Below are 121,896 nucleotides of genomic sequence, written 5' to 3' on the forward strand. Positions count from 1 at the left end.
ATGGAATCACGATTCTATATAATAATTATATATATATATATATATATGGTAACTCACAATGGTAACAATAACTTTATCTTATCACTCTTGGCGATTGACTACTAATATAAATATTTTTCTTTTAAATATGTATAACAAAGTACGGTACATTATACATTTATCTTTGGTTTATTTTTTCTGGTTTTATTTAATAGTGAAAGGACGAAGAAGAAGGAGAAAAGAAAAAAGAGAAAATGCTATTTAATTATATGCATACAGTGTAAATCGTATAACTTACGCATCTCAAATAACTTTTAAACTATGCGTCTATTTAAAAAAATGATTAAATACTATTCTTAAAGCTTATGGTTGTTATCTGCCTGAATATACTTTAAGACACGTTCTGTCGGAAATTCATGAATTTTCCATTGTATTCACTGAAATATTAGACCATTCTGAATGGAAAGAAATAAAATTATAAAATTTAGTTTTATTAATGATTTATAAGAGATGATTTTCGTTGCCGCACCATAAACTCTGTACATTTGAAAGTAGAATGATAAAACTTTAGGAGTTCATAAACAAGCGTGCACCACTTCTTTAAATGCATACCCGTAGCAATGTCAATAACCCAAAGAGCTGTAATTTTATCTAATTTTGAAATAATGTACGTCAAAGTTGGATTTATTACCTGCTACGGTCATGTTGGGCCACGCGTTGTCACTCGAGAGTGCAATCGGTATCCTCGAAAGATCACTAGTAAAGTTTAACATTCTTTAAGTCTAGACACCGTTCCACACTCCTATATCGAGGCATTATAAGTCGATGTTGCCTCGAGCAGAATAGAATTTCAAACGTTTAGTATAAAGTTTTACACAACTATAAACAGTGACTCCGAGAAAGTAATTAAACAAAGATAGAAACTCGGTTCAACATTTTAACATTCATTAAACAATTCAAACAAAGTGAAATCAGTGTGCCATACCAAATACGGAAACACGTATGCGACATTTGTTTCAGCGTTTAGGTTGTTGCAATAGAATAATCGTTGAAAGCTGACAAATATTTTCCGCGCTTTTTCTATTTGTACGTTAATGTGGTCGAAGAAGTTTAATTCGTAATCCATGTATATCCCTAGCTACCTCATTATCTTTTCATTTTATAGTTTTGTTTTGTGTGCGTGCGTGTGTGTATGTCCAAGTTAGGATCCAAAATTTGACATACATTAAGTGAAAAAAGTATTTGTAGATCCACTTTTTGTGTAATCATAAAAACTGTTTCCATTAATAGTTTACTATGTACAGGTATCATTAAGAAAAAGTAAGAAAAAAATATAATGTAAAGCTTGTCATTGTCTATGCGAAACTTTATTCCATATATATATACATTATATATACATATATATATAATCGATGATTTTAGACCTCTCTGAAAAACAAAGGGTACCCAGCAGTACCCTGGGTACCCTAAAGGGCACCCTCATCCTTAATACATATGCATTCATGTGCATCTCCTTGGCTTTAATAATAGCTTCTAGGTTATTACCAGTTATTATCAGTTTCTGGGTTATTTTTTTTAATATTTTTCGCCTACTCTTTGCTATAGAACTTGTTAATTATCTTTCCTTCTCTTACTTCTCTCCGCAATAAATGCCATTGCTTTTTCTACTCGATCAATATTGGCATAAATATTTCTAACAGTTTTACTGTCTTTCTATCCTGAAGTTGTCAGGATATCATTGCATAAAGTTCGAGCACTTGCAAATCAATTATTTGTTGCCTCCGTAGGAGTAAGAATCTCTAACCGTTTCTATGCCTTCGACCGATCTGATCGTGACCTATTTTCGACAGTTTTTCTTTCCCCATACTTTTTAACAATATATTATACATATATGTAGCCATTGTAAAATTTAAACTGAAACTTTTACTAATTTTTCTATAGCTATCTCCACGTTCTCGAAGAAAAATTACTTCATTACGTAGAGATACTGGTATGTCATTACTCTTATTGGCATTCTTTTTTTTTATACGAAATTTCAAAAACGTTTTATCTTCGCTGCAAATTCACTGTAGTAATTGGCAATGTAGTCTTAATCATAATAAAGAGTAAACATGTCAATATAAAAAAAGTGTATAAATATTTCTAAAATTTGTATAATTATTATAGCATTCTTCTATAATGTAATATTAAAGCACACTGTTAAGGAAAACATTTTTTGTTTTTGTATAATTTGTTTTTTACGAAAAAAAACTAGCTGTATAAAAAGCTTTTTGGCTGACTGTATGGTCAGAATAAAATTGTTTACCATTTGTTTGTATTGATTTTTAGTTTTTACATGTAGAAGTAGATTTGTATTTCCGTTTAGTATATCGTACAATTGTGTTTTCGTTTTAGAAGGTTTACTATTTTTTGCGTATACTAACAGATTGCCGACGAAGGCTATTGCAAATATATCGTGGTTGTTATTGAATCCATACATGTTGTGTATTGTAGAATTATACTAAACAAAACGGGGGAATTAGCTGTACCTTGTCCGAATCCATTTTTAGCGGAGATGCATTGATCCGCAAAATCCTGAGTTTTCCTAAATCATTTTAGGTAAATGTTATGGGAATCACTTTCCTATTAGTTTGTATAATATAATATCATATAATATTATACAAACAGGCCCTGTCTATCTACGAAGAACGCGCCGATACAATTGGCATTTCCTGCTAAGTACATAGGTAATAATAACTTTGGTAGTAGCGTGTAGGCATTTATGAAATGTTTAAATCTGAATACAAATTGTGTCTTTCTGCGATAGTATAATTCTTGTCACCGTATTTAGTAGTTACTTATTGTAATTTTTCCCTTTATCATAAGTAGGATTTCAATTATGCTTTTCAAGTCTGTTTTGCTGAAATTGTCCCCTTGAAAGTCACAGTTTCGTCTATTTATAATGTTTGCATTGTCGACATTAGTAAATAAATGTTTAAGAGAGTTCAGGCGAGCCTCTATCTGTTATTATTGATAATGTTATTTCCCCAGACCAGTGTCCAACATCTTTGATCTTTGAATCGCGGCTAGAAAAACTGTAGACGATGTGTGAAAAATTTCTCTGTGTCGCGTTTGCAAAATCCGGGGAGACACGCTCCGCGAGTGTGATCACGTAATCCCCATAGGACAGGGGTCGGCAACCTTTGAGTCGGAAGAGTCAAAAATTACAATTTACAAAATTTCAAAGTTTTTAAAGAGCCACAAAATTTCGTCTTGCCAACAATAAATAGTACTCGCATAAATAAAGTTTTTTGATAAAAAGAAACTAATGTACTTATTCATAAGAAAAAATATCTATTTATTCATATATAAGTAGTGTTTTTCACAACAAATTAGATAATATATATGTGGCGGCCTTCCGACTCTCGCCACAAGAGGGACAGCACCGTTTACATTTTCCTGAAAGTACCCGATGACCTATCCTTTCCAATATATATCAGTTGTGACCTGTCCCTAATATCCTAATATCCTAATGTCAACGTCTAAAGCAGAGCCTGCTAGGTAGCCTTACTGATGATGAGTCCACTAGCAGGCCCAGGACGAAACGTTCTTCCCCTCTCTTTTCCTTCCTTCTTTCCTCTTCGCTTCTACAGCAACCGAAGCGTCGTCGCTTCAACTGGGGGGTTGCGAAAGTGGGAAGGCCGCCACATATATATGGCATTATTAGATAATTACTTATTATTTAAGTAAAAAATTAAAACAATTAAACATTTACTTACAACACTAACTTTTACTTCAATAACAAACAATTGAGCAAACAAATTCGATGGGAGTGTTGGCTTTGCATGGTTTTAGAAAGTTTGGATAAATTTGACTCATAATTGTTGTTTTAAGTTTCAAACACGACTCTAAATTTTCATTTGTTAGTTGGCTTCTTACTTTACTTTTAATTGCAAGAGAACGCTTGCTCGCACGAATATGTCGATCCGAAGATAGTCAGCCAAATGCCAACTTCTTCACCTCATTGTAGCAATCTGGAAAATTATTCCATGCATCGAATATAAGTGCCTCAACTCACGGCATTTCTTTCAAAGCTGTCCACTTTTGTTGCGATACGTACATACATTTCTGGACCTCCAACTCTTTCAACTTTATTTTCAACTCTGTAAATTTTCCACCAGGGGTTCGTTATTAGACTGATCGGATGGTTCGTAGGATGTTCACTTTTTTCTTTTATTTCTGGAGCGTCTGCACTCGGCTAGTTCTCGAGATCAACTGTACTTTCTCGGTTCTCTCGTGTGCAGCTGCGTTTGTACAAATTCTTTGCGTTGCATGATTGGCTAAGTCGGTGCTTCGACCTTAGCCAATCACGTATTTGTTTATCTCTAGGTGCCGCCTCTTCTTGCGCGCTTAGCGCGTTTACTTGGAAGGGCGGCAGCAGGTATAGTGGGGGTGTTTTGTTATTTTAACATTTGGCAATGTAGCGGGGTTACCGCTGGGTCTGGTTCCTCTCACGTCAAGGCTGTAACCTCTTGACCGTAGGCCTAGACCCTTTTTGGAAACCCTCGATTTATGGAGTCCCCGTGTGTTACTGAGGTTGTCGACTAAGATTTACAACTAACATGCGGAGAAAGTTCGTTAAGGACGTCTTCTCAAAAGTAACTTATTTGTGCGCATACCATAAATCGTGCTAGCTGCTTGTAGCGAAAAAGGTCTTCTATTATACCTCGATGCTAGCCGCTACAGTTGGTTTGGATTGCTCAAATCTGTCAGTAAATTCATCTTTAATTTTTTTTATAACTGTGCTGAAGTAATTCGTGTCAACAGTTGCATTAGTTTTATCGCAATATTGCTTTAGAAATTGAAGATGAAGTAATTTGCCGCTCTGAATATCTTCTGCAAAAAGAATTAATTTTTCTTTGAAACAAACCAATTCATCTACCAAAACATAAGTTGGGTTTCCCTTTCCTTGCAGTTTTAAATTCAGCTCATTTAATTTCGCTGTGATATCCACCATAAAGTAAAATTTTTGCAACCATTTGTCGTTCTCTAATTCAGGGTGATTAATGTCTTTTTCATTTAGGAATGTATTTATTTCATTCAAGCACGAAGCAAAACGTTTCAACACCTTACCTTTGGAAAACCATCGCACTTTGTTGTGAAGAAGGAGGTCGGAATACTGAGTCTCCATTTCGTTTAAGAATTCTTTAAACTGACAATGATATTGTAGAATGCTTTTGACAAGATGCTATTAACAATCTTGATTACCAAATTCATGACCTCAACTGTTTCGGCCGGAAATGTTTGGGCACAAAGCGTTTCTTGATGTATTATGCAGTGAAACGTAAGAATTTCGTGGTTTATTTTGCTCTGAAGAATCGTTGTTGCCCTTTTATTTTTTCCTGTCATATTTCTGGCTCCATTAGTTGCTATTGAAACGATTTTATTTAAATCGATCTTATTGCCTTCAAGGCATATTTGCACAACATTCGCTATATCTTCTCCTCCAATTTGTCCCGAGAGTGGTAGCAATCCTAGAAGTTCTTCTTTTTGACCTTGGGAAGACATATACCTGACAAAAAGGGTAACTTGTGCTGTGTCTTTTATGTCGCAAGACTCATCTATAGCAAGTAATAAGGCAGAAGAAAGTTGAATATCTTTCACCTGCAAATATGTTACATTTGAAGACATTTTAGTTCTATCTTGTACTGTTTTAGCGGATAGTGACAAATCTTTGATTTTTTTCAAGATTTCTGATTTGTTTTGAAATCACGAAACAGTTCTTCAGATGCACGTATGAAGCAATCTTTGACATACTCACCATCTATGAATGGTTTGCCTTTTTTTGCAATTACTATTGATACCACGAAGCTTGCCGGATTAACATTACTTGTAGATTGCGTCCAGTTACTTAACATGGAACTTGATTGCTATTTTTGTTTTTGGAGCTCGTCGACAGCTTTTTTTCGTTCTTCGCTGGCTGGATATTTATTAGCAAACTGAGTATGTTTTTTAGTGAAGTGTCTCTCTTTTGATTTCTTATTGTGTGCGAGTTTTTCGTGGCAAATGAGACAAGTCGGAAGGCCATCTGAGTTGCATATGAAAGCGAACAACTCCGTCCAATCCCGATTGAATTCTCGATGCTCTTCTTCAGTTCTTCTCTTTTTTTTGTAGATGCCATGCTTGCGGTGAAGCTGCAATAAAGAATTTTTAAAATTATTATTTAGGTATCCAAAACTGCAGATGACAAGTTTTGAAATTATTTACTATGTCAACGTATACCTAAGTAAATACATACGAGAAGCTGGGCATAATGAAACATAATTTGTCAAAAAACATTTTACAACCATATTTCCCAATTAAAAATACTTACTTAAATAAAATAAATAATTCTCTAACAATTTAATTATTAAAATAAATAATTTAGACACGAAACACTGTTTGTCTCACTGTCTCACGTACTGATTGACTATAAGTACATAGTTTCGTCGCAACTGTGGTCGCCTCCCGTGTGTGGTGATCGCCGACTGGCACGAACGGACTTGTCAGAACGTGTTTATCACGGCGCAGTCTACACATTTTAGTTTTTTTTTTTAATTTTAGCAAATATTAGATACTTAGTTTAGGAGTAAAGGTGTTATGCCCAGCTATGCCGAAATCAATGAAAATTGCCAAACATATAAACAATCTAAAGCTTGATCCTCCTTAACTATTTTGATCCCCAGAGTTCGAAAATAGGTTTATTAAATAACAATTTATAGGTACTTACACTTATAATTATTATTTTAACGCTAATTTTTAAATAATAAAAGCTATAAAATAGATAAATAATAAAATAGGTAATTTATTAAATATATATTTTAATAAAAACACTTTCGCAGTAATATCCAACAGTAGTACTTTGTTTCTTTTTTAACAATTCGTATTGACTTCAAAAAAGTAGTTAGGTATCTTATTTGGAAAAAAATATGTATAATATGTATTTTAAAAATATAATACTTATTATGTTACCTACCTTTACTTCGGTTTTTATATATATATATACATAACTTTGAGAAGATAATTCGCTTCTAATTTTTTTACTTGAAACAACAAACTATACGTCACATCCAAAGCGCTGGTGAAGACGCCAAATTGTCTTGCGTCTAAAGCGAATTAAAACCTACATAGAAACATCCGACGACGGCGTCATTCGAGAGCTTCCGACGGACTGACAACAGTGACGACGCGTGTCACGGAGGAGTGCGGTGAAAAACGAGTACAAGTGGCTGGGACATAGAATCGGTGCCTCATTCTCGTTAATCGATTCAGAACGATTTTTAAATGTTTTTTTTTATAAGATAAATAATATTTGCGTATGGAACTAAAGAGCCGCATCCAAAGAGCCGCATGTGGCTCGCGAGCCGCAGGTTGCCGACCCCTACCCTAGCATGCATAGAAAGTCTGTGCGCCTTGCTGATGAGAACCCAATTTCCATTTACGACCCTAACGACTGAAGGAAGATGTGGCGACTCAAATCAAAACTTGGTGCGACACTTTGATAAGCTGCACGATAGGATACCGTTGGGCTGATTTGAGTTGATTATGTGGCTAATCGGAATGAGATTACGAGATTTCCTACCTGTCAGCGATACGAGACACGGACGAAGACGAGAATCTCTGTTTTCATGGATAACACTAAAATACCTGGGAAAAACTTCAAATGTCGTCAAATCGTTATTTATTAAGGAATCTACTTCATTTGTAAATAGTTTCTATAGCATTATAAGACCATGGGTTTATCATTAGAATTTTAACTTTTATTTTTATTGTCTTTTGTCATGCTGAAGGACTTACCGGTTCAAATTTCTACTTTTTTGTCTGTTAAGGTTATTGTCTACTATACAGACCTTTTCGTTCCTAGTTTGGTTTTTCTTCTGTCGGAATGTCTCAATCCCTACAAGGCTGGAAGGTGTAATTATTTAGTCTTACAGTTTTGTTAAACAGAATATCAGCCTTGTTTTTCTGGACCCGGAGAGTGTTTTTTCAACGGTATCAATTGAAGCAAATGAAATGTGTCCTTCTCGCCGAACCAGAGAAAGAAGTTGTTGACAAATGCAGGACGAGCAATTATCAAAATGTATGTGTTAAAGCGAGATCTTCCTTGCCCGGAAAAACGCGAGGTTGGAAATTTGAAGGTTATGCCACGACCAAGTTAAATGTTTGCATTCGAAGAAGACGCTGGAACAAATTTAGCGAAGCTACTTTTTTTTTACCAATATACTACGGCGTTTTTTGTCATTAGATTAATATATGAAGGTATACTTAAGTTGTGCATATTATAAATACAACGGATAGTAAAGGAAGTATTAGAAAGGGTGTGATAGAAAGACAGAATGGCCGAAGGAGCAATATATGAATACGGTTACGGGACGAATATTAAGAACAGAGACCAGCCAATATATCTCTCACGAACAGAAGGCACAAGAAGCATGCCTAAGTGTCCGGCATGAATATGGTGTAAGCGTTAACACCGAGCCAGATGGGCATAAAGAGTGTTTCAGATAGGATAGTTGCCAATAAGGAGTGCAAAGTGCATCTCGTATCAATGGTGGTACGATGGTATCCATTATCGATCACAAGGATACAACGGTATCGTGATACGATGTTATTAGTCCAAATTCATTGTGCGAAATCCGAGGGCCACATTTTGAATGAAGAATATGGCCGAATGTAAGCGATATCAAAATTACGAGCAACCGAAACAGGTCATGTGCATTTCCCTGTTGCATCGTCTCTCTATGACAAACGGTACAATAAAGTATTACAGTGTGAGAACCTTCACGGTGAAAGGCAATTGAGTAAAACTCTAGATACGCGTGTGTCAATTATTTTGTCCTTTCAACCACAGTTTTCTTCTTACAATACACTGTAAATATACTATACATACATAATGTAAATTATATGTATACATATCATTTTTGATACCATGTTGTACATGTCATCTGTCAAAAAATGTTGTGGATAGAAATATTAATTATTGCAGTGTTATAACAATGAAACTGGTGACTTTTTTTTAGAAATATAAGTAACCAAATTTTATATTAAACACAAAACATATATTGCCACAAAACATAATTGCCAAAAAATGATCAAACTTTCCTTATAATAAGCTTAAACTGATCACTAAATATACTAATAAATGCTACTTTTGATATGTTCAATTTCAACTATTTTAAAAGGGATATTACATTCAAGAAATTTGTTAATAATTGGTTAATCTTCTACTAAAATAAAAATAACCCTTTTTTTTTGGAAAATAAAACTTTCAATTAAAACAAATTATATTTATTATTCTATAAATATTTCTTTTAATAACCTTTCAATATCCATTTTATATCGATGAAATTTAATTTAATTTTGAGGATACAGCTGGGTGAGAAAAATTGTTCGGTATGAAATGTCGAAGAGTCAATCTACAATTAGTATTGATATCAGTATAGAGAAGAAAGATAAAGTTTATATATTATGGGTATTATTGTTCGTATCTATGATATAAGCCACTTTTCATCTTATCATATAATTATTATTGATATGCGTGCCATTGGCATGTTAATGTGCTTTTGGTATATTTGTTTTCAATTTTCACTTGAGTGCCTTTTCCTATTGATATACTACTAATTCCAGGCAGACTTTATAGTCTTATACTGTCTTTTTTTTTACACTAAACCAACCACAATTGCATTTTAGACTTTAATCAAATTTGTCCTCTAATTTTTACATAAAAATTATTTTTTAATTTAGTTATGTTTTATTGTCCATGCTAAATTCTGTATTATTTATAATATTCTGGAAAAGAATATAATGTTTATTTGAAAAGTAGTCATTTATCCGTCACTGGTATATACTGGTATATACTAGGTATATACAAAAAGTCAATTAACGTTAAAGCAAACATTTTTTCCAAAACAGTTATTCAAGTTACTAAAATATAGAGTGAATTTAAATCAAATTCAAAGTAAAGTTCAGCATATTCATCATTTTTCGCAGAGTTGCATCTACGTCTAAATAACATTGGAATCCATGCCAACATTGGAATTGTTTAAAAAATAATTCTCTAATTTTTGTATAAACTTGTATTTATAGCACACAACCAGCTCATGCTTGATTCAGCTTAAAAAGAATTAAATATATGGAACAATAGTACTATGGAAAAACTCAAAAAGTAATATGTGAATCGAAAAAGAAAGAAAAAATAAAATAATAGTTTTAAATGCTTTGTTTATTGATTGGTATTGGAACATTATCTTTTATATTGAGATTAATAATTTTTTAACAAAGTGGACGTTATTTGAATATACACAAAAATCGGTAGTTTAGAATATGAAATAAGAAAAATTCAATGATTTATAGTTAGCAGATTGCTGGAATCAAGAAGATAAAGTGTATAACCCATGAAACACTGAAAGTAGAACATTTAAGAAATTTGCTTTTATTCTATTAGCTTTTGTAGAATTCTCATTGTATATGTTTGTGATGCATAATGTTAAAGGTATATTATAAAAGCAAATCAGATTAGAAAATTAATTATGTAAATTATGTACAAATGTATTAAAGAAAGGCCAAATTTTAACCAATAGCTCATTAAGAATATTATACGTATATTAGTAATTTCAACTAGAAAAATATATGAATAATAATGAAAAAACTTGAATTAGATATTAGAAATAATAGGCTTTATTCCATTTTGCAATCAATCCGTAACTGGATCGCGTGATACGGACGTCATTCTGATTCCAGGGAGATACTGTGCCACGCACATTGCTTCTGTGCTGCAATTCTGCCGTACCTTCATGTGACCGACACGCGTACTTCTAAAGAAGCATGAATGCGCCGGTACGCAATGTCGGCACATCTGCAGGCATTTGTAACGATAGATTTTTGACTAGAGAAATGTTGTCAAAGTCCGTGGGACAGTGAAGGCATTGTATACATAATATTGTGCTGATACTATGTTTATTGGGTTTAGTTACAAATTTTCAACTGCCTCTCACATGTCCGTGAAAGTTATATTTTCTAAGTTTATTATCATTATTGTTATTGACAATGATAATAATATGTTCATGTACATAAAAATAATAATAATAAAAGTAATAATAATAATAATAATAATTAGAATAATTATAGTTGAAAATTCAAATACATTTTCTAGTATAAAACTAAACTAAATATTGCATTTTACCTTACTATGTACGGTAAAATGTTTTTTAATGCAATTTTTACAATTCGATGTTATTATGATAGATTTAATAAATCGAATAAAATCTGTAATAGAGTATGATAAACAATTAATCAGTGAATTGAAAAAACCGACAGTATGACTTGAGGACCTAAATCCATACAAGGAGGAGATTCATCATTACCGGTTGGTCGAGCGCTCTAGCGGTGGCATTGGATACTATAGTACGACAGTGCTACGTGAGAAGTCATGATGGAGTAGTTTTATACCCTGTTTGGTCGGTGTTTCTTATTCGCATTCGAATACGATTAAATAATCACGTTTTCAGTGTACTTGTTGCTTACGTGGATAGAACCTTTGTGATCGCAACCAACAATATGTCCTTTGTTCTTAAGACGGTCTTTTACTTTTTTATATTAACGTAACAGAGGGAAAGACTGTGTTGTAGGGCCAGGTTATCTTCTTTGTTCGAGAAAATCTTCATCAGTGAGCAATGGCGCGGGAACCTTGCCTTCTAGAATCGGTGTGTACATGGCGTAGGTGATAATCGGTGTTTCTACGTGTGGCATGGTGTTTATAACCGAACTGGAAAATTTACATAGTTTCTTGGATTGGCCAGCTCGTCGGTTTCTGAATACGAGCTGTGTCTTGAACCGCCATGAGGCGCATTAGCGGTAAGTGAAATACATTTTTAACCAGCTTAATGATATTTTTCAAAACTGTTCCGATGACCACGTACAATTTTTAGGAAGATTATTTTTCATGTTTCTCAAGTGAATATTAGAAAGAATTCTTTAATATAAGTATATATGTATGTGTGTGCGTGCGTGTGTGGTGTGTGTGTGCGCGCGCGCACGCGCGAGTGTGTGTATACTGAAACGTGATTCTCAACTTCTTTACAAGGTTGCGCATGCGTGCTGAACATACCGTTCTAATAAGATTTAAAATGTGCAAGTTTTTAAAAAATTCTTACTCACTATTTTTAATATCAAACCCAATGAAGCTTCTATACGTGAATATTGATGAATATTTTTGAATGTATTCTATTAAACAAATTTTTTTTGACTCGAAGGTCAAAACTATATACTCATTGTCTTATCTTACGTTGAAAAACGTAACGTAATTATTTATTATGTTTATATTTAACATTAGTTGCCCTTTTCTATGGGCGTGCTTCACTATTGTTTCACTTTACCAAGTATTATGAAATACAGTATGAAACATGATAAACCAAATTCATAATCGTTGATTGGTTTTTGAAAGAAACTCAGTACTTTTGTATATTTTTCTTTTCTTCTCAGCTGAAAATGAAAAGGAAATACATACACACGAAAGCACAGCGATGGTAACGTAGCTACAAACCACCCGTTTAAAGCCGGCTTAAGCGTCCGAATTTCTAACCGTTGCAGGAATCATCGCTATTCTCTTCACTTGCATAGAATCTTCGAAAAGATCTCGATATCTAGCGCACTTGGTTTTCATAACCTATCGGCTGAAGATTTGTCTTATCTTCTGCGGTTATTAGTGGTTAGCACCTTACTAAATATTTAACGGTAGTTATTTAGAAAACAGGCAGCGTCTTCAATTTTGATGATTTTTTAATATGTCAAAGAAATCAAAGTAATTTTGAACAACGTTTTTCCTGTACTATCGCGTGACATTGGTTTGTAGTAGATATTTGCAAAACAAGATCACTTCTGTGAATTATACTTAGGAATGTGTTTGTGAAAGACTATGCGACAGTACACATCGGCCATATCGTGGTTTATCTCTTGTTTACAACGACGTTTGGGAATCAAAATTCGCCCGTATACAACTGCACATGCATACGAGTCTGTAGAAATGTATGTGCTGTTCGATATACATATGTAACGCTTAACGGCGGCTAGAACTTTGATGAAAACTCAAATTTAATCTAATATTTAGAACTCGAATTAATTCGTTTCGTATTAGTTTAGGGTTGGATTATTTTCGAAAATCTGGTCGTTACACGAATAGGATCTGGTCTCAAAGAATTGACTATACGTCTAAATTTTGTTTCGTTCTAAATAAATAATATTTTTTAGATACATTCCGAAGTATATACGCAAGTAATTTACTTTTTACATACTTTCTTTTTTCGAATACATCAGTAATAGTAACAACTGTAGGTATCAAGGTGAATCATTTTATATGCAAAAAAAGGAAAAAGAGAAAAAAAATTTCGAGATACTTATACCGGTGAACTGATTTTTTGCAAGTGTAATTTTTAAGAAATTCAGTAAACACACGGATAAGATTACCTTCTTTTGTGATGTTAACGAAACAAGAATTTGAAAGGAATATAGAAATCAAATATACAGTGTTAAATTCATTTTCCACTGAAAATCACTCCTTTAGTTTCTACTCATTTTAGTATTCGAATAATGTATTGGACAATTCTTATAGAATTAAGTACCGGTAGTTTTAATAACCATTTTAATATTTAAAACGATTCATAAGCAGTATAAAAAAAATTCTAGAACCAAACTGTAAATATTTGCCTAAAACTCTTGATATACCCTGCTTCCACTCGATTTGACAATCTGTCAGAAGTATTTTTGGTAAGGCTTAAAAATCTTTCTTGCCTCCAGTTTTCGGTATATTTTTTGTCAGTTTACTTGTCCTGCCGTATTGAATATGAATATCGCACCTACTTTTCATAGAAATGATTAGAAATATCCGAGATATTCATAAAAATCTCTTGTTATTTTAAATTAAGTTCAGTGTACACCTGAATATTCAATGCTGAAGAAGTATTATTATATGACATAACAATATAACGTAATCAGCTGGTATATGGCGGTCAAACCGCGGAAAATAACTCAACCTTAATCCAATATTTACAGGTCAAATTAATTATACGTATTAATTCGAATCGTATTAGAGATTTCTTATAATCTCGCATATGCAAGTGCGCACGATGCTTTCGTCCAAGTCTGAGCTTGCTTAACGTTTGTTTATGCAGATTGTAAACCGAAGATAAGCTGAGAAGCGACTATCAACCAATACACATATAGAAATACGAAAATGGAAAGTATCGTACCATTTTTATGAACAATTGTATAAATATGACATTCGTATTCCGTGTGTTAAAACGAGTCGAGTGACATTAAATATGCGTGAATAAGCTTAAAAGGTGGGTATATATAATTATCTCAATTAACAAACTTTTTATGACAAAAAATATCCTAAAATTCAGTAAAATATTAAAGCGACATTGATTAATTACGTAAAATATTAAAGCGACATTGATTAATTACGTAAAATATTTTTGACCAGTTTTTTCGAACGTAGTCTGTGCCACAAGACGACCAGTTACTATGTCTTATATACAATAGTACGACATTCATATTCGCGGTTAAGTCATTCAAAGTCTAGTGGATATCGAAATTAGCGAACAGTAACGAAATTATTTTGAACTGGGATAATATAATTTTATTAGTTTATTCTACACGTATACATTATTACACGCAATAAAATTAATGATATACAATATAAAAAAAGTATGTTCGATAAATAAAAAATACAAATACCTTTTTTCTCAAAGAATATTTGTTATTGCCTTTAATATTTACACTTGATGCGCTCTAAAATATTTAGACATTGCCCACAATTCGTAATGACGTCAGTGTTGTAACTTATAAGGGAAAAATGACTATGTATTTGAAGGGAACTTTTTCAGTTTGCAATTAATTATGAGTAACCGCATCGTGGTGAAACCGCAAACGTTGAATCTGCGAACATGGGGCTTCTACTGTATGCTATAGTACGTTATGCACAACAACCAATGTTGATGCATACCCTCTCATGGATGCACACTTGTGGATAGATCTCTTTTTATAAATATCTTCAAAGCTGAAGTCGAGTTGCGGTTATGTGTACAGAACTAGTTGTCCAGAATATTGATTTCTGTAACATTATAAGTGAATTAAATCTGAGTCCCTTCCTACATAATTATCTCTCTAACACTTCGCGGTCTTTAGGCACTCGAATAAAGTTCTCACTGTTTTAGTATTTGAGACAACGTGTCAATCGAAGGTTTATTTCTCAGGGATTACAATGGTGTTTGTCTTAATCGTTGCAAACTCGTACTTTTTGAGATATTAACAGAAACATATAGTTAGCTATTGCATAATATTATACTCATACGTAGGTAAGTATAGATACGGAACTGCAGACACAAGCACAGTCGACACGTATTTGCACTTTTATCGCCGCTCGACGGTACTGTTTTGTGGTAGCTACGAAAGTTCGGTCTCAAAAGAACACCGCCGAAGCTTCATATAAAGTTTTCAATATTGTTTCAAAGAAAGACGCAAGAGTATGTCTCCCTGCCGCCATCTAGTATGAATTTAATTATTAACAAAATAAATAATATCACTGACCGATATCAATTGAGTCTAATTATTTAATTTATCTACTTGAACTTAATTTATATTAGTGCAGCAAATAATATTATTTTTTTGCTGTTAAATGCGTAAATTTGTGTTTTTGTACGTACATTATTTCATGAATCAATTCGATTATTTGACAAAACGAATCAATGGTGCATTCTAAATTAAAAATTTTACCTTTAGGTGTATATATATATATATATATATATATATATATATATATATATATATATCCTATCTGATGTTAAAGATTGAACAACAGACCAGTTTGTTTCTGTAAATAAAGATCTTGCTTTATTAAACACTTTTTACAATTATTTACCATCTTAAAAACTAAAAAAACAATAAAGACTCATTTACAAATTAATTATTTACATCTCACCTGTAAATAAAGAAACGACAATTAGAGTCTCTTGTTCCCTTTCCTTTTTTTTCGCTCGCTTTTTCTTGTTAACTTATAAAAACCCGTTCAAAGGGTGCGCAAAGCACAACACGCGCTCAATTCAGACTGAAGAAAACATGCTTTCTTTACATATATATAAAACGTTCAGTACTACACATAGAGAATGCTATTCATCTGTATATCGCTAATTAACTATCTTTGTTGGCAATTGTTGTTCATGTATTATTTTTGGATATCTCATAAAATCGATTATTCTCGAGTGAGTATTTATTTTAAAGCGCAAAGTGTGAGAGTGTATAAATCATTTTGTTATATAATTTTTGGTGAGGTTTACGAATGAGAAATTAATTATCTTGTTGTTTGTGTAAATATGAACAAAATACGCGAGGGAAATGTTATTATGCTTTAGGGAGGGATTAGCTTATGTTGATCAAAAAGTCCTCACCAGTGAAATGGAGTACCAAACTGTAGTCGAACATTTGTCGAGTGCGCAATTATCCGTACTGTGACCGACACATGTTCCAGTCAGGCATGGTTCTTGAAGAGCACGTCTGTGTCCAAATCGGCAGGAAATTCTCGGTCTTCGGGAATGCCGCCTCTCCTACCAAGATTATTGGCAGAGCTAACAAACATTTTCTCATTTAAAGGAACTCTTCAGCACGTTTTCCTGTTACTCTGACATTTGTTTCTAGGCCCTTTTTCAGCTCCAGCTTGTAAGTGCGGTACACCGGTGGTGTCGGTGGACCTTCCTCGAACTCGAGACAGTGGATAAGAGTAGCAGGAGTAGTAAGTGTAGCGGGTGTAGCCCTCAGTCCACCTAGCTGCGATTATTGCACTGGCCGCAGCTTGGGGAGGGGGGGGGGGGGGGGGCGCCTTCATCTACGAACTAGCTAAACCCTCTGAACCCAACCTTTAGACTTTACTAGTTTTCACCTGACAGTCTTGGAGATGACGTGCGTCAACTCTATCGGATTTACCAAGTCCTCAAGGCTGTTCACCCCCTCACATCTCAATGAACTCCATTGGGCGAATCACTTTCTCGTCTCGAAAATGCCAAAGTTGCCAATCAAAGGTTACTCTCACACTGCTACTTCCTTTCCACCCCTCAAGCTTCGACTCCTTAGCAGCAAGGAATTGTTTTACTAAATATGGATTGTATGATTCTGGTAACCTGGTAATTTTTTAATCGCTTTTTCACAAATATATGGCTCCTGAAAGTGTATGTTTTTAAATTGTGAATGTAGTAATATTGCGATTATTGCACGTGTGTTGCATGTAGTTTCATTACTACGTTTTTTTTTATTTCTAATGTAGTCGAATGTTGGAATTCTGATATTGAACCTTGAAATTTCTATTTTTAAGCAATTTATCAGCGAAATTATTTTTGATAACTGTTAATTCTGTATTAAATATAATTTTTGTTTGAAGACTTAGTAGTTGCGAGTTCAAATGGTTTTAATCAGTTCATTAATTTAACACATTGCAATCTTGATAGAATTAGACATAAAAATCGACAGAATCATTAATTAAGTTTCTTGAACAGATTTGAAAAATTTGAATAAATTTTTATAATATGTGGTTTTTTTTATCCATTTAACTTTCGAGTACCTCTAACTTTCGAAATGATAATTTTAACAGAATGTCAATCTTTTAATGCAATTTCAATTATTAAATTAATTGTTTGTATAAGGAAGACGTTAACAAGTTACAAATATTTAAATCATTTCTGATATTGAATTGTTCATATTTCCTGTTTGAAATTGTTTCAAAATTTGTTTTTTATACTTGTGCGATGCTTTTGATAAAGTTTCAGTATATCTTTTACTAAATAAAATAATAGCACGAGCTTTAATACTTTCATATGTATATAGCTTTCAAGTACTTTTACAATACTTTATTCTTTTGAATTACCGTCTTTTGGTCACACTTTTATATTTTTTTTTTCTAAATATGTTCATAAAAATGTTCCCCAAATGAGAGGAACAAAAGAACTTTGCATGTAATAAATAGAAAATAAATAACTCGTAGTAACGAATAATTGTAGGGAAGCATTAAAGTGTGTTGTTATATGTCAGAATTCAACTACTCGTACGTAAATTACCAAAGATAACCAACTCTTATTGTATTGATCGTATCTCTGAAATGTTCGTTTCATTCGTTATGAATACTTCTTTCCGATATCTTGTCGCGTCCTTAATTTCTCTTTGCTTAATTGCTCGGATGGAATATTTGGGACGACTTTCGCTGGTAGTTTTTATTGTTCTAGAGTCCCAAGGGAAGGAAGAGTTTTAAATAAATCCAACTGTATAATATATTTGATCTGTTTAGTGAATATTAGCTGGTCTTGGTATGATTCGATACTGGTTGTATTTACAAAAATGTACACTTATATACATAGCAGTGAGCCAATCCGCGAGCTGCTTTGGTTCCGAGGTGGTGGTGGTGGCGGTCGCTACCTAGGCGGTAGGGATAGGGCCACGAGATACAACCGTCAGGCTAACCGATTACTTACCTAACTTAACCTAGACTGCTCGACTTAACGGGACCTTTAATTAGGTATTTTGCGTTTATGATACGTCACTAGCTATTCAAGTAAGGCATTAAGGGTAGACTAAGTTTTCCCAGTAACTTGAATTAAGACGTTAATTAGAAAAAGTAATAAATAGAAATTGGGACTCTTCAAAAATAAGTTGTTTTGAATGGGACGGAACAATCAACTTGATACACTGTAACTAAAACTATCAATACTGAATGAAAGTATTCCGTATCAAATAGAAAGTATGGAATATTACACGTATTTACTCGGAGCAGAATATGTCTAGCTGTTGTGTTGTGTCGTTTAATGGAATCCACTGATACGATGGTCCCTCGATGATCAGTGTCTTCGATTCAGAGATGAGTGACCACGTGTGGGAAAGAGGAAAACTTTATGCAAATTATTCCGAAAGAACAAGCGCTTATAACGTGCTCAATGAGGATACGAATAAAAGGTTATTCTTTTAGGTGAGTTAGTTCGTTAGTATATTTAAAGACTATTTTCATCGTCAATGATTCGTATCCAGGGTGTATTACCAGACCACCGGACGATTTGTAAGTTGAACAGTTTGTTCTTTATCGTAGTAAGTAAAACTTAACGCTAGGATTTTTACAGATAAACTACCTCTATATATTATATAATACTAAATTTAAGTGTATCCTCGAACCAATTATGTCGTTCGCAGTAGTGGGACGAAGGTGGTTGATGCTCGTTTCAGTTCTGATTGATTGAAACGTGGTAGAGATAACAACAACACTGATGAACATTTCGGATTCGCGAATCTTTGGTTTGTGATTATTGCAAGGGTCATGGTTCTCGCCAATTACTAACCGCGCTCGATTATTTTATGCCTTTAATTCTGGTAGAACGAGGTTAAAGGTGGATTGAAAATTTAATCTGAATAATTGCAATAGTTTCGGTTCGACTAACGTCTTGCACTTTTCGTAGGCGTCTCCTTGCTCTCCCTAGGTGGTTTTCGAGTCTAGGGACTGTTTTTTAGGAGAAGAGTTAATGTTGTGGCGTTACCCTGCGTCTCGTAACGAAAAGGGGGTTCGTTTACATTCTTTCGAAGAAAGTTAATCTCTCGTTCTCCAAAATATTATCGTTTATATGTATAGCCACTGATTCATCTCTTTCTATATTGTATATATATAACACCGATTTTGATGAAAAACTTTGGGAGAAAAAGGGTGATGAAATGTTCAAAAATTTAGAATATCATTCTAACGACATTTATCATGATAAAATAGTAGATGAAAAAATAATAGATAGGCGTTGAAAATTGGTATTTATTGGTAAAAAGCATACTTTCACCTACAACATCCCACCATCAAGGAAGTATACGTTAGTTCGTCGCTCTATAGCCCCCTTACCATTTCAGTGTCATTCGCAATGTTACCAATACGACACAGAATGGTTAGAATTGAAAGTAAAAATCCTAGTAGTCGAGTCCTACGATTATATGGAGAAAATAGTACTGCAAATAAATATAAAATCGTGGTTTTGATAATTCATATTTGCAAATACTTAGTTTGGAATTTCAATGTCTAAAAAGGAACAGTTTTATCTCTAATAGCAATATTGTTGAATCTTTAAATTCAATCGAGCTGCCCATTGGCTAACTACGCTCTTTTTATTCGTATTGTCTACTAAAAAAAGTCAATTACAGCTTAACTTAAGTTAATTAAACATTTTCACTAATACTCTAATCTTTTGTGTGAAAGAAAGTGAGAAATACATGTACTAGAATTTAGAATTAGTCCGATGACAACAAAATGCATGATATACAGAGAACATTACGTTTATACGGCTACGAAAATAAGATAATTAAAGGTAGAAAAAGGTAGGATACAATACTCACTCTAATGAATACTGGTGTATATTTTTATGATATTACTAATGTTGAGCAGATTCTATCGAATGAAGTATAAAATTTACGATAGAATTACAACAATGTGTGTATACATACTTATACATACATACCTACATACCTACATACCTACATACAGAACGGGAAACTTCACTGGTTCTATATTTAGTCGGTGATTTTACGTCGTAAACTCTCATATTGCAATGACAAGTATCAATACAATGCGTTGGATTCAACGTCAGCTAAGTTTTGAATGTCTTCGCTATACACCTTGCTTTTTATGTAACCCCGTTAATAAAAATCTAATAGGGTAAGGATTTGGAGTTGTTGGAAGCCAGGTAACTATTCCTTCACAGGCAATGAAGGTAATTTTTCAGTTCGCAGTTAAAGTATGGCTGAACAAGCATTCTTCATTAAATAGTGGAGTCGGCAAATTCTTCTGTAGAAAATGTAAATACGATTGTCCCATACATTGATGCAGAATCTTAGCTGATGGCGCGATTCACGTGATGCACGAGAAGTTACAGATAACAGAATATTATTCATGGCATATAGTCACGATACTTTTCATAATGCCTGTAGATGAGTGTTACATGATACGGATGCATTGGTCATATCGTTGATGTTACCATTTCGAGAAGCTCTGATTAAAAACTACATTCAGCCCTTTCTTCGGTCTGGAATGCGCCGGTTGGTAAAATCTTCCGAATAAGAACTAACCTGTAGCACAAAAATTACCGTTACTGGCTCCCGAGGTGTTTATCAGGTCAACGTACATTCTGCCCGTATATGACTTATCGCTTTGATATGATCAATAAATCGCAATTGATCGCTCGCTTAATCAACATACTAGCAGTAGGAAGTGAAGAAGAATAATGCTGAATCTTACTGGAAATTGCTTTTTAAACGAGACGGATATTCAAACTCAGTTTGCTCGAAAATGAGGCCCTAGATAACAAAATATTACCTATTCTAATTTTGTTTTTCTCATTTTTTCATACTGCTTTTTAACTTTCCATCACCTTATATCCTTTTCTTTTGCTGGACCCTATCGTATACACACATACATACAGATATTAGTATATATGTTAATAGATCGTTTTCATTATCCTTTTACACGAACACATTCATGTTTATTTTTTTTTAAATTCTCTTATTCGCTACAGTTCGCTATAGGAGAAAATAAACTTATTTCGAATAAGTAAATGGTGATATTTAAAAGAAAAAAAAAGAAATCCGCGCATAATCGAAATTACGTAGTTCGATGGAACACTCTATTATAATAAGTCATTGAATGCGTTTCGAAGCCAAAAATATAGTATAGTACTATTTAGAAAAGTTAATGTGATTTTTATAAATCTGAAAGATATAGCAATTGGAAATTGTGCTTTCTAAATAGTTAACCTTACCTGGAATAACCCTGGAAAAGTATGGGAAGATCAATTTTGGATTTTTAACTTCGAATCTATTAGAATTCTGTATTATGTCTTATTGCTACTGGACCACTTTCAGTGCTGTTGCTGGAAGGTTTTTACAAATTTCAACAATTCTACATTTCATTTTCTACGGTGTCATTGGTTCGTTCAATTTACTAGTGCCTAAATGATGTTCTTTAAAAAGCCCTACACAAAAATTCAAAATAATCAAATCTGGAGAACGTGGTGGAAATTGAATAATTCTACCTTTGCCAAATCGAATGTTGCCACGAAAGAAGGAGCTTCGTTTAATTAAAAACATAGGTAACATTCAGCTGTAAAACTATAACAGTATAACAGAAGTAGGCTCCGATAACTTTTCTATCCACTTAGCAGACCTCCAGAATAGATATTAAAATATCATTTATTTTGATGTAATATTTGCTTATACCAGTAATGAGAATTCTGACGACTCGTAGATATTATCTGTGAGCAGTGCGCAGGAAAAACGTTAGTATCCAATTTCATCCTTTATCGTCAAGGCCATTGACGAACCGCGTAACCTAGTTTGATAGTCGTTTTTACTTAATTACTGATGTAACAGGATGTGTTAAGGATGACATTTTTTACCGTGTAATAAGATACGTGCGGCTGTTGAACGTGTTACGTTACAAATATTTTTCGTCTACCTCAGGGTTGCATTCGAACTTCTATAAAACCGCCAATCTCACGAAGATTCGGACTTGCCTTTTCAACGGAAGATTTAATTTTCTTTCGGTCTTTGTAAAAGAGTCGAGGTGTAGTTGTAAAACTAACAAAAATTTCAGTAATGAAAATAACTAATCACTAATTGCATGATAAAGACAAAAATTAATAAATACTTGATGACTATTGAATAAGATATCAGTGATATTACTTGCCTCGGATTCTTCAGACATTGGTCCTTATTGTTGGTCTCCATAATGCATCTTGATTCTTTCTTCGACAGGGGGCTCTGTCGAGTCTTGATCGTTTACCTCAACAATACGATGAAGTTTCCAACCTTTTTCACTGTTGCCAGGTATTCTCATTAGTTGTTGACAGCTCGAACAGTTCCTCAACGATCTTGACCTTGATGTTCGGTGTCATTGGAACGATCGAAAGTGCACGTGGAGAAAAGTAAAACAAAAGAGAGAAATTTACCGTGTGGAACCTTAATTTAAATTATCGTCTAAAATATTATACAAAGTGGGGCAGTAACTATTAGCACCTCAGATATCTTCGAAAATATAAGCTTCACAGAAATTTTTGCTGATATAAAATTGCACAGTACAAAGGGACCCATCCGTTGGCGAAAATAGCTTTTTTGTAAGTGGATCGGTATGTTTTTTCTTCCGTAATACGATAGAGAATCTTAAAACGAGTTCAACGACCTGTAACATGAAGTCTGCAAAACAAGAAGTTCTGCAAAACAATCAGAAAGTTATTCAGTTTTGTACAATCCTCCGATGTCGGATGTTTTAAATTCTGGAAATGACGGACTAGGAAATTTCAAGTGACATAAATTTCTTAATCTCCTTTTCACATTGTCACGAAATATCTATTGCCATCACTACTCTTTTTCTTTATATATCATAATCTGAATCAAACAACGTGGAACAAACATTTCAATACATTTCAATAGTAAATAGTATTTTAAAATACCTAAATATACGTTTGAGAGAACAATACAAGCCGGCAACTGTAATAACAATAATTGGGACTGAAAATTCTTCTGAATTTCTTGGGATGAAAAGCAGATAATGCAAATTGCGAAATGCAATTAGCCGCAATATGGTATCGTTTACCATAGCAAACTATAGATAATATTACATTTGTACCACTGTATATGAAATATCGTAGATCATATGATTCTTTAATGATTCATTGCAATGTTAATATCAAGTTAATTTCTCAATTTAAGGAAGTTTCGTTTATATATATGATAGTTGTACATAGTTGCAAGTAATAGGGTGAAATTTGTTTAAAATTGCAAAAACCACTCTTCTGTTTCAACGGGAAAGATCAACTCTTCCTGATTGAACTAGAATAAAAACTAACTTGGTAATTCGTAACAATATTACGTACAAGGATACTGATTATTGTGGAAAATTGTAGGTGTTGAAGCGCGATGTAAAGAAATCTATTTCAGAGGGTACGCAGAGAAATATGACTGGACGCTGTTCATTCACACATCTTTTGGAAATAAAACTTATAGGAATCCTGTTCGCAAAAAAGTGCTTCCAAATTTATCTTTCAAATTATCGTTACATAATTTCGTTTGTTTTCTTTATTCACGAAAGCAACGAAAGTTTTAGCAAGTTTACAAAAAATGATAGCTTACGAAAATAAGACTTTATAGATCGTGGATATCCGATTATTACAATCGGAGCAAATTAATAATTGCTTGAGGTTCACGAATAGTTATAGAATGATTACGGTGGTTATTCTATCGAATTAGTCCGATTAAATTTACAATTTAATTAAATATGAAATATTAATTACGGATACGAATATAAACAACAGTTACGTGCCCTGAAGATGTATACTATGAATATAAGTTAAGCTTAACGAAGTCACGTTTGGTAAAGCGAGACAAGGTTACGTGGTTGGTGAATCGGAAGTCCTATAATCGATTACCATACTAGGATGACAGCGTACGTACGTTGACAACTTGATTTACATAATAAAAGATTATTATTTATTACTTGTACGTAGGTTCTTTACGATAACATAGCAATTGTTACGAGTGTAACACGAAGTGTTTATCTCTGAATATGTTTATGGTACAGATTAAAATATTATACAATTTTGGATACTCGTCTCTATTATATCAGTTTTGTTTTAGAATGCGTACAATGCAACTTTTAGGTATGCATTTCCATTTTTATACTTAACATAGAATAACAATGTAGGCGTATAGTTTTGATACGCAACGGTTCTGGTTCCGTATCGAGCACTGTTCTGATGTGCTTAATAATAACATTATCAATTAGGTATCGATGAAAATGCCGTTTTGGCTTTACCAAATATAAGATATTTTTCCTTCTTTTTCAGACAATTTGAGAATTTACATAAATAATCGAAATAATAGTGTTAAAATTTTATTGCGCGTTTTGAATGAGAAAGTATGTCTCGAATACAGATGAAAGTATTCTGCAACTCGTTAACGAACTGCTTCAAGAGCCTAATTACAAGATTAACGGATTATTTCTATTCGTATATGAAATGGATCATTATTGAACTGGATCACGTTCACAAAGCGTTACGAAGCGTTAGCCGGAAGGAACACTCTCGCAGTCAGAGTAGATTAGCTCGATACGTTTTGCATCTCTTCTAGCAACTACACATCGCGACAGGTCATGCTGAGTAATGTAACAGTAAATACGTCGCACACTACTACCTTTTATTTCAGCTCCCGAACGACTTTGTACTTACTTCTACCCTCTATGTTCTTTACTCTCATCCTTTTTCCCCAAATACTGCAGAAAGAATACGGTCTGTGTACAATCGTTATTATCAGGGTTAGAAATAGAACACATTCCATTGCTTAGGTAAAATATTACATTAGGTGAAATACACGTTATTCGATAACAGTAACACTCGAAAATATCTCTATTTTATGAAAGGCGATAACGCGTTTACCTTCAAGAATGAACTGAATGGATTGGATAGAGTTAATTTGAACAATTAACAACAGGTTTCAATGTGCCAGGACATTGTGTTCGGTAAATAGAAAGTGATTGTTAATTTGCAACCGTCGGTCACTTTTAGCAATGAAGATTCTTCTGTCTCATCGATATTGTTATGAAAATTGTCTAATCACAATAAGAGAATTGTCCGCATCATCATCTCCAATATGAATCTCAAATGGCTTTTCTTTTCTTTCTTTCTTTCCCTCTTTTTTTTTTAGAACAACAATTGGAATTAATTAATTAACAAGGAAAAATTAATAAAAGCATATTATTGTAATAAATCATGTAATAAATTGCATATTATTTTGCGACACAGTTCAATTAGTTCGCATGCATAACTTTAAATCATCTATTTTAAAGCATTCTTAAAAGCATTATGCATGCACTATGTTAAGTAGAATGTTCGAACAAATCTTAAAATTGTGATTTCAAATTCGATTCAAGTTCGATTTTAAAATATAATTTCATTAGTAAAGTCGTACTAGGAATAAAATACTACAGTTTCCGAAACAATGTTGAGTAAAGAATAACAGTACGTTTGAATAACAAGTGTGAAAGTATTAAAAACAGATCTAGTATATGTACGTGTCCAACGTTATATTCTGAACATTGTACTTTTATGTTGTATGTCAGGAGTCGGCAACCTTTTTTAATAATCGGGAACATTTCTGAAATATAAAAGTTCCGTCGAACTCCCGATTGGCCACTTTACATAAATTGTATTAATCATTGAAATATCTACTAGTGTTTAGAATTTTGATATTTGAATGCGGCCAAATTTTAAAATTCGTTGCCCATCTCTGATACAATAATAATTATTGGACATGTATATTTGAATATTTTGTACGAGGCAGTTTGAAAGTAATTCCTTTAATTTTAGCAAAAAAAAACAAAGCATTCCTTATGAGAGACACTCATACAGATCTCCATAATCTTCACAACGTTTCTCATTTTCAAGATAAGCATAATTCTATTATGTAATATTATATAACATAGATAATATTACCTCTGAATGTGAAACAGTGACTCTTTGACAGTGACTTCTTTCGATAACAAAGGAAAGTATACCAATTTTTGACATAATACTAGTTCCATTAATAGGTTACATCAGTGGCGATGTATAAACCGTATAGATTGAAATTTTTTTATAAACTACTGTGGATTCGAGCTGAATAAAAATTAAAGTGTGTTTCCTTTATAACGTATAAAAAGATTTTAATTAAAATTTATTTAGAAATGCTGCTAGCCTATAGCAGTTTAATGATTAATTATTACACATACGAATACCTAGTAAAGGTCTTCGTGGTTAATTTCGAATCTTCTCTGTCGTTTCGGTTTATTGCTTGCTACGGTCGAAAGCTAGGAGACGCGGAATTCCTGCCTGCGTATTTGGTATCTGCGGGTGACCAACTCTATCAGAATTTATCAGCATTGAACTTGAATGAACTTCAACAGCCGCTTCCCTCATCAAATTTTGTCAAACAGTTCATCGACGAATCGGCTTGTTCCAATTACAAAACACGTCTATCGAAACTCGTCAACAATATTAAAACCAGATCTAAACAAAATTCATATAGAAAACTTATCGAAAATATTGTAACTTACCGAGCTGTTACCGAAATACGAGTTAGAATAAAAACTAATCGTTGAGGAGTATTTTACATACAAAACCGCGGTTAAAAGATACGTCGGAAATTAACATCTGATAAGTTGTCCAGCCATCGGGACGTAGTTAGTACGCAGAGAGGTCTTACAAGGTTTACCTAAGTAGAATTAGTTTTCGAAGCGCGATCTTCCGATATCTACCGATACAATATTACCAGCCATTCATCGTCTCTATGTATTTAAAATAAAACATATTTTATTGGTTCTAAAGAATCATTTGATTTTAACAAATTATAGAAATCCAACGATTCGAATAAATTTGTATATTTTTTGATTAAAATTTTATCTAGTTCGGTTTATAAAAATAATGATAAATAATGGTGTATAAATAATAATAATCCTACGGAGTGTTAATGTTGTTGTGCTAAATGAAGTTGAATTTTTTATTCTGACGATGTAACTATACTTGAATAAGAAATAGTACAAATATTTCACTACATTTAGCGGCAGCTTTTTCTTACTTTGCAAGTGGTACGTAAGCATATAACGAGCTAAAGAAAGTTTCGGTATTTATTACTTTTGTACACTAACAAACGGTACATTCTGAAATGTCTTCTACAGATTACTTTTCACAGGTCAATCTTCTACAGATTACTGATATTTTATAAGATATAACATATATCATAGAATAGACATTAAATCATATGTTACCTTATTCATATATTTTTCTTACACATAAAAAGATATCTGCATTGTACGCTTACATATTGTTGCGTTCTTAGCTTCGAAGACGACTTTTTAGAAGAAGGGCCCTTAAGAGATCGAACTTCACATTTTCTTGTATAATATTATAGAAATAATGCATTATTCATGTTTAGTCGATACTGGTTTTAGGACATTAACTTGTTTTCAGGATAACTTGACTGAAAACTCAGTTTTAGGGTAGCTTAGATAAAAGCCGAAGCAGCCACGATTGCTATATATTCCGATAGTTGCTTCTCGAAAAATTGGTTGGGACAACCCTTGAAATTACGCGGCCGAATTAGGTATACATATCGGGTTTATGGTACGTTGCAATACATTAGCTATCGAGTTAAGGCATTAGCAGGGTGCGAATCTTTACAAATTCTAAGAGAACATTTTACGCCCTAATCCTTGTATTTAGATAAACTTAATTTACATAAACTTGATTTTATACAATATATTGCATATAACATATACGAATAATTATTAGAAAAGAAAATATTACAGAGTTTAATTAAACAATACAAATTCATTTATTATTGATTCCTGTAATAATTTTACGTATATTTTATTATTTGAATTCAACATTTTACTTACTAGAGAATGTAGAATAGATTTTATATTATATTTATATATTTATTTATTTTTGCTTATAATTGAAAAAAATGATCGATACATAGGAATCGATAAATAAATTTCTACCATTATATCGTGTGTCGTATGTTGTTTGTAGTAGTGATGATAGTGTCTTATTTCCTAATGACGATTTACCAATGTTACACGCGTAGAATAAATATTTACGTTGATAATATGTAAATGTATGATTTAATAATAATGGGCAAAGTATACATGACATACTCTGGTAAAAGGAGGTTAACTTCTGGAAGATATGTATACGATATCACCATTTTAAGTTCATCATTTTAATTTTGCATGTATTATGAGATTGATAATTATTATATAGAATTCGGGTTGTTCTTTCTGCTTGCAGGAAAATACTTTTGAATGGACTCGTTAGAAAAGTTACGTAGCAGCTTTGTGCTTTACTCATTTAGATATAAAAAAGTATCAACTATGAAGTTTCTAAACGTATTATACGAAATAAAAGCAATTCTTTAATTTAAGCAAAATGAATAACAATAATAAAATTTATAATTAGTTTAAAGCGTTTGAAAATCGAGCATCTTATAAAAATTTGTTGACGTTTCTCAAACACTGCGCACTTTTAAAACTATACTTATTTTCAATAACATTTATTAATACATAAATAGTTAGTAATTTCAATGTTACTCGCAAGTGAAGAATGAATTATTTAGTTAAAAAAATGTTTAAATATGCTAATATAATTGTGTCCTTTTAATATATTCAGGAGCTATTACCGCAGTTTTGAAGCTGTATTTGAAGCATAACCTACGAAGGTCTTTATAATTACATATCTCATAGTAGCCCCCTACAGAAGGATTCTTACCGATGCATGATAATTATGGATTTGGTTAAATAAGGAAATGTAATTTGAAGCGTTGCTTCCTATATAGGAGGTTAACACTTAGCCAACCGATCGGATAGATCTACCCATTTCCAAGCTAGTCGGTTAGCCGACCGATTGGGTAGATCTACCATTTTGACCTGAGGAAAGCCTGACCTCAGAAAAATGCGCGGTGGACAGCGCAGTTTGGCTTTCCCCAGTGGCCGTTCGGTCTGCTAAGTGTTAAGAAGGTATTGTGTGCCTAGAATAGAAAATAAATATTGAAACAATTGAAGAAGAAAAGTAATTTCCTACTACAAAACCTACTGCTTTGTTAAAACCTTATCCATTTAGAAATAACAGATCAGGACGTAGCTGATATGAGCGGAATTCTTTCATGAAGCGGCAATTAGAAATTAGTGAACGTTCAAAGGTCAGAGAATGAATACATCGTTCGTCTCAAAGCTTCGAAGACTCCGTGGTATAAGAAAAATCAATGACAGTGGCCATCAATCATGACAAATTTATTGAAATTTGGCTTTAATGTCAATGCATTTGATTTTACAAAAATATTTACCTGAAAATCAGCCAGAAGTATCGCTAAATGATTGTGGAGTAGAAGAGACCATTGATTCAATTTGACATTGTTAATTCAAGTGCACGTGCTTTCCGCTTAAATGGATATTCTACATGGATGGGATTAAACCAAGAACAAAAAGCCTTTTTAATATATAATATGAACTGTGACCCTGTTTCGACAAATAATTTATGTTCTGAAAAAGTAATTTTATTTTTTAATCAACATGCTAATAGTATATTCATAGTATTTTATCTACCTAAGTAATATCTATATATTTAAACGAATGTTTAATTTGAAACTTTAGTAAAAATTAAATGTTATTTGTTTATCATATTTATTTTCATATTTAAAAAACCGGTATTTACTAGATGATTTTCCTTTTTTAGATTGAACAATTCAACAATAATAGCGATGAACTCGTACACGCATCGTTTTTGAAATAAATTTACACTGTCAAGATAATTTAAAAAGTACTATGGTTGACCGTACTTCTACTGAAATTGAAATTAAACAATGAAGGAAATTGATGATGTCGCAATAGATGAACAATCTAATGAATGCGTGATATTAGTGAACCAAATTGATTCTATTCAAGATAGTGAGAAAACTTTAAGCTCTAAAAATATTAGTGGAACAAAAGAAAAAACTGTTAATATTAAAAACCAAATTTTTATAAATGAGAAATCTCGTCGAGTAGAATTCAAGTGAATTTTTAAAGCAATATTTACATTAGCCGTTAGCCAAACACCAAGGAAAAGGTAAATCTAGACCATTTGCAGTAGCTGGAGCTAAATTTGAATAGCTAAGGAGAATGAAACGAAAATTTAAAGAGAAATTATATAGGAACGAAATAAAAGTGGAAAAACCAGAGAAATCGAGACGAAGGGAAGAATTTGAAAAGACTTTAAGAAAAAGAGAGAAAGAATATTTTATTTAAACAGTTGATTTTCGTATTGAAAATCGACTAGGGTAAAAATCGGTAGTAATAGGCGGCACATATACATAGAACTCTATATAGAATAGGTAGAAATTTCCACTGAACTTTCTTTTTTTTCCTTACATTTTTTTGCTATCGTTAAATATTACAGTGATTGTTTAGGCGGGGTAATTGTATGCCGTATTTCCAGGCACCGGAATTTGTAGCGCTTTTGGAAAATTCTATTAAAAAGTTATGTATATTGACACAATGTAACTCGATTAGGATTTATTTATTCAGTAGTGTAAGCGTAATATCTATGAAATTTTAGTTCGTTAGTTTTCCAAATTTCAAGTTTCTTTTTTTCTTATAGAAGACTATATTTTTATCATAATAAATTAAAGGAATAGTATAGTAATATTCAAGTAGAATAGTACCGTTAGGAGTACTGTTATTATTAAATAATTTTTTAATACAGAAATTTGTCCAAAGGGCCTTGTAATGTCAAAGATCCGATGTGTTTTTCTTGTTAACACGTTCACGCCGGGGCGAAAATCTACGTTTTTTTGAGCCCACATTTTTTGCATGAAGCACTTATTTTTTTTAACGACTAATTTTCTGAAAACGCGTGACCCACGAGTGGGTCACGCCGCCCCACGGTACAGTCAAGTGTGACCCACCGGTGGGTCACCCCGGCGTGAACGTGTTAATAGGAAAAAATAGCATGGAATATAAACGAAAAAATGCAACGTTTAAAAACTGAAAATTTGGTGTTTTGTCTTCTGTGTGCGTGCGTGCGTATGTGCGTGTGTGTGCGAGATTGCATAGTGGTAGAGGAGCTTCGACTAATATAACAGATATCTGCAAGGGTAAATGAATCGTAAAGTCAGTCGTAGAGAGTTACGAAGAGAGTTGTATATTAATGCGTCTCGTTATCTCTCTCTCGGTGGTGGCCTTCAGACTCCGACTGTGGCCGGGACTGTGTCCTTGGAGAGGGGGTAGCGCCAATACGTCAAGGGCAATAGCGTCACTTTTAAGTTTTTACACTTACAGTGTAATAATTTCTTCCTAAAGATGCACCAGAGAAAACCTTCCATTTCCTTGTTTTCTTCTTATCAACTTGATAGTTTTTTCGATTTTACTTTTTCTCTTCATTTGTTAATATTAATTTTAATGGCACTCGAAACGTTAAAATGTGTTTTCTTTTCATTGGAAAATATAGCTATCGTTTGGAGAAATGTATACAATTTTTAATAATTTCAAAAGAAATGAACTGTGAAAGTCATAAAATTTCGAGTTTCAAATATAAAATATCCTCAAGGTTAATACGAACGACCTAACATGACATTGTATTATAGAAACCCTCGTGGTGAGAGTAAGAGAAACAGCTGTAACAACCAGTGATTTACATTTCAAGTCAGCTAACGGATATTCACGAAATAATAATCCGGGTCTGTCTGTTGGTACCTTAAATCGAAGCGTAATATAACTTGGAAATATGTACGAGCTAGCTGAAATTCTTCTTTATAACTCAGCACAAAACCTTTTGATTAAAGTTTTATTACCAGCCAGCCCATTAGGGAATTGTAACATTTTTGTATTCCAGCGTATTCATATTTATTTTTCAAGGCTATAATGATAGATCGCATCAACTAATGCAAGGCATTTATGGTATTATCGCATGGTATAGTGAAATCAATCAAATGTACATGCTTACGAAGATATTACGAAGAAGTTTGTAATTTCATCAGAATATATGTAGTTATCATAGGTTTGGGACTGCGTGAAGTTAAGTGAGATCGGCGAGCTTGCCAGTTTACGAATGTACTATCAATAGAATCCGGGTTTCTTTGCAGAAACAAAGTCTGAGATAAAGATCCCATAAAGGAAAAACCAAGCTGATTCCTTTGTAACGGAGTTAGTCATAGAGGCGAGGAATAACCAAGATAACGACATTTGAAAGAAGCGCTAATAACGGACTAGAATAATAATTAACAGTGGAATTTAAAAGAAATTAATGCTCATCATGCTATTTTACAATCTGTGCTTTAATAAATAAATAATTAAGCATTGACAGAATTTCGGGGTATGGATGATATCTCCTTTAGACCGGTATAGTCCGATTCCTCCTAAGCTGACAATTGTTTGAAACAATGCTACGTAAAGCTATGAAATCTTTCTCGTTCCAGAAGAGTAGGGTCGTCTTGGAAAACATAATAGAACGTTGTGAAACAAACATACGCGCAAACGACAGGCGTGCATCGAGTACTTTGTCATCTGACCCACTAAATGTAACGCATTAATAGTTTTCATCATTCTATTTCTCGGTATATAATATTTCATTGACACGGAGATGGTATACCTACATACATGTAGATAATATAGAGCAGTGTTGAGATAGCTTAAAAATTTAGGTTAAGAGTGTTTTATTAATCTTAATTGATGGCGTTGAATGTGTCATGCGGTAGTAAGTAGCTAAGCTCGCTGAAAATACATTTAAATTTTCGTACGAATTTGATGATGATCCGGACAATAAGTGGTTTACGATATATATATATATTCACTTTTTTAAATGGATCGGTATGTTTTTTCCTCCGTAATACGATAATCGTTTTAAGATACTTTCTCTCTCTCTCTCTTTCTCTTAATTATTGTGGCTTATACTTTAAAAGATTTCGACCGAACAAAAATCGTTAGTCCTAAATTGCCGCAGTCCTAGTACCGCATAAACTTTTCAAATGTGCATCTAAATTGTTTGCTATCGTAAAAAGCGATTAACTTGTAGGTTCTTAAAAATTTTGCAATGGTCACATTTCCAGTGCAACCCCAATACAAGGTACAAAAAAAAGGGAAAATGTTCGCGCCCTTTTCTTGAATTGACAAGATTGTAAAAACATCTGTCGAGGAGCAACATTGTTATCCCGATCTGTTAACTTTAACTATTAAAATGTAGAATTAATTTTAACGTTTAGCTAGAATTCGATGAGCAATTCAGTGAAAGTATCAATAATAAGTAATCTATTTAATTCGTTTAAAACTGTCGTTTTTTTTTATTTTTACCTTATCGAGTTTGATAATTTTACTTTCCCATTCGATTGGAACAAAATGATCTTTTATCCGTAAAATACATAATTCGAACGAAATAAATTGATTACATTTTTAGTTTATTTTCTAGAAATTGTTGTCATGGTAGCGTTACTCATGAACTGATATTTGAATAGCCCTTTTCTCGTACGCAGTTTACTTCGATTTATGAACCAGTCGGTCCGTTTTTAATAGAATATATAATAAGTATCATTAGACAATACATAAAGATAATATACATTTTTAGAAGTTTCAGCAGCTTTTTCTCAACTACGAGAAAAAATATGTCGGTTGAGGAACAGAGACACTTGCTTACCGATACATTTGCTACCGACGAGTATAGGACGTTGCAGATTGTTGTGTTAAATGCTACATGTAATTTCTCAAGGTCAGCAGCTGAATACCTCAGGTTTCGCTCTATGTGAGACGTACGTAAATGTGAAGGGAAAAAAAACGTATAAGCGAGTGGAACTGCGATGTTGATATTCAACTATGGATTAAACGACGTATTATTATTATACATTGCCTGTATTCGAGAAAAGAATTTCAAATGACGTAAGACTACTATATACAAATGATATCGAACTTTTAGGATCTCTGTTAAGTAAGGTTTACAAAATTGCGTCTTACAATAAGTAATAGTTACGTGTGCCTATGGAATATCTTCCAAAGTTAAAAATTCGTCAAGTACTTTTCAGTGAATTCAGTACCTCGGCGAATGACATTAAACATTTTCTAAAATGCATATCCTTATCATTTTTTCATTAGTGTCTTTCTGGTCTTCCTTTTTTATTTTCAATTAATGTCGAAATCTTTTTATTTCCGAGCTTAACGATACGATAATTTCGGTGCCCCTTTCTTTTTCTTTCCCTCTTATATACATGTTGCAAGTTTAAACGCTGAAGTTGCAAGGAAAAAATGGCGTCCAGTAATAACTCCATATTTTACAGTTTCAGAGGTTTCGCTACGTAGTACTGGTAATTCAGTTACTTCAATAGCTCTCTCAACTGATAGATTTTCATTGTCTGTATCTTCTTACGTGATTTGTTCTCTGCTTGTAGAATTTCTTATTGAAGTTTCTTGAGTTTATTTTTAATTTCTGAAACACTACAAAGTAAGTGTACAATTGAGTCCAATATCGAAGAATGTAATTAATTATGTATCAAAAGAATTTGAGGAATAGTGGAATTTGTTACATGTTGTATAGACAGTATTGTAAAAGGTATATCAGAATTAAATGTTATCCAAAGTCAAGAAGCATTTATTTCAACTATCATACAAGCAGTGACTAATGATAATTAGTAATTGCGTATGGTGGGTGTTGGGTCATGTGGCGATAAGAGAGTGTTGGGGATGTCTTCTGGAATAGCTTTGCTCATCATTTTCGATAGAAGATTACTATGCTTATTTCTGAAATCATAGTCACATTTGTACTTGTAAATGATGGAACGTTCTTTTAATTGATCAAAGGAGGATGACTCGAATGAAAAATGAAAAATAACAGACATCAGTGGAATAATGCACGATTTTTATAATTTAATTTTTTAAATAATGCAACTGACGTAAATGCGATATTTTCGGATTAAAACGGTTGCCAATTGAAACATAACCATGGGATATGCTTCGCTTGTTTACTTGGTCGTAACGATGCGGATAGCGGATGCATGGAGATACACGACGTATCAAGAGTTCGCGAGTTACATTCAAGTACCGCGATAGAAGAATGGAAAGAGATGACCGTGTATATACGTTAATTCAATCATGACATAACATACATATACATATCATGATTCGTGCCCTATTGAAACTTGTAGTAGTTTTTATCCAAAGGGGACAAAATGGCTTCACTTCTATCTGGCACATTTGTTGATCACGGATTATTTTAGAATAGGGAATTGTGAACCGAGACACAATTGTTTGTTTTCTATCCTGTTCTCTGAGAAATCGGTCTAATTTTATTTTTGAAAATGGTATGTTTGCTAACATTTTTTCCATGTTCGGTGACCTAAATAAATACATTGTCAGCACCTATTCTATTCTATATAGATACGTAATTAAACTTAACCACTTCTCTGGTTCTCCACGGGGATATTTATAACCGTCAGTATTTCTTCACCGTGAGTGAAGCCTTACCACAATAGCATGGAGTAGCGAAATTCTCTTGATTTTATGTTGCCGACAAGATCAGCTGAAATTCTGTCTGAATACTTGGCGGATATTTCGTAGTAATTGTTGTCACTATGCTTGGTTAAAGAGTAAAAAGCTTGTTCAAGAAAATGTAATACAAATTACATGAGAATGATGAAGAGAATGGATCGAGCTTTTTCGTATTTTTTCCTACATGCTACTTACATCTACTTAGCGACTAGAGATTGTTTCTTATTCTAGAGTTAGACTATCTTAAAACTAGTCTTAAACTATTTTATTCTAATTTAGTTATACTAGCTTAGCCTAGATGCCACTTGAAGTTAATTCTGTATGCTGGTCGACACAAGTGTGTGGCGGTTGGTTGAAATGGGAGAGCTTGTTCAAGTAACGACTACCACGTGTATTTCGCGTAAACTACTTTTTATTCGTTTTCTTGACGTCCGTGCACCCCTAAAGCTCCGAAAGGAATAGGACGCTTCTTTTCATATTTCTTCTTACGTTATTCTTATGCTATGTCTTACCAATTATCTGATCTTAGAGTTACTAGCTAAGGACTAGATCTTTTTTCTTATTCTAATATTATACTATCTTAACCCTTTTAGTGCCGGGCGAAAAAGCGGTGCCTATGCGAGAATAACAGGCCGAATTTCATGATTCTACAAGGGTTTGGAAAATGGTTCATAAAAACCAAACGGAAAACGATATTTGCATAATTCAAAAAACAGTGTATTAAGGGCGAAATAGAGAACAAAACAGTGACAGTAGTTTTTTATATTTATTGAAGATTATTTATATAATAAAGGTATAAGAGATTATAAAGAATGTAGAAATTGAGTACTCTCTTACAAAACGTATTTGCATATACGAAAAATCATCTTTTCATCATAACTTAACTTTATATAGACCATTTATTACAAAGTATATGCTTTGCATTTCCAATATATTTTGTAGCAAAATCTATAATATTGCATAAAAAAAATAAAGAACAACTATATAGTACATGGTAAGCGCCGAACGGATTGTCTTCCGAAGCAAGTAATTGTTATAGGTAATATAACATTGCTGAAACAAAATTATATTATCATAAATATATTTGTGATATAATTTTGCATAATACTTCATTATAATAACATAAATATTTATATTTAGGTATTGTAAATGTGTAGCATTTTGTTGCTATAACTCACCCAAATAATTTATTTAGCATTTGTGGCTATTAATGTACACACCATGCACCCTTTTGCAAACTGTGCGTGATTTTCGCTTTGGCCCACCATCTTTCCTACTGCACACTACGCGAACACTTTCCAGTTTTCCTGGAAGTTTTTCTACGCCTATGCAGGGCACATTGCTAGATGTTTCAGCCAATGGTCTGTTGGGTGCTATCCCCTTTACTGTCATCCATTCTCTGGTTATTGACCGAATAATATCAGTTATAAATTCGAGTCGTGTTTTTGTTCTGCCTTCTGTATTTTCCTCATGTAAGATATAGGCATTCAACACCATCCGGGAGAAAACGTTGAGAATTACCTTTTTCCAATACTTGACAGCTTTCCTTTTGTTCAAATAGGAAGACAACATCATGTCTGATGTGTCTACGCCTCCCATATGCTTATTGTATTCTTTCTCTAATTGTAGTTGTCTTATTTTGCGCCTTTTCATATGTGGACAAGAGTAAAACATTCTTCCTTTGTGATATTTTTTCCCTGTATGTCCAATAATAACATTTCCTTGTTTCGGGCGTACTTGGATGTGCCCTCTTGCAACTTCTGCTTGATAAACTGTGGAATATATTTTCTATTATTTCGAATTGTGCCAGTAAGATATGTCTGTTTTTCGAATAATGATCTTGCCAATGATATGCTTGTAAAGAAATTGTCGACTACTACGTGATACCCTTTCATTAGATAATTGCCCACATTCAATAATTTATGTACTATGACATAACTAAGACCGTTTTCTCTTATTTCCTCTTTATCTGATTGATGCGTGGCTCCTCTATAGCAAAAAAACGATAGGCAATAATGGTTAACTGCATCAGTCAGCATCCAAAATTTGATGTCCCATTTATGATGCTTTTTATTTAGCAGATATTGAGTCAACGACGTTCTACATTTCGTGCCGACTAATGATTCGTCAATACTCAAATGTTGATTAGGTGAATAATAATATTTGAATTTATTATTTGCGTGGGTAACAACTGGTTCAAATTTTTCTGTAGGGTCATATTCTGGGCTATCGCGTGGTGGTAATTTATTGTTGTCTACGACATGGAAAAACATGCAAATTAATTGAAACCTATTTCGGCTAAACATTTGGCCAAACCATGGAATGTGTCTATGGTTTGTTGACCAATAACTAAAAAGTGTCGGTCTACGTGTGATACCCATTTCTAAAAGAATAATAACAAAAGCCCTCGTTTCTGACACTGTGGTAGTCGTCCACTTTGCTGCCCTAGATTCTGATGGTATATTGATTCTGTTCAAAAGCTGTCTAGCATATCGGTTTGTTTCGCTCTTCAGTAGGCTCAAAAATTCTTCCGTAAAAAATAAATCAAAATATTCTTTGGGTGTGGCATTTCTCTGTACCATATGTTTAGGTCCAATAATTTCCATTAATTGTGGGCGAGGATTATATTCGCTGTCATTGGCCACAGTAACTTTACGGAAACTGTTTAGTGATTCTTCAGTATCGTTTCCCTAAACGTCTGATTCGCTATCACTAGATTTATTATCACTAGCTTCATTATCACTATATATTCTACGCGGATGCCGATTAATTGCTGCCACAATTTCATCATCGTCACTATGTTCTTCATCCATCCGGTCAAGTATTCCGACTATTTTAGCTTCATTCATAATGGTGTATATTTTATAAAAGGTTGGCAGTAAAATTTTAGAAATATTGTGTTGCTAATTATTCGTTTGTCAAAAACAAAAATATTTGAGACAATTAGAGAACAGCAATAACTAAAATGACGCTTTTCAAACTGTTGCTGCAATGAAATGTACTGCTTACGACGACGATCAAGAAAAAACTGACTGTTCCTACGTCTCGCTGCCTCAATGCGATCTTATTTTGTGACAGTTTACAGAGTGTCTAAAAGTTCTAAGAGCTCTAAGAATTTCAAGAGCTGTCGACATGTCACAATTAGGGGTCTCCAGATGCTGGCCCGTGTCGAATTTCTACTGTATCGCTCCAACGCATAGGCAGTCTCGGCACCAGACGGCATAGAATATAACAAAAGTTAAATCGGGAAACTATTTTTTTCGTCCTCTTGTAACGAAATTAGACAATTTATAACACATTATAAAGGTATTTTAAGATAGAGTTCTCTCACAATGCGAATAGTAAAGCGCTACAAGGTGCGGGTCGATATATCGGTTCCGGCACTTCTCGCCAGTGCAGCAGGAGCCGATATATCGGCTTCCGGCACTCAAAGGGTTTAAACTACCTTAAGCTATTTTACTCTATTTTATCTATGCTAACTTAGTCTAGTTGTCACCCTGTCTGACTTCCTACTTCGGTCGCTACAAGTTGAGTAGTAGTGGTGACATCTAGCAAGGATAGGAGAAGTGAGAGTGGATAAAGTAGAGCGCGAGACAGATTAAAGACTTGAATGGGAAACGTGAGAAAGGAGTGGAAGAAAAAGAAGGAGGAATAATTAGTGTAGATAAGAGAAGGATGGAGATAAAGAATGAAAGGAAAAAAGGAAGAAAGAAGGGAGGGGTTCGGCGGAGGTACCGAATGAAGTATGAAATTGCGTATGTGGTTCGATTGTGAGAAAGGGGAAAGGGAAATAGGTAGAAAATATTATAAGAAATACTTATCTATAATATACGTTATTGGACAAAAGATTAATAACGAATTTGGGAGAATTTTGGGGGAAATAGTATTGTCAATGGAGAAAATATCTTGAAGGGGTCGAGTAGGAAAACAATTAATTTAATTAATTTTGCCGCGGCGTGTGAAAGTAACGCGTGCTCAGACGAGAAAGTTGGCAAATAGAAAACAGAACTAATCTATTGATATTTATAATTACACGAGTTCCTATGTTCCTATGTGCTGTTGCGAAAAATCAATTCATTGTTATGTCTTTGTTATGTTGTTATGTCTTTCTGAAGGTGTAAATATGCTTCTTACAATAAGAACAACCGTAATCTTTTTCGAATTGTTACTAATTTTACAACACACACTGAAATCATATGTTTTCTTGTCATATACCGTTCGCAATCTTAACCTCCTTTATATCAGAACAGCATGTCACATAGGGTCTCGTGATAAACGTATTATCTAATAATTCTTCACGTACTATCTATCTCTCTCAAAATTATACTTTCGATTTTTCGGGAGTTTGGAACCCGTGTTAAGTCCCAGTGGACTTTATTGTTCGAAATATAGCCACATTTGGCAAACAGATGTCCGTAGCAGGAATAATCTCCAAAAAGCCACTACTTTCGAAGTCGAGGTAATTACTGTTCACTCCACATACCTACTAAAGGTCGTCCTCGTTTCTTTAAATCTTTGTGCCGTTTTCCTATAAATCAAGTCGAGGCGCTTTTTGGGTTTATTGCTTGCTACGGTCAAGATTAGGACATGCGGAACTCACGTGTGCGTCACCCGAGAGTAAGACTGGGTACCTGCGGGTGACCGACGGTTTGGGGCGGTTACTTTATCAGAATTTGCAGTAACCAATAATAGTCGATAGCCGCTTCCCTCACCAAACTTCGAAAAATGTGTAAGGACGAATCCGCATGTCCTAGCTAAAAAACACACCCACCGGCGAGCCTTTAAATACGCCGGAATAGTTAGAAAACTAGAAGAATAACAACTACACGAGAACACAAACCTTGTCGACTACACTCCTCATCAGGAAAAAAATATAAAGTATAAAAAAACATAAGTGGTTAAGGATCATTATTCAACGAAGTCTAATCCCTTAACTCACACCCGCGTTAAACCAAACGTCGGGACGTAACAACCCGAAAGCTGTATTACTGTACAATCGGTTATACGATTATATTATATAGAGGGGGCAAAAATGGGATAGGTGAGGTTTATCTGGAGAAATAGTGGATAGAGGACAGTTGGAGAAGGGTGGCCAAGTTTAGAGCAGAGAATCAGGTCTGGTAGGCGAGGTATTGAAAAAGAATCGAGGACAGGTTGTGCAAGCTATACTAAACCTTAATGGGATTACAAATAAACGTGTTCATATCTATAGAAATATGGAATAATATCATTAGAAACTATTAGAAAACCTACAATTTTATTTAAAAAATGTATTATATATATACTTTCTATCACTTTTAATGGACTTATATTATAGGTCGTTGTACTCGTTTTAAGATGCTCTATCGTAATACGGAAGCAAAAACATACCGATCCATTTAAAAAAATGAAGGTGACCTTCAAACGTCCAACATACCTCCACTTACAAAAAAGCTGTTTTCGCCAACGGATGGCTCCCTTCGTACTGTGCAATTTTATGTTTTTGAAATATTTCTGTGAAACTTATAGTTTCGAGGCTATCTCAGATACTAATAGTTACTACCCTACGTTATATATTAATTTTATTATACCATTTCGCATAGAATGTACAACAATAGAAGAACGAAATTTGAGTTAGCCTAAAAAAACATTTATTTCAATATGTCATCAATCTCTGCTGAGATAAATGTTTCAGTTAGATTCTTTAGTTGTTTTTTTTTTCTATGAATTTTTTTATTATTTTATCTTTTTACTTTTATCGATGCTACTATTTTAATGTATTAATACTACGATTTCACAAGAATCTGGGCATGATGAAAATGAGGAGGACGTTGTTATTTAATATAAAATCTGAAGCGGCATGCTTCGGTTTGCTGTAGAATAGAAGAGGAAAGAAGGAAGGAAAAGAGAGGGGAAGAACGTTTCGTCCTGGGCCTGCTAGTGGACTCATCAGTAAAGCTACCTAGTAGGCCTTGGCTTAGACGCTGGGATATTAGGGACAGGTCAGAACTTCTATATATTCGAAAGGATGGGTTATCGGTTGCTTTCAGAAAATTGTAAACGGTGCTGTCGCTCTAATGGCGAGTGTCGAAAGGCCGCCACAAATCTGAGTCGACGCGCATGTGTTGATATAGTGTGTTAACTTAAATTTATGATTGATTTATCATAGATGGTCAATCCGGAGACTGAGAGCAAGTATCGCTATGGAGTAACATTATAAGTGAGCCATTGTTAGAAAAATAGCAGTAATTACATTAATAGTACTATAGTAGGTGCAACAATAAAGTTGACCTTGAAATTGAGGTTAATATTGAAACAATTATGTATAAATTGTTTGTGCTCGAATTATTACAAAATTCAAGTCTTATTATCTTATTGTCGACCGTACACTTTATTAAGCAGCCGTTCAGTTTATTTACTTGCGGTGAAATCTCTCGTCTGTTAGAGATTTAATATAGAAGAGTTTTAATCAATTTTCTATACAATACTAGGTTCTTTATACGGGGGAATTCACTAATTCGTGTGACAAATTTTTACAGGTAATACTACACCACGAATACAACACAAAAGTTTATATAAATCTAGTTCCGATTTGCAAAAATGGCAGAGAAAATTGGAATTTTTGTTTTTTTCAGACAAACAGCAGTTTCATTCATATTATTGATTCTATCTTCCAAACCGTTCGTCCTACAAGAAAATGACAAACAATATTTAAAAAAGCAATAAATTTTCTGTTATAATAATCTCCATTTTACCCTGAAACTCGAAAACAGGTGCAGTAATAAGAAGTTTAAACTTATCTCACAAGACAAAATTTGTAAACTACCAAAACTTTGAACTCCTATTTAGGTTGCTACATTTTTAGACTTGAAGGGCAACAAATTTCACAAAAACTTCTTTATTCACTAAGCTTTCTGGTGATATAATCAGCTTTATATTCTGATTGCAGGAAGGGAACGGAGTGGGTACATTTCTAATTAACTATCAGCTACATTTCTCCCATAGTCACATTTATTCTATTTAATTTTGCTAGTTTTTATTACTACTGTTAGCCCTTTATTATCCGAACTAAGTTCATTTTCAAATTGGTTTCCACCGATGTGGAAAGTCTAGCTGGATAGCCTAGCTTTTTTTCGTAAATTTAACGTAAAACGTTCGCGAAGCTTTTTGGCTGCAGATAGAATCCGATGCCGTAGAACGGTTTCATTGCGCACCTTAGTTCGATAAATTTCAACCTTCGTGAATCTCCAAACAAAATAATCGATTGGGGTTAAGTCGGCAGATCTTGGTGGACATGGAACAACATCCCCTCGTCCAATTTAAGTGGGAAATGTGTTGCTTAAATGATGATGCACGGCTCGAATAAAGTGAGGAGGAGCACCATCGTGTTGAAAAATTATGTGATCTCGTAGACTTCACTCAACTGAAAGGAACATCTTCTAGCAATCCTGGGAGTGTGTTTTGTAAAAAATGCCAGTAATTTTTGGAAAATTCAAGAAAGGACCATAAAGGAAGACATAAAAAATGATTGGGCGTGACAAACTCTAAAGAAGTGAAAAATGAATAGGCCCCTCACCGTCGATGAGCCGCAGGTATTAAGTGTAACCTGGAACAATGAACACGAGAATTCCGTCTAATTGATCGATGTTGTAAACGAATAATTAACTTAAACTTTGACTCAAAAGTAACGATTTCTTGGATATTATTGTTGCTCTCTGTGAGCATACAGTCATCATATGCTTAATTAAATGAAAATTAAGACTATGCATCGCAAATGATGGAAACCAATTTGAAAATGAACTTAATTCAGATAATATGGGGCTAAAAGTAATAACAAAAGCTAAAAAAATTAAATATAATAAATGTGACTATGGGAAAAATGTAGCTGGTAGTTAAATAAAAATGTACCCACTTCGTTTCCTTCCTGCAATCAGAATAAAAGACTGATTGTGTCGTCAGAAAGCTTAGTGAATAATGAAGTTTTTGTGAAATTTGCTGCCCTCCGCCTCTAGAAATAATAACCTGAATAGGAGATCAAAGTTACAGTAATTTACAAATTTTGCCTCCTGAGATAAGTTATTGCTCTTTTCAATATTGTTTCTCATTTTCTTGTAGGACCAACGGTCATACGGGTAGCGAATTACCCTGAACTAGCAGGTAGACTGTTGGAAATTTTAATAATTCATTGACATTCTCACAAATTATCTTTACCCGCGCCATTTTATTTTTGGGGTAACAAAATTTCACGGGCTTGGAAATATCGTTTCATTTCTCATGTTGATTTTCGTAATTACGTAGTTAGATCAACATTGTTCCGAACTACCGATATCGATCATGCTGCTACGAAATGAGTCGCTCGTTCGATTTCGTAGAGAATTAAGTATTCAACAAAAATGTCATACGGATGTACACGGTTCTTCGCTACGATAACCAGGATATTAATTTCGGATAGCGAAAATGTTTCGATGTTCTATAAGAATCTGAGAGGATTCTGTAAGAAACAAAAGATGAAATCAATTTCGAAAGAAAGAAACGATCTCGTTTAAACGAATTCGTTGAATATCATAGACCGCCGCCTACCGGAAACCTACCAGGACTTCTTTGGCATCGATGAATCTTTTAAACTTAAACTTGCTACGGCCGTTGGTAATTATTGCTTTCGTAGTGCTTTCTTTCTATAGTCGCATATCAAATAATAAAGCTTGTAAAATTGCTTGGGCAACGAAAAACAATTTCTTCATTTACGTACATAAAAGGTGTATGTACACTGCTGGCTGAATTTATATATTCTCATACTTTCTTTTGAGCAGAATTATGATTTTTCCTTTTTTTTAGATTATATAAAAATAATAGTAATACAAGTATATATAAAATAATTTATTTGTAAACTATTTAAAAATTGTTTATTATTTTGATCGGCTGTGTTCAGCTAACAAGTATTCCCGATGTGTTATTCCCGAATGGGACTTGTATCCAAGGAGCATGTTAAATAATTTAATACAGTGACCTCTACTCGTTTTACGATGGATTAATGTATTATCTTGTTGCGAGCTACCAATGTATACCAATGTATGAATAATGTATGAATTTGACTCGAAATCGATTTCTTTCCGAGGTTGCAAATCTCGGATTTACTGTTCCGACCGACGGAACAATTAAAACGTGGGATCTTCGAAGGTCTTCCAAGACTTCGTTTATTACACGTTCGTGACGAAAAGGCTATTTTTGAGATTAAGACGTTTTAAGTAATTTCGTAAATTTTGCGACCTTCGACACAATGGCCTTTAGTGCATCAGTGCACACCCACCCACCAGTGGTCTTTAGTCCAACTGTGTCCACTCCCTGTACAGTGGAGGAAGCAGCGGACGAACTCCCAAAAAACTAGCGAGTCAAACAGTCAGTCAATTATACACGATCATCGAACAACGAACGAATATTTAATTAGAACAAGCTATCTAATATTAAGTTGGTGACAGCGTCGCGAGCAACTGCGTTCAATCTGAGCCTTACGACCTCAGAGAGGAATCAATGACGCGAAAATTCCACGTGGTGTAGCAAACGACATTCGCTGTCTCCTGTCCCTTCGCTTCGAGTCTTAAGTGCATCTTTTCGTTCTGCGCTATGGGGTTCAATGCGACTACGGTGGTCGTCACAAAACAAAAAACGATAATGTATTAAATGAACTTTTATTTGATGCAATTGTTGCATTTCTTACTGCTTTGTTACTTGTGAATGATAAAATTAAACAAATAAATTTTACTAGAGTAATGAATTGCTTGATATCCCTCCCCAATTCCTATACCCTGCGCCCTCACTCACCTCTAATTAGATGGTTCAACTGCCGACAATAAGGGCACGTGTACTGTGAATGCTAGTTAAAGCTAAGATGTTTTTGTCGGATTTGCAGATTTGCGGAGCAGGACATAAATTTTTGCACTCGCTGCGCCCGAATTTGTGCGGGTAACGCTCCGTGCGGAGGGAGAGTCAAGAATTCTGACTCACCCGAAATCTTGTACTCTTAAGTATCCGTCAAGTATAAATCCGGCGGAAAGCGAAAATAGATATTTTATTTCAGTGAATTTTAGCGGACAGACTTCAAGGGTGTTGGTAGACGTATACTTGGATGCGGAGATTTACTTCCAACTGAGGTCGTCAGAGAAAAATTCTTCCTTGTATGCTCACTTCGCACGTTAACGTTAATGACGAGCGAATAGGTAAGTGTGGATGTTACGTCCCGACGTTTGGTTTAACGCGGGTGTGAGTTAAGGGATTAGACTTCGTTGAATAATGATCCTTAACCACTTATGTTTTTTATACTTTATATTTCGGTACTGATGGGGAGTGTAGTCGACAAGGTTTGTGTAAGTATATCGTACGGTTGTTATTCTTCTAGTTGTTATTCTTCTGACTTTCTAACTATTCCGGCGTATTTAAAGGCTCGCCGGTGGGTGTGTTTTTTAGCTAGGACGTGCGGATTCGTCCTTACACATTTTTCGAAGTTTGGTGAGGGAAGCGGCTGTCCACTATTATTGGTTACTGCAAATTCTGATAAAATAACCGCCCCAAACCGTCGGTCACCCGCAGGTACCCAGTCTTACCCTTGGGTGACGCACACGTGAGTTCCGCATGTCCTAATCTTGACCGTAGCAAGCAATAAACCCAAAAAGCGCCTCGACTTGATTTATAGGAAAACGGCACAAAGATTTAAAGAAACGAGGACGACCTTTAGTAGGTATGTGGAGTGAACAGTAATTACCTCGACTTCGAAAGTAGTGGCTTTTTGGAGATTATTCCTGCTACGGACATCTGTTTGCCAAATGTGGCTCTATTTCGAATAATAAAGTCCACTGGGACTTAACAGTGGACAACGGAAAGTATAACACAACAGTTGAAGATGGTAAATAAAATTGATTTAACTATAGCAAAATTTGAGATAGTTTAGTTCAATTTGATTTGTCGAGCCAAGTCTTTCGATGGAATGCCCTTTTTTAGCTAATGATAGCTCGCAGGTACAAATTCATCCCCGTGTGACGCACGGGAGAAAAATATCGAATATTTGTTTAGTGAGGTTATTAATGGAAGAAGGTGTGGAAAACATTCGTACTAGCCTGGAGGACACCTCCAACGTCATGGTCCATCCGAATCCGAATTTATCATCCGACTGCCAACACACATGAACATAGCAATAAGAAAGTGCGAGAATTTTAGGAATGTAACGGCTTCTTATTTATTATTATTGCTACGGGTGAATTTGCATTTCAAATTGCTTGATGTTACTTATAATAAGAAAAAGGTCGTTGAGAATGGCTATTGACCGTCTTAATGAATATTAATATGGAGTAAACTATAATTAGTAATTTTACGTTGTAACATTGTCATGTCAATCGCAAAATATAATTCGCACGAAACGTAATCGTAATTCGTAAAGAAACGTTAATCAAATACAAGTAGAAAGGAGTAAGTTGTAAGTGTAAGGTAATTGAAATTATACGTTGTCAGAATGGTGTATTAAGTCTTTATCTGTTTCCAAACGACAATGTACGAGTTCTTTCGAAAACGAAAGCTTGCTCCTCTTAGGGAAGCTTTGGTCTATGTCACCCGCTGAAGAAGGATAGACAAAGCCATAAACCAGATCCCGAACGCTTACAAAGTAAAAACCTCGGAATATATAATAAATATCAATAGAATATAATAACAGAAAACTCCATACTGGAACCGAAGGAAGGAAAAAAAAGAACGTAACATCGTTTTATGTCGCAATGTTTCCAACACCATTCATTTTTATATGTTCCTCCTATATGTAGTGTTTAGGCATTGGGTATTATACATGTTCAGTGTTTGTTATTCTCCACACGATTTGGTTTTTTCATTACCATCTCGTTGCAATAAATTAATTTTTGTTTCATGGGAAGCTATAACGCTTTCTCAGACTAAACTCTAATAATTTACAAATGTCACGGAAATGATGAATTTCTTCCGTGCGATTTTATCATTGCATCCTTGTCTTCCCACTGTTGTAGGGATTGCTTCGAACGCGTTCTTTCTCTTTCTTGGCCGAGTCTTTTTTATATCTTATACATATAAGATCAATTCTACCGACTGTATTAACTTTACGGAAGGATATACTTTTTTATTCGCCATGTTTCTACTAGGATTGTTCATTTACGGATAAGAGGTAGCGTTTTATTTTTGTTTTGTTAACAAACGTACTTTGAAAAGCATTCTGCGGGACTTGCTTTTTAAGTTAGTATCCACATCAAACCGATACAAGTTTGTATAATCTAGTGTAATAAGTTCTAGATTTTGTTGTAGATAAAGAATAAATTTTACATTTTGGCTAATTTTTACTTTTAAATAATTGTAAAAAAGTTATTTTAAATTAATTAAACGAGCCGAATCAAATTAATTGAAATTTTGTGGAAACAGACGTTGTTATTAGAATTGAAATCTCTGGCGGTGCTTTGTTGTGAACTTGCAAAAATAATCGCAAACTTCTCGTATCATACCAAATCAGGATCTCTTTATGTACACCTATACCCGAATCGATCTTCGCGAAAATCTTTGAAGTCGTTCGTGATGTTGTATTGTACTTAATGCCGATCGAATAATCTGATACGATTGCGCTTGCTAGTCTAGATAAGGAAGTGTGATTAATTCCGATTGATTTTCAATTGCCACAAATGTTGCATTAGGAAGGACGAAGAACCATAAAATCGTGATTCCAAAGAGAGTTATTAGGGAATCTCTCTCGCAGACAGGCGTCTCTCGTTAACCCTCCCTCAGTGGTGGCCTTCAGGCCCTGACTATGTCTTCAACCAACGACGAATTGACGGTACATTTTCCCGGTACTTGTCACCGGTTACAACGCCCTCTAATGGCAGGATTGCATTAAACAAAAGCCCGCTACTTGTGTTTGCTGGCATGCCGAGTTATTGTCAACAGTCAACGGCCGCGGAGTTACAGAAAACAAAATCTGCTCGGGAACAGCAAGAAGAAAGAATTTAGTTCTTACAGTGATCATTTTTAGACAGATTTGTTGCCCGTAATTCCAACAATTGCGAAAGGAGAAGAATATTGCGATTTATCGAATGAGTTACCTATATCACGTAAATGTCCGTGTGTAATGCTGTACTGCCATCATCTGGAGGTGATAATTCGTCTGATAGATCAGTAAGGAACTAGTGATCAAAATTAGTGATTTGATCCACGAGCCAACCAACCGAATACTGTCCCTTTTACGAGTGTCTGTGCTTCTAAAATAAGTAATGAGAACGTGGAAAACGCTTCCAGACGTTTATATAAATGGGTACCAACGAATAAGAATGAAATAAAGTGGATGTTTCGATTTGAATTTTTACCATCTTCATTGTAGAGGAACTTGAACCGCTCAAGCGCTAAATCAGTTCTGCCGATCGTCTCTAAACTAAGTCGTTGCGAGGATTAAGGATACGCTATTGGACAAACATATGAGAACTAAATGGCCGCTCCAAAATGGAAGGTCACTTTGAGTGACGTACACGGAAAATTCCGTGGGTGTCTAACAACGACCGTAGTCAGCGATAACCTCAAGAGATACTTAAGTTACAAAATATGGAATACGAAATACGCAATACGCAATACGAAATAAGCTCGCGTAGAAAACGAAATTGTACGAACCGGAAAAGCTACAAGTACATGGTACATGGTCTCAAAATAATTCTCGGTGTTACGAACCGAACTGAGCTATGAAGTATTTACAGACGGGAAAATAACATTACCGCGGAAAGTAATGAGCAAAGGTCGGTTCGATATTCTGTTGAGAATCGTCTCTCAAAAGTGGAATTGATCATAGACGAACTGAAATAAAAGTTTTTAAAAATATCCTGATCCTCTCGAAATATAATACTCTATGCATCGACGAGCCTGTAATACCATTTCGCAGACGATTTCGATTTAGGCAATATTTGAAACAGAAGAGACATAAGTGTAGGATATTTATTAATTAAGAAGAATTACAAGATTTTAGAAATCGTTGGATAGTTCTTTACAACCGAGATGGTACTTTAAAGACGGATTCACGCGAAAAACTCATTCATTCTCACTCTCATTTTAGAATATTTCACATACATAACATTTGAAACCGTAATTATTTATTATTATAATTGATCATAAGTATGATATAAAAATATTTTGAATTATCGTATTTACAGAGGCTAAGCAAGCACTGGACGAAAGAAGTACAACACCAAAACATGTTGCGATGAATTTCTGTGAATATGTGTTTCATAACGGCCATGCATTATGCACCGATAATTGGTAGACCAGTGAAAGACAAAGGAGATGTTTTGGTCCTTTCCACCAAATATTCCAGTGAAATGGAAAACATAACAATAAAAGGAGAAATTTACTGTAAACCAAAAATTGTTTCAGCAGTCCACCGAAGACAATAAAATGATGTAGAAAGTTAGTATTCGAGCTTTCCTTGAACACCGCAACATTTATTTTCTAACTGCGATACTGTCCAAAGTCGGTGTTAATCTCCAATTTGCGTTCCAGCGAAGATCGTGGTTCCTATCGTTATAGAAGAACGTTCAGCAGCGTTGCTTAGGACGCTTCTTCCGGCGATCGATCGAAACTGTGTCTCACACAGGATTAGAAATGCGTATTGGCCAAGGGTGTGCTTCCGCACACCAAAGACGCCGAAGAATTCAGCAGTGAAGAAATTGCGGAAGCCATAAAACAGTTACGGAACTGTAAGGGACTGGGACTCGACCGCATCGAGGTGGAAGTGTTAAACGGCTCATACTCAGTTCTTAAACAGCAGCTGCTCAAAACTGGCTGCTTTCCGAAAATCTGGAAAACAGGTAATATACGCGGAATGCTGAAAAACCTAGACAAGGACGATACGGAACCTACATCTTACAGACCAATATACCTCCTACCCGTAGTAGGAAAAACTCTAGAGAAATTAGTCATACAGAAATTATATGAAACCTTCAACCACGACCAATTATCTTTAGATCGTCCAATCATCCAAATGCGAGAGCTGGTCTCAAAAAGCGAGAAGAAATACGCGCTAGCCATCCTATTTGACATCACAGGAGCGTTTTCGACCACGTTTGCTGGCCATCCAGCCTTCACCGACTAAAACAGAGGTACTGTCCGAAGAACATCTGTAGAATGATAAGCAGTTACCTAAGTGGTCGAACAGTAATACTATGCGGTAAACATGAGGAAATAACCAAGTCCGCCACAACAGGCTGTCCGCAAGAATCTGTGGCGACCTTTCGACACTCGCCACTAGAGGGACTGCACCGCTTACACTTTCCTGAAAGTACCCGATGACCCATCCTTTCCAATATATAGAAGTTCTGACCTGTCTCTAATATCCCAGCCTCTAAGGCAGGGCCTGCTAGGTAGCCTCACTGATGAGTCCACTAGCAGGCCCAGGACGAAATGTTCTTCCCCTCTCTTTTCCTTCCTTCTTTCCTCTTCTATTCTACAGCAAACCGAAGCATTTTGCTTTAATTGTACGACGACGATTTTTGATGGGACTCTGTTTCCTATTTTCACTTTTTAGGGCCTTTAATTGTCCTTCTAATCTGCTGTTCAATAAGTTAATGGGACAGCGTGTTTGCACCGTAGGGGACTTGAGCCGCACGCAGCCGAAACCTTGAGAAAATTCCCTCGACGACGCGAAGCGAAAGACTTGGACGACACTCTAAGGACATGCTGATTAGTGATGTATATACTTTCGGGAAAAACCAATCGATAAACACTAAAACCTGTTACATTTTCTTAACGTTGCGAAAAGAGAAGACGACGGTTTCCATCGATTCCGGTAACCATTGACATTGAGGGCAATGTAACGGGAGTAAGAAACCACACTCGACCTTCTTGCCCACAATTTAATATACAACAATCAACAATAGCCAACAATGGCGAAACAACAGTAAAACAATAGTTCTTAATGTTGGGGGCGGTGCTATGGCTACGATTTCTTTTACGTCGCTACGCGACTCTAGTGAAACTCAACTTGACCTCACAATTCTTAACGAATATGGAGGTTGCTCTAACGAACAGTGTGTTCTCGCCGAACTGTTCTAACCGAACTATATGCTAGCGTTGTTCTAACAGAACTATGTGCTTGCGTCGTTCTAACCGAACTGTCCGAATCGAACTGTCGCGAGGACGAAAATGTCGTCCCTTAAAAATGCGTATAGAAAAGGATGGGAAATCCCAGAATGAAAAGGATGGATGCACAGACGAGGAGAGTGAACGTTTCCACGAAACGTAACGGACGGAAATTGGTCATAAATAAACCAAGTTTAAGGATCTACCGTACGCGACTGGCAATGCTCAGTCGCGACGAAATCTTAAGGGAAACAATTGCTTGGCCCAGATGATGGACACAAACCAGACGGGTATCGGGTTTAGGAAACGCGCGGGTCTGGTCGCCAAGTGCTAACCCGCGGTGGCCAGACCTGCGCTGTGTCGTAGGAACGCATTGTTATTTCTTTAGAAAATTTACGACTAGAAAATACTAGGAATCGTAGCCGCCACAACATAGTTCGCGGCAAACTACGATGGTGTCCCCCTTCTTGATTAGCTCGAAGAAAGAATAGATCGGTGAGATTGTCAATTCATGAAGAGTGGAAGGCGAATCATGCTTTTGTCGATGTGGTCTAGTCTCGGTGCTGACTTTAGGTTGATCTTTTCAAGCCCATAGGTAGACTGTCTTTCGTCAGTTAGAGTCATAATGATTTATGGTTTATTTTTGAGTAGTAGCAACATTGCTAATTGCTAACGCTTCATCATGGTACAGCGCTAACAATACGCTGACACCGAGCGAATCAGTCCTGCGTCTTTCAAATTTATCCTCGATGTCACTACGTCAGCTATGATGAAACGGTAAACAAAGTCGCGGCATAAAGATAAGTTTAGCTTTAACAATTTATCGGGCTTGTCTTTCCTGTCCTAACTCGTATTCACTAAAAAGTAAAGAACGAAATGGATGACACCCTCGTACACCCACCCAGTTTTGGCAGCATCTAGAAGAATCAGACGTCGAACCAGGAGGATAGCGAAGGAAAGCATCGTCGCCACCTCTTATTTCACGGAGGTGAAGCTGTTGAGCAGAAACCACGAAAACCAGAAGAATAACCGATACGTGCTGACCGGACAGCTCGATTTGAATGAGACAGTCATATTTTGTAAAAGAGAAGAGATAGGATCCACTAGTGGACTTTATATGGAAACTAAGGAGGAAATGAATGCTTACGGGAAAGGTTGCTATAGAGCCCAACCGTTCTTTACATCCCATTACCGGTTACATAAATAATTCAGAAATTTCTAACACTAAAGTATCTAAGATAAGTATCTATCTCACCCATCTGAGATAATTCCAGGAACCACTTGCGTAATAGTGAGTACAGCATCAAATTCGAGATCTAGAAATCAAATAAAACGAGAGTTAAACACAAGTGTTATATCTGTAGTGGTAACAATAGTTCTTTTTATGAATATTTCGAAAATTAAAGGAGATAGTTGAGGAGCCAGCTTGGTGTACAACACTCTCTCTGTTAGTCAGTTGCAAGCCGCTTCTTTTGAATTGATAGGTGCAATCGTGTTAGTCGTTAACAGTACAGGTTAACTATTGTAACTATCGTTTTGCAGGCCTCTTGGAGCCGCTCGTAATGCAGAAAGCTCTTCGAATACCACTAAATACGCACAACATATCCTACCATGTAATGTTTAACATATACTATTTATTAAGGATATATATATAAAGAATGATTATAAAAAATATCAATTGCCAAGCGCCTTTACCAATTGCCACCGTCTTTATCTGTCGGGCCTTTTAATAAGAGAGGGGGAGGGGGTCCATGTACGCATTTAGCGATATCTTTCGGAGGCTATAACTTTCGAATGAAAAAAGATATCAACATGAATTTTGTGTCAAAAATCACAAAAAAATTAATCTTTCGAGTGCTGTAACATTTTTTCATTTTTCGGAATTTTTAAGTCATTTTTAATGCATATTTTTGTTCAAATCTGAGGATATTTTTTTGGGTATTGCAATTTTTCCCAAATTTTCACTAATCCGAAAACTAGAAATATGCATTAAAAATGACTTAAAAATTCCGAAAAATGAAAAAATGTTACAGCACTCGAAAGATTAATTTTTTTGTGATTTTTGACACAAAATTCATGTTGATATCTTTTTTCAGTCGAAAGTTATAGCCTCCGAAAGATATCGCTAAATGCGTACATGGACCCCCTCCCCCTCTCTTATTAAAAGGCCCGACAGATAAAGACGCTGGCAATTGGTGACACACATATAGATCTACAAATATGCAGATTTTAAACAAAATCGGTTGGGGGCGAAAACATATGGTTTTTGAATAGGGTCCTTCGGGCGAGCGCCTTAAATTGTTTAAACGGTTTTTCAGATATCCTCGGAAAGAACATTTGCAGGCCTCTCTTCCCACGACTGTAGTGCCGCAGAACCTGTTATTTGTCAACGTTTAATTCAACGTTGGTGTGATTGAGGAATTAACTGTGGTAGAAAATGATCCTTAACGACTTGTATTTCTTATAAATTATATTTCGGTAACTATTGGGGAGTGCAGTAATTAATGACACTTTCGACAAGGTTTTAGTACATGTGCCTTATGATGTTTCGTATTTTTTAAACTAAGTAACTATGGATGACGAGATCTTATAAAGATTCGCTGGTGGGTGTGTTCTTTAGCTAGGACATGCAGATTCGTCATGGGACATTCTACGAAATTTGGCGAGGGAAGCGATTATCGAAAATTATTGGTTAATGTAAATTCTGATAAAGTAACCGTCCCAAAGCATGGGTCGCCTGCAGGTACCGAGACTTACCCTCTGGTGACGCACCCGTAAATTCCACGTGTCCTAATCTTGACCGTAGCAAGTAATAAACCCAAAAAGCGCCTCGACTTGATCAATAGGACAACGACACAAAAGATTCAAAGTAAACGAGGAAGACCTTTAGTAGGTATGTGTAGTAAATAATATGAAGCGGCTGCGCTGCTTCGGATTTTGCTGTGCTGTAAAGATGGAGGAAGAAAGAAGGAAGGAAAAGAGAGGGGAAGAACGTTTCGTCCTGGGCCTGCTAGTGGACTCATCAGTAAGGCTACCTAGCAGGCCCTGCCTTAGACGCTGGGATATTAGGGACAGTTCAGAACTTCTATATATTGGAAACGATGGGTCATCGGGTACTTTCAGGAAAGTGTAAATGGTGCTGTCCCTCTAGTGGCGAGTGCCGCCACAAATAATTAACTGGACTTTCGAAAGTAGTGGGTTTTTGGATATTATTCCTGCTTAGGACAGCTGCTTGCCATATGTGGCTATATTCGACAATCTCCAAAGGACGGATCGACAGTTGCTGTTTTATGAGTTAGCGGACCTGGCTGAACCTCCCTTTGCTTTAGGCTATGTTTCAACAAATAAAATTTAATGGTTCTTAACAGTACCTTAGCATCTGTCTGTTGTTTTTCTTTCCTGTTCAGCCTTGCAATTACGGCTTTTCTTTCCATTACCTAATTTATTACAGAAGTGGTTTGAGTTAGAGTTGAATGATTCGATTGACACGCACTTCATTATCAAACGTAAAGGCACGTTCTTACATGTGATAGACGTAAGGACTATAATAAACATTTAATCAGTACGAGCGACCTGTATTTTGATATTATAGGCGGCAGTCTGCTCACATCGTATCTGTTAAGCGATCATAAGAAGAGTAGTAATCTAAAGCTAAAGATAAATTAAATTCCAAATAAACATAGATAATATTAGTATATATGCAATATAAAGTTATTTTAAGAAGAGAAAATAATGATTTCTTTTCAGAAATTAATTAGTTAATAAATAAAACAACATGTTCTTTTATTTTCTTATGCCGACTAGGAATAATTACGCGCATTCGCGACGCTTTCGCCACTCCTTGGTGTTACGTATCGTCTCATCGAATTAGGCGCGCGAAACGAATGTGTAAGAAATATCGGGTAACAGGGTGCACGGGCGGTCAATGAGGGCCGTGTGCATTTCTCTGCGGCATCGCCCCTCTCCGGGGCCTTGCCTAAACATACGAATGGGTCATGACGTTGAGGGTGGTGTCCTCGAGGCCAGTACGAATGGCCTAAGAAGGCATTCTTGTACGAACCTTCGGGTGAACCAGTAATAAATACGCCCAGTAAACGTTGAGCAATCGAGTTGTTACTCCATTTTCCTCAACATCTTACAAATGTTTCGATTAAATCTAACCTTTTTTTAATAAAGTGTGTATTACACATAGTTAGTTGATGGGACAAATTTGACTAATTATTTTTAACTGGAGTATGGGTGACATTCGTTAATTCTAATCTGTAGAAAAAAATGTTAATGGCTCAACTTGAACAATGGCATGCATAATAAAAACAGGTCATTAAAAAAAATATTCATTCTAATCGTAGGCTAAAATGTCGTAAAAAATATACACCGAGTCTCATTGATTCTGGCTGATCGTGTATTTGGCTAACGCATGCTTCGTAGTCATAGACGAGGTAAATAGAAAATAATATAATCTATCAACATCTATTATTATATGAGTTTATGTGTGAAATGTGCTGTTGCGAAGAATGACTAGGATGCGAAAAATCAGTTATGACGTTTTCATATTTTGTTATAGGTGAAAGTATGCTTTTAATAATAAGAACAATTCAAATTTCCTAGAATTATTGTCAGTTTCACGGCACACATTAAAATCATACATTATTTTGTCATATATTGCCATAATTTATCTGTCACTTCGTTCCCCTCATATACATGCCAAACCAAAATCGAGCAGACTCAGTGCACGAAGCAATTGGTCAGTCAGATGGGATCGTAATGTAGTTTGCTTCGACAATCATGGATCGAAATATCCTGGTTCGAATTCTCGATAAAATAGGTTGTGGCGACTACTATTCCGCGATTTTTACGAAGTCGTAAATTTTCTGTCCAAATTACAATGCGTTACCACTTGGCGACCAGACCTGCGCGCTATCCTAATCCCGACATCCCTCTGGTTTGTGTCCATCCTACTGAGGGCAATGTAACGGGAGTAAGAAACCACACTCGACCTTTTTTGCCCACAATTTAATATACAACAATCAACAATAGCCAACAATGGCGAAACAACAATAAAACAACAGTTCTTAATGTTGGGGGCGGTGCTATGGCTACGATTTCTGTTACGTCGCTACGCGACTCTAGTGAAACTCAACTTGACCTCACAATTCTTAACGAATATGGAGGTTGCTCTAACGAACAGGGTGTTCTCGCCGAACTGTTCTAACCGAACTATATGCTAGTGTTGTTCTAACAGAACTATGTGCTTGCGTCGTTCTAACCGAACTGTCCGAATCGAACTGTCGCGAGGACGAAAATGTCGTCCCTTAAAAATGCGTATAGAAAAGGATGGGAAATCCCAGAATGAAAAGGATAGATGCACAGACGAGGAGAGTGAACGTTTCCACGAAACGTAACGGACGGAAATTGGTCATAAATAAACCAAGTTTAAGGATCTACCGTACGCGACTGACAATGCTCAGTCGCGACGAAATCTTAAGGGAAACAATTGCTTGGCCCAGATGATGGACACAAACCAGACGGGTATCGGGTTTAGGAAACGCGCGGGCCTGGTCGCCAAGTGCTAACCCGCGGTGGCCACACCTGCGCTGTGTCGTAAGAACGCATTGTTATTTCTTTAGAGAATTTACGACTAGAAAATACCAGGAATCGTAGCCGCCACAATTTTACTGATTATATGACTTTTCATGCGTTGGTTGTGATTTCACCTTAAAATTCACATACCAATGTGAACATTTCACATAATCAAAATATTCCTTTAATAATTTATTTACCGATAGAAGGAATTTATTTTAATAAAAACATGAACAAATTTGTTACAGGTAAGAGAGTACTCTATAATTAAAGTGAGATGAAACAGAGAATGATCTAAAGCGGGATTCAACTCGCTGTAATCAAAAATGACGTAAGTTTTTGGATAAAACGTTAAGCTTAAATTACTTTATTATCTATAATTATTGAGATTATAATATCGTCGTTATAATACGACAGTCACACGAAGAAATTTATGTTGAACTTGTTGCAGAAAATTAAGTATACATTCTGTGGTAAGAAGACTATATTAGATCCATATTCTAGGTCTAATCTTATGGGAAAACAGTATAGTAAGACGAAGGTGCTATTACAGTGCGGAAAGAATGTGCAAGTCATTATACTGTAACGAAATTTCCAAAAATGTCCGTCCTCCCGTTTAAACTATTTAAAGGTCGACATAGAATGAAAAGACGTGTAGAAGAAAATAGATGCTCGATCATCATTCAAAGTCATTAAAATTTAAGACGTACATTCGTAAATATTTGAATTAAAATGTGTAGTTATGTTGGAATTGAGTTTAGGAAATAACTAATACTGATTTATATTCTTTCTAGAGAAAGTATCGTTTACTATCGCCTTTTATATAAACAGACCTTAGAAAAGAACGTAAACCATCTGTTCTCACTTGAAGATAAGAGATTAATTTTTGTACTTTATTTCCAACGAAAACCAACAAGTTACAAAGGAATTAAGGAGTCGTTGCTCTCTATGATTAGGATGTTAGTTTAATTGGTAAAAGGATGTGAAATTGACAAAATATGTTACGGAATATTGTCGTCGAAAATTTCTTCTTCTCTTCTTTTAAAATTCCTGTGGAATACGACTTGTAGAGCTTTTTGTGAAATGTGGCCGTTACCAGATTCGAAGCAAGGCGTATCGTATCACTTCTGTTCTGTTTACTGTTTGTTCAGTAATATCTAACGAAATTTGCTCATATTCATTTTATAGACTAAAGAATAGAATTTTTTAAATTATTATTGCATTAATTTTAACTTTTCAAAATCTATTTGATACTAAAAGCAGAAGAAAATTAACCGTAGTATAATATGAAATTTTTAAATCAATCTTGCATTAATTTCAACGAACTACGTTTAGTACATATCTGTTTAATATGATATAATATCTCTATGTATTTGTTTCTTTGTTTTTCACATCTGTTATTTGTACAGTCAGCACATTTTAGATGATAAACGTAAGAAATGTTATGTATGTATGAAGTTTAGAATTTATGAATTCTAAGTTATTCATTTCGGTAGACGTAGCTTGGAAAATGCAACATTTCGTTGCCAAGAAAGTATTTGTAATCACGTACTTTTTGGTTTGTATTCCACAGGATATGAACATGTACATAAATTGATATTTATATCATGAATATTTATTATACGATGATGTTCAACTAATAGTATAATGGACAATAGAATTACGGGAGACAATCATTCGCATATGCTGTTATAATATCATATTGGCTACTTACTGCTTTGTGGCTCCCTTTCCCCGGCTAGTATAAAGAGCGACATTGTCCTTCAACAAATATCATAGCCCCTTTTTGTTTGAATATTATTTATACGTTGCTACTTCGTAAATTGAAACTTGATAACGAATTTTCAGTATGCTTTGTCAGTTTTTTGTAGAATGTATCGTGTAAATTTTATCCATAAAAAGAAATGTTCACCTTGAATGAATATCTATGTTGCGTCCCTAGCTTCGCATTGCTCAATAGCTGGTTGGAATACCAAGGACGACTTTTTTATTTTGGGTTTTCATATTTTTAAATTAGCATGTTAAGCTAGATAAATTACTATTGGAATGTTCGTAGCGTTTGATTGAAACTTAGTTTCATAATAATCTATTTTACATCTTTTACAAACTTATATACGAACTGTGGTTTAGCGTAGCTACTCGATAGCAGGGGTAAAAAGTGCTTGGGCTACGTGGTCGAGTGGCATATTAATTAGGACTTTTCGTGTTTATGGCACGTCATTAGCTATTGAGTTAAAGTATTAAAGGTGCGAATCGTTACAAATTCGAAAATGAAAGCAATCTTTAAGGCCCTAATCCTGCTACTTGGGAAAATTAAGATAATAAAAAAAGGTAAGTAATATTTGGAAATCTTCAGGAATAACTAGTTGATTGCGTCCGTAACATGAACTTGTCGCGATGTGACAATCTATAATAATAGGAAAATAATTACGCAAACATTCCAATAGATGTAAAGCTGCTTTACACTCAGTTCATTTCCATGTCGTTTCGTTTCGTACTTTGTGTTTATTGCAGACTTTACACATCCTTACTGAGCTTTCCGTTCGAGGCGTCGTTAAATTATAGTATTCTAACAAATAAAGAGAAAATGAAAAGGGAAAGAAAAGAAGAAGAAAAGGGTCGACTTGCCATAATAATAATAATAACAATAGCAATACTTAAAAAAAGAAAAGAGATATGGCATAAACGCAAACGTGGCTCTCTTCTAGTGAAATATAATAATACGGGTCTAGCAGTAGTTAATCGCGAATTACCAATAATTAGACGTACTCCACTATTAATTAAATATGGTTTTCACTCATTCCAATTTAACAATCTTTCTATCAGGCTAGTGGCTCTCCAGTGTTATCCGTGTTCTTCACAGATCAATTCTTCAGTACGTCCTTGGCGGAGTCTTCGGGTTGCTTCCGATTGACCACAGTGGACTGGGCGCTTCTGTATCGATCTTCTCGGTCGATTTCGTTCGTAAACGGTTTCGCCAGGGGCTAAGAGGTGACTTCGTAGCGGGTCTCTCCGGGTGTTGTTCGGCTAATTTTTGCCTTTTTAAGGGGGATTGGGAGAGGAGGAACTTATCCTGTTAAAAAATGAAATTTTTAGCAATTCTTAAGTTGCTTGCTTTCACTGATTTATATTTGCCCACAGTCCCATCGATGACAGAGAGATTTCTAGTTTCTAATTACGTGTTTATACATATGTACATCTCCGTATTTAACCATGGGTTGATAAAAAAATGTCGGAAGATTTGATTTAGGAAAGTTTGTATTTGGCTCGCATTAGAAAGATTGTTACCGCAAAAGTAAAACCGGGTAATTCCGACAGACAGCTAAATAGAACGGCGGACGATCTTTCCGATCGACGGAACAACAAAACGTGGGCTCTTGGAATGCCTCATTTATTACGCGTAGGAACGTCAGGATACTAAAAGGTTACTTTTCAGATTAATTGACGTTTTAAGTAATTTCGTCAACTACCGCGGCTTTTGACAAAATAGTTTTTAAAATTATTTAGTTTCGACATCCCCGATAGCTATAGCGTACTTCTTAAGGGTCTCCAAAATTCCGAAAACGTCACCGAGGCGCTCAAGAGGGTGTGGACGATACTTGAAAGACCAGACTGATTGGTAATTTGCATCGTTTCGGTAAATCCCAATAGTATCCATCTTCTGCACGGTGGACGAGCTCCCAATAAACTATCGAGCCGACAAGACAGTCACCGACCACCAACGAACCCAACGAATAATAACAATATCGAAACAATTCCCTTACAAAAGCAGACGGTTTGTAAGAGAAACCAAACGACACAGTCAGTCTCTAGCATGCAATCAAGTGCCAAGTACACAAACAAGCTGTCCAAAATTAGTTTGACCCTATGCAAATTGTCCGAGCGTTGCACGAGTGCAAGTGATTACAACTAATTTCTAATGTCGGTAAGTAAGACAAAACTGCAACTAATAAAGAATAAAAATTACAGAAAAGGTATTTACGTTTTTACAATACTTTTATATCACACATCGAATAAGATTCAGGAGTGAAATGATATGAAAACGGGCTAGGCAAGAGAGTGGAATTCTCTGATTGCTGCATATCATTAGAATTGTTTGTAAAACCTTGTCTCCTAATTATTATTGTTTAGCATCAAATTTCCTGTGCTTTTATGGGTTGCTTCGAATTCAAAAATTAAAATGAAAAATTAAAGATAATGACTTAAAACTGCAGGAAAATATTTGCCTGTAATACTTAGGGGGTCCCAGAAAAAGTTTCAGTAGTAGAAGGGAAATGTGTGGTGGTGAATTCTCCTGAACTCGTTTAAACAGGAATTTTGAAAGAGGTTGAGGAAGAAAAATATTATATCGAAAATCATCAGAATAATAACTGATTCATATTTCAGGCATTTTTAAATGGAATGTTGTCAAGAATACGATAGTGCGTGTAACCCAATAGATTTACTTTTAACAAAACCTTATTAAAAGTCTTCTGATCCGCGCGGGAAAAGAGTTAGCTTCTAACGTCTCGATAGTATTTATCGATTGCTGAATTGAGATGCGTCCGTTGCAAGATAGAAAAGAACTGTGAGTTTCGACACGCTTTTTTCTTGGAGTTGCGATAATCCTGTTAAATGTGTGCTTTCTTTCAGGAAAAGGTAGGTTCTTAAGGTGTATCCAATAAAAGACTGAACCGAGAAAAAGGAACCTGTACGCCCGTAGGAGGGGGTTTAACAAGAGATAGCTTCAAAACAAACCCACTGATCAACATAGTTTTAGTTTTTAGCAAATCAATAATACTATACCATTGTTACAATTATACCAAAGTACAGGTTTTTTCGTAAATCAGGGAAACTTGATCGATGTTAAATATTCTAATTTCACTATTGCGCGGCGTACTCGCGTATTTAAACATATTTTGCAGCTTTTTATCTATTTTTGTCCGGTTGTCATTTAAGATGAAGATCCTCGAGACAGCCGTCTTTGAAAGGCTTTCTGTTCTCAACGGTTAAATTGCATTAAATTGCGCACAAAACATGCATTTCTAAATGATTACAAGTCCGCTGACTGATGACAACTTAGTTCGCACAGAATAGCTCGATGTCAGCAACGAATGCACCGTGTTTTACCGTTCGCGAATACCTTGAGAAACGGTATACTCTCTGTTGTAAATTTAATTTATTAAGCAGATTATTTTTACAAGAGACGCGGTGAAACCGTAGTGAGTGTATAACGACTATCCAAGAGAGTGACCGTGTCGGGAACCGTAAAGAAACACAATGTAATGCGTTCCCCGAGACTCTCGGCTTTTAAGGACGAAAACAGCGGACTATCGGACTTGGTCGGCGCGGCCGACCCGGCATCGTTGAACTCCAACACCCTTCCTCAACGATGATCGCCTTAACTCTGCTGGGTGATCAATCCGCAGCTTTCCGCCATGCTCTTCAATCGTATTCTGCCCAGTGGTTTTGTTAACATGTCTGCAGTCATTTGCTCTGTGGGGCAGTATTGGTAGTCCATAATTCCGTGTACCTGCAACTCTCGAACAAAATGATATTTTGTGTCGATGTGTTTTGTTCTATGGTGGAACCTGTTGTTGCATATAAGTTTAAGGCAACTTTGATTGTCTTCGTAAATTGTTATCTTCTCTTGGACTTTCCCCGTAAAATCTTCCAGCAGACGTTGTATCCACAATCCCTCTTGCGATGCCTCGGCAAGTGCAACGTACTCTGCTTCTGTGGACGATAAAGCCACACATGCCTGTTTCCGGCAACTCCAACTTATTGGTGCTCCATAATACCGGAATAGGTAACCGCTATTTGATTTTCTATCAGACCTATTTTGAGCCCAATCTGCGTCCGCAAAACCAATCAGACCCTTGTTGGCATCTCGTTGACCGAGCCGTAATTCATAATGAATTGTGCTCTTTTAGTAGCGGACGACCCTCTTCGCCTCTGTCCAGTCAACTGTTGTCGGCTCTTTGTTGTGTTGGCTCAAAATCGCAACGCTTGCGGAAATATCAGGTCGAGTGTTAACCGCTAGATATAATAACGCTCCGATCAGCTGTTGATACCTTTCATTTTTTGGCATCGGTGGTGAGCCTTCTCTAATTTTTGCATACCCTAAATCTAAAGGTATGCTGGAACCTTTTGCATCTTCTAGACCAAATCTGTTTAGAAGTTTCTGTATGTATTTGGTTTGCTTCATACGGTAAAAACCGTCTTTATCTTTTTCTATTTCTATAGAGAGATAGTGCTTTAATAATCCAAGATCAGTGAGTTGAAATTGCTTTACCAAACAATTCGCTGCTTCATTAATATGATCTACGGATTTTGCAGCGATCAAAATGTCGTCTACGTAAATAATTAAATAAATTGCTTGTTCCTTATAACGCTTTGTATACAAGCACGGATCTATTTTACTTTGTATATACCCGTTTTCTTTTAATAGGTCATTTAATTGATCATTCCATACCTTGGCTGCCTGCTTCAATCCGTAAATGCCCTTCCTCAATTTGCAGACATGATCCTCTTTGCCTGATATGACGTAACCTTTGGGCTGCTCCATATATATCGTTTCTGTTAAATTTCCATTCAGAAACGCCGTTTTTGCGTCGAAATGTTTCACCAGCATATTTTTCTGACCTGCAATTGCTAAAAAAGTTCTTAAAGTTGTTTGTCTTACGACGGGTGCAAACACTTCATCGTAGTCGACGCCGTATTTCTGAGAAAAACCACGTGCAACGAGTCGGGCTTTATGTCTTTTAATAGTCCCGTCACTGTTATGTTTTACCTTATACACCCATTTGCACGTAACAATGTTTTTATTTTCCGGTTTAGGCACTACATCCCATACACTGTTTTTCTTTAAAGAAGCAATTTCTTCGTCCATGGCGTTTTTCCACTGGACTTTATCTGGTCCCGATAATGCCTCCTTTATATCCTTCGGCTCGCTTCCTTTGATCGTTACTTTGTTTAGGGAAGCCATGTACCTATCCGGTGGCACACCACGGTTCGGTCTCTCTGATCGTCTGCACTGGACGCGTTCTTCAGTTGTTGGAGCCTCCAACACATCTTCTGCTTCGAAGAAATCCTCTGAGCTGTGTTCTTCCGACGACTCCTCTTCGGATTTTTCGCCTTCTAGGCTCTCTTGATCATCCTCGCCATGGTTAATCATTGTCGGAAAAGTGACTTCGTTGTTAGTCGTGTTAATCGATTTATTTGTTTTATCCAAAAACACCACGTCGCGGCTGATTTTAATTTTATTTGTATTCCTGTCCAGCAATCTGTAGGCCTTCGACTCTTCGGAATAACCAACGAAAACGTATTTCTCTGCTTTATTGTCCAGTTTTTTCGTTGCTCTTTATGGACGTGAACGTATGCACCGCACCCGAAGATGTGTAGATTTCCGACGTCTGGTTTTTTTGAAAACCATAGCTCGAATGGGGTTTTTCCTGTCGCTTTTGTTGGTAAACGATTCTGTAAATAGTTAGCCGTATTTAACGCCTCTCCCCAATACTTTTTCGGTAAATCCGCGTCTAGCAGCATACATCGCGACATTTCTAATAAGGATCTGTTCTTCCGCTCCGCGACACCGTTTTGTTGCGGTGAGCATGCGGCGGTATATTGTACTTGAATGCCTTCTTTTCTCAAGTACCCTTGCAATTCTTCATTAATATATTCCCTTCCTCTATCCGATCGTATCTTCTTCGGTTTCTTTTGAACTTGTGTTTTTGCCATTTCCACAAATTCCTTGATACGACCTACAGCTTCGTTCTTATGATTTAATAGATAGACATGGGTATAACGGGAATAATCATCAATGATGGTTAAAATATACCTTTTATTGCCTGGCGTAATTGTTTGCATGGGCCCGCAAACGTCCGTGTGAACAAGTTCTAAAATCTTAGTTGACCTATTTTTCGACTCCTTAGGGAACGGTATTCGCGACATTTTTCCCATGATGCAACATTCACAGGTTATTCTTTGACCGCAGTTTGTTATCTTTATGCCTGTGGCGAGTCCTTTGCCGACAAGCTCGCTTATCGCGTTGGGGTCCCGGTGACCAAAACGTCGGTGCCAAGTGTGTTGGCAATTGTCTGTATGTTTGGTATCGATTTCGTCACTCGCAACGCACGCACTTTCGACCGTTTTCACCCGATAAAGATCGGGAGATAGTGTTGCAACCGCGCGTAATTGTCCATCCCTCGAAATTTTACAGTCTTTATCGTCGAAGGTCACGATATACTTGTCTTTCGTCAGCTTCCTTACGGATAGCAAACTAGAACCGAGCGACGGAACATACAGCACGTCACGCACTTTCATCTCGGAAACTTTACCTGAATCTACTACACACTTTACTGTACCTGATCCGATTCCGTGCACATCAACCGTTTTGTCTTCGTCCGCGAGACGCACGTGTCCTCCCTTTTCCGCGTTGAATTCTTGAAAAAATTCTTTTGATGAAGACATTCGTTGCACCAGAATCGACTATCCAGCAGTGTAGTTTTTTGTTTGTGTGCGTTCCGACTTTGATGCACGTTTCCTCAGAACTGTCCGCCGAATTCTTCGCGTAAAAACAATGTTCGCTTGACGATTTTTCTTTCGACACTGTATTCGCATTTTCTTTCTTGCTTTTCCACGACTTGTATTTCGTGCAATCGTTTTTCAAATGTCCGGATTTTTTACAAAAATAACAAGTCCTTTTGGGTTGTGCACCGGTTTTACCTTTAAAATGCGATTTCAACGCTGATTCCGTATTTGATATATTTTCCCTTGTATCTTTGGCGCCTTTGCGTCTTTTGAACTCATCGATTAATTTACCTTTTACAAGTTTTAATGTGAAATCCTCCTCGGGCCTGCTTTCCAGGGCTGTAACTAAAGTTTCGTATGATTCCGGAAGACTTCCGAGCAGCATTGCAGCCATCAAATTATCCGGTAAATCCTGTCCGAGAGCGGATAATTGCTCGAAATATCCTGACATCGTGGTAATGTGATGTTCCATATCACCATCTTCCTTCATTACCGTACGGCACAAACGCTTTAACAAAAGAACTTTACTTGTTAAAGTGGCCTTTTGATGATATTCTTTTAAGGAATTCCAAGCTTCGCGTGCCGTTTTCGCTTTCCGGATGTGCTGCAATTGGTTATCGTCTACTAAAAGTCCAATTGTAGCACGTGCTTCATTGTCTTTAAGCGTCCACGCAGCGTTCACTGGTTCCGGTTTATTTTCCGTGATCACTTCCCACAATTTTTCTTTAATTAACAATAGTTCCAGTTTATAACTCCACACCGAGTAGTTTTCACTATTTAGTTTCTGGATCGCAAACTGAGTGCCACTTGTACCATAAGACATTGTGCTTCACTTTGTTAAACTTTATGTCACTTAAAACCTTTCTCACTGTCTTTGCTGTTACCTTAATCACTATACACCGACCCTGGGCCCACAACCTGTTGTAAATTTAATTTATTAAGTAGATTATTTTTACAAGAGACGCGGTGAAACCGTAGTGAGTGTATAACGACTATCCAAGAGAGTAACCGTGTCGGGAACCGTAAAGAAACACAATGTAATGCGTTCCCCGAGACTCTCGGCTTTTAAGGACGAAAACAGCGGACTATCGGACTTGGTCGGCGCAGCCGACCCGGCATCGTTGAACTCCAACACTCTCGAGTGTATTCGATTAGTAATTTAAGAAAAACGGTCATTCGAAACAGTATAATCTCTAGTACACTACGGGAAATGTTTACTTCCCTCCGGCCAAGACGATTTACAAACACATTCGGTTACACACATAGACAAAGTTCCTCTTTCTTATTTCATTAAACAGTATATTTTTGTAAAACATTAGAATTAGTGCAGTAGGATTGCACGCGGCAAGAAGTCGAGTCAAAACAAAGACCGGGTAGGGATTTACGTCGACCCCTGTCTACTAGGGCTCCCAATCGCATCCCGAAGCACTACTCTGTCGATGTCAATGCTCGGTTAAGAGAAAAATATCGCGATGGTACAAAGCCGATAGTCTTCGTGCGAGACATGTAGCGTTGTTGAACCACATAATAACGTACTATCAATTTCTAAGATTGATACAATGAAACATAGTTAACTGTATGTCTAATATCTATATATGTGTAATTTATAAATATTCTTCCTACACAACTTTCCGTTTTTACTCTTTGTCGATAACCATCGATATTACTTAATATCCTCTTAGAAAATCCAAATAAAAGAACAGCGTGGATTTAATTTATATGAATACGTTACTTCTACTTGGTTTAAAAGTTTCACTTTATATACAGGGTGGGGGAGTAACTATTCGCACCTCAGATATCTTTGAAACTATAAGGTTCCCAGAAATTTTTGCTGATATAAAATTGCACAGTACAAAGGGGCCTATCCGTTGGCGAAAATAGTTTTTTTGTAAGTGAAAGTATATCGGACATTTGACCTTCATTTTTTTAAATGGATCGGTAGTGAAGCATCTTAAAATGAGTTCAACGACCCGTAACATGAAGCCATTGAAGGTCATAGGAGGTAGACAAATGCAAGTAAGTAACTGCAAGTAATAATGTAATAAATAAAACATACGTGTTACGTCCCGACGTTTGGTTTAACGCGGGTGTGAGTTAAGGGATTAAACTTCGTTGAATAATGATCCTTAACCACTTATGTTTTTTTTATACTTTATATTTCGGTACTGATGGGGAGTGTAGTCGACAAGGTTTGTGTTCTCGTGTAGTTGTTATTCTTCTAGTTGTTATTTTTCTTCTTCTGACTTTCTAACTATTCCGGCGTATTTAAAGGCTCGCCGGTGGGTGTGTTTTTTAGCTAGGACATGCGGATTCGTCCTTACACATTTTTCGAAGTTTGGTGAGGGAAGCGACTGTCGACTATTATTGGTTACTGCAAATTCTGATAAAGTAACCGCCCCAAACCGTCGGTCACCCGCAGGTACCCAGTCTTACCCTCAGGTGACGCACACGTGAGTTCCGCATGTCCTAATCTTGACCGTAGCAAGCAATAAACCCAAAAAGCGCCTCGACTTGATTTATAGGAAAACGGCACAAAGATTTAAAGAAACGACGACGACCTTTAGTAGGTATGTGGAGTGAACAGTAATTACCTCGACTTCGAAAGTAGTGGCTTTTTGGAGATTATTCCTGCTACCGACATCTGTTTGCCAAATGTGGCTATATTTCGAACAATAAAGTCCACTGGGACTTAACATGCAGGCCCCCTTGAACGGACACGTTCAATCACATGAGCTTGTTGTTTAATTGAATACAATTTTCAACATATAAATGGTTTACAGTAGTTTAATTATATGTTCGGATTTCTGGCAACTCTATACTTAATTTTATCTTCTACACAGCTACTACATTAGGTTGAGTTATTTATCCGTGTGTCTTAACCTACTCGGATCCTTAACTATGGTTCAATGTACAAATAAAGTTATAATGTTTGATTTGCGACAATTATTCGACAGGAAGAGGACAGAGTTTCTTGGTACATCGTTTGTACTCTCCTTTGTCGGTCTTCACTGTAGCTACCCTGTTGACACCGTCTGGTCCAGGATGAACGGCGACGATTCTTCCGAGTTTCCATTGAAGTGGAGGAAGGTTGTCTTCTTTGATGACAACTAGCGTTCCAAGCTGAATGTTGTCACACGGATTAGATTGCCATTTGCTGCGAACAGTCAATTGATGCAAGTATTCTTTGTGCCACCTGCGCCAAAAATGCTGACGCAATTTTTGTGCACGTTGCCAGGCTGATAAACGATTAGATCCCGTGGTCTCGAAGTTCATCTGTGGAAAGCTGGTTAAAGGGCCACCAATCAAGAAATGTCCAGGAGTCAAAGGTTACATATCATTGGGATCGGACGACATGGGTGACAAGGGACGCGAGTTTAATATGGCTTCAATTTCGATAACGTACGTTTCTAATTGCTCGAAAGTCAATAGTGTGTCTCCTACTGTACGAATAAGGTGATGTTTGAACGACTTTACCGCCGCTTCCCATAGTCCCCCAAAATGCGGTGAGCGTGGAGGAATGAAGGTCCAAGTAATATTTTGATCCGTGAGAAACCCCTGTACTGTTTCTTTGTGTTGCTTGGACTGAAATAACTCATAGAGTTCGATGAGTTCTCGACTAGCGCCGACAAAATTTGTTGCGTTATCAGATTGGATTGTTTTCGCGATTCCTCGTCTAGAGAAGAGTCTTCTTAAGCAACCAATAAATGCTTCTGTAGTCAAATCGCTTGATAGTTCCAAGTGAACCGCTTTAGTAGCCATACAAACAAAGATAGCGACATAAACTTTGATTTTGTTCTGATTTCGAAAGCGTTTTTCTTTGATGTATAGTGGCCCGCAATAATCGACACCGACATTAAGAAAGGGGCGGGAAGAGGATACGCGTTCTTGAGGGAGATCACCCATTACGTACTCTACGCCGCGTGGTTTCGCGCGGAAGCATCGCACGCAATTATAAACAATTTTTCGTGTAACATTTCGACCGTCAAGTGGCCAAAAATGTTCGCGGACCGAATATAGAGTGGCTTGTGGTCCGGCATGTTTAAGCCTTTCGTGTTCTTCCCGAATAATAAGGCGAGTTATGTGATGGTCGGGCGGCAGTAGCATTTGATGCTTCTGTTCTTCAGGCAATTCTGAATTACGCAGCCTACCCCCTACACGAAGAACTCCGCTATTATATAGGAATGGTTTCAATGACGTTAAACGACTTTTATTCGGTATTCTCCCTTCGTTGCGTAAAGATTGAATTTCTTTGAAAAACACCACCGACTGCGCAATTAGTATAATTTTGTCCTTCGCGGTGTCAATTTCGCTTGCTGTGAGGGGTCCCGTCCGTTTTTCTATATTGTGTTTTGAATTATGAATGAAACGCAAGACATACCCGAACACTCGTTTAAGCATTTTAAAGGACCCGTGATTTTTTACGACCCTGTCGTCCCTCGGATTTAAATTTACGCACGCTGAAGAAACAACAATTGTACGTTTCTAAGGAACTTCATTTAAATAGATTTTAAATTTCGTAGGCCAAAACTGTTCCTCGCGAGAAAGCCATTCAGGTCCGGTTTTCCAAATTTTAGAATCTACAAATTCCTGTGGCGTTTGTCCCCTCGATATCAAGTCTGCAGGATTATCCTGTGTGGAGACGTGCCGCCATTCACAGTGTTTTGAATAAGTTTGAATTTCAGCGATTCGATTGGATACGAATGTTTTCAACAAACGAGGCTCCGTATTTATCCAATGCAGAGTTATTGTAGAGTCCGACCAAAGATAAACTTTATGTAATTTAAGCTGCAACGCCCGTTCCGTTGCTGAATACAATCGTGCGAGTAAAAGGGCAGCACATAGTTCCAAACGAGGTAAGGTACAGGATTTTACCGGGGCGACTCGCGATTTCGAGCAAATTAGGGATATACGACACTGACCTTTCGCGTTGGTTGAGCGCAAATAAATGCAGGCTCCGTACGCTCTTTCGCTCGCGTCGCAAAAACCGTGCATTTGAATTTCATTCGAATTGGGTGTGACGATTAACCTATCGAAACTAATCTCCTCCAAACATGGTAACTGCTCCTTGAATTGCACCCACACCGTATGGATATCTGTGGGGATTGACTCGTCCCATGACACTCCTGCTTTCCAAAGTAGTTGAATTATTATTTTCGCCCTAACGATAACTGGACCTAATAACCCTAGTGGATCAAATAATTTTGCGACCTGCGACAGAATAGAACGTTTGGTTACGACCCTTGAAGATTCTGGTAATGTCACCCTGTAAAATATGACATCCTTATGCGAATTCCAATGAATACCTAGGGTTTTTACCGCATTGTTGGGATCAAGCGACAGGTGACTTGCGAGGGTTCGATGAAATTTCGGTTTCAGGTATTAATGATCGGTTATTGGAGTTCCATTTGCGAAGTGGGAAACCTCCTTTTTGTAAAAGCGCAATCAACTCATCGCGAAGAGCTATAGCCTCTTGGATTGTATTTGCACCTGTTAGTAAATCGTCGACATAGAAGTCCCTTGTCAGTACGGTAGCTGCCATGGGATGCTGAGCTCTTTCGTCACTGGCCAATTGATGTAAAGTACGGATAGCGAGAAAGGGAGCGCACGAAGTGCCATACGTCACGGTATTGAGGGTGAATTCTCTTATGTTTTCCTCCGGATTTTTGCGAAATAGAATTCGTTGATAAGCCGCATCATCTGGATGCACTAAGATCTGCCTGTACATTTTTTCTATATCGGCTGTAAATGCGTATCGATGAGATCTAAACCGGTTTAATATACTAAATAGGTCGTCCTGAATCGTTGGACCAACCATTAATGAGTCGTTCAGCGATGTACCCGATGATGTTTTCGCCGAACCATCAAAAACGACACGAATCTTTGTTGTGATACTATCTGCCTTCATTACCGCATGATGAGGAAAGTAGAAATTATTTTTAGTATCGTTGGGTTCTGCTAGCGACATATGATTTAGCTTGTGGTATTCTGCGAGAAATTCGCAATACTTTTCTTTTAGCGCAGGATCCCTTTGGAATTTTTTCTCCAAGAAGTAAAAGCGACGAAGCGCGACCGACCGAGATTCCCCTAAATTTTTCTTATTATTATTAAACGGTAATCTCACGACATATCGACCTTTGGAGTTACGTTGAATGCTGTCTTTAAAATGATTTTCACACGCCTGCTCCTCAGATGATAATACCCTTTTTAATGGAATCTCTTCCAGCTCCCAAAACCTAGTCAGATTTGCATCTGATGGGGTTGATGATGTACAAAAACACTGGAGTCTGGTCTGCAACAATGATCCATTTATCTCCCCTGCCACAATCCATCCTAACTGGGTTTTTTGCAGCACTACATCAGAGAGATTCTTTAACGTTATTTGTCCGACACATAACAATTTATAGAATAATTTCACCCCAATTAATAGATCAACCTCCGAAGACTTGTAGAACTCGGGGTCAGCTAATATAATATTTCGCGGGATTTCGAATTTAGTTCGGTCTACTGGTATTGATGGCATAGCCCTAGTGATTCGATTCAAAACCAGAAAGTCTAACCTCTTAGAATATTTGCTGAATCGCGATTTTACTGTGGCCGACACTGAATGGTTTATATCGGTCGTAATATTTTCGACACCCAAAATTGAAATATCTACCAACTTCCTATCTAAATTCAACAACGAAGCTACTCTTTCGGTTACGAAGTTAGCCTGTGATCCAGCATCCAAGAAGGCTCGGCAAGTTATAGTTTTACCCTGAGCATTTACTAATTCTACAATAGCTGTAGCTAGTAGTCCCTCAGATGAAACTTGTGCCTGTAAATTGATAACCGCTTGGTTTGGAACAGATTCGGACTCCTGATGATTGTCGGGTTTCTTATCGAAATGAAGAAGAAAGTTGTGCCTTTTATGGCAAATACGACAGGGAGGCGCTGTACAGTCGATGGAGCGATGATTTGACCGAAGGCAATTTATGCACAGCGCCTGTTTTTTTGCTTCTTCGAATCGTTTCGTTGGCGGTAATTGTTTGAATGTCTCGCAGCGATAGATTTGATGTTGGCCCGTACAATGAGGACAAGCTAGCTTGGAAGTTGACGACACAAATGCGTGTCGCGGGCGGTATTTAGATCGAGTATTTGGCTTTATTTCCGACGGGGCTACAGACTTGATAATACTTTGAGGTTTTGCTTCCTCCAACTGAGCCCGATGTTGTAGGAAAGTTAGAAATTCCTTGAAAGTGGGAATAGTGGATTCGCAACTAGCCTCCTCCCACTTTTCGATAAGCGACATGAATAATTTTTGTTTTATTATCTCTATTAATAGAGTATCCCAGTGGTCAACTGGCTCGTTTAATGCTTCGAGTGCTCGAACATGTTTCTGCACCTGATCGATAAGTGACCGCACGGAATTTTCCTTCGATAAATGTTTTAAATTTAACAATGCCTTCACATGGGTTTGACGAATAACCTTTCGATTATCGTATCGTTCTTTTAAGAGACCCCAAGCAACCCTATAATTTTCGGACGACATTTCGATCGACGCGATGACTTCCGCGGCTTCGTCCTTCAAGCAACCCTTCAAGTGATATAATTTTCAATATCCGGAATATTATTATCGTCATCGACAAGGGATTTAAATAAATCATGAAATCCTAGCCACGATTCATATGACCCGCGAAAGCACGGCAAGTTTATTCGCGGTAGCGATCTTTTGGTGTTCTGAACTACGCTAAGTGGAGATTCACGTATACCACCTTGAATAATGCTTGCATCGTTTAGAGAACTCACTTGAGGCGATGCTTCCCTCATGAACGATGTTGCCTTCCCGTACGCGGTATAATACATTTCTTCGTATTCGGTGCAAGTTTCCGCCAGGCTGGGATCATTTAAAAGCATTTCTAATTCGACATATTGATTGCTAAACTCCGCGAGTTCTTTGTCGATGTCTTGCATTCGCTTCTCTAGACTTGGAAAGTCGCGCTCGGCTACATATCCGTCGACAAATCTTACGAAATTGCTTATTTTTCTCTTCGAGTTCGCGATTTTGGTTTTAAGTTGCGGTATACGTTCAGCCATTTCGACAATTTTAACTTATTAAGCAGTGAGTAACGACGTGGATTCGTGGATGGAATATTGGTGGCGCAATAAGCAGCTTACCTTGACGATGAACTTCGACCTTGTTGAGTATTGCGCCAGTGGTGATTCTTGGTGAATCCTGTTTGATCCACGCGTGTACGATGACTGATGAGCGGATGCCTTGGGTGATCTGATCAGAACTGCGACGTCTCAATTGATGTCCTCTCTGCTCAGTAGCTGGATCTCGACATGTAAGGGAGAGCCTCTTCTGGGTTTTGTCTCCGTTAATGAAATCAAATTCTTCTTCGACGACAGGGTTATGAGTCCACCCTGTTCCAACTCACTGCCACGTATCGGTATAGTAATGAGATATATTGCGTTTATACAAAACGCAGGGTTTAAAATAATTTGATGGTCACTCTCAAATTATTCTTGACGACAACGACAGTTATTTTGTAGCCACTTATGACTCGACAAATATCACAATTGCCAAAAGGCTCGACAGTTGTTATGTGCACGACAGTTTCGATATAGTTCAATATTCACTCCCGAATCACGTTAGTTACCGATTTCGACAATCACTGGATAAACTCAATATTGTGAGTATCCGGCTCGAAGGACCATGTTACGTCCCGACGTTTGGTTTAACGCGGGTGTGAGTTAAGGGATTAGACTTCGTTGAATAATGATCCTTAACCACTTATGTTTTTTTTATACTTTATATTTCGGTGCTGATGGGGAGTGTAGTCGACAAGGTTTGTGTTCTCGTGTAGTTGTTATTCTTCTAGTTGTTATTTTTCCCCTTCTGACTTTCTAACTATTCCGGCGTATTTAAAGGCTCGCCGGTGGATGTGTTTTTTAGCTAGGACATGCGGATTCGTCCTTACACATTTTTCGAAGTTTGGTGAGGGAAGCGGCTATCGACTATTATTGGTTACTGCAAATTCTGTTAAAGTGACCGCCCCAAACCGTCGGTCACCCGCAGGTACCCAGTCTTACCCTCGGGTGACGCACACGTGAGTTCCGCATGTCCTAATCTTGACCGTAGCAAGCAATAAACCCAAAAAGTGCCTCGACTTGATTTATAGGAAAACGGCACAAAGATTTAAAGAAACGACGACGACCTTTAGTAGGTATGTGGAGTGAACAGCAATTGCCTCGACTTCGAAAGTAGTGGCTTTTTGGAGATTATTCCTGCTACGGACATCTGTTTGCCAAATGTGGCTATATTTAACAATGAAGTCCATTGGGACTTAACAATACGTATTGTAAACAGTAGAGAAATGCGTAATGTTTATCGTGTACTTCACTGTGAATAAATACTGCTCGAATGGCATTTTAATGGTTTGCAGGATAAGTTAAACAGGATAAGATTAGTATGGATAAATGGGTCAGTCTTTTCCGACCGACACCGAGCAGCAATAAACGTGGGGTCTTCTGAATTTATGACGCGTTCATAAACAACAATGCCAATTTTACATTGGATCGAAATCATTGGATTGGACGCGACGGTTCAATATCGTGGCCAGCTTGTTCACCAGACATAACACCTCTAGATTTCTTTCTATGGGAAACACTGAAAGAGAAACTGTACAAAAAAGTACCAACTACACCTTACGACATGCAACAGCGAATTGTTACACTGTTGTCAATAAGTGCGTCAATAAGTTCTGACAGCGATGGTCATCGTTTCGAGCACCTATTATAAACGTATGCTTCATTTACTACCAAAACTATAAGTATTATCGCCTTTTTCTACTTTCTATGACCTTCAATGGCTTCATGTTACAGGTCGCTGAACTTGTTTTAAGATGCTCTACCGTATTACGGAGAAAAAAAAACATAACGATCCATTTAAAAAGATTGTTCGGACCGACGGAACAAATAAAACGTGGAGTCTTCGAAGACTTCGTTTATTATACGTTCGTGACAAAAAGGCTATTTTTGACATTAAGACGTTTTAAGTAATTTCGTAAACGTTCGCGACCTTCGACACAATAGTCTTTAGAATATTTAATTTTAACCTCCTCAATAGGCATCGCCTGTTGTAAACGAGGGATTTCTCAAGGGTCGGACCAACATGTGCTCGCAGCGGGACATCGAACCGTGCACTTAATGAGACCGGACCGAAATCTTGACCTTAGGGAAATTCCCAAAACGTCACTGAGGAACTTGGAAGGTTCCACGTCCGTGCAGTTATCTTCCCACCCTTTTGAGACGAATTCCCGCTTCGGGCGCACAAAAGGGTGTGGACAATACTCGAAGGGGAACACTGATTGGTAATTTGCATCGTTTCGGCAAATACCAACAATGTCCACTCCCTGCACGGTGGAGGAAGCAGCGGACAAACTCCCAAAAAACTAACGAGTTAAACGTCAGTCGCTCACACACGATCAACGAACGAACAACCTCTCACAAAAACGGTCGAATTGTAGGAGAAACGTAAACGAACGAAATTTAGTTAGAATAAGCTGTCCAATATTAAGTTGGTGGACAGCATCGCGAGCAACCGCGTTCAATCGGAGCCTTACAACCTTCAAGAGGAATCAACGACGTGAAAATTCCGCGTGGTAGCTGCAACAACATCCATAGGTTAAGATTGGTTGTATTAAAATTTTATAACACAGGAGTTTTACTTGGTTATTAAAGTGTTTAGAGTAAAAAAGTCTTTTGTTGATTGCGAATGTTTTTTGTACTCTGGTAATTTGGTTAGCTACATGTCTAATTTAATTGAGGTGGAAGTCTAGGTATACTCTCACTCCACACTAGGTAACGGACTGTGTTTGGTATTGCCCACGGGTTATCGGGATGAATACCGATGGTTCGGGCTTGGCCGATTTTGCATAGCGGTGTGCCGAAAAAAAAACTATGTTCTGTTGGGCAAAAGACCACCATCCTAATAGAGAAGAAAACAGACTAAGATTTCGATTCCGTGATACTCTTTATTTCACACGTCTCAACCGCTGGAGCGCTAAGTCAGTTCTAACATATCCCAGCGAAGATCCGGAAAAATTGCAATTCTAAATCAAATATCGTTGTGGAGGTTGAGGCACACGGATAGGTCCAAATACAAACTATACCGAGTGATGAGAGAAACGGCCGAATTATGCTATTGGACAAAAATCTGAACTAGGTGGCCGCCCCCAAACCGAGGTTCACTCTCAGGCGCGGAGTTGCCTTCAAGTGATGCACGCGGAAATTCCGTGGGTCTCCATCAACGACGGGTCGCTTATGTATACGTATACTGAATTGTATTGAAGAGTTTACGGTACCTTGCTGCAGACCTTCTTTGATTGTAAATGCTTTGCTGGAGGTGTTTATGTTTTCTGTTACATAGAACTGTTTATCGTGGGTTATATGAGTTTTGTTAGGTGTGTTGGAATGTTTTTTTTTATTAATTTGTATAAAAAATTCATCTAGCCATACCGTATCGAAGGATTTTTCTAAGTCGATGAATTTTCCTCCAACGCAGTCACCCGCGTTTCTTGCTCGACATATGTCGGAGGTGAATTTTGATACTGCATGTACCGTTGAGTGCTTATATCTGAATTCAAATTGAGTTTCTGGGATTAGGTTGTTGTTAGTGTAGAATTGGTTTATCGAGTTGTTTATTGTAGTTTCAAATATTTTGCTTAGTTAGCTTGTTAGTATCTTCCCCTCCGTCTTTTTTTCTTCTCTTAATGTAGCTATTTTACAGTTTTTGGGAAAGTATGAGCGGTTTAAGCAGTTGCTAAAATAAATAATATTGCGTAGTAGAATGTGTATAGAGGTGATAAGTTTTTTAGGACTATTTAACTTTCTTAACGTGTACTGTAATTTCATGAAAGATGCGAAGTAGTTGGCTGGTATAGTGTTTCCGTCTGGATTGTCCGCTCTTTTTGTGTCATTAAAGGTGGTTATTGTTTGGTTGTTGCGTTTGTCTTTAATCTTTTGTTTATTTCATGTTTTATACATATATCATATCTATTTTCTATTTAATTATATTTGATAGCTGTTGATTCCCCATGCGACTGTTCTCTGTGTGTGCTGATTCAAAGTATGCTCCTATATATATTCGATTTTTATGTGTTTTGAGTCTAATTCTGCTTTTTTATTATTTCTGTGTTTGACCGTGGAATTTTTAGGTTGCCTGCAGTATTGTGTTCTTTAGTTCTGAAAATGTTGTTTATTGATGGGAATAATGGTTTTTTATTTGATATTTTATTGCTTTCAAAATGTCTTTAAGTTGTGCTATTAGTGTGTCGTTTATTTGTGTTATTATGTGACTTTTACTTCTTTTCAGCTTTTTTATTTGTCGTGTTATGTGTCTGTCTGTAGCGTTATAGTTCGTAGTTTGTCACTGCATGTTCTATTACGTTTCTGATGTTTATGTTAAGTAATTGTAGGTAATCGTGCGATGGCTTAGATTTTAATATTTTTAGTCTGTTGGGGGCGGGTATAGTGTGAATTTGTAATCTATTATCAGCTAAACATATATATCAATGAATGTGCACTACTGGCCGGGAAGGAGCAGGTTATTGTGTGTAGTAAGGATACTTTATATTTTATCTAATTTGCGGTTATTCAATATGAGATTGCCATTCCTCTTGTATTCTTTATAGGATTGTTCCAGGAACTATGTTTGGCATTCAGATCGGCTGCTATGTTGTAATTGTTATTATTATCCTATAGATTCAGTGAGTCATTAATTCTTTTTTACCGTTACTGATTGCGTAAGTAGTTATTATATTGTATATAAATTATTATTGTTTTGGATTTTTAGTTGTATTATGGTGACATCTAGGGTTTGGTTTGGTTGAATGGATTTCATTTTTATGTTTACTGTTCTTTACCAGTATAGCTATGTATATATAGTCTTTGAAGTTTAGTCGGTGTCTGTCGTTTAATGTTGTTTTGCAAAGGAGGGCAAATATCGGTGTTAGTTCCCGACGTTTGGTTTAGCGTGGGTGTGATTAAGGAATTAGACTTTGTTGAAAAGTGATCCTTAACCACTTATGTTTTTTATAGTTTATATTTCGGTAACTGATGGGGAGTGTAGTCGACAAGGTTTGTGTATGTATATCGTACGGTTGTTACTCCTTTAAGACTCTCGACAAATTCCTTTTGAGTCTCGACAAATTCTTGTTACGCACTCAACAAATTCACGACAAAATCTTGTGTTTCTCACGACACATTGACTCTCACGAAAAATTGATTCTCGACAAATACTTGTTATTCTCCTGGTCTCTCTTACTATTCCGGCGTATTTAAAAGCTCGCCGGTGGGTGTGTTTTTTAGCTAGGACATGCGGATTCGTCCTTACACATTTCTCGAAGTTTGGTGAGGGAAGCGGCTGTCGACTATTATTGGTTACTGCAAATTCTGATAAAGTAACCGCCCCAAACCGTCGGTCACCCGCAGGTACCCAGTCTTACCCTGTAGGAAAACGACACAAAGATTTAAAGAAACGATGACGACCTTTAGTAGGTATGTGGAGGAAACAGTAATTACCTCGACTTCGAAAGTAGTGGCTTTTTGGAGATTATTCCTGCTACGGACATCTGTTTGCCAAATGTGGCTATATTTCGAACAATAAAGTCCACTGGGACTTAACAATCGGTCTTGTGTTTGCCTAAGAATTTTATCATGCATGCTCTTCTTTCGTTTGAGATTAGTGTTCATCTCTAGTACATCCAGTTTTTTGTATTCTATTTTTTCTGTGTTATTCGTTGGCTGGTTTGCGGTGTTGCAATGGGACGCCATTTAGAATTCTATGATTGGGGCTTGGGCTATGATGTTAATTTTATTGCTATTTGTTCCTATTTAGTTTGCTATTTTTGACAGGTGGCTGGTTACAGTTATTTCAAGTATCGTTTTATCTGTTCTATGAGTACGTTCGGGGTCGGAGTAGCGCTTAGTTTGATAGTATTTTCACCTCTTACTATGGAACTGTAATGATTTGCCCGTTTTTATGATTGTACCTGTTATTTTTTTGTTTTTCTTTCTTCTTTTTATATATTTACTGCTGTTATTTTTTGCTGGATTTTTCTCTCTGTTCTTTAAGCTTTCCGCTCATCTTTGGGCTATTCTTTAAGCTCCTGGGTTAGTAAGAATGTTACATTTTACGCATTGGTAGTTTAAATTACAATTAAATATCACATGGCCTATTCGTCGGCAACGTTTGCATCGCACGCGGACATTTTTTGATATTTTTCCCACTTTATGACTACGTGTAGTATCGTATGTATTTTCCTTACATTATTTATTTACTTACTCCTTATATTATTTATGTTACTGTTATTCTTCTATGGACCGTCTGGTTATAAATTTGTTGAACGATAGAAATTCGAAATTCTCAATTTTTTGGTTTTACTTCGACTGTCTTGACGTCGCCTTCTAGATCCTTTAATAACAATGTGGTGTTTTTTTTTCTATTTTGAGTATGTAAAATATTCTATATTGGGGTATGTAAAATATTCTATATATGTGGGTATTTTGGTTTGTATGTAAAATATTCTATATTATTGTGTTTTAATGTTTCACAGGCAATTTTCTATTCTGGTAATGCACTTGTTTGTAAGATTCTTTTGTTGGCCGACATGTTTTTGATGTTGAAGTCTTTGATTTTTGAAGATAGTACGTTAATTATTGTTGATCCTATTACCGTAGTATGTGGTATGATTGATGGGAGTGTTTTGTCTAGTGTTTGTTATTTTTCTGAGTTTTATACCTAATTTGTCGTCGTTTTGCAGGGTTTCTTGGGTTTTGACGCTTGGTGGTTCGATTTCGCTGGGTCCTGGTAGTTGTTTTTCTTGTGCTCTAATCGATGAGGGATGCTGCCGGCTCCTTTTTATCGTTATCTTTCTCCATTTATCGTAGCTGCTGTCTTTATTATCGCTGTCCTCATTAATGTAGTCCATGACCTGAGTTTCAGGTTGTTAACTTTCTTTTGCAGTGTTGTTTATACTGTTTTGTAGGTTTTCAACTATAGCGGTTAATCTTTTGTATTTTTCTAACAGGTCTTTGTATGTTGGTTTCTCGTTTTCTTCGTCGCTGTCCGTTTTTAATGAGGTTATTTTTTCTTTTAGTTGTTTCATATTTGCGATGGTGTTTTCTTTTTACTGTTTATTTTGTTATTTCCGTCTAATTAGTGTTGGTACCAGACTTATTCTCTTGTTTGGTCTTTTGTTGCTTATAATTTGTCTGATCTGTTGTTTTAGTTTGTTGTTCGTTATGTGTAATTTACATAATGTGGTTTGGGGGGTTGTTATCCCTTATTTAGTCTTTTGTGTTCTTTATGATTCACCATTTGTCCCATTGCGTTATTGTTAATCGAATGTTATTAACTATTGTTTATAATTTTAGATTTTAGCACTAACATTGCAACATTGAACTTTTTTTTTTCCTTTCACTGTTGGGCGCTACCGCGCACGGTCGTGAGCTTCGCTTGCTTATGCAGGTCACTTCAATCCTTTTTCGGCTTTTAAGGGCACGTCGAGGTGACTCCGATACGTTACTACTTTCGGGTCAAAGTTTGGGGTTATTCGTTTATAACATAGGTCTATTAGACGGTCATATATTTATTTTGGAATCTTTTCTATCATTAAAAATAATTACCTAAGTAGGAGATCAAAGTTTCGGTAATTTACAATTTTTGCCTCGTGAGATAAGTTTAAACTTTTTATTACTGCACCTGTTTTCGAGTTTCAGCCAGCCAAGAACGAAAAGTGTTAAGTCCCAGTGAACTTTATTGTTTGAAATATAGCTACATTTGGCAAACAGATGTCCGTAGCAGGAATAATCTCCAAAAAACCATTACTTTCGAAGTCGAGGTAATTACTGTTTCCTCCACATACCTACTAAAGGTCGTCGTCGTTTCTTTAAATCTTTGTGCCGTTTTCCTATAAATCAAGTCGAGGCGCTTTTTGGGTTTATTGCTTGCTACGGTCAAGATTAGGACATGCGGAACTCACGTGTGCGTCACCCGAGGGTAAGACTGGGTACCTGCGGGTGACCGACGGTTTGGGGCGGTTACTTTATCAGAATTTGCAGTAACCAATAATAGTCGACAGCCGCTTCCCTCACCAAACTTCGAAAAATGTGTAAGGACGAATCCGCATGTCCTAGCTAAAAAACACATCCACCGGCGAGCCTTTAAATACGCCGGAATAGTTAGAGAGTCCAGGAGAATAACAAGTATTTGTCGAGAATCAATTTGTCGTGAGAATCAATGTGTCGTGAGAATTACAAGATTTTGTCGTGAATTTGTCGAGTGTGTAACAAGAATTTGTCGAGACTCAAAAGGAATTTGTCGAGAGTTTTAAAGGAGTATCAACCGTACGATATACATACACAAACCTTGTCGACTACACTCCCCATCAGTTACCGAAATACAAACTATAAAAAACATAAGTGGTTAAGGATCATTTTTCAACAAAGTCTAATCCCTTAACTCACACCCACGTTAAACCAAACGTCGGGAATTAACATATGTATCGAACGTTGTATATAGATATTCCTCTAGAAAACTCGTATTTCACCGCTGGTGCGATTCCAAGTTAAGCTGTTAAACAATATACTAAGAAATTTGTGTTCGTCTGTTGATTGTATGTCCAAGTAATATTTTTACATTATTATTACACTCAGAGCGATTCGTAAACACGACGGTTCTCTAGCCAGCCTGTTTATTCAATTTCACCAAAATCAGCGGGATTGATATTCTTGTTTGACTTCGCTGATGTAAAAGAAATATTTTCTTATCTAAAGAAGACTTTCTAAAGGTTGAAGTTAGATTTGGTGGATTTTGGAAACATTCTTCAAAAATGTGGCGACATTCGCTATTGCACATACTTCGTAGCGTTACGCGCTTCCGAGTTCTTCAATCGAGGTTGCGATGTTATGTTTTTCTATTATTATATAATTATTTATTATATAATTAGTAGATTGTGTTCTCTCCATAGGTGGCGACATCTTTATTGATTGGATCTATTGATTGGTGATTTCCAATTGGTACGTAGGCTTCCTTTATTCTGTTTTTATCAACTACTTCAGCATTATCGTTGCCTATATTTACATTTATTGTATAGGGAAGTGTTAGAGTGCATTATTTTTGTAGTGTATGCTTCCCTGGTGACTTAAGTAACTAATTGTTTTTCCGGTATCATAATTGATTGGTGTTCAATGTTTTCTACCATAACCATACCTTTTCTAAAGTTTCTCTAGTTATTTATCTATTTATAGATTATTAACATAGGAGATAATTGGTTTATCTGATGGTTAAATGCTTAATGGGCTGTGCGGCATTCATCCATGTACCGTAATTTGTATTATGGTAAGAGAACATTGCTTGAAACAATCAATTGTCTAATTCTCTTTCCTTTGGTACATAACAATCTAAGCTATCATCAATACAGGAAACCTTTGGACAATTATTCAATCTATATCGCTAAATTTATTGACCTTGGAATATGTTGTCAACATATTCCGTTCGGACAGATAACCATGTTTTTCATAATGTATTGATATAAAATTGCCACAATAGACGTTGTTTTAATCTGTGTGAGAAGAAGTAATAATGTTCTTTGCAATAAAAGAATTCTACCTCTAATTCTGTCTCGCTTGCTTGTTTCGCATATCTTGCTGTGCAAGAATACGTCCACATTGAAATTGCGTCGAACAATCAGAGCAGCGATGACTCCAAAGCGTAGACGTACATTTTCTGGTTTTTAAATAGATGTTAGAAAAGTGTTGTCGCACGATTAAGACGAACGAAGAAATAATAAAGTATCTAAAAAAATAAAAAAAAAAGGATAATCGGTGCTGTAAAATGGCTGGAATAAATTTCGAACGACTAGTTAAATACGCGAGTATTTAGTGTACTGGTCTTTATATGCGCCGTAAAATTTAAGGGCTATCCGGAAATTCTGTCCGCCTTTAGAGTGAAACAAAATAATACATTTTTCATACCTTAAATAAATTTTATGAGATAATATAATTGCCATCATTATTTACTACTTGTTGTCAGCGTGATGGCAATTTCTACATCCCATTTTTGAAAAATTTCTTATCCGTAGGGTGCAAAGTCTGGGAAGTATGATGAATGCGACAGAATTTCCCAACCTAACTCTAGTAAGTTTCTGAAGGTGTTTCGAAAACAGCATATGGCCTGGGCATTATCATGAACCAGTACGATGCCCTTTGTTAAGTCCCAGTGGACTTTATTGTTCGAAATATAGCCACATTTGGCAAACAGATGTCCGTAGCAGGAATAATCTCCAAACAGCCACTACTTTCGAAGTCGAGGTAATTGCTGTTCACTCCACATACCTACTAAAGGTCGTCCTCGTTTCTTTAAATCTTTGTGCCGTTTTCCTATAAATCAAGTCGAGGCGCTTTTTGGGTTTATTGCTTGCTACGGTCAAGATTAGGACATGCGGAACTCACGTGTGCGTCACCCGAGGGTAAGACTGGGTACCTGCGGGTGACCGACGGTTTGGGGCGGTTACTTTATCAGAATTTGCAGTAACCAATAATAGTCGACAGCCGCTTCCCTCGCCAAACTTCGAAAAATGTGTAAGGACGAATCCGCATGTCCTAGCTAAAAAACACATCCACCGGCGAGCCTTTAAATACGCCGGAATAGTTAGAAAGTCAGAAGAGGAAAAATAACAACTAGAAGAATAACAACTACACGAGAACACAAACCTTGTCGACTACACTCCCCATCAGTACCGAAATATAAAGTATAAAAAACATAAATGGTTAAGGATCACTATTCAACGAAGTCTAATCCCTTAACTCACACCCGCGTTAAACCAAACGTCGGGACGTAACACCCTTCCTATTGAACATCGCCGGCCTCTTTTCTTGGAGTCCGAATTTAACTCGTATGTTCCACCGTATACATAACGTACTCTTGCTCATGCTCAACTTCGGTTTAAAGGTGGAAGGTCCGATTTTGTTCCGTGCAAGCAGAGATGTGCATATGATGTTCGATCATTCAAATTCTTTTCACTTAACTCATGTGGCACCCATCTAAAATATTTCGAAATGGTTTGTTGAGCTGATGTTGTCAAAAAAGAATTTAGTTTTAATATGATCTTGACAGTATTAAAAGTTCAAATTCTGATCAGACAGAATTTTCCGGTAGAGCTAAAAATGTAAGAGACCCGGTACACGTGGTCGTGAAATCTCGGTATTATAAATTTTTTGTCCTCACACGTAAACGTACTTGTATTCCATCATTTCCATATGTTCCAACTACTTGAGTAATGTTGCAACGAACCACTATTGGACTTTTTTAAAGACATCAAGTCTCTAGATCCTCTTCCAGCGGTAGAGGACTTTTGCCAAGTCACTATCGAATTTTCGAAAGTTATGTCGCGAATACCAAATATTATGTCGTTACGTAACAATTAAATAAAATTTAATAGAATAAGGTTGTCTCAAATACAAATGACAGAAACGCAAGTATGATAGGTGAGTGGTGACCTTCATAATATGTACATGACGATGGATATAATAAACATATCTATATGACAGAGTTATTTAATATAAGTTATAAGAGACGAAGTACCCCATTAAATTAATTGCAACACGTAAGCATATATGATAATAAATATTCATTTATTATATTAATAATAATTGCGCGCGCGCGCGTGTGTGTGTGTGTGTGTGTGTGTGACAGTAATAAGATTAAAGCTGTCAAAAAGCGAATAATGTCAGTGCTATTTTACTGCACTTGTATTTAATTAAAATTTATTATAAGATTTGTTTACATTTGTAAAACATCGAATCTAAATTTGGAGAACAGATATGATTTTTGAATGAATGTTTAATTTACCATCATAATTACCATAAATAATTAAGAAAGTTTCAATTATTTATAGCCAATAATATATAATTTGCAGTATTTTTAAAATCCTACTTGAAAAGGAAATGCTATTCAGAAATATATTAATTATTGTTCCCAGAAACGCATTCATTTCGAGATGCAATTAAAGATTTACGTTGTGTACAGAGCAAAACTTTATTGGAACTAATGAAAATTACTAAATGTGAGGATGGGAATTCTACCGAAACTTGCCGATGTTGTGTTATGACTGTGTAAGAAAGTTGAAAATTAAAAAGTTAAGTACGACTAAGATAAACAAAAGATCTTCGGTAATCTGAAATTGCCAATTTTCTTTTAAACTGTAGGTAAGAAAAGTAGGAGACAATTTATTTTTTTGCCCAAATTCAGTTCGCCTTCGAGGTGAACGCACCTTTATTTTTCTCTATACCTTTTTCTTAATCTTTTTGTACACCTATGTATTTTATTGAAGCGCGTTGCTTCGATTTGCTGTAGAATGAAAGAGGAAAGAAGGAAGAAAAAGAGAGGGAAGAACGTTTCGTCCTGGGTCTGGTAGTGGACTCATCAGTAAGGCTACCTAGCGGGCCCTGCTTTAGACGCTGGGTTATTAGGGACAGGTCAGGAGTTATGTAATATATATTGGATAGATAATTGTGTACTATCGCGAAACTGTAAGTGGTGCTGTTCCTGTAGTGGCGAGCGTCGGGAGGCCGCCACATTTATTAACATTTTGACCGATGATATTGATATTCTCGTTATTTAATTTTCTGTTCACCTATAAACCTTTGAATTCGATTTTGAACTAATTCTGTGTTGCGGTTTATTTACCTTTGCTTACTAGATCTATCTTACGATTCTAGTGCTTAGTATCTCGAAAGAATTTTCCATAATTATAGGGTTTAATCTACGTGGTAGGATGTGATTTATTGAAGAATAATCGCTCGCGATTTTTCTTTGTTTGCAGCGGTCATCTTTTCGATCGATACGCAGTGCCATTCATTGTGCCGAGTCATGGTACCTTTCCTTAAAATACGCAGGTAGCTCGGATAGAATACAGAATAAGTACTAGAATAGTACAGAATAAGTTCTACGTTTATGAGAAAGGTAACGAACCTGCCTGGTATTTATTATATCATAGAATGACGATGGTCGTCACCCTGTCTTAGGGGCAAGAAGCATAACAGGAAGAAAACAGGCTCGGTGTTGAGCGACCGAGCGGATGGTATCTAAGTGGTTTTATGTTTATGAATCTTTACAAATTCGAAGCAACCCTTAAGACCTCAATCTCTGCGTCTTTCATTACGAAATTAATCATGAAAAAGGTAGATAAATAAGCACAAACATAGGGCTTAACTACATACATATTAACTTGCAACGGTACGGGACAAAAAAGTAATGTATATTTTATCCTTTTTTTATTCCATTTGTTTGTACAAATTACAGGGTTTTCGATGCATGTACATACGAATTCACATTTTAGACCAATTTTGCTACTCTCGCTATCTTTACAACATCTTATTCACGTGGTTTCATTATATCGAAAAGTATCTGTAGGAACCATCTCCAAGATTGTGACTTTACTTTACAATGTATAATATTTTACTCTGTAACATCTGTACTGCATTTTGTGTGTTATTGTATGATTTAATTATTCACAGTTTCTAGGATGTATAATATGTATGCATTGCAATACACTAAGAACAAAGACGCTTTTATTGGATTTAGTTTTGTAAATTGTAATAATATTGTTGAAATTTGCTGAAATTTTTGCTGAAAATTCAAGTGATAAAAATATACCTATACAAAAAAATTGTCCGCGCTTATGTTTTTTCCAGTAGCTATACATCGTTCGCACTAATCTCCGAGCAACAAACTTCATTTTTTGTTCCGTATATAATAAATACCGGCAACTTTACAACAGTTAAGTTCCATTTAATTCCAAACACACGAAATGATTCTGTTTTCATTCACGTTCTTACGTAATTAAATCTAATCTAATTTAATGTTCATTTATACGAACGAATATGTTCTAGATGCGTAAATTTCCACAGTATTCCTACCGTTTCGTACTCGTAACAATATTACGATCGGCGATAAAAAAAATTCTATCATATCTTTCTCTTTTAGGATATTTCGTTGAATATATTTGGTCTTTCCCTAAAAATTTGATGAGTCGATCAAAGGTTCTTCTAAGACCCGATTTTTCTTCTTATTTCTCGCCGGACAGTTTCAACTAGTGTTTCTTCCTTTTCACTTTCGAAACTAACTATTGTACTTAAAATTCAGTATCATTCTCTTTTGTCATCACGTATATTTAAAATATCTTTTTCTACTTTATCGGTGTCTGAATTGTCAAGTAAATCATAATCAATTTCTGCGTTTTCATCTTTAATATCAGAAATTTCTTGGCCAGCATTCCAACATTCGTCTTTAACTTGACATTCTCTTTAACTTGACGAATGCGTCCCAAAAATTATTATATAAAGGTATAAATAAAGATATAGGTGAACGATCCTATTAGGTTGTCCAGTATGAAATGGAGCAAGGAATGCACATAATTGAATTCGATTTTTTTCCAATAAAAGCTTTTTATTTTTAATCAAAGTATGCACCCATATTATCGATACACTTTTGCCATTTTAGAGGTAACTCATTTATCTCTTTGCTGTAGAATTCTGGATCACGGGAGTCGATGAACTCTTGAAACACCATTTTGACAGCCTGTGCGGAAATTTGGAAAGAAATGATAGTCAATGGGGACAAGGTCTGGCGAGTACGGTGGGTGACGTAGAGTTTCCAACTTCAAGTCTTGTAGCTTTGACATGGTCGTTCGTGCGGCATGTGGTCGAGCGTTGTCGTGCAGGAGGATTCGAGTCATCCGATTAACTAATTTTGACTGTTTAATCGCAAGATTTCTCATCATATCGTCTAGTTGATGACAGTAGACAACAGCCGTTATCGATTGGCCAGGTTCCATAAAGCTGTGGTGGGTGACACCTGAGCCAGACCACCAAATAGTGACCATCAGCTTCTTCTAATGGATGTCCGGTTTCGGACATTGTTTTGGTGATTCATCTTTGTCCAACTATTGCGATCAACGCTTACGATTATCGTAAATGATCCATTTTTCATCACACGTAACAATTCGATTGAGAAATGATTCGGCTTTGTTGCGAGAAAGAAGGGAAAGGCATGCGTCGAGTCTTCGTTCCTTCTGTGCATCAAGATTGTTTGCTTTGATACATTGTACATTAATGATAATTCACGTGCACTTTGGCTGGGATTCGGTTCCACAGTGGCTTACAGGACGACATTATTCATCTGAGTCTTGGATCGAAATCTAACGAATGAAATTTTTTAAACCAACGAGCTACAGTAGCGTTTGTAGCCACTTAAATACCTAACACACTATTGATATTGGCGACTGCCTGCCGTGTTGTGGCTCTATGGAGGAACTCATATTTCATCAACACACGAATTTCGCTGATTTCTATGGTTTCACTTAATCGCCTATACAAAAAATAATTGAAAATTTTTTCTAACTGAAATATGAGCTAGAAAAAAGAAAAGATGTACCTTTCACACGAAAAACACTCTACCGGTCGATTCTTGTCGTGCCCTCTAGGGGTAGCACTTGCTCAGACTCTTAATTTTTAAAACTTACCACAGTATTATAATTTACCGCAGTTTTATTCACTTTTTTAGCTGACGCTTATAACATGAAATATATATGTATAAAATTGTTCACGTGTATTTGAAGGACTGTAGCGATTTTTAGAAACGGACACTAATTAGACAGTTGACGGAACCTGATTGCCAAGTGTGAATATGTAGCGAGTAGATCCATGTCGGACCGTGGAAATCTATTGTAACATTTAATATTATCGGGGAAATATTAACTAAACTAGCAACCCTAAACTTGTTCGTATGGCTACGGAATCATATCGCAAAATATAATTATTAATTTTGTTCTTGAACAAAAATAATAGTAGAATAGCGATAGACATTACATTTTAGAGAAAAAAAGAAAACAAATCGTTCAACCGATGCGATGATCGTTTCAACCTGCTTAAAGTTCGGACTCGGATCGGTCTCTGTACTCTACGCTCAGAGTCGTTCAGACGAAAAGCTGATCTCGTTCGAGTCCCTCATACGGGGTTAAAGTTCGAACCCGGAGCAGTCTCTGTCGGGTGAGACTCTCAAACTCTCTCTGCATCTGCAGGCGCTCCTGCAGCTCTATTTGTAGTCGGTCGCGCATGCGAATCGCTGGCGCTGATCTACTGTGTACATGCGTTCACTGAAACTTTTGTTTTTATTTAATTTATTTCAGTATTTATTTATTTCTTAAACTATTTATACATTCTATTTGTACTTTTTATTATTTATTATTTTTAGTTATTTGTCATGAAATGGGGCTCTTACAATAGTATGTAATAGGGGACACTGTAGTAAGGGGATCAGACATTTTTCTCTGAAAACAAACTATATTGGAATACGTGAAAAGATATTGAAAAATTCCTTTGAAACTAGAGAAAGTTAAATGATGTCAGGTTTTTCCTAATTGGACTAACTACTATACCAGCTCTATACTTTCTTCCCGCAGAGGGTTCTGCCGCGTTTCTATTGGTTGTTCCAGCAATGTAGCGACGAAATTCCAAACTTCTTCGACAGCTCCCCGGAGTTACATGTCTTTTCGTCAATTGTTACTGGTAAAGTAACATAAAGTAATATGCAACGATGTAAAAATCTGAACGAGATTATGAACGACATACCACTGATACGCTGATTAGTGAAAACTGATTGGCGAGCATTCTTTGTATTACGAGTTATTAAAGTTTATTTCGGATGAAGAAAAGAATCAATTGGATAAATAAAATAAAAAACGTATATAAGTCGATACCAATAATGGCCGTATCTATTTGTAATATGTGAAATTAAAAAATATCTTACACGGCTTAACCAATAAGATAGATTAAAATTATAATAACAATAATTAAAAATTCTTTTTTCATTTGCAAAATCTTTTTGAGAACACAATCTTTTGGAACTTCTCAAGAATTGGAAATGCTTCAGCACCTGCGGAAAGGAAAGTAGAGAATATTGGAGGCCATTAAGTTTTTCTGGTCGTTAAGACCCATTAAATTTTATTTTGAAATATAGCATAAAGCAAAGGTAGGGTTAGGTTAGGTCCGCTAATTTCATAAAACGGCTACCGTCGATCTCTCCTTTGGAGATTGTCGTATATAGCCACATTTGACAAGCAGTTATCCATAGCAGGAATAATATCGAAAAAACCATTACTTTTGAAGCCGAGTTAATTATTATTTACTACACATACCTCCTAAATGTTTTTTTGGGGGGGTTTATTGCTTACTACGGTTAAGATTAAGACACGCAGAATTCACGTATGCGTCACCCGAGAGTAAGACTTGATACCTGCGGGTGACCGATGGTTTGAGGCGGTTACTTTATCAGTAATTGCGTTAACCAATGTCCTTCAGTAGCCTTGTTCTAGCTATTCAGCGCTTGTACTAGCTAAGGAGCACTCCCACCGGCAATTATTTATAAAACCTCGTCAGCAATAGTAAAGTCAGTTAAAAACGAAACATCATAAGATACATCTACAAAAACTTGTCGAAAATATTGTAATGTATTTCATCTCCCCAACAGTTACCGAAATATAAGCTGGCAGAAATACGAGTTGTTGAGGATCATTTTCTGTCAAAGTTAATTTCTTAATCACACCAACGTTAAACTAAACGTCGGGAAATAACACTGGTGTTGAAAATGTGCTTCAAACGAACATTTGTTAACATTCCATAAAACATTGCAAAAACTTTATAAAACTGTTCCATGCAAGGCGGGCATGTCGGTGTGAATAAATATAAACTCATTTAACATTCACTATAATATCAATTAACATTCACTAATCTTTTTACTTTCTCTTCTAATTATAGTAATAAAAAAATTTCCAGGTTTAGTGGTAACTATAAATTCACTACATATATAACATCAAAATTTCATGATAGTTTAAAATTTGCAACAACTACTCCATTCCTCTTCATTCCCTAGATTTATAAAATATCAGGTATTTAGTAGTAAATATCAGGTAGTAAATATCAGATATTTAATTCGATACTGAATAAATGATAAGAACAAATTCTTGACTTTCTTATTTTGTGTAATTTGAAATTATTTATGACTCTACCTATTTGTTTATAGATCAATAAATTAAATAAAAATTCTAAATATTATATTTGACATAATACACAACACTATTAAACACATGTGAATACAAATTTGAAAGTATGTTAAAAATGTGCGTATAAGAGTTACCTTTAAATAATCATTTAGTCCATCATAGATAGCAGTACAGATTTTAAGAATAACAATTTTCGTGACTCTTTTCTGTGACTAAAATTTTTTTGCGTTGTATAAAGTCATTCTTCTATACTATTTGCTACATATATCTCTGATCGCTATATTTTGTTTTCAATCTTGAGCGAATTTAAGTTATTTAAGATTTAATAACTAATAATAAAAAGGAAAAAATAAAATAAACTAAGTTCATTTGTTTTTAGCTCTTTTAATAATAAAAAAATAGAATAACTTTAACATTACTTATTTTATTGATATTAATGGTGACTGAAGTTGGAAGAGAAAGTAATCTAACATTTAGAAGATAAATTGAGAAAAAATGGTGATATGGATGTAAATTTCAACTGCTGCAAGCTTCATAAAATACGCGTATCAACGCGTATAGGAAGTTTTTTATCTACTATTATGTTTTATGTTAAAATAAAGCTAATCATCATTGAAATGGTAATAAATGTATTAAACGATATATTTAATTGCAACTGCAGAGAAAAGTTTATTTATAGTATAATTTATTGCTCTGAATCTGAAAACTGAATTTTCAATTTATCTATCAAATAGTGTTCTTGTACAAATTCTTTGTTAACATATTGTTGAAGGTGGGATAATTGCGATTTTAATGTATTTAAAATATAGCCGCCGTCTTCTGTACTTGGTCTCAAATTTTTTTTAATCATCTTATACAATATATTTTTCAAAATTTGTTTTCTCACCTCCCGTATGGATTCTCCTTATTTGTAACTTATGATTAGGTATATTCCAAGAAGAGAACAGAGATAGGAATGTTGCTGATGCGATAGAACGGAGACACGATAACGCGACACGAGGCTAAGTGAGAACTTGATACGATTCACGAGAAGCTGAAACGATTATGCTCTCTCCGAAATCCAAACTCCGTCTGCAATGATCAGAATAATTCACGTATAGTTGTTAGCACAGAGCGTTTTTGCTGCTGACATTTACTTTACTCGTTCATTCTACTGCAGCATACAAAATATCGTCGACAATTGATAAAGAAGGATAATACGGGTTCCTTTTGTACATGATATCTGTATAATCAAACATTATTGATTGCGAGCGGCTTGAAGCAAATGAAATAAGGTTAATAAAAACAATTTAGAATAAAGTTGTCAGTTAAAATTGATGAAATTACTTTCTGAAATGATTTTGTAACTTAGATTTTATTCAATTACAATTTGTGTCTATTGACTTAAAAAAAGAAGAAAAAAACATGCGTATCGTTATTAGCTCGTAACACAAGCTTTTTACGTTAATTGCGTGATTCAATCGAACGAGTTTAATTTTAATGCTGATCTGATTTGATCTGTTTGTTCATGATTTGTCAATATTGTAATGGAGGCCGATGTCCGGTTTTGTATGTAAGTTGTAGAAGTTGTGCAGCACGCTAACAGCATCACACACCTCATTTTAGGCAGACAGTTTCTACTTGGCAATGTTTGAAGTTTTTCCACTCTTTTTTTCCTTACCGTAACTGCTTATGGCCAGTTTTATGTCGGAACGCACAAAATTGTAATTGTAGCGATTAATTTTTGCAAATAAGCCATAAAGAATTACAGTTCATTTCACAGGTGCGCGAAGCATTTTGATGAAGGTAATAAATTGTAGACTCGTTTCGTTCACTTTTTAAGTATCTTGAAGAAACGATTCGAAATGGAAACTGTGTATTTTTTGACGTGAATTGATTTTTTTTAGAATAAGTTCTACGTACACATAATTACATACATGTACCCGGGTGGTGTATCCATATGCTACAACATCTTCTCTTCCCACTCCTTCAACTTTTTATGGCACTCTTTCATTTGAAATGCATAATCATTAGAGAGACGATAATTAGATGAAACATTGAGCATCTAATAGTTTTAATTCATTTATTTGATTTATATACATGCATACTTCACCGTCTTAAAATGATCACGCCTCGTAATCGATGCAAGCTAGAGTAGGATATCAAAAGTCAAGTATAAATAAAAGATGTATTACCATTCTCCTCTAACAATTTACTTGATAATTTTTTGAAAAATTAATTTAAAAATACATGTTTGATCTATTGTTCTTTTTCGACGGTGAAAGTTTTACGATAGGATCTTTCGACAAGGTGCAGCTGGCGTACGTGCGACTCTAGATAACAAGAAGTAACCTGTACTGATCATAAATCCATTAAGCTGCTCGGAGTCGTCGTCTTTTGTTGTATGTTTATTTTAAATTAAGCGTTAATGAATATCGATAATGGTATATATTTTTCTCTGTAGAATATTACTTATTCGCAAATATTATATATTTTACTAAATGTACAGTTATTTATTCTTCTAACAATACTATTGAGAACACTTGACATTATCGGTGGACACATGTATTTGCATTTCATGCCTTCTTTTGTAGTTTCGTTCCAATGACTCGTTATCTTATGTAATGTTCCATTAAAAACTGTTCCTAAAAACCATTTTAGGATGATGAAAAATTCTATAATATTTATTACGATTATATTATACTGATAAATAAATTTCTTAATTTTAAGAATTCGAAGATATTAATATTTTTCTCGGTTTTCTCTCTCTCTCTCTCTCTTTCTCTCTCTCTCTCTCTCTCTCTCTCTCTCTCTCTCTCTCGGTAATTCTTTTTATAAGGAAATATTTCAATTTGAAATTTGCGGTCAATAATTCTATGACCAACTACTGTTAACTTGAGGTATTTCCACGTGGAAAGTTGTTCGACGTACCGCGTTTTTGGAAACCTACGCGTACAAGTATTACCGGAGGCTACCTACGCCGTTCTCCGGAAACTTGTCCACCCACCTTCGACCTCGCCTTCTTGCATTCGCCGTACCAACGACCAACAGCACGTTGGTGTCGCCAACTCGAAGCTTTACCCAACACCGAACCTTTCCGACAGTCTTACCCGGTTATCTTTACGCTTTCCTTCGCGATATTCTCAGCGTATACCATTTCTTACATGCTCGATTATTTCCGCAATGAAAAGTGAATCGTTTAACGATCGAAGTCTTGTTAAAAAAATACGATAGTTGCTCGGGTTAACTTAACGAAGTGGTAGAAATAGTGCTGCGTTCCATAAGAGAAACCATATAGTTGGTTAATGGTTAGCGCAACGCGAAACTGTCTCGAAATTATCGTATCGTCGGAGAAATTATAGCTAACTTATTTAATTATAAAATTATAGTTATTTTTAATCGTCGTTAAAAAGAAAGAAACGAAAGTTGATAAACTTTTCCTCATTTTAAATTAAGCCATTTCTACCGTAAATGGCGATCAGCGCTGTTACGAGCTGCCTGGGCCCCCCGCCCTTACCGCCTGGGAAGCAGAAGTGTTCGAAAACGTTATCGTCGACTTATAAAAGCTTTCATGATCCGGCCATCGAAGCCTGGATACCAAGTGGTGTTCTTGAAACGTCAAAAATGATGCTTCAACCACGGCAACGTAATAGTCCACTGATTTCCGTGATTAGCAAAGGAAATTTAATCAGAAGCTGCTCCGAAGGTAACTTAAGTACACGCAAAACGAGTGCAGTGTTAACCGCTACTCCCCTCGATAAGTGTATCCAGGCGATTTACGGCAGTTGGAAAAATCTCCTGCATCGTAAGTGTAATGTTCAGACTATTCAACATAGTCGCGCTTAAAAATAGATCAAATAACTTATACATATAACAAGTTCATCGTGTCTGGAATCGCCGTTATAGGCCGATGTGATGCGTGGTATGGTTTATATCTAAAAATAATAATTGTATCTTTTATTAACAGCTATCGAATGAAATATAAACGAAAATACATTTTGAAAAAATAATGAACATGCTCCATGCAATCACGGTTAATTTAAAAAGTTGCATGTTTACAGGAAAATACCTTCTTATATTCTACTAAGCAAAAGTAGAAAATTGTTGGCAACAAATACAGAAAAATGATTGCATCGTATGCAACGGGTCGTCCTCGAACTTATAGTTAACGAACCCTTGTATGTATGATTTAATTATAATATATTCTAAAAAAGAAAGTAGATCTGGTACAATGCCTTAATCCTTGAGTAACTTATATCATTTATTTTACTCTATATGTTTCTTCTGTTTCTCTATGTCAGTCTACAATTAAAAATGCATCGCTCGTCTATGTAGGTATAAACAAATTAAACTATAATTTAGTTAAAAATTTTATTCCAATCGTAATTATTTCGCCTTTAGTGCTGTTACAATATCTCAAAGATACTACCACTGAATGAATTTAACTTAGACATCTGAATTTCTTTCAAAAAAATATACAATGGAACAAAATTAAAGTATTTCGTATTGAAAGATTGCTAATATTTAAACTGTTATAATTTCCCATTGAAAAATTGTACAATTTTATTTCAACTCATTTTAATTCGTGAAATTTACAACCTTGAACTTTATTTTTAGCTTCTTTTTCTTTTCTTTTCAAATTGTACAAATTCAAACAACTCTATGGAACTTAAGAAAGACCGTTTTTAGGAGATTCGTGATGAAGTGGTTTTACAAGCAGAAACCTCCGCTTTACGAGGCTGCCTAAAAAGGTGGCTCAATCAAAAAGGTGTTATCACCGTTTTATCGCACTTTAAACAAAAAGTAGGCTGCCACGAAGAAACTTGTATCTTATATATAGTCTGTATTTAAGTATCCGTTTAACGTATGCACAAGCAAAGCAAAGAAGGGGTAATGATACTCATTTCTATCTGTGCACACTAAATACACAGATTTGACACACATTAATTACAATAAAGCTTGTGATTATAAAAATCGTAGGTACGTGAAATTTTGGAAGATTATTGTAAAGGGGAGACCTTCCTTTACATAGTTATCAAAAATTTGTTAAATTTCGTAGAATTCTATAAATTCTATTTTTCTTAAAAAGAAAATATAGTTCAAAGTTGTGAAAATGAAAACACGTACAGTTTTTTGAATTCAACTAGTTTTTGTTAATATAAAGTTAATTCTCTTTAAACGCATGTATTTATTTTAAATTAAATTTTAATCTAAGGATAAACTCGTTTCGCTATCAAAACATTGAACGATTATGGTTATTCGTTCTGTTTGATATTGCTCGTGGCTATTGGTTGGAACGGCGATGGTTCGAGCTAAGTCAGTTCGTCGAGCAACCATTCTAAAAAACGCGAATGGTATGAATGGAAACAGTCGAATTACGCTATTGGATAAACATGTGAGAACTAAGTGGCTGCCCCCAAACTAAAGGTCTCAGGTACCGAGTTTTTAAGAGGCAGGTTAACCAAACCATAATATATCGAATTCTAGCGAATTAATAATACTATTAACAGATTTCATGGCAGAGTTGTTCGTAAAGCGACTTGAATAGTTGGGAAAAAGAAGAAAAAATAGTGGAGATTTAATACTGTTGATAATGAAATATGATATTCCTGTGGCACCTCTCGCATACGCTCGCGACCAGCCTGCTTGAGAATACCTATCCAGAATTTTTTAAAAATTTTAAACTTAATTCACGAAATTTAATACTTTTTGCTTCTAATTGGTCTACTAATTATCTGTATTTACATACTGACGATATACTTGAGTACTATATGAATAGAAAAAGAAAATACCAGAAAGCAATAACTCTTATATCGATAAGATAAAAACTAAAGAAGGGAAGTTTACCATACTGTATCAGCTGATCCTCAACGACATGTATTTCTTATAAATTATATTTCAGTAACTTTTGGAGAGTACAGTAATAGTTAATGACGCTTTCGACAAGGTTTTGGTACATGTGCCTTGTGGTGTTTCGTATTTTTTAAACTAACTAACTATGGATGACGAGATCTTATAAAGGTTCGCCGGTGGGTGTGTTCTTTAGCTAGGACACGCAGATTCGTCATTGGACATTCTACGAAAGGACCCTATTCAAAAACCATATGTTTTCGCCCCCAATCGATTTTGTTTAAACTTTGCATATTTGTAGATCTATATGTGTCTCATCAATTGCCAGAGTCTCTATCTGTCGGGCCTTTTAATAAGGGAGGGGGAGGGGGTCAAAGTACGCATTTGGCGAAAGCTTTCGGAGGCTATAACTTTTGATTAAAAAAAGATATCGACTTGAGTTTGGCGTCAAAAAATCACAAAAAAATTAAGCTTTCGAATGCTATATAATTTTTCTTTTTTCGGAATTTTTAAGTCACATTTTATGCTTTTTTCTAGTTTTCGGGTTAGTGAAAAATTGCGAAAAATTGCTATTCCCAAAATAGGTATCCCTAGATTTTAACAAAAAACTCAGTATAGGAAGCTCATTTTATGCTCTTTAAGTGGTATAAATCTTACCCTGGGGAAACTTTTTGTTTAAAAGTTATAACATAATATTCGTGTCGATGCGCAAGCTGTGGACGCGAAATTCGAGCAAAACAAATGCTTTTCTTAACATATTGTGACTTATTATTAAAATTATTATCATCGGAGATTGAGATTATTATTGTACTAGAAAGAATTCGTTTTTAAAAATACTTTTTAATTTAATGTTACTTACATTTTTTAAATAATATTACACGGGACAAAATTAAAAGACAAACTTCGGCAATTTCTCGTCGCATAAATAATATTAATGAAGATGATGATGCAATAATCACCATATGGGATGGTACTTATGTTTATTTGCATAAAAGTACGAATTATCGCTTCCAAAGAGTGACGTATAGTGGTAAAAAAAAAAAGAACTTTTTAAAACCGATGCTGGCAGTAACTACGAATGGTTATATATTGGATGTTTTTGGTCCAAATAAATTGTGGGCAGCAACAGTATCTGATGCAGATATCTTTAGATTTATTATGAATACCGATTGGTTTAAGAACTTTTTCAAACCTGGTGATATCTTCATTCTTGACAGAGGCTTTTCCTACGTAAAAAATGAAATACTACAAAATAATTACAAAGTCGTCATTCCTGCCCTGCTAAAAAAAGGAGTTAAACAACTATCAACCTCTGAAGCAAACGAAAGTCGAGTATGCACCAAACAAAGATGGGTAGTAGAAAGTGTAAATAGCTCACTTAAAAGATTTAAATATTTCAAAACAGCTATAGCTTCAGAATGTGTCCCAAAATTGTTTGAAGATTTTAAAATTGCAAGTGCTCTTCACAACGCATACTTTAAACGAATATATAGTGATAATGATGATCCAGAAGTGGCTTCAACTTTATTAAAAGACCTAAATAAACCAAATATAATGCAGCAAATTGTAGAATGCGAAGGTCTTGTAAAAAAAATAAAAAACTTTGAAAACATGACATTAGAACATTATGAAAACTTCCCAGCCTGGACATTAAAGTGCTTAAAATCGTTCACGGAATCATATCAATTATCACTTGCAAAGTCGTATATAGCGGATCACTTGCTTTCTGGAAAGTACCAATTTTTTATCAGCAAGGTAAGCTATCTTCCAGACTTCAGCAAATATGGATTGGATATTCAGACACCATTGTTCATAAAAGCTAAATTGCAATCACGACACTGTGATCAGAAGCTTTATTCGATATTCACTTTAATTGATATCGCACAGCCCACAATTACGTCTGTCAGAAGTTATTACTGCCAGTGTAGAAACGGAGCGAGGACTGTTGGTTGCTGTGCTCATGTGTTAGCAATAATATGGTACCTGGGATTTGGACGATACAGTGATCTATCAGCACCAGCTAATTTTTTAAACATACATTTTCTTCATATAAGACCAACATCGGAAGATACAGAAGATGAAGATGAATAACATACAAAAGAAAAAGGACATCTAGAAAAAGAGGAATAATGTAAGTAACATTAAATTAAAAAGTATTTTTAAAAACAAATTCTTCCTAGTACAATAATAATCTCAATCTCCGATGATAATAATTTTAATAATAAGTCACAATATGTTAAGAAAAGCATTTGTTTTGCTCGAATTTCGCGTCCACAGCTTGCGCATCGACACGAATATTATGTTATAACTTTTAAACAAAAAGTTTCCCCAGGGTAAGATTTATACCACTTAAAGAGCATAAAATGAGCTTCCTATACTGAGTTTTTTGTTAAAATCTAGGGATACCTATTTTGGGAATAGCAATTTTTCGCAATTTTTCACTAACCCGAAAACTAGAAAAAAGCATAAAATGTGACTTAAAAATTCCGAAAAAAGAAAAATTATATAGCATTCGAAAGCTTAATTTTTTTGTGATTTTTTGACGCCAAACTCAAGTCGATATCTTTTTTTAATCAAAAGTTATAGCCTCCGAAAGCTTTCGCCAAATGCGTACTTTGACCCCCTCCCCCTCCCTTATTAAAAGGCCCGACAGATAGAGACTCTGGCAATTGATGAGACACATATAGATCTACAAATATGCAAAGTTTAAACAAAATCGATTGGGGGCGAAAACATATGGTTTTTGAATAGGGTCCTTTGGTGAGGGAAGCGGTTATCGAAGATTATTGGTTAATGTAAATTCTGATAAAGTAACCGCCTCAAACCATCGGTCACCCACAGGTACTGAGAGATTCCGCGTTTCCTAATCTTGACCATGGCAAGCAATAAATCCAAAAAGCGCCTCGACTTGGTCAATAGAACAATGACACAAAAGATTCAAAGTAAATGACAAAGACCTTTAGTAGGTATGTGTAGTAAATAATAATTAACTCGACTTTCGAAAGTAGTGGGTTTTTGGATATTATTCCTGCTTAGGACAGCTGCTTGCCAAATGTGGCTATATTCGACGAAACAATGGACGAATCGACAGTTGCCGTTTTATGAATTGGCGGACCTGGCTGAACCTCCCTTTGCTTTAGGCTATGTTTAAAAAAAAATAAAATTTAATGGGTCTTAACACTGCCGATAAACCTTTAAAGTTAATGTTCGTAATCGTGTTCACTTTTTTAATAAGAAATGTTTTCTCTTTTGATAGCAATCAGATTTCAACTTGTCTTAGTATATAAAATCAATAAGCTTTTAATAGTTTTTCAAAATTTTTGAATCTCGATCCGTTGTGATTCTTTTTTCAACCCTTTTTACATATGTTGGTATTTTAAATACATTAGAGGCTTTTCGTGGTATGTATTTATACATCTTACGTTTTAGGTTTCATTTTCAAAGAAAAATGATTACGAAAACCTGTGAAAATTCTTTTATTTTTTTCTTCTTTTTGAGCTATACCAAACCACTAGTTTTGAATTTGTCGATCTCGTCTGTCCGATTTTCTTTTCTTCTATTCTTTCTCAAAGCAGTTCCCTTCAATTTCGAACACAATTCAAACATACAATTGAAAATAATTGATACAGAAGGTTATTTCATTTGAATCGTTCAATTCCCCATTTCTATCCGTCGTTAAGAGGTGTTAAAAATAAAAAAAATTGATGTAATTGAGCTTCTTCGGCCACCATTTATTTCTTATAAAATATTTAAAGTAATGATGGTCATCCACTAATTATAAATAACGATAGCATCATGATGATATTTTGGTTTTAATTTTCAGTCCTTTTCAGAAGCAATTCTTCAACGATAAGCGAAGAAAATTATGTCTTTAAAGAAAACGGTAAAATTAATAAAAATTATATGTAGTTAGTCATCCCATCTTGTACGTAGTCTATACGTAAAAGATATGTGGTTGCTATGCCATAGTTTTTTCCTTTTGCATAGTCCGATAGATAAACATTTTCATACTTACATTCTTCAATAGTTTATGTATCTGAATTTTATCAACAAGTTCAACTTATTGTAATTTTAATATTTCAGTATTGTCCTAAATTACTTGTACATAGTATAATAACATAAGATAGTTTATACTAACATCATTTATGGAATTAAGTAGATTTAACAAGTAAAATATTGGTATAGGTATTTTAACAGGTTATGAAAAATTTTAAATTCTCGACGAAAGTTCTTTCGCTTTTCGCAGTTTTTGATGGTAAAGATCGTTTGCTTTTTTAAATCCGCCAAATTACAAAGTCGACCTTAATAGTGTGTGTATTCGATGGTTGTTTTTGCTCATAGGGGCTCTTTCCTATCAGTGAATTCAGATTGGAGTTTCATTAGGTTTCACGATAAAACTCACAATAAATTCAATTTTTAAGTTGGTGTAAATCTATAAGTTATTAATCTGTATTCTGTAATGATCATTATTTAACCATCAGTTGTTCGGTTCCGATATCGAAATAGTCGCTACTAGATTATCGAAATTATAACAAACTCGAATTGAGAAAAATTAAATTTTGTTATCATTTTCACTTTTTGTTGATAAGATCACTTGCATAATAGATCTGTGAGAGCAAAATCTGTAAAACTCATAATTTGCACTTCAGATAAATAAAGACGGTAACGCAATGTGCGTGTGCGTGTGTGTATGTACATATATATTCGTTGTATGTGCACAACAAATTTGGTATTTGGTCATGAGTTAGTTAGTACAAGAGGCTAAGATCAAAAGATAACATAGTATGATATAATTTAAATATTTGTTAATTAAAAGGTGCTTACCAAACAATTATGGAAGTTTCTTAATCCTCTTAAAAAGTAGAAACTTTTTGATCTGTATGATACATATTATACATATAAAATTGGTCAGATCATAAGAATATGAGTAAACGTAACTTTTTTTATGTTTTCTCAAAATAATTCAAATCACTGTGGTTTAATCAAATACTAAAAATACATTTGAATACTAAAAATGTATAGAGGATGTTGAGCTACAGGTGAATCGAAATGATGATGAAGTAAGTACGGAGCGAAGTATTCGAGTAAACGAGGGATATTCTATAATGACAATACTGCATTTCTGACTTCGTTTCCGAAGAAAAGAGCTTTGAATATTCTTCGCGCGTGCAAACCAACATAATTTGAGGTTTCGTTATGCATTCCACTGTTTTATAGATTTGTGGGCACTGGCATGACGTGTGGCAAGAAAGGGTGGAGTGTAGTATGCCTTAGAAGCGCGAATGGTGAAGCCAAGTTGGAATTTTCTTAAGTCAGATTTATAGTAAGGGCGTAAAGGGCGTCGAGGACTTGAGAGATATCGTTCGTACAGACTTTCACCATTAGAAGAAAAGAATCATAGCACCGTTATTATTTCTCAATTATTACAGATTGAGAACATTTAAAATCATATGTATGAGAGAATTAGAAAACCTATGCTGTCCTTTCTATTTGCTTGAAATCAGATAACTGTTTTTCGAAACGGCAAAACTGATCAGGTCTGGACAGAAAAACCAAAATCCACAATGTCACTGTCCTGGCCATTCATTCTCCTATTTCAGTCTATTACTATCCTATTGTACAGTCTAACCGTAAAGGACGATTAATTTTCGGACCGAGGAAACAACGGAAGTCGCCCTTGTAGGAGGAGACATACGGTCATTATCTGTTCCTTCCTGTCGACAATCATCGATACATTATGAACATAATAAAATATAGACGTCAAGAGACATCGTCAATGTCACGTCACTTCGAAGATAGATTTGATCTCAACCCTCATGGAATACGAATTGCCTTTTGGTCAGATCGGGGTTCATCCATGATAGAGGATTCTAGAGGCAAGAAATCGTAATCTTTCAAAATAGCATCTGGACACCGTTAAATAATCAAGTGTAATCGGTTCATCCCTTCCCAGGAGAGCCATCTGCCCCTTGTCTACCGAAGCTAGACGTTAAACAGGCGCTATTACAGATCCACTCCACTTTGGCTACCAAAATGCGTAGTGCCGAGATCTTAACTTGCTCTTGGAGCTCGATACTATCGTTATTATCAATATTTCGATATCATCTAACTCTACATTTTGGACTACAACGTGTGCAACTGTTCTAGCCATGTCGTGGTTCTCGTATTACAAAGATATATAACACGATATCTACGAAACTGGAGATCCTCCTGGCTCCTCCATGCAGGAACTGTCATTTTCAAGAAATTTTGGAATCTCTTTCCTATTTTTGAAGTCTTCCTTTCTAAATGTACATTCTAAATGAGGAGGAGTGGAAGAATGTTAGCTGCTTTATCAATCGCTGAATTTGATGGAAAAAAAGAATCGAATCCACTCCATTTCTTTTCCTTCTTTTTTTTTTAATAAACGCATTTTTTACAGTAACTTCTTAACGACGCAAGATAGAAGAAAGTGTTTCAGGCAAATATTATTCGGCTTCAAATGGTATTATTCAGTTCAAATGATTCTCAGCCCCTCTGCTCTTATTTAGGGTTAAAAAAAGGTTAAGCACAGGGGTTTAGGGAATTTTCGAAAAACTAAATAATTAATAATTTCTGTAGATAAATTACGAAAAACTTGTTAAATTGTTTATTTTTCATAAACATTCTTTTTAGTTAGTAATGTAAAGTTAAGTTGGTTCTTTTTATATTATTTGTTTTATCGTTGAAACCTATCGTAATTTTTATAATTTTTGTAAGCGTGATTAATTGTTGTTGAATAATAGCGATGACGAGAGTATGTTACATTGATTAATAAACTAACGATGAAATGTGATGTATATTTGCAGTTGGCGGCATGAACCGGCCGTCCAAGTCTGTGACTCAAGCGAAGAAAGTAGCCCCACCGGCTGTACCCGATGTATTTCGACATTCTGGTTCCTCGTTTGGTTCCGCTGGATATGCGAGCAGCGAAGATAGCTGTTTCCTATCTGGAAATGGACCAGGCGGAACAATGGACGAGGGCTCGTATGGCGTGCCATCTGGAAAGAGTCCGGGACCTATTTTTACGCATCCCGGTTTTGCTTTCCCATCGATTGTCGGCAAATATGCTCATGCCGAGGATCAAGGTAATAAAACCTTAATTATACGCACAAAGTGCCAAATAATTGAGAACAAGCTTTACTCCGTCAGAAGAGAATTATAATATTCGTTTCTTTAATCAAAAGTTTAAAGGATAAATCAGGAAAAATATATAGTATATTTGGAAGGAAATATAATAAAATAACTGTTAATAAACGTAGGTTCTAAAACATTAGTATTTTAATTAGCGTAAGTGATGTTGTTAGTAAGACATTATCTCACTAGCTACATGTGTTTAATATATCTTTATTCATTTCAACACACATTTCGAGACGTTTCCTCATAGAAGCATGCACACGTTGAAAAATCTTCGACATTTTTCTCTTCTCTTAACACCAGTTTTCGATTTGTTATATCACGTCGTTGTGATAAAAAAATGTGCCTTACGTCAAAGCTAACTGAAAAAAAAGAAGAAAAAGAAAAGAAAGAGAAGCCAGAAGTATTATATGTTTGTGGATTTAGAGGACGATAAATAATAAAGAAATTTTAATAAAACAACTGGTTTGCAGTACGCTATTGTTTTTAAAATGGAATGCAGCCATGTTACAGGCCCGTGACATCTTTAAGAGTTTCTAATAGTTTATTATTGCAAGCCGTTACAAGCTCATAGTAGAAAATATCTCTGGAACTAATGATTTCTGAATAATGGATACTAATATTCGACTGAATAGTGAACAGAAAAATCAAAACTACGTGATTTTAACCAAACGACCGAGCTCGAGTTTAATCCAGGATGACAGAGACAAGAAAAAAGGAAAAAAACTGATGACGGCTTAGTGTCCTTAAACCGAGAGTTTTAGTGAAAAACACACAGAAATACGCTCTACAGGAACAAGGATGCGAATACAACGAGTTATTCCTATAGAAACTAATTCACCCGTGAAACGCGGCTAACATCGCGTCGATTATATCCAACATCCACAAATCGATTCACAGCAAACCGGCTAAAGGGCTAAATGGCCAGAACCGGTTATGTTCTATAATTCTGGTGTATAATTTCAAGTCCATAATAGATTTTCCCCGGCCTCGATTAATAGACCCTATACTTGGATTATAAACGTTAAAGGTTATGATTTCAATATATAAATATTTATTTTCTTACATAATCTGTTCTCTCGGTTAATAAGATGCATCGTGTGTTAGTTGGATGACATTTTATTTGTTTAAACGTTAATATTCACTACATCGGATCCATCATTTTATTATTTTGCAATTTGGACCGTCGAAAACTAGTGGATATTAAGTTTGAATAAATATAAATTGAATAAGTTTTTCAGATTTTTAACTGTATATCGGGATTTGCTCACGTTGTGCATCGCACCGCGTCCGCGTCCGCGTCCCATTTAACGGACCAATATCGACGACTAGCAAAAACAAAACTACACTCACTAGCAAGTAAATCGACTCAGCTTAAACCGACCCTTCCTAACCGTGACACGTATGTCCGTGTACTACTATTTCTTTTTAAAAATAGCTATTCACATATAATTTTCTAATCCTTAGTATTATAATAAGATCAAACATCGAAATTTAACTGACTGATAACTTCACGAAATAAGTAGCGAATACGTAGTACTAAAAATAGTAAACATTTAAACCAAGTTCCTTGTAACTATATGTTTCTACAAGTTTGTCTCCAATTTTTATGGAATGCCGATGAATTCAAAATTTTTTTTGGAAAATGTTTGCTCATTCTGTGGGAAAATATTTCAAATTCTGATATACTTAGACATGTAAGATCATAGAAATAGGCAACAAAATAGGTTAATAAATTTAATTTGATGCATCCGATACACAGTTGGCATAAACTTCGTCTTATTCATTTCAAGTTTTTTGACCGAATACTAATAATGTAATTCTATATCATTTAGGAATCTATTAGTTTTTATACATTTATTTTTTTTTAATTTGCACCACAATATCTGTAACAGACACTAGCGTTATTTACAGATTCTATTAAATACAAGCTCGGTATAAAGATCATAGTTTTGTTAAATATTCGGCAAATACTGTTTTAAACAACGCATGATTATATATCTTCAGAAGGAAAATATTTTCTCTTCGTAGACACTTAACACGTTAAGCCATGAAAAATTAAATAAAAAAGATTTAAATTAGAATAACATTAACTGTTAGTTTAGTCTGGCAATCAGTACGCGAGAACCGACACACGCGGTGGTATAACGTGAACCTAAAAAAGTGTAACACTGATTGGTTCGTAGGGACCGACGCCGGCGTGGCGCTTAACGTGTTAAATACGTGTAGAAGGTTTTTAGAAATCACGTATAGTATCCCGTAGCAGCGATAAACTGTTATAAATATTAACAGGATTAATTCTGAATCAGTTAATTTTTTATAGTATCTATAAAGGATATTTAGTGGAAAATATTGTTTGTTCTTTTTAGGAATCGATATGACTCAAAGCCCGGGTAGAGATAGTCCAGGTAGTTCAGGATCGGGTTCTGGTTCCAGACATTCTACTGCTTCATTAGATTCTGGAAGAGCTTCCGGATATCATCTAGGTCCTAGAGGACCTGGTGCTCTTACTTCATCACCCAGGTGTTCTATAAGCTCACTTGGTAGCCATCTTGACAGACCGGCGGATCTCGACGTCGTTCATGCTTGGTTAACGGAAATCCAATACGAGGAATACTTTCCATTGTTTGCTTCCGCTGGTTATGACCTTGCTACCATTACGCGTATGACACCGGAAGATTTGACAGCAATAGGTAAGATTATTTCATTTATTTTCTCAATTTACTTTTTGCAAATATACCAAGTTATGACATATGCCGCCAACGTCATAATCATATTAACTGACATGCTCTTAAAAGAATTCCAAGAAAGAATAGTAAACGTAATTAGGTAAATTAATTACTACTTTCTAATAGACCAAGAACTTTTAATCTTAAAAAACATGAAAAAGTATGCATAGTAAGAATTTGTACAAATATTCCTATATTGGACTGGTAAATGGAACATGAATAGTAAACAGTGGGAAAATTGTTTTAACTTTATCAGCGGTATAGAGATGGTTTAATCGAATATTGATTTACTAATACATACTAACTAAAGTTTTCAAGCATTATACAAAATAATGATAACCTACAAACTAACCTATTATACAAACCTGAAAACTGTCCCACCATTTTGTGCATGATGGAAGGAAATTTATAAGCTACCTCGAATACTTCGAATTACTCACGATATACAGTTTAAGGTTTCATTATAGCTTCTGAATCCAGCAGTTAATCATTAAGGGTAATTTTTGTATAACTTGAATCTATTTTCCTCTAAAATGAGTGACAAATTTTTACAGCTGATACTACGCCCGAAAAGCACCAAAGGTTCATATAGTCCTAGGACCGATTTGCAAAAATGGTAGAGGAAATTGGGATTTTTGTTCTTTTTTCAGAGAAACAGCAGTTTCACTCATATTATTGATTAAATCTTCCAAACCGTTAGTCCTACAAGAAAATGAGAAACAATATTGAAAAGAGCAATAACTTATCTCAGGAGGCAACATTTGTAAATTACGAAAACTTCGATCTCCTATTTTTTGGTAATTACTTTTGGACCTGAAGGACAGCAACCAGAGATTTTCTCACCCCTATTGGGCTCTCTAGAGCGGCGAGTACGACCTTTTAAGTGTAATATCTTGATTTCTTAAGTGTTATATTTTGGCTTCTGGAGTGTAACATCTGCGATCACGGCCACTACCCGGCTTGCCAAAATCGGTGAAAAAACCACCCATTTCTGTGGCATTTTACGGATTTCCTTTAGGTTTAAAAATTAAATTAACCCTTTGAATGCTATTATTGCATGAACAGTTCATCTGCAGTTTTCATCATTTCACATAAATTTTTTTGCTTCCGTGCGGCGGAATAGAAAACTGATTAGATCATCAGAAACCTTACTGACTAAGGAAGTTTTTGTGAAATTTGTTGCCCTCCAGGTCTAAAAATAATTACCTAAATAGGGGACCAAAGTTTTCGTAATTTACAAAAGACCCTATTCAAAAACCATATGTTTTCGCCCCCAACTAATTTTGTTTAAACTTTGCATATTTGTAGATCTGTATGTGTGTCATCAATTGCCAGCGTATCTATCTGTCGGGTCTTGTAATGGGGGGGGGGGGGGGGGGGGGGTTGTCAAAGTACGCATTTAGCGAAATCTTTCGGATGCTATAACTTTTGACTGAAAAAAAGTATCGACTTGAATATTGTGTTAAAAAATCACAAAAAAATTAAGCTTCGGAATGCTATATAATTTTTTCTTTTCTCAGAATTTTTAAGACATTTTTTATGGATATTTCTAGTTTCAGGGTTAGTGAAAATTTGGGAAAAATTGCTATACCCAAAAAACGTATCCTCGGTTTTAACAAAAAACTCAGTATCGAAAGCAAACTTCGGCAACTTCTCGCCATATAAATAATATTAACGAAAATGATGATGCAGTAATCACCATATGGGTTGGTACATTTATTTATTTTCATAAAAGTATATAACCATTCGTGGTTACTGCCAGCATCGGTTTTAAAAAGTTATTAATAATTCGTACTTTTATGAAAATAAATATAAGTACCAACCCATATGGTGATTATTGCATTCTAATTTTAGTTAATATTATTTATATAGCAAGAAATTTCCAAAGTTTGCTTTTTAATTTTGTCCCGTATAAAGAGATAAGCGTCGCATGAAAGACGTGATCAACTGTCAGATAATAACAACTGTGATTGGTTGACTTTCGGTTGACTTTTCTTTTTGCACTGTCTAAATAATCCCAAATATGTTCAATAATATTTAAATCAGGACTTTTGTCTATTTCTGTATCTTCCAACTCTTGCAAGTAACATTTCACAATTCGTGCTACGTTTTTATTATGCCGTTTATAAAAACAAATGAAAACCGTTATTCGGATAAATTGTTAAATTGCCTCAGTCTTGAAATATCATTGCACTATACTGTTTGAATTCTTTATTGAATTTTTTAATTATCATCCATGATCTGATATATCATAATTTGAATCATGGACTGGTATACCGTGAAGAAACACATTAAGATAATAAAAATACGCTAAAGGAATTCGTATTCTATAAAACGTATGTTTAGAAAAATTCCTTCTTTTCAATCCGTATAATCATTCAGGCGAGAAAATTGTTTGCAGTTCGATAAAGAAATTCAAGAAAACGAAGTCTGTAGAAAACGTACGTACACGAAAACCTTCGTGTCGCTGTTGAAATCGTTTGGTCATAAACATGGCGTAATTCCTACAAGTGTGACTAATAAACAAATGAATATCAGAATAATAAAGTCAATTATTGTTATTAAAAAAACAAAATTTTTGCACAGAGGTAGAGCAGAGAAAAATATTCGACATACATTTTGTTTATATCATAAACGTGCATCCACCATTGACGAAATAGCTCGTTTAACATTTATAAACAACAGCTATTGCGAACTGCGAAGGAAAGGGAAATATCTAAAAACAGCATTCGTTACAAAAAATTAGGACCTAGATTATATCCGATACCAAAGATTATTTGGGAAAATATAAAATCAAACTAAAATAATAACTAATAACGGACTTCTACTCAAATACAATGTGTTAAACAAAACAAAAGAAAGCTAAAAATTGTATAAAATATTTTACTTAAACAAATTGTACATTTAACGTAGAGTCGCAAAAAAATTCAATAATAATAATATTATAATTATTTGCATTATGTATGAAAAGGAAAACATATTTAGAGTGATCACGGTACTTTATTGTATACTATTCAACCTCCAGAACACTTCTGCTGACATAGTTAAAAAGTTGAATTGCAAAATCGCATGTTTTAAAAAAAGAATCTATCTGTTCAAACAGTTTTCAAAGAATCTATCACAGTGTTGTACACTTTTCTAAATTATTATTTTTGCATAAATTTGTGTAGATACATTTGTGCATCATGAGGTCACATCTCGAGTACGCATCTTCGAAGAAATATTATATTTTGTAATATAGACTAAGAACAGAATCCATAAATCTGTAAATTCCATCTTAAAGATTTCGGTAAACTGGTGAACCGAGAATGGCCTGTAAATGGCTGAAATCTTATTATATATCATCGTTATGAATTTCATGAACTAAATCCGCTTACGAGATGATTAACGAGATGATGCACGTGATTTTAGGATATATTGCTTCTTATTAAAAGGGCTACATTGATCATTATTTCGTTCTTTTTCATGTATAATTACGCCACATAAGTACCGCCACTGACATTTATATAGAAAATAAAACTTTTTATGTCTTCGAAAACTGAGCTTTATCACTAATTGTGAACAAAGGATGAACCTTCTATGTTTCTAATTCCTCTAATATATCGCGATCTATGGTATTTATTTGGCTATTGGAAGAAAAATTAGCTAATAATCTGAAAGTTTAAAATTCGATGTATTTTCAGGGATTAAGAAGCCTAATCATCGGAAACGTTTGAAAGCGGAAATAGACAATTTGAACATAGGAGATGGCTTGCCAGAGCATATCCCTGGTTCGTTGGAAGAGTGGCTCAGACTTTTACGGCTAGAGGAATATCTCGGTGCTCTTCATCAGCAGGGTATGCGTTCAGTTGAGGATGTAACAACTCTCACCTGGGAAGACCTTGAAGATATTGGTATCGTGCGTCTTGGCCATCAGAAAAAATTATTATTGGCCATTAAACGAGTGAAGGATATTCGTGCTGGTAAACGTATACAACCGCTTGATCTTGCACGGCTACCGCCGCATCCTGGACAAACACAGGTAAATAAATGGATATTTTGCTGATACTCCAAGTGTTAATGTACACAACATTCTCACTGCACGCTAAGAGCTAGCTCTTATATATGCATATTTTTATTTGACAAGATGATGAAATATCTTGCCGACTTATATAAAAGTTTTTATTTATACATATATTAGTATAGTAAATGTTCGATATCGTTATACTCGTACTCAGTACAAGCACAAGGATATCGTGGAATTGTAAGAACAAGTGTTTATCGAGTCAAACGTAAGAAGAGCGATAAAATTACATATTCTTGACGTGTTACAGTGCTTTATGGGTCTCACGATTGACTGTAACTAATGAATGTTTCCTTGCTTGAGCACGGGCATGCTTGCGATGATGCTCACACGATTCGCATATCTTTTATGTAGTTTAAACTTCTCGAAGGCACAGACTTCTATTCATCTGTATGCAGTTGTTGTTTATGCGCGATGGGAAAAAATAAATAAAAGACATATATTTTAGGAAAAGGATCCAACCTCTAAAATCAGATTTTTATGTCTTCTGAATCAGATTTTTATGTAGTAATAACCTTAAAAGTATCAAAATGATTGATGCGATTTTAAAGACAAACACTACTGCACGAAGTATTAATTCTTCTTTTTCGTCTCTTTTGTTCATTCTACAAATGTTCAATTCCTTTTCATGATGTCGTAAACACAATTTCAAGACAAACGTTGCCTCATTATGAATCTATATAATTAAAATATTTCTATGTTATGTCTCTAGCTATACTTAAACTTATCATAATGTTTATCATTTAAAACCATGAGAGTTTGTTCTTCTCTCGCATTTTTAATTATATAAAATACATAATGACAAAAACGAGAAAGTAGTTGAAAAAAGTTGAAAAGTAGAAAGGTGTTAAAGCGCAATTGACCATTATGAGATATCTTTAGCTCTTCTATCCTCATCTCATTGCAGTTCACTTTTTTACCTTATTCTTTACAGTATGTTAATTAGTTTTTATTAATGATTTGACTAAAGCGATTGATTAATGATTGAGATTAAAATAACACAGTATTTGTAATTACGGTAAAGAATTTTTAGCAATTAATTGATGAAATAGAAAGTTATACAACACCTTACTTAAAAGTTATATTTACACTTGAGAATCTCCTCTTACAAAGTACTATTGTTTAGATAATCGAAATAAGCAAACAGCAATTTTAATTATATTAAAATATTATATTAACTTTAAAATGTTTGAGTTTTGAACTGCCATGTAAAATTCTAAAAGAGAGATTTATCCTAAAAAAACGTTTTTATTAAAAAAGTTTTTAAAAAAATAGGTATACATTATATATATATATTTTTTTCTCTTTACCATATTATCGCAAAAAAGGTAGCAACAGGTAGCTTTTACATGAAATTTACTTTTATTAGCACATTCGTGAGCGGGAAATTTTTAATACTTATTACTAATAATTATTATATATTTAATTAATACCAAGTACCCGCGAAAATAATGAAATTCTGGAGCTGGTTGTCGCAAACTTGTACATATCATTAAAGCAAGGATAAAAATTATAAAATTTATTTTGAAATATCAATGTTGCAATAATGTGTGTTGCTTAAGAAAAAAAAAATTATCGGACCTGAATTCACATCTGCGGTTACGAATATGTTAATTATGTGCGGTGAATTGCCAACTACTCAACACTTTTTTAATTGATCGTTGCAAGGGGGGCTAGTCACATGTAGAGATGGCGTGAGCTGCTGGTTATCAATTATAAGTGTTTTTATTTAGACACATTCGTGTCTAATCGCGGTGTATTTTTAGTGATTAAACCAAAAGTAATCTATTGCCATTTATCACTGTATAAGTTCCCATATGAAGTGTGCTGTTATAAGATGACTAATTGTATATTACGAAAAATTAATTTTAACGGTTTGATACTTTTTTTTCAAATTAAGAAATCATGTATTATTTTAACGTATATTGTTTACAAGTTAACACCAGTTTTTTTACATTAGTATAAATGTCGATAGATTAGTGTTCTATTTATCAACATACATGTATGTATACCTATAATTCTTTCACCGCGGCCCGTTGCTCATCGCGTAACGTATAATAACATGTGCTGCGGTGTGCACACGCTGCAGCATCAGATTCGATGAAATTCAATATATACATATATTTTTTTTATATGACGACATAAAAAAAATAAAAATGCTAATGATTTGAAAAGGAGGAAAAATTAAATAAGTTTCCGTACACTCCAGGAAAATTGATTAAGCATTGTAAATTTTGTGAAAAAAGAGTTGAAAAATAAACGATTTCTACGTATTTATATAGGAAAACATAACGTTTATCATTGGCGACAAATATAAAGGTATACATTCATTTTTCAGCAAATAAAATTAAAACATAACCAAAACGTGATATAAGTTGCCTACGTATTCAGCAATTTGTCAACAACAATTTCGTAATTAATAATTAGTCTGTTGTAGTCTACTGTAGTTAGCCTATTAGTCTATTATTTAATTGTTCTTAGAATCGCACACTTATGATGGGATTACAATTTTTGTGATCTTTATCGTATCTATGGCAAATCTATTGTACAGTACGATGCGTTTTATTAACAGTTTGTGCAATTTTTCTTAATGATTTCCTTCTCTTGCTAATTTTTATTTTTTTAGGAAATATACACGATATGAATTTGTTTATCCGCTAGCACGCAGGAAACTAACTTGTTCTTATCTTTAGAAGGACTGTCTCAGACTTATTTGTAAACACTTTGTAGACTTCTTAGAACTAGCCTGTTGAATTTTCTTATATGCAGAAATATTTTTGTTTATGTTTTTTATTGTTTTTGTTCTCAGTTTGCTTTACATATTGAGTGTTAAATACACGTTGGCTGAATAGGCATGCTTCGAATATTGCACTAGGTGCCGTTTGATAACTCGAAACATCACCCAATTCCTGATAATTTCTGTCTAAAGGCTGATAGAAACTCCTGATAAATTCCCCTAGTAATTCTTTACTAAGTCTGATCAATTCTGCCTAAAATCTACAAAATTTCTTTATTCAATACTTTGCAGCCCCACTTCGGACCCTTTTCCCAAGTGACTGGCCCATCAGGTTGGCAACAGGCCAAATTTCCTACTTGACTAACTTCAAATCATCCTCTTCTATTTTTAGCTTTGTGGTTGCTAATAGACGAAATTTTGGCAATAGCGCAATTTGGAATCGAGTCAAGTTTTATCATCTTAAAAATATTTGAAATTCTAAAGACCCTTTGGAGCGTGACTTTATAGTAACCTTGATTAAATCGCTGAGGCAAGGCGAAACCCTAATACATGAAATTACTTCAAGTGTCATGTATTGATCGGTACCGGTTTACTAAAACTGACAAAAAGGTAAAACTCCATACATGACTGACCATACCATAAGGTTGTCCCTATGTTGTTCCAAATATTAAGAAATGAATGTGTTTGTTTTTTTTTCACTAACAGTAAATGTAATGTTTTTCCATATAAATACATGAAAATTATTTATTTCTAACCTACAATTTAAAAAATACACAATGTTTAATCAATTTTCGTGCTCTGTGCAGACATTTTTTTTTTACTATATGTGTATCTTTAATAATGACATAAAAGAGGGAAAAAATGAAGTATATTGATATTATACGTAAAAGACGTAACATGATTTTAAATTTACTTTATAAATAGGTATGTCTATGTAAGCTATATTGAAATTACAAAATATTTCAATTAAGGCTAAAAATTGCGACCAGAGCGAATAAATTCACTCTAGATCAATAAAAAAGTCACAATTATAATCGATTGTCAATAAAATTAAATCACAACTGTGATCATGATTCTGCGATCACTCTGATAAATCTTACTACTAGTAGTTTTAACACGCCATTTCCAGCCATATGTAATTCAAGGAAATTGGAAAGAATATCTTGGGGGAAGGGATGCGATACTTACATTTATTTTTTTAAACGAGTACTACTACTTTTTCCTTTTTATTTATAGATAAGTATTACTAAATACATTGTTAATAATTAGTTTAATTCTTCGTCCTCTGGCCATCATTTGCGTTTTGTCATTTAATGGTATAAAGAAAAAGGTATTTCTTTCAATAGGTACTACGCAATATTAAATTTAAATGAGTATGCTACAATGTAAAACTTTTTGTGAAATTTTTACAGGAAGAAAGTAGTCAAAATTGAAACTTTTTGGATTTATAAGTTTGTAGAAACTTCCTCAGTGCAGCTCCATCTGCCTTAAGAGTCTTAGAGCTAACACACCTATGCTAACTACATTCATTCTACCATCACATTAATATTCAACGTATAAATCTAGAAAATTCGGAGATTGATTGTAGAAGTTGAAATATGAGTTCAGAATGAGGAATAACATAATTTTGTCAAATATTTTCTCTACAAAAATAAACGTGGAACAGGCCAGTTTAAAACACAAGGATGCAATTGTTCTTTAACCCAATAATTCATAAATAATGTATTAGAGAATTCTCACATTCTAAAAACAAAAAGAGATATAATTAGTTATCGTCTATTCGTTGAAACTTACAAAATTTCTAATCTATATAAATACTTAAACTTGACGATTATTTAAAAAAACCTGATACATATTGTGGTTATTACAAAAGTGATTACATGTGTTAAATGTCCGTCAGAAAACCTATACATAATTCAGTAAAAAACAGAATTATGTACAAAGTATACAGCATTGTAATAAAAAAGTTTTATATATGACAACATTTTTTGTTCTTAACTTGCGAATTTGTAATTATTTCAATTTTGGCGATTAATTACGTTTTGCTAGAATTTTTTTGTTTTTAATTAACTATTGTTCTTATCATTTCATTTGACTCTTTATAATCGTCCCATTTCTGTCAAAAATTCGAAGACAGAAGATTTTCCCAGTTTCCAAGATTTTTACTTTGACTCTTTCTACTTTAGAAATCAGCATCATCAAGTCTTAAAATATAAAGTGGATATTTTCTGTGGATATCTTGTAATCAGCACAGTGCAATATATAGACAACTCTATACATATTTTGTATGCACGCGTGTGTTTTGTAAAAATACTTTTAAATATAAAAAGAGAAAGATAATGAAAAAATCGTTCTTTTATATAAAATTCTATAATTGATTTAGTAATTTCATTCTTACGCGAGCTCTTTCGTGACGATATAAAATTTTTCGTAATCCATCTCAAATTTTTCATTTATCGTTAAATTTGAAAATCGTTTTACCACCAATTATAGAATTACACAATCTATTTATTCTTATTTCGTAATTTAAGTTAAATCTTAAAAATTTAAATTAAAACATCCTATGTAGGTTATGATACATAAATTGTTATTAACTTAATAATCCTAAAAGGCAAATCCACTACTGATAAGTAGATATATTTTTGACTAAATATCATGTAATGATACTACCTAACCTCTTGTCTATTGCAGTTGTTTTCATATTTAGGTTAAGTCAACAATGTGTTTGCAGGATGTAGTTATTCAACGAGGAGGTCCTGATTTACCGTCTCCCGACGAGGATTGTTCCTCGCCTGTTTTGAGATCTTTCCAGAGAGGAGGTAGCGATAATACATCTGGAAGTGCATGGAGAAGTATGTACGCTGCTTTGCCAACCGATTATAACATCGTTGGTCGAACTGGTTCACGAGGAAAGTCTCTGGAGAGCTTAGAAGATGCACCTCTTGGATATCCTCCATCGCCAGCACCTTCTACACATCCACAACCAAACGAATGGCGCCCACGAAGCTTCGAAGATGGCGATTTAACTCCTACAAATGATACTTCGGTAGTAGACGCGGGTGGTGGAACTCTTCCACGACCAAGACACTGTCTTGTTCGCCCACGACCTGTAGCTAAGGTAATATGCAGTTTTTTTATTCAATTTCATTTCAGATGTATCAAAAGATAATGATTATTGTCGTTGTTATTCATCATCTCATGGTATAGGTTACCGCGACTCCAGGACAATTCAAGTCATTGCCTAGGGACTTTGATAATAAGTATCAATTAACTTACGGACTTGAAAGTAGTCCACATCTCCCGAAACGTTGTCCTCCGTCTCCTCCAAGACGTCAGAGCTCCAGAGACAACAATGGGTCTAATGTTGGGGTTGGTGGATCAGGAGTTAGCGACGTAGTCATAGATTGCAGCGGACCAGTACCAACTGCTTCTTGCGAGGAACATCATATGCATCATCATCAGCATCATCACTTGATGCATCATCCGTCTCCTCCACCACCCGCACCCGCACCAGTGCCATCCACTTCGCCTCAAATGAATCGGCCACCCTCTTCCATGTCTCGTTCTTGGGGTAGCGTCAGTGTCAATGTTAATGAGGAACATGAATTAATAGCATCTCTAGCTCTTCAACACCGTAACGGATCTGATGCTAGTTTTAAGGTAATTTCATTCAAATTATATTTTACACTATATAATAAATTTATTTATTTAAAAATAATACCTTCTTTAAATGAAGCTTCAGTAGCTAGTTTTCCAAGAAATGTTTCATTTGTTCTTTCTTTTTACCTGGAAGAAATATACATATATAAAGAGATGAAATAAAGGGAGGGGGCGCAAACTAAGAAATATACATATATAAAGAGATGAAATAAAGGGAGGGGGCGCAAACTATAATAGTACCCAATTTTCTTCGATTACAATATGGGATCTGCTAATATTAGGGGGCTGCTCTTTTCCAGTCATCTGACAGCGATTACGTATTAAAACACGGATAAAAGTTATAGTATTGTTATTTAATGAATGTTTTTTCTGTTGGTGTTAAACGTAGCTATTATTAAAAGTGATATTCAAGAATTTTGGTTTTTACATACCATTAATACATAATTACAATCTTTTAACTCATACTTTATATCAATTTTCGGTGATTGTTTAGAAAACAAATGCTATTTTCGATTCCGATGATTTTTATAATATGTTTCATCAGACTGTTTTAGTGTGCGAGATATTTTTAAAAAATTGTTATCAATCAGTACAGTGAATTCTGACTGTAAGCGTGCGTTTGTGAGAGCATCGGAGAGAAATCCATGAGAGAATCGACCTACTAAGTTTCAGTAGCCATAAAGTGACTTACGTTATGTTATTACGTCACTTATGTCGATGCGTACGAAGCTTCCATTCGAAGAATTCATAATGAACTCTGCCGATTTAATTTATTGCAATAATAGCAATCGTTTTTTGCAAATATCTCGAAAACCATGAAGGACCGCCGTTTATATGTATAAGAAAACGTTGCTTAAAGCGTTAAATTCTATAAATATCTAAAAATCATTAAAACCTCTGAGGATTCTCTTCATAACAATAGTTATTTTCTAAAGTACCTCATTTTTTTTTAGATAATTGTAAATCTGGATACATAGCTACATAATAAGGTAGTGTCGGCGAATGTCAACATTTTACTGTTAACATATTTAAGATATTGGCTGTATATATTATGTACAAATTGGTTTTCAGACATTTCATTTGGGAATTTTTAGTTTTATAGTTTTATATCTCCCATCTATGAAATTGATACTAGATATTTTATTAGCTTTAATATTTATTTTAATTTATATAATATTAACTAAACAAATTATACAATTACATAATAATATTTACTTTAATTATACTCAAATGAGAATGTATGTAATTAAAATTACCAGAAATGGTTTTGTGTTTCAATATAATATACTATAACACTGTAAATGTAATAAAACAATTATTTTATCATTTTTCTACTAAAGCAATTCAAGTTCTGCTTTAAGCGGTAAAGTTACTGAAAATTGTTGAGGAAATTTGATTAAAAATTGTATTAAAATAGCATATAAAAATTATAGACGATTTTAATGTGTCAACAAATGAAAAAAATTTATTTAGCATGGCTGAGTTAATTATTTAAAAAGAAGAATATTGAAATTATAACTTTAGTTATAGTATATATTTTTTCTGAAAGTATTATTAATTAATTTGTACATAATTCCAATTTGCAAACGAATATATAATATATGTTGTCATTTTGTCTTACTGCATTTCTCGAATACTTATATATTTTTTAACAGAAGCAAGTTCATAATTATAAAAATTTTTATTCATTTTGTTTGTATATACCAACAAAAGAAATCTAATTCTTACAGTTCTAATGTTAGTTATAAGTGTGTTTAATATTGTGTTTAATATATATTTACAGATAATAGATTATTTTCTATCAAATTTTGTCATATTAATGTTTTTACTCGATTGTCTAGCTTTAGTCATTTCTCCACACTGGACATACTTCTTATATTATCTCTCTAAAATAACGATTTTATATATAATTTATAGCAGCGAGTTTAAAACTATGGTCCGCGGATTCTTAAGGGTTCACGTAGCCATTTCTGTGGATTCGCGAAACAATTACGACATTAACTTCATATTAACATCCTCCAACTTTCCGCTTTTATTCAAATAACTCATTTAATAAAAATCCTACATGGTCAAGACCTTTTCACAATACATTGTGTTGTATTACTGAATGAAATGTAACAGTACAATACTTATCGTCCCCAATGACATAAAATGACAATACAGTGAGGAAATATGCAACAAGCTACATATTATTTTTCACCTTAATATATGTTGCGTATACAATAAATATATCAAATTTTCGAATAGAGGTATAAAGTGTATACGTAAGTATTTGGACGAATTGTATAATGTTCATAAATATTGAAAATATATGTAACATTTTTTTCAACAATTTTGATACGTTTTGGTATTATTTTCAAATTATCGCGTTTAAGGAGATTATAGAAATTATGGATATAATTGTTATTCGTTTATGCGTTAATTAAATTTTTGGATATACAATAGTTTATCGCGTATTTTGTGCACTGTACAGTATATTAATGAATTAATTATATTTTTTCAGTCAAGTTCCAGTACAGAATCTGATTCATTACCATTTGCAAATGAAAATGCTGGTACAATAAAACAGAGAGCTGCACGTGCACAAGAATACGCAAGCAATAATACTACCAACAACATGCAGAGTCATGGAATAAGTCATCATAGTGGTGGTAGCGCACCAGCTGATGTATTGCACGATATTGGAAACATGCTTGCAAATCTTACCGATGAACTTGATGCTATGCTCGAAGAAGAAAAACGTCAAGGCTTGAATTCGTAATCATTGCTACCTTTGTTGAAATGCTTTTTTTTATAATTATTATTACTGTCGTTACGATGAATAATGCAAACTTAGCGACAAAAATCGATGACAAAAATATAATTTTCTTATTTTATGATGTAGAACATAGTAGATTGTGTGCACATACAATTTGCAACATTAAATAGGAAGAGTGTTATGTATGAGCTCGAATTTTAGCTTGCGACTTTACAAATAGTCATTTTGAAACAAAAAATGTTCGATATCGGTTAAATATCAAACTATGTTTCAGTATATTAACTTACAACAATATTCCGTTATAATCATATAATTTAATGTAGTGGATTGTATTCTTTATACGGTACAGTATGCTTTTTTTTATTCCTTCCTTCTCTATTTGCAGGACAAATTTCTTATTTTTCTATCAAAATATTATAAAATTTTTATGAAGTTTCCAGGGAACTGAATATTACACAACGTCTGCAATTTTTATCAAAAATAAAAATTTCGAGTACTTATAGCAGTATGTTATCAAACAATATAAAAACTACAAACGTTTATCTGTTTTGTATTGCAGATGTTTTTACAAGAAAATTATATTATGTTGCATTTTTAC

At 35.1% G+C, this 121,896-nt stretch overlaps 1 protein-coding gene across 5 annotated transcripts; it reads left to right on the forward strand.

Annotated features, from left to right (window-relative positions):
* Positions 1 to 11,362: 11,362 nt before the first annotated feature.
* LOC143432257 (uncharacterized) lies at positions 11,363 to 121,644 on the forward strand. 5 transcript variants are annotated; one of them, XM_076909031.1, is made up of 8 exons: positions 11,365 to 11,850; positions 58,000 to 58,082; positions 105,024 to 105,302; positions 107,721 to 108,044; positions 111,764 to 112,101; positions 117,594 to 117,998; positions 118,088 to 118,540; positions 121,044 to 121,644. In XM_076909031.1, the coding sequence occupies exons 3-8, from the start codon at positions 105,032 to 105,034 to the stop codon at positions 121,299 to 121,301; spliced, it is 2,049 nt and encodes a 682-aa protein (XP_076765146.1). In that variant the 5' UTR covers positions 11,365 to 11,850; positions 58,000 to 58,082; positions 105,024 to 105,031; the 3' UTR covers positions 121,302 to 121,644. The 5 variants fall into 5 exon arrangements, with proteins under 5 accessions (XP_076765148.1, XP_076765146.1, XP_076765147.1 ...); XM_076909032.1 differs by lacking the exon at positions 58,000 to 58,082 and adding an exon at positions 83,275 to 83,323; XM_076909033.1 differs by lacking the exons at positions 58,000 to 58,082; positions 121,044 to 121,644 and adding an exon at positions 119,494 to 119,600 and having other exon boundaries at positions 11,363 to 11,850.
* The last annotated feature ends 252 nt before the right edge of the window (positions 121,645 to 121,896 follow it).

Source organism: Xylocopa sonorina, unplaced genomic scaffold (genome assembly GCF_050948175.1).
Source record: "Xylocopa sonorina isolate GNS202 unplaced genomic scaffold, iyXylSono1_principal scaffold0076, whole genome shotgun sequence".
NCBI lineage: Eukaryota > Metazoa > Arthropoda > Insecta > Hymenoptera > Apidae > Xylocopa > Xylocopa sonorina.

Excerpts from the sequence above, each read along its gene's own strand:
- LOC143432257 (XM_076909028.1), top strand. Across the intron at positions 117,999-118,087 it reads GCCCACGACCTGTAGCTAAG|GTTACCGCGACTCCAGGACA; the intron begins GTAATATGCAGT and ends CTCATGGTATAG. Across the intron at positions 118,541-121,043 it reads GATCTGATGCTAGTTTTAAG|TCAAGTTCCAGTACAGAATC; the intron begins GTAATTTCATTC and ends ATATTTTTTCAG.